The sequence below is a fragment of the Argentina anserina genome, chromosome 2 (genome assembly GCF_933775445.1).
Source record: "Argentina anserina chromosome 2, drPotAnse1.1, whole genome shotgun sequence".
In the NCBI taxonomy this organism is placed as follows: domain Eukaryota; kingdom Viridiplantae; phylum Streptophyta; class Magnoliopsida; order Rosales; family Rosaceae; genus Argentina; species Argentina anserina.
Genome location: NC_065873.1, coordinates 8,251,039 through 8,395,217, shown reverse-complemented (window position 1 = coordinate 8,395,217; position 144,179 = coordinate 8,251,039). Strand labels below are relative to the sequence as shown.

Genomic DNA, 144,179 nt, shown 5'->3' with positions numbered 1-144,179 from the left:
CCCTTGGATCAAAAGCAACTCAATGACTGAGATAATTATGTCGAGCCCACTTGACCTCCGAGTAATGATTCGGTCATATTTCCTTGTAGGAATAAGATATTTAATTCGATTTCCAATCCTACCAAAAAATACACTCGTAGAGCTTTCCATCCATATAAGACACGTCTTCTAATTTAATCTGAGCTGTCCAGGGGAGCCCTTCAAAGTTGGACTACGAATCCTGACAACTTTCTGATTCTTGCATGGATTGGGCTTCTAAGTGCATATATTATTCTCCTCTTATTCTCCTTGATAATTCTGATTCATATGCACGGAAATATCTTCATATACACTTTGAAAATACATCTCCAACTTGATTTTGAAATTCAACTCCCAATATGAAACCATCAATGCCACACGGCCTCTACTTATCATATTAGGAAACTGATTTTCAGTCTCTCATCTTTCCTTGCGCAACTAGGCTTGATTTCCTTCTCAAACATGGATTTGTCTTTCCTAATAATAATAAGTACGTTAGAAATAAAGAAATAGGAAAGGATGAATCCTACTCGAACAAAGAATCATATCTCAACAAAGATTCTTAACACTTAGCACGATTTCATCACCAATTCACTCATAATCGATATAAACTATACCTAGACACTTATTCATATAAAAGAAACTAAAACATACTAAATACGAGGTAACAAAGAGTAAGAATAGGGTATAAACACATTAACAACGTCACACTTTGTGCTCCTATCAAACCGGAAACGGAATCGAAAAAGAAAAAACGGTTCGGATTTAGCACAATTTACTTCCGGAACTGGAATCGAATCGAATCACAAATATCGAGTCGGTTTTCGGGTTTTTACAGTTCTAAAAATTTACTGTATTATATATTTATCTCCAAACCTTAAACAATAACCATATAAAATACCAACTTTAAAATGCAAATACAAAACATCAACAACCTCTTTAGTACAATTACCCAATGATCAACAATTAACATACTCAATTATTTCAAAAATAATTGAGAGAGAGAGAGACACTGCAAACTTAGAATAATTTGGATTATAGGGAGTAACAAAATAATAGAGGAAGTCAGGGCGTAAGGCAAAGCGAATGTGTTTTTTTTTTAATTTATATAGTGATTAGTAAGAGTCTAAGAAGTAAAAAAAAGTGATGAGGGATGCGGCAACAAAAGATGTTTCTTTTAGGGCTTTTTCTTATATATTTGTGAATACTCGGTTCTAACGGTTCCAAAATTATTTTCAAAAAATAGAAAACGGAAAAAAAAAAGTGAATCATTGAGATGCGGCGACAAAAGATGTTTGTTTTAGGGGTTTTTCTTATATAGTTGTGAATCATTGAGTTATTGCATTGACTGATGTTACTCAAGTAACTCAATTGTTTTGTTGTACTTTGAGGTACGATAAGTGATATGAAATAAATCACATCCGGCGTGTCCGTGGGTGCAGAGAAATGTTGAGCTTCCAGATAAACTTGCACTTCTTCAACTCCATTTATGTACGCATTTCGGGGAGAACCCGCTAGTTCTGGGATTCGGGTCAAAGTTTAAGGTTAACATGCATTATTACATTCCCTTCAACTTAGACACATGCTCATTTTCTGAAATGCATCTCCAATGAGCACAAATAGCTTCCATAATTTACAATTTCAGAAAACCTACAAATTTATTGATTCTTGTATAATGGTTTGAATTTGTGATATTTTAGACATTGGAAGCAAATTTTCCGACCACTCAAATTTGACCACCCATGCTCACCTCTCTAAATGCTGATATGTGTCCTCTTTTTTAACCATGATTTAATCATACTTATCAATATCTCCACTACTATAACTAGAGGTCTTCATTTGGTGTTAACAGCTTCACCAATAAATGGTTTTATCCGAAATACACATGGAATTGACAAAATCTAAACTGAATTAAGAAGATATTAGAACGTTAGCAACGTAAAGTACAAAACATAAATGAGGAAAATATAAATTGGTGATGGAAACCTGCAATAAGTTAGCACTCAACACGATCTCTCCAAGAATAGAACAACTACCGGGCCGCACAATCGAACACTTGCCAAACTGAAGATAACGTGGTAGATAATTGAACCAAATATGGCTTCATCATTGTATATATATACCCTTCTCTCACTAGTGCTTGGGTAGGGAAACTTGGAGGTAATTTCCCCAAGCTGGCGACATTCCGCTATAACCTTGTGGCTTTTCTCAAATCGTCGTTCGTCCGTCCTGAATATTTCGTGCATTTTATTCCGGAATTACTGTAGAGCAACCACAAGCTGTGCTTGTGCATCTAGAGGAACACTCTTGGTAGGTATCTCAAATTAGGGCTCGTTAACGGGCCGGGCTCGGCCCATGAGTGGCAGACCCGGGTCGGGCCTGCCGGGTATTTTCACAAATATGAAGATCCAAGTCCGTCCACCTAAAGCCGGCCGGGCCTTGTGCGGGCTTTTATGGGCCAGGCCTTGCGGGCTTGTATTAGAATAAAAAACATAATACTCTAATTTAAAAGTTTAAAACAATAAAAGAATTATTAGAAAATATTTTTAAACAAAATCACAAATAAATTCTAATTTTGAAAAATATTGTCGATCGACACCAGTAGATATGATCGATATATATATATATATATAGGGATCCTGTAAACATTTCATCCGTTTTTAACATGGTTTAACCGTCCGTACCTACGCTCAATAAAAAAATGTTTTGACATAATAAAACCCCATTGACCGGGGCTTTGCCAAATATGTTTCTTCGTTGCGACCACACACGGTCGGTGACAAAAATTAGGTGATTTCAATTATGTAAACAACTTTCTGCATTCGTATTTTGGTAATGGGTCCCCTCTTAGGGTATATTGTTGTTTTGGTTTATCGGAAATTTTGACGGTTAAACGAGATCTGAATTGGATGAAATTTTAAAATTGTCACTAAATATATATACCGATCACATCGGATGGTGTCGATCGATTCGGAGAAGTCTCATTCATAAAGTCGCTTCATAATGCGATAGTTTTATTATAAACCTAATATAAAGGTTATGATACATTAGTGGATACTTCGGCGATCGACAACTCCAGTTCAAAATATGATTAATCGACACCAGCAGATGTAATCGATATATATATTTAGGGAACCCGCAAAAATTTCGTCCATTTTGGACATGGTTTTACCGTTCGTACCAACGGTCAACTAAAAAAGAGGTGTTTTGACATATTGAAACCCCATTGACCAGGACTTTGCCAAATAAATTTCTTCAGTGAAATCGCACACGATAGATAATAAAAATTAGGTGATTTCAAATATGCAAACGGCTTTCGGCGTTCGCATCTTTGTACTGGGTCCTCCTTTAGGGCACATTAGTGGTTTTTTCGGTTTACCGGAAATTCCGACGGTTAAAAGAGGTCCGAATTGGATGCAGTTGTTACAGGGTCACTAAATCTATATACCGATTAGATCGGTTGATGTCGATCAATCCGGAGAAGTTTTCTTCATATAGTCGCTTCATAATGCGATAGTTTTATTCTAAACCTAATATAAAGGTTATGATACATTAGTGGACACTTCGGCGATCGTTAACTCCAGTTCGAAATATGATCGACACCAGCAGATGTGATCAGTATATATATGTAGGGAACCCATAAAAATTTCATCCGTTTTGGACATTGTTTGACCGTCCGTACCTACGGTTAACCAAAAAAGATGCGTTTTGACATATTAAAATCCCCATTGACCGAGACTTTGCCAAATGAGTTTCCTTGGTGCGACCACACACAATCGGTGACAAAAATTAGGTGATTTTAGATATGCAAACCGCTTTCGGTGTTCGCATTTTGGTAATGGGTCTTCCTTTATGGCATATTAGTGTTGTTTTCGGTTTACCGGAAATTCCGACGGTCAAACGAGATCTGAATTTGATGAAATTTTTACAGGGTCACTAAATATATATACCAATTATATTGCCCAGTGTCGATCGATCCCGAGAAGTTTGATTCATATAGTTGCTTCATAATGCGATAGTTTTATTCTAAACCTTATAAAATATGTATGTATAATATTTTATTATTTTGCGGGCTTTTACGGGCCGTGTCTTGTAGGATTTTTGGGTTTCACACCTCTAATATAGTCCCGGCCCTCTATCCATGGAAGCAGGCTTTGGCGGGCTTTCTCGCAGGCTGGGCCGGGTAAAAGCCAATCGGGCTTGCAAGCCTTCGCGGGCTTTTTGAATCCGCGGGCTTTTTGATGAGGCCTATCTCAAATTGGGGATGGAAGTTTGGACATGCGGAGAGGGTATGAGATTTTTGAGAAAACAAATTTTAATATCATTTCCGACCATACTATTGTTGGAATATTTATTTCTGAACATTTAGTTCCGACCCGATGTTTTGTCGGAAATTCCTTTTTCCATTTATTATTTTCAACGTTGTTGGAACTCTATTAATTCTATGGATTTTCTATTTCCAATTATAGTTAATTTTAATAATTATATTGATCTCACTTTATTTCAAACAAAGTTAAGAATAAAATAAATGTACAGTGACAATTTGGACAAACAAAATTTCATTCATAACATATTATCCATAACATCCTTACTAATAGAAATAATACAAGACTTCATCCTTAACATCCAAAACAGTAGATGAATGACAAAATGAACTTGTGAATTGTATGAATTTTGTAAACATAATAAACTAACTTTTGTAGCATGACAACATAGTGACGTGCCACTTCCATAAGTGTGTCGTGTATGTAACTAAGGAAGGACACATTTCTTGTCTTCATTTTGTATTCTTCAATGCTAACTTTCTAACTATGCATGTCCGCTATATCTAAGAAAACACAAGAGCTCAAAGATCGAATTCAAGCACTTGAAGACTTACAAGCTTCTAGCTCGAGTGGACTCTTAGATTTCAAAACTTCTCCAAGCAATTCAATCTTAAACCCTTTACCTAGATAAGAAGAAGAGGAGGATATTTTCTTCCACTTAATCTTTGACTAGGAGACAGACACAATTGCAGACCATACTCTAATTCCTGCTAGTGCTCCATTGGCACTCAAGAATGCTTTCATTCCCACCACCCCTGAGTTGTCTTCATGCATTGCTTTCACTCCACCTATTGAAGCCAACTTCTCCATTCCAGTTCAATTGCTTGGACAGCTACCTAAGTACTCTGATTCCTCAATGGAAGACCCTAATGTTCACCTTAGGGAGCTCTTGGACATTTGCAAGCTCCAATCGATTCATCATCTTTCTCAAGAAGGCTTGAGGATGCTTTTGTGTCCATTTACTCTTAAGGACGATGCTAAGAGTTGGTTGTACTCTCGCCCTGCGGGAATCATCACCACATGGGATGAAATGAGTAGGAGGTTCTTGAAGCAATTCTTCCCTGCTCAACTCACGAAAAGACTAAGGAGGGAGATTCAAAACTTTACTAAAAAAGATAGTGATTCGCTCTATGAGGCATGTGAGGAATTTCAGGAACTACAAAAAACGTGACCTCACCATAGTATTTCGTTGGATGACTTGGTGAAATTCTTCTATGAAGGCCTCGAGACCACAAACAAGAGCATGGTGGACTCGTCATGTGACTGCACATTCATGAACAAGACCGGTCAAGAAGCTTACACCTTAATTGGTGACTTGGCCGACAATAATTGCCAATTTAATTCCAAGGAGAAGAGAGGAAGCAAGAGCCGTGGGGTGTATGATGTTGATGCAAGGAATCAAATGGCTACTTTAGAGAGAATGCTTGACTTTCTAGTCATGACATTCAATGGTTCGAGCATCAACACTCAAGCATGTGGCATTTATTCTTTCAAGGACCACACCACCGAGAATTGTCCAAATTGTGCAATGACTGAAGAGGAGTTGAATTTTTGTGGGACAACAAAGGCCTAGGTACGACCCTTACTCGAACACATACAATCATGGATTTAGAGATCATCCCAACATTCGTTGGAACAATAATGCTCAACCATCCAATGCTCAAGGTCAAGGACCTCATCCTTACAGTTTGTTTGTGAGGCCTCAAGTACCTCAAGGTTATGTTCCCGTTAACTCCAATGGTCATGGTTCGAATAATGGATCTGCACCTAACTATGATGAACTTTTGAAGTCCCTTTCTCAAGGGAAACATAATTTAAACTCTGCTACTCAAGCTTTAGTTACGGGTAAATAAGCTAACTCGAAGGACATAACCGAGCTTAAGAAGCAGATGAGACAAGTGATCGACTTCATGGGTAAGATCCATGAAGGAGGTAAGTTGCCGAGCCAAATCCAACGTGAAGGTCATTATGACAAGAAGTGGGAGGATCTTGGATGCTCCATTGCAGCCAACAAGAAGGCCATGTCTTCTAATGACAAAGACGCCGAGAATTTCAATACAAATAACCTAGAGAAGGACCGTGCCTCCTCTAAGGCCAATGATGCCATGCATGACACATGTAAAAATCCTAACTCTAGTGGTTTGGTTTCAACTAATGTTCTTCTTTGTGTTCCCTTCCCCAATAGATTTGTGATAGGAGCACAAAGTGTGACGTTCTTAATGTATATATGCCATATTCTTATGCTTTGTTACTTCTGATTTAGTTGTTTTAGGTTCATATTTGTCATTTGTATGTTTTAGTAGAGCTATGCCGAATTTGGATATATTGATGATGAAATTGGGCTAAGTGTTAGAAATCTTTATTGAGCTAGGATTCCTTACTCGACTAGGACTCTACTTTCCTATTTTAATTCTTTCTTATTCCTTAATCGTCGAATTCTTTTCAGGAAAGACAATTCCTTTTTCGACAAGGAGTAGTGATGCCCTAATGCATTACTAGTGAGACAAAAAAGTCATGTCCAAGTTGGATAAGGAGAGGAGAGGCCGGTCTAACTATTTCCTAGTTGAAGAAGGAGAGATGTCGTGCAACCCCTATGTGTTTCTCAATTGGATTTGATTTCCTACATCAAGTTGGATTTGGAGTACACGAATCAAAGTCATATAAAAGAAGATTTCAGCTTCCCAATCTGATTCTATCTCCTAATTGGGACGATAAGGCTATGTTTTTGACTCCTATATATAGAGGCACGGCCTCATTGTTTTGATCATCATTAATCCTTGCACCAAAGAAAGCCAAAGCTCTGCCCTCAAACACATCCTTGTTACTACAAAGCCATTCAAGTCGTAAACACCACCTTGTTCATCTATATTCGGTCCTAAGCCCTAAGTTTAGGATTTCCATTCAACTAGAAGCCGTTCCCTTTGTCCTGAAGCCCCTAAGGAAGATTGATGAAGTGTAACTCGTTTATTCTCTTTTCAATGTTTGCGATTTGCTTGGTTTTTATTGTAGTGATTTTATGTTTTTGGTTAGTTCTTAGATTGTTATGTAATGAATGATTTAACCGATTTTATGAAGTAGTTGCGATTTCTTATTCAATAATTCTATAAGTATGCCGTGAGTTTATGATGCCATAATTCAATGATTCTCTTTCTTTTGTTTTAATTATATGTGATTCAAGTTCCTAAGTTAGTTTCGCATATAGGATTTTTCTAATGTTCTTGTTAACTTGTTATAGTAAGTGACATACTTAACTTGTTAGTAATTATTAGATGAATAACCAAGGTCTGTTTCGATTCAAAGATGCCCTAAGTATTTCGAAAAGAGATAGATCAATGAAGTGGTAGGATTGAGAATGCATGTAAATTTGTAATTTCGATGCCCTAAGCTAGGATTACATGAACATGTCTCGGGTTAAAGATGCCCTAAGCTATTTGATTCGATCTTGAGTTGTGTTGTTTGAACTCTAATTGACCCCTAAGGCTCGGCATGTATAAGATGAGAATAAGGTTTCGTTGGTTGCTTTATGATTTCTATTTTGGTGATAGTTTGTGTGTTGGTTAGTTGATCACACGTACATATTAGTTTAGGTTTTATTTTCTGTTTTGATACCGATCCTATATATCAAAATCTTTATATCTCTTTGTGAATTCGTTGTTAAATACTTGTCATTCTATGCCCTGGCTGGATCCCCAGTTTGTGAACGTTACCCTCTTGCTTTATACTACTAACGATGCTTACATGGTTAATACTGATGTCGAGTAATCGAACCGATCAAATGACGACGTTGTTGGGGATCCATAGAGATGGATCCTTAACTTTTAATTTCGAATTCATTGTTCATATTGTACATGTATATTCTTATCTTGTTTCGTTGTACATATAGTAAATATATCTTAGGTTGTTGTTTTGGTGCTTGAGTGAATGATTATTGTAGGTTGTAAATCAAACGGAATAGGTAAAGTCCCTTTTGTTAATATTAGCCTTAACCCTTCATGCTAGCTCTCGGGTTTGCATGAGGTTGATGGCGGCTTTTATTAACACTTGGAGATTTGTCAACACCCAAGGTTAAGTCCAATTGAGTAAGAGGCATGCTCTTTTATAACCCTGGTGCATGGGACCAAAATTGGATCTCAGAGAACTACTTTATACATCTCGGTGATGGAGTCGATAGGAAGTTCGCTCTCCATAGTTCAACAAATGAGTCTTATCATGTTTACTATCTCTAATTGATCTACACGGCCTTCTAAAACAAAGACTTGATCTTGTGTCTAGGCATCCATACTTAGGCCGTACGTCCACCTCAGTTTACAACTTAGAATCAATCGATTGTTCAATCATTGAAACAGAAAAAAGAACTTGTGAATTGTATGAACTTTGTAAATGTAAAGAACTAACTCTTTGTAAACATGACAACATAGTTACCGTGCCTCTTCCATAAATGTGCCGTGTATATGACCAAGGAAGAACACGGTTTCATGACTTCATTGTGTATTCTTCGATGATAACCCTTTAACTTTCGTGTTACATAAACTATGCATGTCCGCGATATCTAACAAAACACAAGAGCTCAATGATCGAATTTAAGTACTCAGAAACTTACAAGCCTCTAGCTCGAGTAGACTTTTATATTTCGAATCGTCTCCAAGTAATTCAATCTTAAACTCTTAACCTAGATCAGAAGAAGAGGAGGATCTTTTCTTCCCCTTTATCTTCAATTCAGAGGCAGACACAATTGCAGACCGCAGCCTGGTACCTTCCGGTACTCCATTGGCACTCAAGAATGCTTTCATTCCCACCACCCCTGAATTGCCTTCATGCATTGCTTTCACTCCACCTATTGAAGCCAACTTCTCCATTCCGGTTCAATTGCTTGGACAGCTACCTAAGTACTCTGGTTCCTCAATGGAAGACCCTAATGTTCACCTTAGGGAGCTCTTGGACATTTTCAATCTCCAATCGATTCATCATTTGTCTCAAGAAGGCTTGAGTTTGCTTTTATTTCTATTTACCCTTAAGGACGATGCTAAGTGGTTGTTGTACTCTCTGGCTGCGGGAATCATCACCACATGTGACAAAATGACTAGGAGGTTCTTGAAGCAATTCTTCCCTGTGACTCACGAAAAGACTTAGGAGGGAGATTCATAACTTCACTCAAAATCATGGTGATTCACTCTATGAGGCATGGGAGGAATTTCAGGAACTATAAACGAAGTGCCCTCACCATGGTATTCTGTTGGATGATTTGGTGCAATTCTTCTATGAAGGACTCGACACCACTAATAAGAGCATGGTGGATTCGGCATGTGGCTGCACATTCATGAACAAGACCGGCCAATAAGCTTACACCTTGATTGATGACTTGACCGACAACAATCGCCAATTTAGTTCCAAGGAGAAGAGAGGAAGCAAGACCATGGGGGGTATGATGTTGATACAAGAAATCAGATGGCTACTTTAGAGAGGAACCTTGATGTTCTAGTCAAGGCATTCAATGGTTCAAGCATCAACACTCAAGCGTGTAACATTTGCTCTTTAATAGATCACACAACCGAAAATTGTCCAAATGGTGCACTGACTCAAGAGGAGTTGAACTTCATGGGGCAACAAAGACCTAAGTACGATCCTTACTCAAACACATACAATCCTGGACTTAGAGATTATCCCAACTTTCGTTGGAACAACAATGCTCAACCGTCCAATGCTCAAGGTCAAGGACCTCGTCCTTCAGGTTTGTTTTTGAGGCCTCAGGTACCTCAAGGTTCTGTGCCCTTTAACTCTAATGTTCATAGGTCGAATAATGCATATGCACCTAACTATGATGAACTTTTGAAGTCCCTTGCTCAGGGGCAACATAATTTAAACTCTGCTACTCAAGCTTTAGTTACAAGTCAACAAGCTCATTCTAAGGACATAACCGAGCTTAAGAACCAGATGGGACAAGTGATCGACTTTATGGGTAAAATCCATGAAGGAGGTAAGTTGCCGAGTCAAACTGAGCCAAACCCTAATGTGAAGGCCATGATGACAAGAAGTGGGAGGATCTTGGATGCTCCATTGCAGTAAAACAAGAAGGCCGTGCCTTTTAAAAGAAAAAAAGCCGAGAGTTTCAATGTTAATAACTTAGAAAAGGACCATGCGTCCTCTAAGGCTAATGATGTCGTGCCTTTTCCCCGAAGTGATCATGTCGTGCATGACAAAGGTAAGGATTCTAACTCTAGTGGTTTGGTTTCAACTATTGCTCTTCCTCGTGTTCCCTTTCCCAATAGATTTGCAAAGCAAAAGAAGGATTACTCTGATCAAGCCATGCTTGACATCTTCAAAAAGGTGGAAGTGAACATGCCTCTTATTGAATGCATACAACAAATCCTAGGTATGCTAAGTTTTTGAAATAATTGTGCACCAATAAGAGGATGACTCGAGAGAAGGAGCTTGTCACAATGAGTGAGACGGTTTTTGCCGTGCTTCAAAGGAAGCTACCACCCAAGCTTAAGGATCCAAGGAGTTTTTCTATCCCTTGTACAATCGGAAACATGACATTTAAAAGGATAATGCTAGACTTAGGTGCATCAATCAATATAATGCCTTACTATATTTATGAGGATCTAGGTCTAGGTGATTTGAAACGAAATAATGTTGTGATTCGATTAGCAGAATGTTTCAACAAAGTCCCTTTGGGCTATGTTGAAGATGTTCTTGTGCAAGTTTCGAGCTTAATTTTCCCTACAAACTTCTATGTCATTGACATGGAGCCAACCAAAGCAGATGACAATGAGGTCCCTATCTTGTTGGGTCGTCCATTCATGAGGACTGCACGAACGAAAATCGATGTGTTTAGTGGATAACTCACATTTGAGTTCAATGGTGAAGTGATTAGCTTCAACATCTTTAAAGCCATGAGGTATCACCTTTCATAATTGAGTGATTGTTTTTCAGTTGACATTCACGATTCCCTTGGATATAATTATCTAGATACCTTGGGACATGAGAAGTTGGCACTCACTATTGCCCAAGGGGCCGGATTTACAAGTGATGGTTCCAACGTTTCTGAGTTGGAAGCTAATGATGCCGTGCCATCATATGTTTTAGAGAACGTGACCTCTCTTGAGGTTGCACGTGAGGTAAGCTATGTCTCTCGTAGTCTAATTCTCTTAACCACTAACAAGAATCTTTCTTCTGTAGTGCAAGCCCCAAAGATGGATCTTAAGGTTCTTCCGGACCACTTGAAGTATGCGTTTTTGGGAGATGAGGATACATTCCCAGTGATCATTTCATCTACACTCAAAGAGGAACAAGAGGAGAGATTGATTGAGGTGCTGAAGAGACACAAGACGGCCATAGGATGGACCCTAGCTGACATCAAGGGAATCGGTCCTACCATGTGTGTGCACCTAACTTTGCTTGAAGATGGTGCCAAACTGACCAAGGAAGGTCAAAGACGTTTTCACGCATCAATGATGCAAGTTATCAAGGATGAGATCACTAAGTTGCATGATTGTGGTGTCATCTATCCTATCTCGGATAGTAGGTGGATCTCCCACATTCAAGTTGTGCCAAAGAAGTCCGAAATCACGGTGGTGAAGAACAAAGATAACGAGTTAGTGCCTCAAAGGACAATGACTGGTCACCGTGTGTGTATCGACTATAGGAAGCTCAATGCTACGACAAGGAAGGATCATATGCCATTGTCATTTATTGATCAAATGCTTGAGAGGTTAGCTGGTCATTCTTTCTATTGTTTCCTTGATGAATATAGTGGATACAATCAAATTAGTGTCGCAGAGGAATATCAAGAGAATACTACATTCACATGCCCTTTTGGTACGTTTGCTTATCGTCGCATGCATTTTGGTTTATGCAACGCTCCAGGTACGTTGCAACGTTGTATGTATTATATTTTCTCAAAGTATATTGGTTCTAAAATTGAGGTTTTCATGGACGATTTCTCTGTTTATGATGAAAATCTCGATGCATGTTTAGAGAATGTGGAACTTGTGCTTAAACGTTTTTGAAGAAACTAACTTGGTTTTGAATTGGAAAAAATGTCATTTTATGGTTCCTCAAGACATTGTCTTGAGGTTGATAAGTATAAAATAGATCTTGTGCGTCACTTACCCCTCCCCACAAATGTGAATGATGTTCGATCGTTTCTTGGACATGCAAGTTTCTATCGTAGGTTTATCAAGGATTTTTCCAAGATTGTGAAACCATTGAGTTCATTGCTTCAAAAGGACGTTCCCTTTCACTTCGATGATGATTGCAAGCACACATTTGAGACTTTGAAGAAGCTCTTAACGTCGACACCGATCATGGCACCGCCGGATTGGTCCTTGCCGTTTGAATTGATGTGTGATGCCTCTGACTATGCAGTTGGAGCCATGCTAGGGTAGAGGAAAGACAAGCAGCCCTATGCCATTTACTATGCTCAACAGAACTACACCACAACTAAGAAATAACTTCTCGCCGTGATCTTTGCTTTAGATAAGTTTCATTCTTACTTACTTCAATCCAAAGTTATTGTTTACTGTGACCATGTAGCTTTGAAGTACTTAATGACGAAGAATGATGCCAAACCGAGATTGATTCGATGGATATTCTTACTCCAAGAGTTTGATCTCGAGATCAAGGACAAGAAGGGAAGTGACAACGTTGTGACAGACCATTCGAGCCGTTTAGTGAGAGATGTCGAACCCTTGGCCATTCAAAAGAGTTTTCCGGATGAGCAACTCTTTCGAGTTGAGGTAAGTGAGCCATGGTATGCATATATTATCAATTATCTTGTTTCTAAGCAATTTCCATATACTTTATCGCATTCTCGAAAGATTAGACTCAAGGTTTTAGCTAAGTATTACATTTGGGATGAACCTTACTTGTAGAAATATTGTGTTGATCCAATCATTAGGAGGTGGGTCCCTGAATCTGAACATTATTATATACTTTTTGTCATTCTAAGTCTTGTAGATGACATTTTGGTTAGCGTAGGACTGCTCTTAAAGAGTTAGAATGTGGTTTCTTTTGGCTTATGATTTTAAAAGATGCATATAACTTTTGCATGACTTGTGATAGATGCCAACGCATGGGAAACTTAGGATCTAGAGATCAGATGCCTATGACACCGATTATACATGTTGAAATATTTGATTATTGGGGCATAGATTTCATGGGACCTTTTCCTAACTCCAATGGTTTCTTGTACATACTCGTTTGTGTTGATTATGTTTCGAAATGGGTGGAAGCAAATGCCACCCGGACTAATGATTCTCGAGTTGTTGCAGATTTCCTTTGTTCTAACATTTTCTCTTGATTTGGTATGCCGAGAGTTATCATTAGTGATGAAGGATCTCATTTTTGCAACCGGACCATTGAGGCGTTGCTGAGAAAGGATGGTATCAAGCATAAGGTTCCTACGCCTTATCACCCCCAAACAAGTGGGCAAGTTGAGCTATCTAATCGTGAGATCAAGAGAATTTTGAAGAAATCAGTTGGACCATCACGCAAGGATTGGTCTCATCGATTAGATAATGCTCTTTAGGCCTATAGGACTGCATATAAGACCCCTCTTGGTATGTCCCCTTTTTGGTTAGTCTATGGTAAGGCATGTCATCTACCCGTGGAGCTTAAGCATCGTGCATGGTGGGATGTGAAGAATTTTAACACGGATATTGATGAGGCCGGAGTGCTTAGAAAGTTGCAATTGGATAAGCATGAAGAGATTCGAAATGAGGCCTATGATTTACAAGAAGAAGACTAAATGTTCTATGATCGTATGATTAGGAAGAAACACTTTATCATTGAGCAGAAAATTCTTTTGTTTAATTCTTGACTTGAGTTGTTTTCTGGAAAATTACGGTCTAGATGGATAGGTTCTTTCATTATTACTAACATTTTCCTTCTGGTGCTATCATGATAAAGAGTATGGTGAAAGGCACTGAATTTCAGGTCAATGGACATCGCTTGAAGCCGTATTTTGAAAATATGGAGAATCATGTTGAGGAGACTTCTCTCATTGAACTGATGGGAAGCACGTGATCTTTTTGGAGATAATGTAGGTTATAGACTCTAAACTTAAGCCAATGACGGAGCCGTCAACGAGTGTTTTCATTTTCTTATCCCTTTACTCTTTAATTTTCGTTGCTTATCATATTGTACATTGAGGGCAATGTAAGTTTTAAGTGTGGGGTAGGGTATACATCATTCGTTGTATTCTATTGTTTGATGCCCATGTTTTTTGATTTTGTTGCTTTGATTTATATTTTGTTGCTTTATTTTCGATTTTTATTGTTTTGGTTTTCTGTTTTTCGATTTGTAGTGTTTGCTTTGTCTCTGTTTTGAGTCTTAGGTATGCCTTTAACTATTTATGATGAGTTGATCTTTGAATAATTGGTTGATAGATGATCACAAGATTGAGATGTGTTTCATTGTTATTTAATGGTTAATCGATGTGTAGAAATTGTACGAACCTGTAGTAGATGAGGATTTTGAAACCTAGGTACATAATGAGCATGTTCGTTACTTGTTTTGATTCATGTAACCTTTGTGAGTATCGAGCCATATATGTGTCTTTCTTTTTTAGTGCTATTCTATCGTTTATTGGCTATATAATCTCATTACATTTATTTTGATCAATTCATATGGCATAGAATTGCAATGAACTAGAGACTGTTAGAACTTACTTTGTGAAACTTTTGAAACTTTTTATCATAATATATTCTGATTTTGAAAATGATTGTTGGATCTTTTTAGGATTTCTACCACGTTAAGCTAAAAAGCCGTATTCCGTATTTTGAGCCCTGCTTGGGACACCTTAGTGTTAACCCCTTTGAGCCTACGCTAAGCCTTTTCTTTCATCACTAACATGTTAATATCTTTGCTTAGTATAGTTATGTCTCTACCCTTGTCTTTAAGGCTTGGCAGAGCCATTCCTTGGTGTTAATATGGAGTGATAATTCGATTAAAGTGTGGGGTTATGCTATGTATGTATGACATGACCCGCCCCAAAATATACCCTAATATCGAGGCAGATCGTGCGGGGACCACTATCAAATGAGATATACCCAAAAAGTTCGGCATACTTTCCCCTAAAAGTAGCAAACCTTACCTACACCAAACGACACTCCCAATATCACAAATCCAACCTCAACACCTCCCGGGCACCTCAGAAATGATCTCATACTCCCATTATTCGAATTTCTGATTTTTCTCTCTCTTTTTCTCTTTATTTCCCTTATTTATACTATTTTCCAAATATGCCTAATTACCTTTTCTGATTCGTAACTTCTTCATACGAACTCTGATTTAGGCGTACCGCGTGTCTACGAATTCGTATCGACGAGCCCTACAACTTTAGTGACGAACGTTTTCCCGAAAAACTTATGCATCGACAAGTCAACTTTTAGAGTCGCTACACTTGGTACGACTCTCAACATGGGAAAGAGGCAAAAAGATTCGGTCGTAACATTCTCCCCTCCTTATAAAAATTTCGCCCTCGAAATTTACATACCTAACAAAAAGGGAATAGGGTAATATTATCTCACAACCCTTCGTCTCCCTGGTAGCCTCTCTTCCCTCGTGGTTCACTAACAACACATACACAACGGGTTAATTACATAGAGTTAAGATTTGATCGTCATTGGAGAATTACATCTTCTCAACCCAACCGATATCAACATCATGATAACTTGTCTAAAAATTGGGAAAACCCACATAAGCGTTAAAGAAATTAACTCAAGTGAGGAAAGACTCGTCGGGAATAGCCCACACAACTTTGAGCTTTACGGTTCCACGAGTTTCTCATATACCTAGTGAACTCGCATTATTTTGCGCAACAAATTCATACACTCTCAATCCAATCCCTTTACAACAAGTTTTCGAAGCAACAAATTAGGAGGAAAGTTACCACCGGCATCTCGTCTCACGAGGGATCACCAAAAGACAAAATAACTCAAGAGTCTGTTTCTTATAATTCTTTAGCCCCTAAGGAAAACTGACACCATTATGGACGAATCATGACCTCCCAAGTCATACCTGGATGAGAAAGTAGTCCCACCACTATACAGTCTAATGAAAATGTCTTAAATGCAGGTCTTGTTTACGTATTAGGAATTTGGAGTATGCACTACTCACGTAGCTTCACACTTTAGGCTCCTTCTTAGGATACCTTACAGCTTATAAAGGGAATCTCTTCCCTTCAGAGCCCCAACCACAAGTCACATATAACCCATTTGGAATGAACACTAAGCGTCAGCTCGTGTTTGAAAGCCATCAAACACACTCGTGACTCAAGGAACTAAGGCTTATTTGAAGTCCCTCACTTTCTACCACCTCTTAATTACATGGTATCACCTGACAATTGGTGGCAAATCCTTCTTTACCGATGCTTCAAGCTATTTACCTTAATAACTCCAATACGACAACACCCTGCAACTACTAACCTCTAGATCAGCTAAATGCTTACCATACTTACTTCTCCACAACAATGTTGAAGGTCATCACAAATTGCTAAACATCGATAACTTAATAAGAATCTTCACTGTCGTGTTACCACCTTTACATGGTACAAATCTCAAAATTCGAGAAGGGAAACGTATCGGTTACTCAAGAGTGGCACATACACTTATGTCTTGGGCTTGGTAACTTGCTCACTTTATTCGTTGCCGAACCTTACTACCCTTGGTAGGTATTGTACAATCGTTTCTTTCGTACTGGTCAAGGGGACGTTTAATGCTTGTAGGCTTGTGCTTTTGCCACATATTGCTGCATACATTATAAAAGCAAGGACACACGTACTATGTCCGCGACTGGACTTCCTGGTCTCCACCCATTCCTACAACGAGTTAATGTAACATCCCAAATCGTGGCGTATGAATGGAAAGAAATGTCAACATAATACCAAATGGTGAAAGATGCAAGCCTCCCATTTGATTTACCTATCATAGAGAAAAAGGTAGGTCATTTGGACCTCTAAATAAGGTCCTACTCCAGTCTCCTGCTATTCACAGAGCAATGTCGTGCAACACATCTATACTACACCTTTAACCAAAACGTGATAGCTCATACCTCATATCACTAATATCTAGAAATTTGTGCCACCTTGATTTTTCTATGGCCACCCATATTCCATAATCCAACCAAACTCTAAAGTCTAAACACAACAATCACACATGCACCAAAATATTTTCCTCAAATTTCTTTCCTTCGAGAAACACGCCTTTCTCAAACATCTTATTTCTGATAACTATCCAAATTATGAACTCCTTACTTGTCCAATTATGTGACAAAGATAGGTAGAAATCAAAATTACTTATAACTCTCATGATTGCTAAATATGGCTTCATTTGAGTTTCCATAACCAAAATGCTCAACATAAGCATGAATCGAATAGGAAGCTTGTAGGTAGTGGAAATGTGCACTGCCAGAAAATCCCGAGGAATTAATGCCATTCCCAAGTCTTCACATACGCTAAAATCCTTAATTTATGTATGAAAGCGTAGCTTGGTGCGATTCCGACATCTCCGAGTATCTCCCAAACATCTTGGAACCAACTACGTCCCATAATAACTTTTTCACAGGTCGCTGCAAGGTCAAAACGTCTATAATCATCCCACCTCAGCTCCTTTATGGATACCGAATCAGATTGCTCTTAGAATTATATTTTTTTCCAAGTGCTAGCGAGGGTTGCTACGCATCATGTAACAGAAAGACCGAAGTCTCAGTCCGTTTTGTCACATTCTCAAAATAATTCTCCTTCGTAACATCACGTCCAACTTGTCCTCATTGTCTCAATGGTTACAGCAATGATGCGAAGCTCTTCCTTCAAATGAAAATACGCACCTACATTCTCAAGGGAGATAAAGTTCAGTGTAACTTGACACATAACTTCAAATTCCTCACGTGATGAGGGCAACCAACAAGGGTGGAACAGTATCCCCAAGTTCTTATTCACGATTCCAATCCGAATTCCTTCTTAACATCAACTACCACACACACTTCAAGTATACTTCCAAACTCTTCCCTGTAATCGGACACAACAAGTGTACAACTTCGCGATAGTGTTGGAAATTTCAATTTCACTTGGAGATCATTCATCGGTCAACAAGTCTAGTGATCAATCCGGCAGTCAACCATTAACACCAAACCTTTCAAATAATAACAAATGACTCCTCATAAACTCTAAAATCAACACTATGCTCATGTTCAATTCAAATTATAAATCTATCAACCCTCAACAACCTTCACACATCTTACTACTATACAACAAAAGATTCGGCTTGCCAATCCTTGACCCAAATATTTCATGGACAAAAAAAAACATGACCAGGGAATTCGAGTTCTCGACTCGTAACTCGACCCCTACTAATCGATGATATCACCTCAGCTTATAATAGAAAAAGTGCAACCACATACCTTTTCTTAACACGAAGCAGGATGATCAGATAAGAGGTCGAGGTATAGGAGGCAAATTCGAATAGATAACCATCTCAATATGCCAATATTGTCAATATACGACACATATCAGGCGACATATGTCGGGTTAAGTGTTGTTTGGAGGTTTGGAGTGACATATATATCTGTATATGTCGTCTGAATAGAGTCATACATTCAAAGGTTCTTTATGTGGAAATGAGTGTAATATTTAGGCGACTTATATCTGTACATATCTGTATATGTAAGGTTTTGCTTTAATTCTAGAGGGATTCTAAAGTTGACCAAAAAATAAAGCAACAATAAGTATATGTCGTCTGAGTTTGGAGCTTAATTTTGAGGCAAACACCCATAGTTGACTAAATCAATGTTGTTAGTTTGACGACATTTATATGTCGTTGGATATTTTAGCTTCATTCCCTCAATTTTTGGAGGGATACATTGATACTTCTCCTTCCCAAACTTGTTGCCCTAGAACTAAGTATATACAAACTTCTTGGCTAGATGGGACTACATGTATATGTCGCTTAATATGTATGAAAATTTGTCATGTTTTTTTTAGGGATAACTTAATTATATATGTGTTCGCATATACTTATATGACATATATATTTTTGGAGAGCTAATTGGATTACTCTCCCTCCCAAAGTTGCTCTATCTAGACGCAAGTTGGCCCCCTTGATAGGACGACATATAAATGTCACCTATGTATGTCTGAAATTTGGTCACAAGGGCATTCTCATCTTTTCTCCAGTGTTATAAATAGAGAAGAGAGGAAACCCTATTTCTCATTTTTTTCCCCTTCTCATTCTGTCGCACCTCTCTTCTTCTTCATCTTCCCCGAGCTTCCTCTTCCTCTGCCGATGCCGAGAACCTCACCTTCAGCCACCAACTCGGCTCGCCACTACCACCACCACCACCGAATTCCCTTTCCAAAATCTATAGGCATCGGAGACGCAAATCACCTCCGAACCTCTCTACCTTCACCAGCCACAGCTCCTCCAATTCTGGCAGTTCCTTGACATACCGCCGTCGGTGCCCTGCCTCAAAGATTAAGAGGATTGGAAACCAGAAGCTTGGGTATCCACCGAGGCTAAGAATTCGCACCAGCATCACTGACGGCGCTCTAAGCTTCATGATCTTTGATTTCCAACTTCCGGCGACGTTCTGGCCTTCCCATCACCAAAATCAGGGTCGGTACCTCTCGTATAGAAGAACCCCTAATCGTATCTCTGGATTTGACCAGCTCCACTGTAGTTGCCGCCGCACCTCCGCCGCTAGCTCCATCACCCACGATGGCTAGGTTTTACAGAACTTTGAAATACAGGTTAGACAAATTAACTACTTAAAGTTTCATTATGTTTTGTAATCTACGATTTTACGATTGTAAGGTAATAAGAATTCCTTGTTCTTACGCTATATCCGTCGGACATTCTATTTTTATTTGATTGTGTAAGAATTCACAATAGATAGCTATAGTTATTATCCTCAAGCGGGAAATAAATAGCAATTTAGTTTAAATACAGTCGTACATCTCAGCTCTCAAATTTTCATTTTGGTGATATTGTTATATTTTTTTACATAATTAAATTTAAGAAAGAGGATTTCCACGGTACCGTCATCTTGTTGTCACTAAATCTTTGATGTAACTATCTAAGATTCTTCAAACCAGCAACTTATTACATCTTGTTTGATCTACTTGAAGTTACTAGCATGCTAATTTTATTATATGCTCTGCACTGGAGCAGAAAAAGCCGACCCTTACATTCCTAAGGATTGGAGCAAGTGCTTAAGTGGTTGCACGAGATTAAAGAACATTATCATAACGTGAAAGATGAGGCAGGTCCTTTATCCATCTTTATAAATATTACCAATCTTATGGCGTCTAATTTGTGTTGGTTATGATGACTTGTTTGTAACATGAAAGACAGGCTCGAAGGTTATCAAAACTGGAATATTGCTGCTATCTTCTTGTTGGAAGCAGTATGGCATGGTAATGCATTTGGAAGATCAAAACATTTCCTAGCATTACAAAGAATTGTTGGACCAATACTTAGCAGGCATACAGGTTAGACATATTAACTACTTAAAGTTTCATTATGTTTTCTAATCTACGATTTTACGATTGACTTTTGGATAGTGAAGATTGTAAGGTAATAAGAATTCCTTTTTCTTAGGCTTTATCTCAGAGTTTATCATCTGGTCTTGATTTCTTCCACTTCACTTTTCTGGGGTTATCAATAATTTATTTGCATGAATTCTATTTAGTTTCACTTGCTGGAATCACTAGCTTTCTGATACAGTATATATGTATGTTTGTATCTAGTTTTATGCAGGTCAGATTGAGAATAAGGATGAGAGTGCTGAGACCATAAAGTTTTTTTCTAAATTGTTTACGCCTTCTACTAGGGCGAATTGATAGCAAGAAATTTGAGAGTGTAGTCTCAGAATACGGGATGAGGATATCTCAGGTTCTTTTACCACAGGTAATAATTGAGGTTTTGAAGAAAATTTCTATTATATTCTTAGAAGAACTTCATTTAGCTAGGTGGTTTGCATGTTATCATAGTATGCATCTGTTGAAAGGCTTGTAAATGTGTAACCCAGAATCTTAGGAAATATATGTTGTTGAGAGTAGCTTACCTGAAACTGTGATTGCATGTGAGATTGTTATTGTGCTTATCAAGTATGATTCACTTGGTGCACATCAAATTAATTATGGGTATAGTAAATTGAGCTCTATTCCCTTTACTGATATAATTGGGCAGGGAATTATGAAGCTAGTATTTTTAACTTTTCATGGATAGTTAATATGGATACTATGAATGAAGATCAATTATCTTTTCATAAGGTTTAATTTAATTGCGTATTTCACTTAGTATTGATATTACTTCTTAAAAGCTATTGTTTTTTTTATTTTCTACTTATATTTTTTTCATCTTGCAGCTTCGTTCTGCAGATGATGATGTTATTGATGGAATTATAGATCAGTTTGTTATATCTCCTTCATTTCTTGTAACTGATTGACGATTTGGCATTAATGATCCACCATGAAATAAAGGTGAGTCTGACGATGTATTGATGGTGGAAGGTTATCAAACGGTGGATTAATGCAACAAAATTCATGGACAATTCTATGGAGACTGTTTGTACATGAGGTAAATTCTACTCTTGAAACTTTGTTTGTGCTTTTAAATTGTGTCAAAAATTTTATGTTGTTACTATAAATTATATAATTCCATGTCTCCCTCTTTTAAGCACATGCTTGATGCTTTGATTTTAAAAGCTTTATTAGGTACCATTTGACCCATCTAGGTTGACATAGATAAATCTCTATCAATATTTGATCTAAATGAATAATAATCTTGGGCCATCACAGCCATATTTTTTAGTACAAACTTTATATACCCTCCTCCAATTTATGTAAGATATCATACTTGTTTTTATTAAAACAAGGAATTTCTTGTTGTTAAGAATAATTAACTAAGGTGGAAATCATGTGATTTTTGAGGTTAGTATTTTATAAGGGATTAGATGCACCTGTAACTTCACTGATTTGTGTTTTACTTTTTATAAGCATCACATAATTTTTTATTTATTTATTGAAGGTTTTTGTTTTAATGCAACAAATGTTGATATGCTTGAGAATGTGGGGTATTTGGGGAGCAGAACCAGCGCAATGATGCATATTTTGCATAATATCGGAACTGTAGTAGCTCGGTAACGACATGCATGCCTATTTTGTTGTGTTGTTTACGAGGTTGCCTACATTGTAGGGTTAGTTATTTTTCATTTTATTGTTTATTTTGAACCATTTGCAGAAATGTAACAATGTTGATCATTTTTTGCTTTATGAATGAGCAATTTTTTTCTTCTTCCCGAATATTTTGTGGTTTTTCTCCTCCACAATCTCTTTTCATATTTGGTTATGATACTCGAAGAACATAAATATGTGCTCTAAATGCCATGGCAACAGTACAAACTAAAACTATATGATGTTAGAAGTAGACAACAACGACAAATATATGGAGACAAATCAGATGGTATATGTTGCTATATTAGCACTCACACGACATACATTAAAAAAAACAAGACAAAGGCGATGTTATTTGATGCCATAATAAGACACACACGACATATACATAAACAAAAACGAGTTACAAGGGACATTATATGTCGTCATTGTAATAACCCGATTTTTCGGGACAATTTATTAGATTATTTCTAAAGTTATAAAGTTGTGAAAATTACAAATTGTGTTTGTTCCGTTTTGTGACGTCGGAAATCGAAAACGGAAACGTTATCGGAACGTTTATTTAGAAAAAACGTTACGTTCCGCGCCGTGAGAATCGATTTTTATTCTGTCGCTCGTTTATGAAAACTTCCTTCACAAAAGTTGTAGAACTCGTCGATACGAGTTTGTAGACGCGTCAAGTGTTCGAATCGGACGTCGGACGTGAAATTTATTAACGTCGGAAGTTTGTTTTCGATTTTGGAAAAGAGTATAAATACAACATTTTAGGGATTAGGGTTTCTAGAAATGGAAACCCTTCATCCGCCTCCCCCTTTCTCTCTCTCTCCCCTCGAGATTCTCTCTCTCCTCGATCTCACCTCTCCCTCAAATCGCCTCCGGCGATCTCCTCAGCTGGAGCGACGAGGTCCTCACCGCCACGCCCTACGGACTCGCCAGGTCCTCGGCAAGCGACCCCAAGCTCGCCGCACCGCACCTCACCACCGTTAGCTTCCTCGAGACAACCCGAAGCTCAGAGGCTACCTCAGGCGCTCCACGCGTCTTTTCCGGCGAACCTAGGGCACGGGGACAAGCCCTCTGTCGCCGCTTCTCCTCCTTGGCACCACCTGCGACCAATCGAGGCAAAAATCGTGTCACCATCATACTCTCGGCTCAACCTCCACCACCGCCTGGTTCTAGCTCCGCCAGCAACGTCACGGTGGTTTCGAGGAATGATTAAGGTAAAGGATTGATTAATGGAGGATGTGTGATTGAAATTTTTTGGTTTTGAGTGATTTTTGTGCAGATCGGAGGAGGGTGGATTACCGCCGCGTTAGGCGGCGCGTGTGTGAGCGTGAGGTGGTGTAGGGGCCGCCTTGGGCCGTGCAGGGGTGGAGGAGGAAGAAAGAGAGAGGATTTGGGCGACGGCGGCGCGCGCGTGAACAGTGTTTTTGAAACAGTAAATTTGTAAAAATTTATTTTTACGACGGTGAATGTAAAAAAGTGATTTACGTAATGTAAATGTAAATTTATTTTACGTACAGTAAATATATATGCAAATTATTTTCAGTAAATGTAAAAAGTAATTTTAGAAGGGTAATTCAGTAATTATTATTTACTGCGACAGTATTTACATTTTGAATAGTATTCATACGTACAGAAATACTTAAACAGTATATATACGTGAACAATAAATTCGTAAAACCAGAAATTGCTGAACAGTAACATATTATTACTGTTTCGGCATTTAAAGGTTTACGTAACGATTCTAAATTTTTTCTTATCTTTTTAAGGTGATCGTTAATTCAAACCTTATGGAATTACAATCGGAATTATGGAATTACGCACGAGATTATAAGGTAAGTAAAAATCTCACATATTTACGAATCTACCCTTGCGGAGATTCAAGTTTATGCAGAATTTTAAAGAATGAAATATGACATGTATATGATATAGTGGAATATATATATATTTGTATAAATGGTAAATAGGTACATATATATAGTTTGCTATATTATATACTGTTATGATTTCGTTGTGAATATGTCATTTTGATGATGAGATTTAAATATCGAGCATGTGATTTGTTTTGTACAATATGACAGGATGATTATTGTACGAGGTTTTAACATGGAGATTGTTAAAACGTTTTTGTCTTCGGACGTGATTTTGTCTACGGACGTGTGATGTCTTCGGACGAGTTTTGTCTTCGGATGTGATTGATGTCTTCGGACGAGTTTTTGTCTTCGGACCAGTCTACGGACGTGATTTTGTCTACGGACGTGTGATGTCTTCGGACGTGTTTTGTCTTCGGACGAGTTTTTGTCTTCGGAAGTGATTTATGTCATCGGACGTGATTGATGTCTTCGGACGAGTTTTGTCTTCGGACGTGATTTATGTCTTCGGACGAGTTTTGTCTTCGGACGTGATTGATGTCTTCGGACGAGTTTTTGTCTTTGGACCAGTCTTCGGACGTGTTTGGCATGTTGGAATCTAGCCTTTGGCCGGGCAAAAGTTACGATACAGTTAGAGCTCTAGTGTGCCGGAGTACTGCATGTGAGGTAACATATGGGTTATCGGCTCATGTGTACTCATATTTTTAGATGTTGGGTAGCATGAGGTTGCCCAATGTCGGCGGTGTACTACATGAGGGGTAACAGAGGTGTACCAGCGCTCATGAGTACCCGTGTTATAAATGCATTTGGGTAAACCGAGGGGTTGCCCAATTTCTCATGAGCACTTTCATTTTCATATTTTTGGACAACCAGATGGGCCGTCCATTGACTCATGAGTGTATTTATAATTGATGTTTTGTGATTTTCGTATATATTGATATGCGGGTGGTATTTGTTATTTTACTCATACGAGCTGCGAAGCTTACCGGGTTTCTGTTTACAATCCCGGTGCACCAATTCGATGGTGTAGGGGATAACTTCGCAGGTGTGGATTAGCGGGAATCGATGGACCGCTCAGAAGACTTGGAGTTATTTATTTACATCATGTGGTGAGGATTTTGTTGTGGATTTCTTTGTGAGGATTATACATTTCCATTTGTTATCATGTCAAATTATAAATTTGGTTTGTAATAATCGGTTGACTGAGTTGTATTTTGAACTCAGAGATGATCCGCTGTGGCATTTAAAATGGTTTCGATTGATTGAGATTGTTTTAGTGTTTTTCATGACTTCGAAATTTGAGTTTTATGCTCGAAATTTGGGGTCGTGACAGTCATGGTTGCTCTACAACGACATATATTACATTTATCTACAACTCAACAATGCTTATATGTCGTCTAAAACGCACAACCACGACATTTATTTGTTATCTAAAACTTATCTAAGCGACGTTTATATGTTGCTAGAAGATCTAATTAAACAGCCAAAAGAGGGTTTCAAGCATATGTCGCCTCATGTTGAAAATTCACATATGTCGCCTTGTAGCATGTCGCTGTTATGGATATCAGGCGACATATAATATTTGTCGCTGGAAATCATATCAGACGACATAAGACTTTTGTTCTCATGTTGCCTAATATACTTTATAGCGACGCCTGATAGCTATAACGACGACATGCTACTAAGTGAGATATTTGAATTTTCTCCAGCGACACAACACATATGTCGCCTGAAGAAATAATTGGCCTAGTGTCTTAACACTAAATGCAAGGACCTAATGCTCTTACCAACTGACAAGACCCACCCTAAAATATACCCTAATATCGAGGAAGATCGTGTAGGGACCACTATCAGAGGAGATATACCCAAACATTTCGGTATAGTATCCCTTGAAAGTAGCCAACCCTACCTGCACAAAACGACATTCCTAATATCACATATCCAACCTCAACACCCAGAGCCACCATGCTCCCCAAAATTTCCAAACTCCACAATCACATCCCATAAATACAATTCAAAATGCAACACATGGTACCTTACAATGTATGCAGTAATCGTTATTTAATATCATCGGACCCCTAGAGCTTGTACCTCGTCTTAAACCACAACCGCCCAACCCACTATAAGACTACAAGGGTCATTAGTCAACCCGTAAAATAAAATTTCCTCAATAGTTATTCGGACAATGAAAGTATCTTAATAATTTCTGAGAATCTCATTCTCAAGAAAATAATCAACAACATATCTCACACATATCGACTAGTCCCCGCTAGTCTAAAATAAATATCAATAATAGAAAATGAACTAGCCCCGCTGGCCTCATTAAAGTGATCATGCCATATCATATGTAAAACACTATGCTCCCTCCCGGGCAACTCAGAAATGTTCCCATACTCCCATTATTGGGCTTTCGTGATATTTCTGAATATCACATCGTCGCCCAGGCGGAAAGGGATATCATAATACTTTACTGGCTCTCGTCAACCTGCCCTTTCCGGGAAAAATAAATGTGTACTCACATACTCCTGCAACCGTCACGTCACGCTAACGGAGAGGGTAACGGGCTTTCGTGGAATTGCCGACATGGCACATCACCTCACAGGCGGAAAGGACTTGGGTGCACTACTCGGGATAGCCACCGACACCATAAGGTGGAATATACATATACAGTGCTAGGATCATCACCATCATCATCATCATCACCATAATCATCATCATATCATCACCATATCATCATCTTTCGAAAACCCCATATTCAACAATAAATATATATATTGTCTATACCTCGTTTATTTTGATGGAACAGCCGAGTTGATAAGGCTTGCCCATACCTCGTTGATTCTAATCGAATAGCCGAGTTGATAGGGCTTGCTTATACCTCGTTGATTCCAATCGAATGAACGAGTTGGTATGGCTTACTAGAGAGCAAATAAATAACAAATATACCGTTCCAGTCAATTCATATCACAATCCTACCACGAATATGCAACTATAACCCCAAAACCAATACAACTGTTCAAAAATCATATCTACCATCAATCGATACAAAGACATAGCAACCAACATTAAATGAACCCACAATATATCGATCATCATCAACATAGGAAAAATTAACCGATATTTAATCTAAATAATGGTGGCTGCACCCAATCCTTGGTCAGGCTGCCTACGTACCCTTTTGACAAGAGATCAAGCCACTCGTAGTTCAACTCATGTAGATGACCGAAAATAATACCACATACGATTTCTAAACGTCTATAACAGAATAGAATATATATATATATATCCCGACATGTCTCACATGTCACAAAATAAGGAAATAAAACTAAAATAAAATAAACAACATAATTAGAATTTTATACTTTTCCGAAAAAATCATTTTCGGTAATTTGTTAATAAATCGTAAATTCCCATAAATCTCATTTCTGAAAGAACTACCAAAATAATTTCACATCTCTTTGAGATCCCATTTCCAAATAAATATTCATAAAATAAAATATAATTCCAAGAGAATAAATAACTCAATAGTCGTGCATACATATATTTAAAAATAAATGTCCACTCACAGTATATTTACATCTGCCGGTGCTCCGAGCTCTCCTCAGGGTGAGAATCCTCTATGCACGATTGGTGGCCGGAGGAGGGAGTTCCGGCCAGGACAAGGTCGGTGAAACTGTGCACTTTCGGGGGACTTTCCGAGCTTCACCGCTCCACAATGGTGGCGAGATAGCAGGTGGCGCTGATAACAATCGACAGGGGACACAACAACCTTTCAAATAGGACCGGTGTGCCGGTCTATGGTGGCCGGACGGCGGAGATCCGGTGGCTCGGGAGGAACAAAATCTGGGTTTTTCTCCTTTTCGAGTGAACAATATCCGTGAACAGTACCCGACCTAAATTTCTGATTTTTATCCCTCTTATTGTCTTTAATTCCCCTATTTATACTATTTTCCGAAAATTCCCAAATATCTTTTTTGATTAGTAACTTCTTCATACCAACTTTAGTAAAGGAATTTTCCCGAAAAACTTATGCATCGACAAGTCAAGTTTTAGAGTCGCTACACTTGGTATGACTCTCAACATGGGAAAGAGGCAAAAATATTTGGGTCGTAACAATGTATGTATGCCATGTAAAAAGAAAAAATAGAAAGAAGGTATGAGAAAAAGAAGAAGGAAAAAAGATATATACACGGTTTGAAAAAAAATGAAAAGAATGAAGAAGTCACGGCATAACTATGTTTCCTGTGAATTTGGAGTTGTGATGTATTTGGTGAAGGCTCAATGATGTTATACTTTAGCCTTCGTTCGTTTTCACAATGTTTAAAGTGAAGAATTGGTCCAATATGATGATACCTTGTCCTTGTTTTATGGAGTTTGGCGATATAAGGTGGATGTTCTTGCTCTGCTAAGTCTTAAAGGTGACTTTTTTGATTCATTTTCCCTGAAATATTATATTCTTGCCGAGCCTAACCCAACCTTGTTATAAATATATGCATGATTCTTAAGATGAGTAGCTCTTGATTTGTGGAGTTTGTTTCATGAGTAAGCATACGGTTTTGGTTCATTTGTGCATATGATTGGTATATTTCTTGAGGTTTTCAATTTCACTATGTGTTTATAACTCTTGTTTGTGAAAAGGTTTTAAGCATTTGCCATGTTCTTGAGATAAAAGATTCGAAGTGCATATCCTTTGTGAGTTGAATTTGAACTTGTTTTGAACATGTTGAGCTTAATATCACATTTGTTTATGCCATGTCTTACTTGTTAAACGAAATCTCATGTTTATTAACCATTGAATTCTTCCTATCTATTTCGATTGAGTGTTATTCTTGATACTATGAGTTTGAAGATCTCTGAGACAAAATGTTGAAGGCATTATAGTTGAGTCGTTAGTTTAGATGTTTTGATTTTCCTTTTTATTATTTTGCTAGGGACTAGTAAAGTCTAAGTGTGGGGTTGTTGATAGAAGCACAAAGTGTGACGTTCTTAATATGATTATGACATATTCTTGTCTTTGTTATTTTCTTATTTAGTTGTTTTAGGTTCATACTTATCATTTAGTCTGTTTAGGTAGAGTTATTTCGAATATGAGAGTTTTGATGATGAAACTGTGCTAAGTGTTAGAAATCCTTATTGAGCTATGATTCCTTTCTCGACTAGGATTCTACTTTCATATTTTCATTCTTTCCTATTTCTTATTTGTCAATTTCAGGAGTAGTGGAGCCGTGATGCATTCCAAGTTGGACTAGGAGATCATATCCGAGTTGGATAAGGAGATAAGGGAGGCCAGCCTAGCATTTCGTAGTTCAAGATGGAGAGTTGCCGTGCAGCCCTTGGTTGTCTCCCATTTGGATTTGGTTTCCTACATCAAGTTGGATTTGGAGTTTAAGAATCTAAGTCCATATCAAAGAACATATCAACATCCCAATCCGATTCTATCTCCTTATTGGGACATGCATGAAGGCTGTTTTGTTCTCCTATATATAGAGGCTCAGCATCATTGTTAAATCATCATCAACCTTGCGCACAAGTACTAGCCAAAGCTCTACCCAAACACATTCATCCTAATAAGAACCCTAGAATATGAAATTCATCCTTCATCATATTTTCGATCCAAAGTAAGAAGCCTAGGATATCCATTCACTTGAAGATTTCGGTGCTCCTCTTTGTAGTAACCCTGTAGGAATATTTCAAAGTGTAACTCTATGATATTCATGTTTTATTTCGGCATTCTTTGTTCTTGTTCTTAGATGATTTCTGTTTTTGTTTTGTTAAAGTTAATTTCAATCTTGTCTATGGGATAGTTGTGACTTTTGAATTGTGTATTGATAAAGTTTTTGATTTCTATTCAATGATTTTAGGTTTTATGTCATGAGTTTATGTTCATGTTCTTGATTAATTTTCGGTGTGTTCTTATATTACATGTGTGATTAAGACAAGTAGTTGATGTTGCATATGTTAATCATTAAAAGGTAGTAACGATTATGAGACAAGTAGTTGATTGGTTGGTTTTTGTTTTTTGTTATCTCACTGATTATTTGCTTAAGTTTGGTGTTGGATAGTGCTTTGAACATGTTAATCTCTTTATGTGATACGTAATTGCATGATGAATTAGTGTATTACATTTCGTTGCAAGACAAGTAGTTGAGCTCGAATGAGTTAAGTGTCTATGCATTAGGAACCATGTAGGAATTTGATGCATGATCAAACCTAAGTTGGATTATGATACCTACAGCACGAACATGATTGAGAATAGATATTGTTGCTTTGTTCTTAAATGATTTTTTTGGTGATTGCTTATGTGTTGGTTCGTTGATCACATGTATATATTAGTTTAGGTTTTATATTTTCTATTTTGATCTGATCTTATATCAAAATCATTTTATATCTATGTGAATTCGTTGTTAAATGTTTGTGATTCTTTGCCCTGGTGGATCCCCGGTTTGTGAACGATACCCTCTTACTTTATACTACTTACGATGCTTACAGGGTTAATATTGATGTCGAGTAATCGAACCGATCATGAAGCCAATTAATGTGTAATTATTCTCATTGGATATGAGCATTCAACTATATAGTTTGCTATGTTAACACCTTGACATACGATCACTTTTCTGCCAAATATACGGAATATTACTTTGATTTGATTAAACAGTCATCCCGCGTTAGAGGGATATAAAAACAAAGAATGTTCAAGTGGAATTATATGAATTGTCGCAATTTGTCCCCACTATGTCTCATTTTGATCCTCACTATTGCACAAAGTGGTGAGATCACAGATATTAGCTGTAAATATGCTTGCAAGGTTTGATATCCTAAGAAGAGGACATGACGCCACCCAAGAGGAATTGTGCATTGCGTCGTCAACATTGATAGTGGCATGGTGACGCTATAAAGTGGAATAAATGGTGTCACATGTTGTGGCTCTCCAAGGAAGAGGGAGAGACCACCTTAAGTTTGATATATACTCAATTGAAGGAAGAAAGCGAGTTTGGCACAATCGGATCCATTGATCCATAATCTCAAATGTTATCACTGGGGGACGCCTCAGATGTTAGAACAAATCCTTGAAAATATAGAGATCTCTACAAATACAAAGTATATCAGGACATAGGATATTTTGTTTTGATATTGAACCATACTTCGTTGAGAAATAGCAATGTAGTAATTTTGGCCAAATGGAAAGGAGTGATCCAGCATGAACTAATATTCACTAACAAAGAGATAGGTATTTCGGCAAGTGAAGCCGACACCGCAAGTGTAAACCCTATCATATGTCCTTGTGAGGATGTGTAATGAAAAATAAGAGTTTAGACTAACCCTATGGCGGAAGGTCTCCCACAAACGCAATGGAATCTACTACGAGGAGATATTTCTTTGTAATGGACCAAAAAAGATATTCTCTTAATGGATGTCATTGCACTCCACTACCTTATCAGTTTGGTAGTTTCCGAAAAATGGACAAATGAAGCTTGTGAATGTTGGAATAAGATATCTCTATAGGGATTGAAATTAAGAAAAAAACTTGTGAGATTTTAATTAAAACTCGCAAGCGCACGAATCATCGTTAGTACGAGGTCGTTCCAACTAGGGATTGAGAATCAATTCAATCCTAACTTAATTGATCTAAACTAAGAACATAGATTTTAGATAATCAAATAACAAATTATAAAAGAAACAAACAAGATAGAACCTAGGGTATCAGAATCAACCACTAACAATCATATTTATGTATCAATGCAACTAATAAATTCTTTCATATCTCTAGATGACAATTCTCGTATCTAAGTCCCAGTACGGCACTTAGATCATAGTTTTCCTTAAGTGTATGATACTCTCTAGGTACAACAAAGGTCGTATATCCTAGCATGCAGTCTATCCAGGTATGGCATAAAATTAACATGAAGGAGTCATTACGTTATAGAAAACAAGAGAATCATGAAAACCATTACTTTAGGTACGACAATAATGTAATTCACAACTCTTAATCACAAGAAGCTAATTTGAATTATATTGCAGGTACGCCTCAAATTCATCTTCTAATTACGAGATGCAAAGCCCTAAGGTGGTCAATCAAATAACTTAAACATAAAACATTAATTAAAATAGTGACTAAGAATTCATCATAAAGAAATTATGAATCCATCAATTAAACATCAAACTACATAAATAATCTTGATATGACATTATCCTAATCCTAGAAAAATGTTTAACAAACTATAACCAAGGAAAACAAAACAAAAACATAAAAGAATTGAATGGGGATGATGGATGGATGGTCTCTGCTCATTTGGCGTCTATATTTGCTCTGGAGACCTCATTGCATATGAAATTCGTGATCCTTTATATAGGGAAGATTATTGCTCATCTTTAACTTCAATTTCCTTGTAAGACTTGGTTTCAGATTGCTATGTTGATATGGAATGGGAAAACCTTGAAATATCTTTTGTAAAAGTAGGAATCCATATAATATTTGCATCTCCATCTGAATCATTGACCTTGACGAATTAAAATTGATGCATTTGTGCCATGAAACTTGAGTTCTCAATGAATGCTAGTGAACCCGGATAAGTTTCAGCTCTGTCCTCTCGTCACTCAAACGATCATAACTTTCTCTTAAAATATCGAAATTAAAATCCATAAAATCCTACATAAAATAGACATATGTATCTTTCCAATGGTATAAGGCTCACGCAGTACGTCGGCAACATTGGGTGTTCTGCACAGGCATATTTTGACAATGAAGAACATAATCGTAAGTTAATCTTTATTAGTTAATTTTAGCCTCTTTCTCTCTTTGAGACAACCTATAAACACATTAAAATAACATAAATCAATCATGAGTTAGAGAACTAAACAAATAAACTAAGAATATGATGCATAGAAATATAGGATAATATGAGCACATCAATATAGATGAAGTCCTAGAACCGATTCATCCACCCAAGAAGTGGTTGTAAACCACGAAGCACTACAAAAGGAATTGAAACGTTCACAAAGTAAAACACTTGAATTGGAATAGGGATCAAATGCATTATGCCATTGCGAATTCAATATGGATGTACATAGACTCTTAATGAACTAAAGAGATGTCGATATGTATTGTAAATCCAAAGTTGAGAATGAAAGAGATCTTTGGAAATACACAGTCTTGATATGGATCTCGAGGACTGTAATGTTGATGATTAACCATCAATCGACTTAGGTACTCTAAAGGCTAAAACTGAGGCCTCTATAACTCCCTTATCAGTTGAAGTTTTTAAAGATATATATGTTTCGTCTAAATGAAAATAACGAATAAGTGTTGGGAAATGAAATTATCTATACAAGTGCAAAGACGCATTACTGCACTTAACATAAAATGCAAAATTCGACATCTCATTCGTTGTATAGCTCTGCGCTCACACAATAGCAATACATAAAGGTTTAGGCTTCTTTAGTCCCTGTACTGAAAATAGAAAACGACATGATGAAAATAAACATTGTCCACGTCGTCGCAAGATATGCATAAAGATATACGCATCAACCAAATGTAACACATAAATATACAAAAGTTATCAAAAGTCCTATAATTAATGTAAAGAACATGGGGAGATGTAGACATCAGGGGGAGTCTAGCACATATATGTTATCCCCAATTGTAATAGGTGCGTTGTGCTCTTTTTCTCTTTCGACCAATTTTTTATTTTTTCCCATTGAGTTTTTGTTACTTGGCAAGGTTTTTGATAAGGTAACACCTTATGCACTATTTTACCGTTAACTTGGCAAAATGGGGAGTGTTGAAGGAAAAACACATTATGTGTCTTCGTCAATGTAACAAATGAGAGGTCATTAAGTGATTAACATTCAATAGTTATTATGTAACGTTTAGTCATTATTGTCATCATAATATACGATGTAATTACCATTGTAATACTCTCCCTATATAAAGGGATTATGCAATAAGAAGAGTAGACCAATTCTATTTTTGCCACTATAATTTTTCTCTTTTTTTGCTCCAACTTGAGATTTAATAACTTCAAACTAAAAACAACGATCTCAGTTAATACAAATTACTTTCATAAAATTAATTAACAATATGATTTTTAACACTGTAGAAAAGTTATTAGATTTAAGATTTTTCAACCTGACACTCTACAATTTTACTACAACAAAGATTAAATTAAATCTAATTCAACCTCCCCGACTATAGTATGCTTCAATGGAAAATAGAGATATGTTGTAGATGTGAGAGTTTAAAACAAATTAAGATAAGAGTTTATAGAAGGGTAAATATGATTTAATAATTAGTGAGGTATAAATAGCAAATATGGAGGTTGTTACAGAAGAATGTAATACGTATCCAAATAAAGAAAAACATCATCTTTATTCATTAACATTATATTGAGTATTCCGTAGAATAAGGAATTATATATCATTCTTTATCTAGACTAACTTATACTAATTAGGACAAAATACATAAGAAGATTACGGAGATAATTCTCCTACAACACTCCCCCTTGTATCGCGATCTTAATGTGTCATGGTGCAATATTGTTGCCTTTGTAAAAACCTTGCCAAGCAAAACAAAAACCTCATGAGTAAAATAAAAAGCTTGGTCAAAGGGAAAAAGAGCACAACGCACCAACTATAATTGAAGATAACATGTGGCAGAGACTCTCCCTGAAGTATGCAAAACAACTGCCTTTGATCGGTAACTCAATCTTGGAGTTTACATAGATAGTGTATACGAACGCTCTTAACATTCTTCAAAAGTAGCAATGGGTCAATGATTTGAATATCAAATCTCATCAAACATTCTTAAATCAAATATGTACACTTATCCGTACATGGATCAAAAGAAAGAGAATTGCATAACAACCCAAAACGAGTTTGCCATAAAAAACACATTCACGCGTGGTATGACCTTGGCATATTTAAACATTCATAACTTCTTTGATACAATAGGTATAGATGAACTGTAAAAAGTTCTGGAAAGTAGACACCCGTGACTTTTCAATGATATATGGTTCACAACCTACTTCGTTCTGAGCTGATCACAAAGATCTATTGAATTTGACTCAGCTGCAGTATCCTGACAGATCCATCATATTTTACTAAAATAGTTATAACTCACTCAATATAATAGATATGATTAAATGGTTAGTGTCTCTGAAAAGTAGACACATAGATATTTCCGATGGTAACAAATTATTATTTTCCAACAAGTGAGATGCCATATAGGTCTCATGGAAGTTGACCTACGAATCTTGGCAGATTCTGAAATCGCTTCATTAAAGTGTCTTGTGTTGGGATATAGGATTTGACGTCATAACGTGTTGTGATCACTTCACTCAGCCATCATCTTGGCCTTACAAGTTTAAACCGAATGAGAAGTCGAGTCAAGTATATTACAACAAGTACATGCAAACACATATCGTACTTAAATATGGAGAGTTTCATCTCTTAAAACTCATCGTCGCTCATATGGCGGAAACATGTCTTCTCATAACTTTGACTGATTCATGGAATACTTGTAGGCATTAGTTTAATGTCTTTGCTGCCTTTAGCCAACCGATGAATAACATCATCAATAACGGTCATCACTTTCGAGACCTAGTATTCTCACGATCATTTCATTCTAAGTATAGTTGCATGCAATATTATATATCCCCATACAGCTATGGGTAAATTACTTATGCGTAACGAGGGCCCTAGATATAAGTTATAACTGCTTAATTGTCGCTCCTACTCATCCATTATGCAAAATGAACATGGGGTTACAGGATGTTCAACCTCTATCCCGCCATGCAATAAAAAATCTTGAATTGAATTCTCCTGCATTATCCAGTGTAATAGACTTGATTGGATGGTTAAGGTGATAAGCCCTGAGTTTTAAGCAAAGAGCATCAGAATTGCAGCATTTCGCTCTTAGTTCATCAAGAGTTTATCACACTTCATTTTAATATCCCTACATTTATCAAGTTAACGTGCACCGTGGTCTGAAGGCACTTGAATTAGGTTAAAACTAATCCCAACAGAGATGATATGTAACCATAAGCTACAAATTCAGTTGTTTTGGAAACCACCCAACTGACAAGGTATTATGAGAACAAGCCGTCTCATATTTGATTCCAATGTGTTTTGTCAGAGAGTTTGCACCATAATGTGAGTCTAAACTCTTTTCTTTCTCACTACGCCTCACAAAGGTATAACTAATAGGATTTACATGTGCGGTGTTGACATTACCTGACCAATGACCTATCTCTTTGTTAAAACTGGATCCTAAGGCTTTCGAGGAGGTTGTGGTGGCGACGTGGGTCGATCATCACCAACAATTTCTTCCAGATAACACTTTCCATGTAAGCCAATCTACAATGTTGAAATTTTGCTTCAACAGAGTATGAATGGTTCGACATCAAACTCATTCAACATCGTCATTCTTCGAGATCTCTTTTTGGATTGGTATTGACATTGAGGCGTGAAAACCATCATCCAAGAAAACAAACGAGTGAGTATCTTTGATCATTGATCACGTTGTGCCCTAACTTGCATTCAGCAAGTATTATCGAACCAAGTGGTCTCTCCACACTTTCGTGAGAGCCACGGCCTAGTGACACCATCTACCACATTTGTGGAGTCACCACGTCACCAACAAAGCATGACTACATCTGTCGAACATCAATCCTTACAGGCATAGTTGCAATATGTATATCTAATCTCGTCACTTCCATTTATAGGACTATTAGGAACATAATGAGGCACAGTGGTACAGACCACGACAAAACCAAGTCGTTGAACTTGAACAAACTTGTTCATCTCTCCCCCTAACGACGGGGAGACTGACTCATCAAAAGTGACTAAACGAGATCACATGTTAAGGTATTTATAAGCGGACATAGGTGAAAGTTCATGTCTTATTCAAATACAAAATTCAACCACAAATAACCCATCATTATGCGTTTGTGAAGGTGTAATTTGACACATAAAATATATGGACGATAAACCGTTAACATAATCAGTTAACAAACATGCATATTATTAGACTTGAAACACTAACATGCGAATTGTTATAATCGTAACGTCAATGATGGTGGTAAAGATGGACACTGTAAAATATGACACGCTACAAGCCGTAGTGTTACGACCCAGATCTTTTTACCTTCTTCCCTTGTTGAGAGTCGTACTAAGTGTAGCGACTCTAAAAGTTGACTTTTCGATTTATACGTTTTACGGGAAAACTTCCTTCACGAAAGTTGTTGAGCTCGTTGATACGATTTTGTATACATGCGGCACGCTTAAATTGGAGTTCGTATGAAAACGTTACAAATCAAAAAAGAAGTGGAGTATTTTTGGTAAATAGTATAAATAAGGATGAAAAGAGGAAAAATCAGAAATTTAAACCCGAGCGGCACTGTTCATTGTCTTTTTTTTTTTTCAAGAATTTAGCCGGATCTTCCTTCAGCCAGCCGTCTGACCTCCGATTAGGACGCATAAGAAGTCGTTGGAAAGCTGTCTTCTTCCTCTACAAATCTATGGTGGTTTGGTAACTCCACTCGAGCTGTTGGGAGCCCAGAAACGCAGAAACAGAGCTAGTGTTCCATTTGAAGGAGTGAGCATAACTCCTTACTCCAGCAACCAATTGAGGTAATTCTTGTTGGGTTTTGAATCTTGGGTTATGTGTAGTAAAACCTTAAAATGATTTGATTCAATTCAACTTATGCAAGGAGGATCGAAGATTTCAATTTCTAGGGCTGGTGAATAGTGCCGATTTTGTATTCTTGTAGTTTAGATGGTTTAGGCTTTGATTTAGACTTTGTGGTGAACTAGAAAGTTGTTAGGAATGTCATTTATATTGTGGTGGTGAAATTGTCATTGGTGGTGGTCGGAATACGACCGGCCGGCCGCCACTTCCGGCGGCGCTAAGGGCAGCTGCCACCGTGCCGGAGTTGATTTCGACAGCTTTTTGAGTCGTTTAATGGTCAACGATGGTGTAAGAATTTTCTTAGAATTTTTGGAGGAGTTTTGAGGTTGTTTGGGCAATTATATTTCCGTATTTATCTGTAAAAAGGTGTGGTAACGATTCATAAATTGGTGAACCTTCGATGTTAGGACTCGAGAATATTTTGATGAGTATATGGAGGTTGTTGGTGAAGTTGAGGAATTTTTGGTTGAGGTTGAATCGGATTTGAGCGAGTGAAAGTGATTAAATTCTCTTTATTAATTATATCGGGATGTGGTAATTAATTTTAATGTCTCTTAACAGGAGGTTAGGAGACTCGAGTCGAGGAGGCTTCGGACCGACCGTCAGCGTAGCTCTGTTATTGTGAGTGAACATTTATTTTTAAATATATGCATGCATGATTTTTGAGTAATTATTCTCTTAGAATTATATTTTGTTTTACCAATAATTTATTGGAAATGAGATTTCTGGGAATTTACGATTTATTGAGAAATTACCGAAAATTGGATTTTCAAAAAAGTATATATATTCTGTTTTGTTATAGAAGATCTAAAATTGTATGTGGTATTATTTTTGGTCATTTAAATGAGTTGAACTACGAGTAAGCCCTATCAAATCGGTCATTCGATTGGAATCGACGAGGTATAAGCTAGCCATATCAACTCGACTATTCGATTAGAATCAACGAGGTATAAAGAAGCCTTATCAACTCAATTGTTCCATCATAATCAACGAGGTATAGATAATATATATATATATATATATATATATATATATATTCGTAAATATGGGCCTTGCGGATGATGATGATATGATGATGATATGATGATGATGATGCTAGCACTGTATATGTATATTCCACTTTATGGTGTTGATGGCTACCCCGAGTCGTGCACCCAAGCCCTTTCCGCCTGGGAGGTGATGTGGTATGGCGGCAATGCTACGAAAGCTCATTACCATCTCCGTTAGCGCGACGTGACAATTTCGGGAGTATCGGAGATACATTTATTTGCCCGGGAGGGGCACGTTGATGAGTGCTAGCAGATTGTTATGACATTCCTTTCCGCCCAGGAGGCGATGTGATATTCAGAAATATCACGAAAGCCCAATAATGGGAGTATGGGAACATTTCTGAGTTTCCCGGGAGAGGGCATAGTGTATGACATATGATATGGCATGATCAATTTACTGAGGCCAGCGGGGTTAGTTCATTTTCTATTATTGATATTTATTTTAGAGTAGCGGGGACTAGTTGATATGTGTGAGATGTGTTGTTGATTATTTTCGTGAGAATGAGATTCTCAAAAATTGTTAAGATACTTTCATCGTTCGAGTAACTATTGAGGAAATTATATTTTACGGGTTGACTAATGACCCTTGTAGTCTTATAGTGGGTTGGGCGGTTGTGGTTTAAGACGAGCTACGAGCTCTAGGGGTCCGATGATATTAAATAACGATTATGCGTGATGATTACTGCGTACTCTGTAAGGTACCCTGTGATTGTGTAGTTTGGAAATTTTGGAAAGCATGGTGGCTCCAGGTGTTGAGGTTGAATTTGAGATATTGGGAGTGTCGTGTTGTGCAGGTAGGGTTGACTACTTTCAAGGAAGACTATGCCGAAATTTTTGGTATATCTCCTTTGATAGTGGTTCTCGCACGATATGCCTCAATATTATGGTAAAATTTGGGGCGGGACGTGTCACCTAGCTTATGGTTCCATAAAAACTTTTGGTTTATCGTGTGAAGCATGGGATTGATCAATATATATGGGTCCCAATATAGATCTCGGTTGAACCATGAACACATTATTAACCAATATCGAACCTTTGTTTTACACTTCCTTGAATGGTTCACTGACTTACCGAACCCCGAATGCTATGAAATTTTAGGAGTAGTAAATATAAGTGTTAGGAATCCAATGCTACCGGTCTTACTGCCGAACCTATCGGAAAGCTACCGAACCTACTAGAAAACGCGCCAGAGGTCAGTGAGCAATTGTGTCGAGCGGTTCACCATGTTCCAGGTCTCCAAATGGGCTCAAATTTCATGAGTATGTAGCCTTAGATGTTAGGCATCAATGACCATTAGTAGCACCTTAATAGCCCACCGAAAAGTAGGTGAACCAGTCTTCACAATGACAAATTCGCAATCTGTAAATCCTTAAATTTTAGGTTTTTTTTTTTACTTTTTGTCAGTTATGGGTGCTCCATAACATATAAGTGTTATGGTTTGAGTTTAACCATGATATATGTATCACCATAAGATATTTTAGCATCAAAGTGAATCATGATAAGTCAATTTAGGCTTCCATCTTATGTCTCATTCTCTTTAGCGTATGAAGGTGTATGTCACTCCTAAACTTTGCTAAAGAATAGGCTTGGAGATTGAGCATAGTCCATGAAGGATCATAGAGGGGCCTTGTGTACTTGTCAACGCATGATTACATCTCCATTTCTTTGGAGGAATTTTATTAATCTGTTTACTTCTTTGCTAAAAAGAATAGCCTATACGAGTCATCGATTCATTGTTCCGAATCATAGTATCGTGAAAGAATACAATTCACACTATTTCGACTCATAAGATGCGCTACATTTTAGAAGCGAGACATAAGAACTCTTTCGCAATGAGTTTGTAGGTGATAAATAATTTTGGCACAAGGATTGCCTTCAAGTAGCTTATCGTCTCACCAATTTTTACGTATGGTATCATTGTGAATTCATCAACATAGACAACTACTATGACAAAAACCAATTCTTAGGTTCAATTGCTCTCTTGATACATAAAAGCATGTGACTTGAATAATAATGTCATAAGGCATCTAAACTTGAGCATTTAAACCGCTCGTGATTCTATGTGATGACCTAGTCATCGTAATCACAATAGATTAAAAACTAAATCCATTAATAACTTTCATTTAGCTACACTCAACATCTCTTTAACATATTCATAAACAAGAATATAGAAACAAGTAGTCTTAGGTCATGACATATAAATATCACAATATAAAGCTTGGTAAGTGCACTGATATAGTCCCAAATGGCCGCGTAACGTTACTTAAGGGTTTTAGACCCTCAACATCATTCACGAGTAATTTTGACATGCAAATATCATGCATATACACCATAGATCCAAATACAAGGATCGGTGTTGCCTAAACATACCCAAAAAGGGTTTCCGGCGTGAAAAATATAGAGCCAAAAATGCTATGAGTACGTGAGGAGACCGTGTGGGGGAGGCTACGGAGGTTGTGCGGGGTCCTGTTGGGGGTTGCGATAGGGCCAGTAGGGGCTATCAGGGGGCCTGCAAGGTTTCTAGGGGTCGAGATAAGAGCTCGGCTAATTTTTGATGTCATTAGGGGTAAAACCAGGCGGTGGACGAAACATCTTGGCGATACTGCCAAGGCCGTAACTCGTGAACTCGTTATAGTTTGCCACTCTCCTAATCTCGTACGAGCGTTAGTTCAATTCGAGTTTTGTGAAAACCTCACTATCTTTTAAAACGGTGGGATATAAAGTGCATTACATGATGTATAACACTACAAATCATCACCAAACACAAGGTGGAAACATGTCATAACAAGACATCAATCAAAGCTTCACCATGCCAACGAGGCACAAATATGTTACAACAAGCATTGTTGGTTCAAAATAAAGCTGAGAGCAAATGCTCATGGCTCGTAGTCCTTCGGCGTTTTGTAATGCTAGTTTGCAAAGTATTGATCAAAATCAATAGATAATGACCTAATCCGCCAAAGATTATGGAGAACCAAAATAGATATATAATAACAACATCAAAGATCATATAAGTGTGCATTGCGCCACACAAATATCGCGTAAGCCAGATTTATGCCACAATTAAAACAGCGGGCTTATGTAGGTAGTGTCATGTAGTATGTAATGCGCTACATTGCATTAACATATTGTTTTTGGTAATAAAACCATAAATGCATCGAGACATTCTCGTATGTTCGTTTACTTGAACTACATGAGAATTTTATAGCCAACAATTGGATTGAGATCTTGACCATGATCCAATTTTAAAATGCATTGACTAAGTAACATTAGTCACTGTAGCTGGGCAAAAATATCATATTGCACAAAAGTGTAAAATGTCACCCAATGCCATCTCACTCATATTTACTAGTACACTGGAGTATAATTATTTCGAGTTCGAGGCATTCAAGATAGAATATGTCTCTTAATTACAATCCCTTGTTATAAGGGAACATCCTTTGTGTCACATCCCGGAATGGAACATGAACAGTATATTGGAGTGATTTTAGGCTTAACAAACAAGAATAAATGTAAAATGGCAAGCGAACAAACGACAAGGTGTCATTTGAACTCTCACCAAGCTAGAATCTATGACAAAGATTTTTACAATACAACTTTATTTTCACAAATAAATTAAGCAACTTAAATATTTTCGCGAAACAAGAGTTTACAAAATAAGTACGGAGGGTGGAAATAAGAGTCACCTGCCCAAAAATATTTAAATACAACGACCCAAAAGAGAACAACTCACAAGGTGACAATTCTCATAAATAAACCTCAGGAAATACTAAACTTAACAATAGAGAAGTAATAAAAGAACTAGAACAAGGAACGCAAACTTCACTTCTCTACATGACTCCTAGCTCCAGGAACACGAGTTAAAACCTGCAAAACACTGTTGTAGGGACCAGCCGCCCATATAGGTTTGAAAACAGGTAGGGATACAAAATGGTTTTCATAAAACGTTGAGGGTAGGTTTTAGATCTGAGAAACCTTAAACACATTTATGCAAGTTTGAAAAACTCAAAATCAATGCTAAATCATTAGGGGTTCCTTTTTGGTTGGATAGTGGTAGTTACAACTACAAGAATGCACGGCCGATCCTAACGACTAGGAAGCGAACAAGTCACCTCTTAAGTTGAGCCCAACTACCTTTGTTGTTCCTTTGTTGAAACAACAAAAGAGTAAGAGTGTTCATTTCAATGGAATGCCCTCAATAGAATAATAAAGAATGGATCCAATAATAAATAAGGCATTGCCCCTCCGGAGGTTCACGGTCATCGACACCGTAGGATACCTAGATCTCTATGGTCTTGTTCACTCTCAGGTCTATCACATACGAGGATCTCACCAACTAATCTTACAAAACTTGTCTAGCCTCGCGTTTTCGCAACTTTAATGTATAATAAAACATTCAACAAGGCATAAACTATGAATTTATAATTTGTGGAGGGTTAGCTCCCCTACCTGGATTGTCGAGCAGAATCCCCATATCCAAACGTATGCTCCAAAAGCTGAGCAATCATTCGAAAAATATTGATGTTCAAGTAACACTGTGGAAATACATTTCTAAGTTCCACAACGTAGAAAAGAATAAAACGTAATTTTTTCCTAACTTGAATAGGAAAGGTTTAACATCGACTTTGGGTTGACTAAGTCATTCATGATTTGACCAGGAGATTGATCAAATGTTGACTTTGAACTAATCTTGACCCTTGTTTTCAGATTATCGATTCATAACACAAAATAATTTAATAAACTCGAACAACGTAATTGTTCGGGTTTACGCATATCAGAACAAATAAGTAAATATCATTTGATAACTCAAAGAATTTACCAAATTATAAATACTATTTAATCAATGCTACATATTGTATTATCTATCAATAATCGTTAAATTAACGAGTTTAGGAATTAAGATACGTTAAGTCGTAAATTGAATAATTTTAGTCAACCCAAAATCTACTAAGGACACCCAGAAGGGCTTCCTGCTATGGAAACTTTCCAGAAAAAGAAAGATTTCTAATTTAGAAATGACGAACTTTCCTAAAAAGGAAATACGAGAAACTACCTTAATAGTTTCTGTCGAAATTCGATAATGTTGTTGGAGGTCCTCAGATCCTTGCCGGAAATCCTCCACTGCCTCCTTGTGCTTTAAGGCTGCAAGCATGCCTCCTAAATGTCAAAAACCCAAAACTCTAAGCAAAATGCCCATAGGCAATAAGGCAGTAGCTCGAAAAATAACAATGCAGCCCAAAGTGGAAGATCAACTCACCTAGAAGGCAAACTTGATCAAGTAGAAACTCCCAGGCGTTTTTCTTATGCCTCCGAAATTCCAAACGGTGTACAACATCACCAACCAAGCTTATGCTCCATCACTTCAGCAAAATTGAAGTCGATTACAAAGATTCCAAAGCATCAAGACATCTCAGCAACACCAATACATTACATGAGCTTGGAACAAAAGAAGATTACCTTCTGGACTTCACAATTCGATAAATGCGCTGAACCATCCCCGTAGCTTGCAACTGTAGCTGCAAGGCTCCATTTTTATTTTCTTAGCAACTCTAATTGCCCATGAAGGTCGTAGAAAACGCATAAATGAACAAAGACAGATACAAATCCAGAACAAGAAAGGAGATATCAATTTGGGATTCAAATTGGAGATTCACCGATCCAACAAACTCCAAAACAGTAAAGTCTTTACCTTTAATCTCAAACAAAGAGTCAGAAATCCAAAACAGCAACTTCTCATAGCATTCAACAACGAAATAAGGGCTCTGCTTCTCTCCTAATTCATAGTAGTAGCTGAAATGCATATCCAGAATTCTCCTTGGTTCTTCCTTAGCCATCATGACGCCGAAATAAAGGAAAAATATCACAGAGACGGTGGTTTACCTCAAAGCAATTATGCAAAATAAAAGAAAGTGTGATTCAGCCCCAATTCAAGAAATTAAGAGAACTGAAAGATTGGAGATGTCAAAGGAGTTGCAGCTTACCTCCAAAGATCATAATCGAAGCCAAAGGTCAAAGCTTTGCCGGAAAACACGGAAGAGTTCCGTCGGGCTCCTCCTCCGATCTAGTTGCACCTTGGTTGCATGTGAGTTCCACGAATTGGAGTTGATAAAGGGAAGGGAGAGGGAAACTTTGGTAGTGGCGTGCCGTCGAGAGGAGGCCGGACGACTGCCCTGCGTTCTGGGCAGAAAAGAAGGAGAGCTGGGCTCTCTGTGTCAAGGAAAAGGAAGAACGGAAGAGAAGAAGAATAGAAGAAAAGGGAAAAGAAATAAAAGAAGGGGTTCCATTCGGGGGTTTGTCTGCTGTACATATATGTACAACATACCGCAGGTTTTACGGGCATTGATTAGGGGAGCACGTGATCTGCACGATGAGTTGTGTATGTGAGTGAATTGTGTTTTTCTGTATGCATTGCATACAGCCGCGTAGAACAGAATTTTCCTCCATTAGGTGCCTCTTGGCATGTGTTGAGAAAATGGGGTTTTAAAACTAAATGGTCAAGATTAAATCTCACCATGATCCAAAGTCCCAAATTAAATGAGAGCTTTAAAATCTTGGATGGCTAGGATTTAAAGAAAAACAAATATGATGGCTAGAATTAAATGAGAGGTTTTTAGTTTTACGAAAACAATTTCCTAAAACACAAACCATTTAGAAAATAAGGAAAAATACACCGAGTGTCGGAAAATAAATCCGCGAACACTCGTGAACTCGTACCGACATACAAGTCAACGTTGTGACTAACGTGCGATGAGTCGGAACATGGAATTTAAAAACAAAAAATTAGGACGTGTTTTCTGAACTCGAATTACAAATTCAGAGTATTACACTTTGATTCCATTTAAGAAGAAACCGATATGAGTTTGTTTTTATTTCGTAGTTGCACCCGGAATTTATGATGAGTTGCCTCGTAGTTCAAGAGTTCCATGATCGGTTTGATTACTCGACATCAATATTAACCCTCTAAACATCGTTAGTAGTATAAAGTAAAAGGGTATCGTTCACAAACCGGGGATCTAACCAGGGCATAGAATCACAAACATTTAACAACAAATTCACAAAGAGATATAAGTTTGAGATATTGGTTCGGTATCAAAACATAAAATAAAACCTAAACTAATATATACATGTGATCAACCAACCAACACACAAGTACTCACCAAACAGAAATCATGATGTCACGACCCTGAAATTTCAAGTATGAAACTCGAAAATTGAAGTCATGAAAACTCTAAAACAATCTCAAGTATATTGAAATCATTTTATCATAACAGTGTATCGAAACTGAGTCCACATCATGACTCAGTCGACTTGAATAATACATAATCAATGGAAATGTATAATTCACTCAATCCACAAACAGCAGAAACAAATCTCCGACAATCTTCAGCGAAAGCCCTCTAATTATGCTAATCCACACCTGCAGAACTATCTCCTACACCATCGAATAGGTGTACCGGAATTGTAAACACAAACCCAGTAAGTTTTGCAGCTCGTATGAGTAACAATAATGTAACTCGCATATAAATACAAAAGAAAAATACTGAAAACATTTAATTATAAATGTACTCATGAGTCAATAGACGGCCCATCTGGTTGTCCAATAATATCTGAAAATATAAGTGCTCATGAGAAATCGGGTCACCCATCTGTTTACCCAAATACATTTATAATACAGGTACTCATGAGCGCAAAGTACTCATTTGTTACCCCTCATGCAGTACGCCGCCAGACATTGGGCAACCACTTGTTAACCAATATCAAAAAATATGGGTACTCATAAGCCAGTAACCCATCTGTTAGGGCTGGACTCGGTGCCAACGGTTCGGTTTATGAGCACTAACCGAAAACCGACACCGAATTTTCGGTTTCATGTTTTCCAAAACCGAAACTGAAAAATATACATAGAAACCGCGGTTTCGGTTAACCTATAATTCGATTCGGTTTCGGTTTTGTTTCGGTTACAAAACCTAATATCCTTATTGACATTTCGTACTTGACTAGTGAAAATAAAAAGATTAAAAGTGAAGGAATAAGTTACAAGTTCAATACTTTAATTAAGTTATATTCACCAAATATCAAGAACTCAAATATTAAGTAAACAAAAATATTGTGTTTTGCTGAAACACAACAAGTTAACCAAAATAAATATTAAACCCCATGAGTTTCATCACCAGATGTTCAGACTTGTCTTAACATGAGGGCTAGTTGACAAAACCCAAAAAGATTACATTAGATCTCTGCACGCATAATTGTACACATACAAAAATTAAAATCATATATTACCTTGTACAAAATCACATATCTATACATGTATATATTTATTACCAAATCTATGCTTTGCATAAGCACCCAATCGATTACATATGTTCATCAAATACAAGTTATAACCTTAAATGTCAATTTTCAGTTCGGTTCGGTTTCCACCGGTTTTTTGAAAGCATGAAATCGATAACCGGCACCAATTACTCGGTTCGGTTTGGTTTCCGATACCGATGTGGTGATTCCGTTCGGTTCCGGTTTCTCGGTTTCGGTGCAGTTCGGTTATGACCGATTTCGGTTTTTTCGGTGTCAAAAAGTCCAGCCCTACAATCTGTTACCTCTCATGCCAGTACACTAACAGACAAACTAGAGCTCTAACTGCATCGTAACTTTCGCCCGGCCAAGGCTAGGTACCGACATGCCAACACGTCTGAAGACTGGTCCGAAGACAGAAAAACACGTCCGAAGACAGAAAACGTTTTAACAAAACTCAATGTTAAAACCACGTACAATAACAATCCACTCATGTTATTGTACTACAACAAGCGACTCTTACTCAAATAAAATAAATATAATTGCCACAATATAATTCATTTGGAAATAAGAACGTAACAGTATATAATATAATAACTCATATATATGTATCGTATTTACCATTTTATACACATACACAACCCATTATATTATATACATGTCATAGTTCAATCTTTTTAAGAAAACGTAAATATGAGTCACCACCAAGGGTAGGCTCGTCATAGTGAGATTTACTCACATTCACCATAGTCTATAATCACAAAAACCTTTTTAAAATCATTTATTAAAATAGCGTTTCACTTACCCATGAACCGTAAACGAGCAAGTTCATGAAATTTAAACCAAAACATATTTTTTAAATAATTTTTATAAACTAGTGATGCAACGATTATGATGACAACTTAAACTAAATTCATAATTATAATACTATTTCGATAATGATGATCATTGTGAGGTTTACTCACCTTATTTCCTGCGTGCAACTTTCACGACACTGAAAGTAGTTTCCTCATTCGTTTGGTCGACCACCTAATAGCATGATAAAATGATACGTAAAATATCAAGTGATGATTTCAGCACAGCTAAATGATGTTCATAAAACCTGTTTACAGAACACTGTTCATGTTTTACTGTTTTACTAAACGCTGTTTAAATTTACTGTTGTGCTAAACACTATTCACATTTACTGTTTGCTAAAAACGTTCGCATTTTACTGTTTCACTGAACACTGTTCACATGTACTGTTCACAGATCACTGTTTCATGAACACTGTTCACAGTCTTATTCATGCGGCGCCACTGTTCACCGACCGCCACCAATGACCACCGAATTTCACCACCACAATTTAAATGACATTCCTAACAACTTCCTAGTTTACCACAAAATCTAGTTCTGAGCCTAAACACTTCAATTTAACAAGAACCGAAAAGCCCCAATTTAAAAACCTAGGATTTCTTGTCTTCGATTCTCCTAGCACACAACGATTTGGGTTAAATATTTTGGAGGGTTTGTAGTATGGAAGGAGACCTTCAAAATGGGACAAAAATCTTACCAATTGGTTGTCGGAGGAGGGAGATCCGACGAGTTGAAGTTCGGTGAAATATTCTTTTTCGGGAGAACTTTTGGCTTCACCGCTCGTAAACAGCGGCGAGATGCCGGGTGACGCTGCCAATCGATAGGGGACGCAGCAACCTTTCAAACGTGATTGGTGCGCCGTTCTATGGTGGCCGGACGGCGGAGATTTCTGATAGTCGGCTGCTCGGGAGAGAGAATTTCTGGATATTTTTTCGGGGTGAACACTACCCGTGAACAGTGCCGATCCGAATTTCTGATTTTTCTCCCCATTTTTCTCTTTAATTCCTCTATTTATACTATTTTCCAAAAATTTCCAAATACCTTTTGATTCGTAACTTCTTCATATGAACTCCGATTTAGATGTGTCACGTATCCACAAATTCGTATCGACGAGCTCTATGACTTTCATGTAAGAAGTTTTCTAAAAAACCCAATAAGTCAAAAGTTAACTCTTAGACTCGTCAAATTTAACGTTTCTGAACAATTAATATTTCAAACCCTTTCGTTTTCATCATCGTGTAATAAAATTGGACAATGACCAACTTAATAGTATCCGGAAACTCATTGGAAATTAGATATGAATTTTCGGGGTATTACACATAAAGCAACCAACGAAACTTATTCTAATCTTATGCATGCCGAGCCTTAAGGGTCAATTAGAGTTCAAACAACACAACTCAAGATCAAATTAAATAGCTTAGGACATCTCTAACCCGAGACATGTTCATGTAATCCTAGCTTAGGGCATTGAAATTACAAAGTTACATGCATTCTCAATCCTACCACTTAATTGATATATTTCTTTTCACAATACTTAGGGCATCTTTGAATCGAAACAGATCTTGGTCATTCATCTAATGATTACTAACAAGTTAAGCATGTCACTTACTTTAACAAGTTAACAAGAACATTAGAAAATCATATATGCGAAACTAACTTAGGGTCTTGAATCACATATAGTTTAAAACACAAGAAAGAGAATCATTGAATTATGGCATCATAAACTCACGACATACATAGAGAATCATTGAATAAGAAATCGCAACTACTTCATAAAATTTGATAAATCATTCATTACATAACAATCTAAGAACCAACCAAAAACGTAAAATCATTACAACAAGAACCACGCAAATCGCAAACATTGAAAAGAGAAGAAACGAGCTACACTTTGTCAATCTTCCTTAGGAGCTTCAAGACAAAGGGAACGGCTTCTAATTGAATGTAAATCCTAAACTTAGGGCTTAGGATTGAATAGAGATGAACAAGGTGGTGTTTACGGCTTGAATGGCTTTGTAGTAACAAGGATGTGTTTGAGGGCAGAGGTTTGGCTTTCTTTGGTGTAAGGATTGATGATCATTAAACAATGAGGTTGTGCCTCTATATATAGGAGTTAAAAACATAGCCTTGCCGTCCCAAATAGAAGATAGAATTGGATTGGGAAGCTCAAATCTTCTTTGATATGGACTTTGATTCGTGTACTCCAAATACAACTTGATGTAGGAAACCAAATCCAATTGAGAAACACATAGGGCTGCATGGCATCTCTCCTTCTTCAACTAGGAAATAGCTAGGCCGACCTCTTCTCTCCTTATCCAACTCGGACATGACTTCCTTGTCTCACTAGGAATGCATCACGGCATCACTACTCCTTGTCCAAATATGATTTATCTTTCCTGAAAAGAATTTGACGATTAAGAAATATGAAAGAATGAAAATATGAAAGTAGAGTCCTAGTCAAGTAAGGAATCCTAGCTCAACAAGGATTTCTAACACTTAGCACAATTTCATCATCAATTCATCCAAATTCGGCATAGCTTTACTTAGACATACAAATGACAAATATGAATCTAAAACAACTAAATATGAAGTAACAAAGCATAAGAATATGACATTTATACATTAAGAACGTCACACTTTGTGCTCCTATCATTCCAATGAGTGAATGACTCAATCGAGGGCTTTGATTTTGGAATTTGGAATAGTGCTTATGATGCGGTTGCATCTAGATTATTTGATTCTAGATTGCCTACATACCCTTGTGAAAATCAAACCACATATAGTTCCGGGTTTTTGAGATTCCAATGGGTAGATGACCCATTTACTTGGAATTTGTGTTTGAGGCATATGTGAGGGGTTTAAAGCCCTCGAGCTTGCTTTCGAGCATTTTGGGAATGATTTGATTTTTTTTGTGCTTTGTGAATTTGACTAGCCGCGTTCGGGATTCGGATTGGCTGAATTTGACTGGTGGAGTCAGGGATTCGATTTGAGATATGTGGTTGCATCTAGTGAGTCACTAAATTGCCTACGTACCCCTTTTGAGGGATCAAACCGACCGTAGTTTATACATTTGGCTTTCAGTTTTGTACCGACATTTGAGGTTGACGGATGTGTGTAGAACTTGAATCCATCAAGCGTATTTTTTTAGACACCCAATTTGGTAGAGTACTTGCTGGGCTTTGCAATGGGCCTCAAAATTTAGTGGGTAGTGGACCAGTTTGGAATATTGTCGGGCTTTACAACGGGCCTCGATATTTAGTGAACATTTGAAGGTTTGATTAGGACACTCGTGTCGAGCTTTGCAGTTAGGCCTTGAGACTTGATTATGGGATTTACACTGCTTCACATTGACTTTGAAGTTATTGATAGTTTGAGCTTGAGTTTCAGGTGAGACATGGGCCTTTGTAATATGGGCTTGCTTCCAATTATTTTATGTGTAGGAGGCCCAAAGAGATACGTCGTTTCACTTCAATGGATCATTCTTCACATTTTCTATTTGGTTCTTTCTGTCGCCGTATCAGCAGAGCAACAAAGTTGAGAGAAACTTGAAGGCGAGAACTGAATTAGAGTCGGACTGAAGATGGGCACGTAGGAGCTTCCATAAAGCACAGAAAATCGAGGTGGTGTCTATGCTTGACCAGAGAAGACCACCCCTTCATTTTGTAATTTGTATTCTCAGACCAACAGTACATCGGTGGTTGAGGTCGAAGCGGTGCCATTTCACATCGATGATTTGGAACCCCATCATAGAAAACAAGAAACATACGATTTGGAATCATGGTCAGGGATCGCTATTTCTCATTGTCCCAAATGTAAAGGAGCAACCAGATGCCCACGACCTGTTCGATGAACGCTACAGAGAACTTGACAATCTCTTCGCTAAACTTTGGAACAGGTAGTCACTGAGCTTTGTCATAATGAGTTTGCTTCTCTCCTTGTGGATTAAATTACTTCAAGCTTCGCTGATTTGTCTCATTAAACTTGATTGAGGTTCCTGAAACAAAAAAACATAGCACCGCTAAGAAAGCTTTTTTTTTTTATAGCTATGGCGGCACCTCTTCACATCTTTTAGTTAATCAAGGATCTCACAGTAGCTTAATTAAACATTCTCATCACATGGTTTCAATTTTTTCTTTCTTTTATATTGCTTAGTGCCATATTTTATATTTGATACATTGCTCCCCATTGCAACCTCAGGGTCTCACGTACGGGGAACGTAGCACATGCTATATTTGGTTGTGGTGATTGAGGGTTGGATACTAGGTGGTGCTTTTAGAAAGGAAACATGGATTTTGGACAGGTTGTTTGACTATGATGGTTAACGGAAAGTCGAGATAGTGATAGTGATGGATTTTGTGGTGTACTTTTGCATATGGATTATGTGTTTGGTTTTGTAGGATCAGGCTGTGGTAACAGAGTAATCAAATGGTGATCGTTATCGTAACCATAATGCCATAGTGACCCAGAACCACGTAGAACAGAGCCATAGTAATGAGTAGCCACCGTATCGTATTCATAGAACCATAATGCCCATAGTATCATAGAACCAGTAACCGTAGTATCCAGAGCCAAGTAACCATAGTATGCAAAGCGAAGTAACAAGAGAACCAGAACCCTGAAGTAACCATAGGAACCAGTAACCAAAGTATCATAAGGAATCCGTATCCATAATGATCAGAGAACTATCGTATCCAAAGTAATCAAAGAACCATAGTGTAAAGCCACCAAGATAAAGCCAAGTCACAAAAGAACTAGTAACCATAGTAACTGTAGTCAAGTAACCATCGATCATCGTAACAAGAACATAGTAACCAAGAAGACAAAGAACCATCCGCGAGGGATTATGAAAGCAACCGGGTCTTAAGTAACAGAACTGTAACAAGAACAAGAGAAAGCAAAGAGGACATCGTTCGAACCTTTTGCAGAGAACGAACTTTGTCTTCTGGTATCTTTGCAGGGTCTCTATGTATCTCTTTATCTCGTCGCCCTTCTCTCTTTCTTTTTCTTCACGGTGGTGTTGCTCCTTTATATATTGTGTACTTGTTGAGAAGGTTGTATTTGAATGGGTCTCTTGTGGCGTAGCCTTTGATCTCATTATGACACCTTCTTGTTCGAGTTGTAATCAAAGTCCACTAGCTTTGTACGTATCTCATATGAATAAGACAAGTGTTTAATGACTTTTAGAGGCAATATGCTTCTTTTTACTTTTATTTCTTTACCAAAAATAATTTTCTCTATTTTTTTTTCGGTTTCAACAATCACAGAGACTTGGGAATAAACTGATATGTAGTCATTTAGACTATTAACCGAAGCTTTATACTTCATTATTTTTATTCTATAACCACAATGTGATAGAAGCACTTTGTGCAACGTTCTTAACATGTTTTTACCTCCATTTGTACTTTACTTAGCCTTTATTATTGTAGTGTTGAATCATTGAGTTGAGTTAGGAGTATTTGGTGGCGTTGATTGCCTTTTGGTGTTAAAACGGGTGTAAAATGCAGAAATTGTCGAGATTACTATAGAGTAGTGTTCCTTGTCGAACTAGGAAACCTAGTTGGGTTAGGATTTTTATTCGACATTTATGTCATTTGTGATTTATATTTATTATTATGTTTCCTTATTTCAGAATTAAATAAGAGATAATGGCTTGGAAATTAAGGAAAGAAAGAGGAGAAGAAGGAAACAAAAAGAGAAAAAGGAAAGAAGTAATTTAGTTTCTGAATGAGATGAAAACGAAGAAGTATGCAGCCTCAAATGATGGAAGGTTCATCCGGTCATTAAAAGGAAAGAAAAAGAAAAGAAGGAAACAAAAGAAGAAAAATGAAAGAGAGAACTAAGAGATAATTCGGAAGAATGCATGTGGCCTAGAAGAATGGAGAATGCATGTAACCAACAAAGATGATCATCGTTAAATCGAGAAGGAAAGAAAAAAAAGAAAAAGAAAATCAGCCCATTACTATGCAGCCCCTCTCACTTATTCCTCTATAAATAGCATGTCATTCCTACACATTGGTATCACCTCTCATTCACAAAGCTAAGCCAAACCTCCTCCAAAATACATTCAAAAAATTCAAGCCACAAGAACCATCCATCACCACCACAAACCGTGTTTATTCCTTTCCTCCTCCATAATCGAATTCATTATCCTTGTCGGATTCTTCGAGGTTTCTAAAGTGTGATTCATCCATGGCTTGTATTTTACTCTTTTGTTTTATGATATGGATTATTGAATGTATTTTTCGGTTTTATATATGAAGAACATAATTTCAAACTTGTTTGGTTTTATGTTTTGATTGTATAAACTCATATTTATGTATGGATGCCGTGTATAATGATTAGGGACAGTAGAGTTTTCGATTTATATTTAGGTTTTATTTTGATTAATTCCTTGAACTTGTGCATCAAAATCAATGCTTGAGGAAGCCACGGCTATGGCTCTTCTTGGGTTGCAATTTCATTCACCAAAGTAGTCTTTGATCGAGTTATGTGCTTTGTGTCTCAATTATTGCTACTTATATAGGGTTGTGATAGTTCTAGGAATTTGCACGCTTAAACATGATGAGTGACGTCATGCATGTTTATATGTTTCCAATTCGACTTAATGTGTTTATGTGCTTCTTTGTGTTTAACTAATACGCTTCGTGAAGTTCGACTCTTTTTCGCATATGTTTAGGATTGAACGCTTCGTTGATTCAAAATAATTATGAAGCCTTAACAATTAGATGAACCGCTTCAGGCTCTAATTAGAATTAGAATTAAGATGAACTTGAATTGATTCGAAATATACTTGCTGCCTCTTAGTTATTTTGTGCGTGTCTTACATGTTCATGAGTAGATTTCGTGTTTGGTAATGTGATGAGTGGTAGATCAATTGTATATAAGTAATTTAGGATTTATTTTCAGTAGTAGTTTTATAATCAATCTCAAATCACCCAATAACATGATAAGTTTTGAGTCCCCTTTGATTCCCCGGACTGAACGATCCCTGCTTATTTTATACTAACGATGATATTTTACAGGGTTTATTATAGACGTTCTTAATAACGATATATCACAATGTATAATTGTTTTGAAATCAGTAATTAACACGACCAGCCCCAAAATTTACCCTAATATCGAAGCAGATCGTGCAGGGACCACTATCAAATGAGATATACCAAAATTTCAAAATAGTCTCCCCTGAAAGAAGTCAACCATACATGCACAAAACAACACTCCCAATATCTCAAATTCAACATCAACACCTGGAGCCACCATGCTCTCCAAAATTTCCAAACTCCACAATCACATCTCATAAATACAATTCAAAAATACAACACAAGGTACCTTACAGAGTACGCAGTAATCATTACGCATTAATCGTTATTTAATATCATCGGACCCCTGGAGCTCGTAGCTCATCTTAAACTACAACCATCCAACCCACTATAAGACTACAAGGGTCATTAGTCAACCCATAAAATATAATTCCCTCAATAGTTACTCGAACGATGAAAGTATCTTAACAATTTTTGAGAATCTCAATCTCACGAAAATAATCAACAACACATCTCACATGTATCGACTAGTCCCCGCTAGTCTAAAATAAATATCAATAATAGAAAATGAACTAGCCCCGCTGGCCTCATTAAAGTGATCATGCCATATCATATGTAAAATACTATGTTCCCATACTCTCATTATTGGGCTTTCGTGATATTTCTGAATATCACATCGTCGCCCAAGCGGAAAGGGATATCATAATACTGCTCCAGTCAATTCATATCACAACCCTACCACGAATATGCAACTATAACCCAAAAACCGATACAAGTATTATAAAATTATCTACCATCAATCGATACAAACACATAGCAATCAAAATTAAACGAACCCACAATATATCGATCATCATCAACATAGGAAAATTAACCGATATTTAATCTATATAATGGTGGCTGCACCCAAACCTTGGTCAGACTGCCTATGTACCCTTTTAACAAGGGATCAAGCCACTCGTAGTTCAACTCATTTAAATGACCAAAAATAATACCACATACAATTTCCAACCGTCATAACAAAATAGAATATATATATATATATATATATATATCCCGACATGTCTCACATGTCACAAAATAAGGGAATAAAACTAAAATAAAATAAACAAAATAATTAGAATTATATACTTTTCCGAAATCCTATTTTCGGTAATTTCTTAATAAATCGTAAATTCCCATAAATATCATTTCTGAAAGAACTACCAAAATAAATTCACAATCTCCTGGAAATCTCATTTCTAAATAAACATTCATAAAATAAAATATTAACTCCAAGAGAATAAATAACTTAAAAATAAATGTCCACTCACCGTATATTTACGCATACCGGTGCTCTGAGCTCTCCTCAGGGCCAATATCCTCTTGGCACGATTGGTGGCCGAAGGAGGGAGTTCCGGCGAGGAGAAGATCAGCGAAATTGTGCACTTTCAGGGGACCTTCCGGGCTTCACCGCTCCAAAACGGCGGCGAGATAGCTAGTGACGCTGCAACCAATGGACAAGGGACGCAACAATCTTTTAAACGGGACCAGTGCGCCAGTCTGGAGTAGCCGGACGGTAGAGATCCGACGGCCCAAAGTCGGCGAAAAATCAATGTTTGCGGGATAATTTTCTGGGCTCGGTGAACAGTGCCTGACCCAAATTTTTGATTTTCTCCCATTTTTTCTCTTTAATTTCCATATTTATACCATTTTCCAAAAATGCCCAAATACCTATTTTGATTCGTAACTTCTTCACACGAACTCCGATTTAGACGTGCCGCATGTCCACGAATTTGTATCGACGAATCCTACAATTTTCGTGAAGGAAGTTTTCCCGAAAAACGTATGCATCGACAAGTCAACTTTTAGAGTCGCTATATTTGGTACGACTCTCAACATGGGAAAGAGGCAAAAAGATTCAGGTCGTAACAGTAATAGTGAGAGATATTCTTATGTGCTTCCATATAATGAGTGTCTTGTTTCAAAAACTTCTCATATCTCGCTCTTGTATATTTTGACCATAATGTTTCTGTCTTTTAATGAAACGATGTTGCACAAAAAAATTAATCTGGACTAGGTGCATAAACATATCCAACATGATTATGCCAAATTGCAGGCGCATGTTGCAGTCAACAAGAGAGAATATTCATTAGTATTAAAATCCGATACAACTTCCAAGTACTGAATTGGAGGTCAAGTCCCAAAATATGGTAACTCAATCAATAAACCGTGGCGTACAAAATTCTGTCACAATGGTATAAGTGATAATTTTTGTTACAAACCAATGGTATAAACGACAATTTCTGTCGCAAACCGATGTTTATCCCATTTTTTTCAAACTTGTAGCTACACATAACGACTATAGATGGTAACAGTGGAACTCCCAACTGCTCCTAAAACTCGGTACCAAGAGAATCATATCCCTGTATACAAAATTCAAAAGAATTTAAATTGCATGAAAGCAACAACGTTAATTAAAACATACTTGGTTGTTTTCCAAATATACAACGTATAAATGTTGCTCTTACTTAATTCTACGATCATGCTGGATTCCACGAATGCGTTGCGAAGTGACTCTCATCATTCAATTTTGTATCATCATTAATTTATGAAAACAATAACATATGGTTAGATATGTACACCATATATATTTAATTTACTGATAAACTAATAAAATTTTGTAAGGCAGTAATGAAAAATTGACAATACGGTAAATATTGTAATATGTGCTGATAACGTGTTACACAAGAATGTAATACGCATCAAAATATAGAGAAAAATATCATATTTATTCATTGATAATAAGGTCTTACATTGAGTATCTCGTAGAATTAGAGATTATATATTTTTCATTGTCTAGAGTTCTAGACTAATTTATACTAATTATGACAAGATACACCAGAAGATTACAGAGATAATTTTCCTACAATAGACATTATTTAGAATCACGCAAGGGTCTCAGGCTTAAATTAAAAAAAATTGTACCAACAAAAAATTCACCACAAAATTTCTTTGAATTAAAAACAAAACTGCAGGGGTACGTGTCCAAAGTGCCGGCTATACATTGATCGTGCGTGCGGGTTTGCTATATAAAGAAAGCAGCGGAAGAGCTTTTAGCTCTGTTAGGGCTAAAAACCAAAGACTTGGGGTTTTACAGATTTCCTTCACCTCGATTCACTTCGTCAAAGTTGTTACCAACAGTCTCCATGGCACTGCCTCGAGGACCAGGACCGTATTCTGGAACCAGCACCCTCGCCTTGGTCTCTTTCGTTTTCGATTTAACTGCTCTTTTTTTGTCATTTTAGATTTGGTTACGAACTAGCACTAATTGGAAATTATGGGTTCAGGTGGCTCGTGCTTCCGCATTCTCTCTTGGACTCGTGTATGGCACCATCAAGCTCAAGGTCCTCCAGGTAACCCCACTTTTTGCCCTCTTCTTCTTCTTTTCGATTGGGCTTCTGAATCATATCTACTTAATGCTAAAAATGCTGCATTAAGATTCGTTTGGTATTGAGTAATCAGTGGCTGGATTTGAATAATGGTTAGTGTTCGGCTTTGTTCTTTCAAACTTGGAGGATCGAGCAGGGTCATGTTTGTGTCAAATGGCTGTTATTTAGTTTGAAATCAGTCTCTTTTAATTTCGTTAGTGAAATGAAAGAATGAAGTTTCTGTGTTCTTATGGTGAGAGTTAGAAATGTGAGTTTAGCATCAAATGAAGGCTATAGCTTGACAATGAGAGGCAGCTTAAATTGGTGGTGCGACTCCTGAGTCCTCAGTAGCTTACTGTTGTTTCTTCGAATGATAGAGGGGATAATTGGAAAGTAATTCTCAAATGGGGGTGAGTATATATCATCTGTTTGAAGTAAAAAGCTTTTGGTAAAAGAAAAGGAGCAAAATATAAGAACATAATTGAAAAGAATGATCATTTTCGTCACTGGCGGTTTGTTTATGTTAGAGAAGATAAGGTGATATATGATTTTGGACCTTTTGTTAATTTAAACATATTTTCTCTCTATCAAACTGTTAATCAAACACTTTGGTAGACCTCCAAAACAGTAAGTCATTTTTCTTCCGCGATTCCTTCTCCAATATAAACAATAGTGTTTGATGGTGAGTAAGATATGGCAATAAAGCTGCTTGATTGCCACCCTACATGAAAACCATATTCATTTCCTTGCCTTCATATCTGTACTACATACAAGACAGTAGTGAATCGTACCAACAGTTTGAAAGTAAAATTGATGATTTCGATTTTTGAATATGTTTGTCTTTTTTATTCATTTACAATACATAAACATTTGGATCCACCAGGTTTTCACTTTTCAAGGATTGAAGAGTTTCTTATGTAAACTAAGAATTTAGGCACCATTTTGCAAAATAATGTGTTCTTGGGTTCTGATTCATCAGGGATGATGGACTTGAAATTGTTATTGGCTTCCTTATCCCTTGTCCGTATTGAAAAAAGTAATCTGTTAGATTTAATCATCTCCATGTAGTACTGTGCTACATAGTGACAACATGGGAATAAGTAAGATCCTAGAGACGGCAGGTATCAATTTTAACAATTATTGAAGTAAGGAGGAAAGTAGTTCAATGTTGCAATTCCAATTGAAACTGTATATGTCAATCACAACCACAATGAAACCAGCTAGGCATTTAAAGGCAGACAAGATACCCACAGCAGAGCCCGGTCTGATAAACTAAGTATGTATGTTTATGATTGAAGAGATTTGGTAACTCTATCTTAGATGTGAAAGTGATAGAGTTTCTGATGAGGACATCATGCCAAACCTTTCAAGGTTTATGAATGAGAGAGATGGAAAAATAGAGCAGCTGATCATTGCATTTCTTTATGGTTTGATTTATTGCTCTCAGGATATTAATTGGCAGTTTAGAAGAAGTATGATCCTAGGAGTCTTTAGGCTTAGTGTGATTTCAAGAGTCTACTTGTGTCTTTTTGTCTGTTCAGTTTAGGGGTTTAAGTTCTTATTTATTAATTCTTTATGTTTCAGTTTCTGAATTTCAAGAGTCCTAAACGGTCTGTAAAGCTAGTTAGTGTCAGTTATAGAACCTAGTATTAATAACTGTTAAAGCCAATAGGCTGAGATATGTTATGTTGAATAAGAATATCAGAGTATTTTCTGAATTTTCCTGTGATAGGATTAAGGTGAGAAACCTGGGAGAGATTCCCAAATTATAGTGTTTTGGGTGTGAAGCCTGGGCTGCCTGGAAGTGAATCCTAAAATCAGTGTGTGCTTAACCTATAATTCTTAGAGTTTGTGAACCTGGTTCCTAAGCAGCTACTGTGCTGCATCAAATCTGGCACTTTATTGTTAGAAAATTTAGCTGTGCAACCTGATATTGGTGGAGATATAGAAGGCTGCTAAGCTAAGTTGACTCTTTCTAGTGTTTTGTTTTTGGCTCGTTGATGCATGTTGGAGTTAGGATTCAGTAATCAAATCCAGGTTTAGAAAGGAAATAAGTTAGCACAGCTTTTCTATATGTTTTAGGAGAGTATATCTTCCAATATTCTATTAGGATCTGTGTTAGGTTTAGTAATCCTAGTCCATATTGTATTAAGCAGCCCCTATTGATATAAATAGGGCTGCAGGGAGGTTTTTAGAGACAGAGACAGAAATCCTAAAGGGAGAGCTAAGGGTGATAGAGAGATAGGAGCTAGACAGGGAGGGGTTAAGGTCTACAATAAGTACTTGTACCTAAATTCTTCAGTACTAATAAATCTCTCAAGAGAGATCACAGTGGAGGTAGGCTTCAGTTGAACCACTATAACTTTGGTGTGTTTCTGTTTACTCTTCTTTGCTTATATCGCAAATAACTATTAAGATCTAAAGGCGCTTATAACAACACGTGGTATCAAGAGCTGGTTTATTTTGCGATGTCGATTGGCAAAGGAATGGCTGAGGCAGGAGAGGTGAGAGCGTCCATAAAGCTATTCAATGGCAAGGACAACTTCACGCTTTGGCAGAGGAAGATGAGGAACGTTCTGATCCAGCATAAGGTTGATGTAGCTCTTGAAGCATCAAAGCCTACATCAATGTCTGATGCAGATTGGGCAGAAAAGTGTAAGATAGCAAAGAGTTGCATTGAGTTGCATCTTGCTGATAATGTTGTGCTGCAGATCGGAGAGGAGCTGACTGCAAAGCAGGCATGGGACAAGCTGCAAAGCGTTTATATGGGTACAACCATCAGCAACAAGCTACTTTTGAAGGAACAACTCCTTGGACTCAAGATGGAGGAAGGGGATGATCTTACTGATCATATATCCAAGTTTCAGAACTGCATAATTAACTTGGAGAAGGTTGGGGCAAAGATGGGAGATGAGGACTCGGCTATGATGTTACTACAGTCTTTGCCATCATCATTCAAACACTTCAAGACCACCATGATATTCAACAAAGAGACCATCACACTTGCAGGAGTGTGTGAGAACCTGGAACAATATGTCAGGATGCAAAGGGAAGACGATAATTCCCAAGCACGAGGACTGAGTGTCAGAGGGAAGGAGAGAGGAAGGTCTAAGAGTAAAGGTGGTGGATTTGAAGACAAGGGCAGGTCTAAATCCAAGGGAAAAGGCAAAGAAAAGAAGAAGGATGGTTGCTTCGTATGTGGTTCACCCGACCACTGGAAAAGAAATTGCAAACAATGGAAGGAGAAGAAGGCGCAGATGCTTGGAGGAAGCTCTCAGTCAGCCAATGTCGTTATTGGGAATGATAGCGATGATGGAGAACTCCTTGCAATCTCAGCCAGCTCCGGCGCGCCTAGACATTGGACCTTGGACACAGCCTGCACATTTCACATGTGTGCACACAGAGATTGGTTTGACACATATGAAGAGAGGGACACCGGATCAGTTTTGATGGGGAATGATTCACCAAGTAGAATCATGGGAATCGGCACAGTAAAGATCTCAATGTATGATGGCATTGTCAGAACATTGGGAAAGGTCAGACACATTCCACATTTGAGCAGAAATCTGATTTCTCTAAGTCTATTGGATAGGGAAGGATTGTGGTATAAAGGTAACAATGGAGTGCTCAAAGTCGGAAAGGGTCAGTTGGTCTACATGAAAGGTGTGTTGCAGCCTGATAATATGTATAAACTCACAGGTTCTACAATAGTAGGTGGAGCATCAGTTTGTACGGAAGAAGACAAGACTGAGCTTTGGCATAGACGGCTAGGGCACATGAGTCAAAGGGGGCTGCAAGAATTACTTAAGCAAGATAAGCTAGAAGGCATAACGAGTTGCAGCCTTGACTTCTGCAAGTATTGCACACTCGGTAAGCAGACCAAGGTATCATTCAAAGTGAGCAGCAGTGAGAACAAATCCAAAGGAGTATTAGACTATATTCACACAGATGTTTGGGGGCATGCATCAACAAAATCGTTGGGTAAGGCCAAATACTTTGTCTCTTTCATAGATGATTTTTCAATGAAAGTTTGGGTTTACTTTATGAAGTCAAAAGATGAGGTCTTTCCAAAGTTCAAGGAGTGGAAGGCTGAAATCGAGAACCAAACGGGCAGGAAAATCAAAGTGTTGAGAAGTGACAATGGAGGTGAATATATAAGTAATCAGTTCTTACAATTCTGCAAGGATGAAGGCATTACAAGACACTTTACTGTTAAGAAAACTCCCCAGCAAAACGGTGTTGCAGAGAGGATGAACAGAACTCTCTTGGAGAGAGAAAGAAGCATGAGGCTTCATGCAGGGTTGCCTGAAGAGTTTTGGGCAGAATCGCTTAATCATGCTTGTTACTTGATTAATCGATCACCTTCAAAGGCTATTAACTTCAAGTGTGCAGAGGAGGTATGGTCTGGAAAACCAGTTGATTATTCCAACTTAAGAGTGTTTGGATGCAGCGCCTTTGCCCATATTCCCAAGGATGAAAGAACCAAGCTGGAACCAAAGTCACTTGAATGTGTGTTTATTGGTTTTCAGAGAGGAGTAAAAGGTTATAAGTTGTGGGATATAATCAATGAGAAAAAAGTGCTCAGCAGGGACGTTGTTTTTGATGAGAAGACTATGCCGTTAAATATAGAAGCTAATAGTAAGGAGGAAAAGATGACTGTTGCTGAAAAAGATGAAGAAGCAATCGAGATATCATTAGCTAAACGATCAGTTGAAGATTCTCAAGCTCAAGTGGAGCAAGTAGGGAATGATCAAGTAGCCATTGAGGAACCAGAGCAGCAACAACAGTCACCAGTTAGGGCTCAGGTGGAGCAGTCCCCACGTAGGGGTCAAAATCCTCCCATCCCACAAGAACCTGAGCCAGTGAGACGAGTCATAGCACTTGACAAACCAAAGAGGAATTTAAATAAGGTACAACGGTACGGATTTGAAACCGAAGAAGATGTGAGTCATGCTCTGACCATTAGTCAAGGTGATCCAACTACTTATCAAGAAGCTATAGAAAGCGAAGAAAGGGAAGGTTGGATTGGTGCTATGGCAGAAGAGATGGAATCTCTGCATAAGAATTCCGTGTGGGAATTGGTTCCTAAACCCAAAGAAAGAAAACTTGTTGGCTGTAAGTGGGTGTTTAGGAAGAAAGAAGGAATACATGATGATGATGCCATAAAGTACAAAGCACGTCTGGTGGCAAAAGGGTATTCGCAGAAAGAGGGAGTGGACTATGACGAGATTTTCTCTCCGGTGGTCAAACATACTTCAATACGGTTGTTGTTGTCTATAGCAGCTCAGTATGATATGGAGATTGAGCAGATGGATGTTAAAACTGCGTTTCTTCATGGGGACCTCGAAGAAGACATTTACATGTCGCAGCCGGAGGGTTTTGTCGAAACAGGGAAAGAGAATCTGGTTTGTCGACTAAAGAAGTCTCTATATGGACTCAAGCAATCGCCAAGGCAGTGGTACAAGCGTTTCGACACATACATGCTGAAGATAGGCTACACAAGGTGTCAATATGACTGCTGCGTTTACTACCATGTATTCAAAGATGGGGAGGTAATTCTACTACTTCTGTATGTAGATGACATGCTGATTGCATGCAAAGATATGTTGAAAATTCAGAAACTTAAGGAAAAGTTTGGGGCTGAATTCGACATGAAGGATCTAGGAGCTGCACAGAAGATCCTTGGAATTGAAATAAGAAGGGATAGAAACACAAGTGAAATATGGCTGTCACAAGAGAAGTACATTATGAATGTACTTGAACGGTTCAACATGGATGAAGCTAAGGTTGTTTCTACCCCATTAGCTGCACACTTTCGGCTGAGTGCAGAGCATAAGCCATCAAATCAAAAGGAGATTGATGCGATGAAGAATGTTCCATATGCTAATGCAGTAGGGTGTCTCATGTATGCAATGATATGCACAAGACCAGATTTAGCTCAAGCATTGAGTGTTGTCTCTAAGTACATGTCAAATCCAGGAAAACGTCATTGTGAAGCAGTGAAGTGGATTCTGAGGTACTTAAAGAGAACTAGGCAGTTTGGAATCAAGTTTGAAGGAAAACAAGAAGAAGCTTGTGTGGCTGGTTTTGTTGACTCTGATTTTGCAGGAGACTTAGATAGAAGAAGGTCTACAACAGGTTATGTTTTCACTTGTGGTGGAGGGCCTGTGAGCTGGAAAGCAAATCTTCAAGAGGTTACAGCTCTATCTACTACTGAGGCAGAGTATATGGCGTTGACAAAAGCTTCTAAGGAAGCTATTTGGTTGAATGGACTGGCAGGACAGTTTGGTATTCACCAGGAAGGTGTGGTAGTGAAGTGTGACAGCCAAAGTGCCATACATTTGGCGAAGAATCAAGTGTTTCATGCAAGGACAAAGCACATTGATGTTCGCTATCACCGGATCAGAGATTGGATAGAAGCTGGATATATTATTGTGGAGAAAGTTCACACAAATGACAATGCAGCAGATTGTCTAACAAAGCCAGTTTCTGTAGAGAAGTTCAAGCACTGCTTGAACTTGCTTAGTGTCACAACATGCTGAGTTGTGGTGGAGCACCTCCTCACTTGAGGTGCGATGAGGCAAGAGGAGTATTGCCAAGGTGAATGATCTTGGAGGTTTGTTCAGGGTTACTTCAAGAGATACAAGACATCCTGAAGGTTGCAACAATCATTTGGTATCAACTCACCAAGGTGGAGATTGTTGTGTTTTTGGCTCGTTGATGCATGTTGGAGTTAGGATTCAGTAATCAAATCCAGGTTTAGAAAGGAAATAAGTTAGCACAGCTTTTCTATATGTTTTAGGAGAGTATATCTTCCAATATTCTATTAGGATCTGTGTTAGGTTTAGTAATCCTAGTCCATATTGTATTAAGCAGCCCCTATTGATATAAATAGGGCTGCAGGGAGGTTTTTAGAGACAGAGACAGAAATCCTAAAGGGAGAGCTAAGGGTGATAGAGAGATAGGAGCTAGACAGGGAGAGGTTAAGGTCTACAATAAGTACTTGTACCTAAATTCTTCAGTACTAATAAATCTCTCAAGAGAGATCACAGTGGAGGTAGGCTTCAGCTGAACCACTATAACTTTGGTGTGTTTCTGTTTACTCTTCTTTGCTTATATCGCAAATAACTATTAAGATCTAAAGGCGCTTATAACAACATCTTGTTTCTGCACTTCTTTGAGACACTGATGTTACACTTCTAATTTGCTGTTACAAATGCTACATTAGAACTTGGGCGTGTGCTCATTTGAAAACAGGGTCTAAATCCGTAAGTACTTAATATAATTGGCTGTTCAGGCTGGTGTCGTTTAAGGCCTCTTAAGCATTAAAAAAGAAAAACAATAATCCTCAACTTATGCTCAGTATAAGCTAAAACCTTGGCTTTAGAGTAGCAGATATTAATATATAGTTGCTCTTCCCTTGGGTGCTTCTCATCTTCAAAATGTTATTCACTGTTTTGTTTCAAATTGTTCCTCATCATCAACACAAATTGTGATTGTGGTCGAATAGGTTGAAATCTGGAAGTGAACAATAAAATAGTAGTAATGTCATTAATAGTTTACATAGGTAATTTACGATAAATGTTGGGTTCCCTCAATTCTAATCACTGGGGGTGGGAACAATTAGCAGCGTAAACAATTCGTCAAAACAGATAAAAAAACGCAAGGTTAAGAATTACCGTAATACTGTATACTGTATTTCTCATCATGCTGTTGGGTTCCAACGTTTTCCCTTGTATTGTCAGTTTCAAATTATTGAGTATAATATAGTAAATATACTGTTTTAAAATTAAAGTTTAGTCTACTGTTTTCAAATTATTGAGCATAGTCTATACTAATTCTATTGGATGGGCAATATAACCTGACCCTTTTATTATTAGAAAATTTAGCTGTTTCAACCTGATATTGGTGGACAAATAGAAGGCTGCTAAACTAAGTTTGTGATTTTACGCTTCCCACTGATGTTACACTGTTAATTTTCTGTTACAAATGCTACATTAGATCTGTTTAATTTTGGGTAATGAGAGATCAGTGGCTAGATTTTAATGGATAGTGTTTGTTCAAACTTGGAAGAGCAGGGTCATGTTTTTAATCTTTTGAGCTGTTGACTTGGCTGATATGGGATTTTTGCTTTTATTTACACTGTAATCACAAGGCTAACTCCGGTGGCTGATATGGGCTTCTTAATTTTGCATTTAATTTTGCTTTCTATTATTAGGAGATATATGCATTGGTATGATAGATGTTACTTCACAATGTGTTAGAGATGCAATGTTCATTTGAACTTGGGCTTGAGCTCATTTGAAAACAGGGTCTAAATCTGTAAGTACTTAATATCATCGGCTGTTCAGGCTGGTATCGTTTGAGGCCACTTAAGCTTTAAAAAAAACAGTAATCCTTGACTTATGCTCAGTAGAAGCTAAAACCTTGGCTTTAGAGTAGCAGAAATTAATATATAGTTTTATCACTTTATGTTACATCAATAAATGTTCAAGGTTTGTCGTCTCGTCAAATTTCCCTGTATATTGTTGCCTCTGGATGACTTGTTATGTTTTTCTCTTGACCTGATGTGGTTAAGATTCATATGCTTCTGTTTACAATCAAATCCATCAAGCTAGACTACGTTGACTAACTACATCATGGCAGGATATTTGATCATGAAATTTGGCTGTCTTTGTTTTTTCTTATCTGTTTTTTTTTTGTGCACTTGTCTTTGTTTGTCTTTGCCTCCTTCATTAGCCAAAACTTAACTTTGTTCCTTCCTCAAAACTGACTGTCCTTCTTTCCTTTGGTTTCTGAAGCAGAAGATGTTTTTGGTCCCCCCACCCCACCCCTTCTTTGTCATCTGCTTATGTTTTTCTGTTAGCTCTTGCTTTGGGAGCGTCTCATTTTAAAGTGTTATTCACTTTTTTGTTTCAAATAATTCGTCATCATCAACACAAATTGTGATTGTGCTCGAATAGGTTGACATCTGGAAGTGAATGATATTATAGAAGTAATGTTAATAGTTTACATAAGTAATTTATGATTAATGTTGGGATCCCACTTTTCTTATCACTGGGGGCAGGAACAATTAGCGGAATAAACAATTTATCAAGACAGATAAAAACGCAAGGTTAAGAATTACCATAATTCTGTATACTATATTTCCCATCATGCTGTCGGGTTCCAACGTTTTCCCTTATATTGTCATTTTTGAAATTATTTAGTATAGTCTGTAGTGTTCAAATTATTGAGTATAGTCTATATTAATTCTATTGGATGGGCGATGTGACCTGGCACTTTATTGTTAGAAGGCTGCTAGGTTAAGTTGATTCTTTCATGTTTCTGCACTTCTTTGAGACACTGATGTTAAACTTCCCGCATGGTTCTTGACTTTTGTGGAGCGACAGTCTTGTTCGTATATGTTCTATTGATTGAACCTGGTTCTTGATTCTGTTTAAAAGTTAATTTTTTCAATAGATTAGACACGTACACAATGCACTTACATGTCAGTATATGACGTCTACTGATGCTTATGTTATTTATTTGTTTCGTCCTCCTCAGGCCAAGGCTAAATCTCACCAGAAGGCTGCAGCGAAGGCTCATCACTGAAGCAGGTTTGTTCTATCAAAAGTTGTGAATGAGGATTTGGGGATATAGGAATAATGCATAGGGGTGGACTGTGCAAATGTTTCATTTCTCAGATGTTTTTTGGATTATGCGAACCTTGCTTTGAAGCTGCCAGGTAGTGATTTTGCATTGAGAATCTTAATTGCAGTACTTCAGGATGGTCAATTTGTTGACCTCGCCTATTCTAATGCACTTCAATTTCCATTGTTTAGTGAAATTTCGAGGGTAATAGGCGCTTGATTAATAGGTAATTATGATGGATAATAAGCTTCAATTTCCGTATCATGTGGTTTGAGCTTGAGTGACTGATCGTCCCGCATTGCTGGTATTTCACACATTGAGCCCCTTGGTCGCTAAAAATATGTACTTTTTTCAACATGCTGAATTAGATGTTGCAAGCGACTCTGGATACAGTACGTCTCATTGTTCCTAACAATGTGACTCCAATGTAATCCCCTCTGGCCAAAAACATAAGCTCTTCTAATGTCTTATTTGAATGTCATTGCAATGTGACCCCTCACCTTTGCCCAAAAACATAAGCTCAAGAGTGATAAAATTTTGCAGAAGCTCTTGCTGTCGGTGGTGATCTCATTCAAGCTTCAAACTCTGGCTTTAACGGAAAAAAAAATTAAGTAGAAGGGGATTCGTGAATAAATTTGCATCCATTTCTTCCAAAAAAAAAACCAAATCGATTGCAAACAGATATCAACCTTAGCTCATCAATACAAGGAAATGAAAACGTATCAAGTCCCACTGCCGCGAATCATTTAGGAAATTAATTTGGGACATCGATTTCCTCAAAGTGTTCACGGACAAGAAATTTTCCTCATCTGGCGTCATTGACAACTTGAATGTTGGATGTTGTACGTAGAGCGGATGACCATGTTGTTTCTATTTTTTCTTAATCCTTACATCTTGATATCGAATGCAACATGGAGAAGTCATTGCTCGGCAGTCGGTACAGCTGCTTAAAGCTTTTCATGAATATGCGTTTTCGATCATGTCAAGAATATGGCACTGAAAATCAAAGCATAAAAATATAACAGTGAAACAGGAGAATGAAATAGCTAGAATGTCAGTAGAGATTTATTGATAAATAAAATGACTTATATATATGCATTACATCAAATATCCCGTTGAATTTGGAATAAAATATTATTTATCTAGCTTACTAATTAAAACAAGATACATCAGAAGATTACGGAGGGTAAATCTTCTACAACACTATCGCTTATATCGCGATTTTTAATGTGACATAGTGCAATACTGTTGTCTCAGTAAAAATCTTGCTAAGCAAAACAAAAACCTCTTGGGTCCAATAAAAGTCTTGATCGATGGAGAAAAGAGCACAACGCACTAATTACAAAAGATCAATGCATGTGACATAGACTTCCTCTGATGTTTAAGAAATTGCTCCCCTTGATCATTTTTACTCCCTCTGATGTCAATGCGTCTCACATGCTTCACAAATGTAGATTTAGGTAGAGACTAGCTTTGTGAACAAATTGTCACATTATCCTCAAAACGAATCTGATTCACTTGGATATTCAAAGTCTCTTGTTGTTGTTGATTATAAAAAAAAATTGACGAAATATGTTTTGTATTATCACGTATAATGTAACCAAACTTCATCCGCTCAATGCAAGCTGCATTATCTTTGAGATACAAGTAAGTTCAACTGTAGTAGAAATTAACTAGGCTGCATGGAATCGGAAGCGGGGACGTGGAAGCGAAGCGTTTGGAAGCGCGGAAGCGTTTTTTTTCAAAATTTCTTGGAAGCGGGGACGTTTCGGGAGCGCGGAATAAAATAATATATAATTAAAGATATTAACCTATATATATAATATTATAAAAACAAAAAATCAGTCTTCCTCCGAGAGAGTTTTGTGATGTAAATGGTCAAAATATCAGTCTTCCTCCTAGAGAGTTTTGTACGAGTGACTTGGCAGGGTTTTCCTGGAATTGAATAAACCCGGATCCCAGTACTCGTAAAATTTTTTAGTCAGAAATTACTAGATGTTTATATTCAGTACATGTTGAGCAGTTTTAAGGCCATCAGTATCAGTTTAAGGCATGACCATCTTTTTTGCCCGTGGTATCTGTTTCACAATTATTAGACCCTAAAGGCTTGAATTGCTAAGAAACTGGCTATAAGAACACCAGCTAGCTCCAAAATACGAAAAAACTCGAACTCAGAATCGCTTGGTATACTCCTGTCAATTGATAGGATGACATCTAGGAAAAGGATACATAACTATTAGTTTCTGATCTCAAAATTGATACAAGTATACAACATGTTCAAAGACTTCAATAATACAAGTCCTATCCATTATGTCACGAATTCCCCCTTCGGCCTGAAAGAATAACTACTACTGTTAATTTTCAGGAACTTGGTAACAATCTCACAAACCCGGGTTTCTCATGATGGTGCAAAACTTTTAGAATGTAGTCTGCCAGGCTAGGGCTTGAACTGAAATTGGTAGTAGTAAAGGGTTACTGATGTGAGTGTTGTCACCTACCGAAAGCCATTTCACATACAAGAGCAAGATGATCGCTCCCCCATCTCTGCCAAGAAAAAGTGATCGAACTTGAGAAATGCACAACAATGCAGTAAAAAAAAATTAAGGGTAAATGTTGACTTAGAATTCTTTTTCTCAGTCCCTTACCACCTATCGAACTTGTAACTATCACTCTTTATCTCTAATCTGCTATCTTCTTCCTCTTCTCACTTAATACTTTCAAATTCTTTTTCTTTCCTCTTCTTGCTCATTGTCTTGCTTTTGATCGTTCTCCTCATCAGTTTGTACGACCGACTGGATACACAATTTGCCGCTCTCTCATTTTAAAACCCAGTAGATCTCCAACCACCAAAGCCACAACCACCGGCCCACCGCAATAAGGTTTCAAATGAAACCCAGGCATAGATGAATGTTACTGTTTTAGATCAATTCAAAAATTAAAGTCGAATTTTGATCTGGGTCTCTCTCTCTCTCTCTCTCTCTCTCTCTCTCTCTCTCTCTCTCTCTCTCTCTCTCTCTCTCTCTCTCTCTCTCTCTCTCTCTCTCTCTCTCTCTCTCTCTCTCGATTCCGTGATTCACTTCACTTGCACGCTTCTTAATCGTAATCGCACGATTCCAACACGCACCCAAACACACTTTTCGCGGAATCGCGATTCCGGCCGCTTCCGACCGCTTCCCAAGCGCTCCCGATTCGCTTCCGCTTCTGAAGCGTGAATCGTAGGCTGATCGGCGATTCAGTGCTACGTAGGAAATTAATCCACTAGCATCTCAAATATGAGTAATGATTGGTCGAAACCAAATACATTCTTTCACAGCTTTATATAACGCAATTATCTCAGAATGATTTGAGGAAGTAGCAACAAGGGTTTGCTTAGTTGATCTCCAAGAAATAGATGTATTCCATATGGTAAAAACATAATCAGTTTGGGAACGTCCGTTATGCGGATTTGAAAGATATCCCGCATTAGGCCTAAATGTCTGGAGTTTTGGACTTTACATACTGTTATACAGTAATTGATTGCCACTCAAAACTCCAAGTTCGGCATAATCTTCTTCATTCTGCTCACGACAATGTCTTCTTCATCGTCTTCGAATGAAACCTTGGTGTCTTGATATTTAGCAGCATTCTCCTCTTCAACTACTTCGTCCACAATGTCATCATCACGTTCATAGTCCTCTTCCTCTTCTTCAGCCATCCAATCGTCTTCATCATCTTCAGCCACATCTTCAGCCATCAAATGGTGGTCTCGAGCATTTATTCCCAACTCTTTGAGTGAAACCAATGTGGGTTCTATGCTAAAAGCGCTAGAAGCATTTTGGATGTCAAGAGGACTGCACCAGATATTACTATGGTAGAAACCAACCATACCCTCATCAATAACAACCAATGTTTCATCCTCATTGCCTTGGACTTGTGACCGAGAATCCGAGTGTGAATTGTGGTGCGGACCTACTACAGTCCCATTAAGTCCCAAGACACCACATATATACTTTTTTCAACCCAGTAAATCACACTATCTAACTCACACCTCACCAGCACGCATAATCTTCCTCGTAACTTCCCCATAGCCACAACCAAGTGATTCTCACCATGTAGAACAAAGTTAGGAACTCATGTGATTCTCCTCAATCCTCCCCCTCCTTCTCCCCCAAAACCCTCCTCACAAGACATCAGGCCTAAATGTCACATAGTTCTAGCCTTTAAGGCGTCATTGCTTGTTAGAACCAATAAGTATAGGTTATAAGAGCAATATATATTTTTTTATATATATATATAGATTTTCTCAAATAAGGAAGTTCGAATCAATGATTTTGGTGCGGATTTCCATTTTTGAACTACTTTTCAATCGAATTTCCTTATCTCCACCGTCTAATATCTAGATAATATTGTGTAGATCATCTCTACAAAATTTCAACCAATTGGGTGATCGTTAAAGTCCTCAAAATCGAAAAACAAATGGACAGACTGAATTCTGTCAAACATGAACCGTTCATGTTTTGAACAGAAAAATATAATTTTGAGGGCCTTAGCGATCACCAAAATTGGCTGAAATTTTGCATAGATGATCTACACAATATAATCTAAATACTAGATAATGGAGATGAGGAAATGTGATCGAAAAGTTGTGTAAAAATAGAAATCCGCACCAAAACAGTGATGCGAACCTCCGCAGCTAAGAATGTATATATATATATATATATACACACATATATACAGGGCCCTTCTACTGAGGGATCCCTTTTTTGTTTAAAGGGATAGCTCATTCACTAACTTTTCGATTACATTTTCACATTCACCGTTCAACTTTTAGCGTCTAATGTGTAGATCACCTCTGTAAATTTTCAGCCAAAATGGAGGTATTTAAGGTAAATAAAAATGGAAATTAAACTTATAAACATGAACGGTCCAGGTTTGACAGATTTGGTACATTCATTGCTTTCACCAAGTTTAATACCTTAACTATCACCATTTTAGCTGAAATTTTACAAATGTGATCTACACATTAGACTCAAAAAAATTGAATGGTGGAGAGTGAAAATGTAATCGAAAAGTTGGTGAATGAGCTATCCCTTTTTTAAACAAAAAAAAAAGAATCCCTCTTTGGAAGGGTCCTATATATATATATATATATATATATATATGCTTTAAGACACCAAATTTTTTTGCAATGTAAATAAAAATGTAAAACGTTTAAAAGTTCAAGAAACCAATAAAGATTATCTCTGCAAAAAATAGTATAAACAAAGATAATTTGGTTAATCGATTAAATCAAATAAATTAACGGCTGATCATGAGAGTGCTTACTTTCATCAAAATTCTTCACTTGTTTGATGCAATCAACTGACCAAATGATTTTTTGTTTATTCTCTATTTTTTGTGTGAATATGATCTTTATTAGTTTATTCAACTTTGAAGAGTTTACAATTTCTTATTTATATTGCGAAAAGTATGCAAATTTGTAAGAATTCAGATACACGCATACATACTAGATCTGACCCAAGTTTTTTCCTTTATCTATTTTAACAGCTTATTTCCCTTTCCTCATTCAGAATCATTTTAACTGTCAAACACTGAAAAAAAAATTATTCCCACATACGAAATTACTTAAAACTCGCCACAATTTTTTTAAAACTCTAATTAATACATTTTGTACCTTTTGCTAAAGATGAACAAAAATAAAACTACCAAAACAACAATGTATAAAATCTAAAATTTCTGATATGGGACTAGAGATGATCAGGACGACCAACATATATATTATTTTCAATGACCACATGCACAACATACTCTATCACCTTGTTTTCATAGATTTGATTAGTTTAAACTTTAAACAACAAACTTTAATCTAAATATTATGCTTTTGATTTTCTCTACATATAGGACTCCGAGTGGTCTACGATAGGCAACTTCCATGATGATTCCAACTTTTTCATGGTACATTGATTTATTGAAAATATTGGGATGCTAATTGAAGCATTGATTATTTGTTGATTTTCATTGGTGACGACTTCACTTGAGTTTGGTTTTACTTTGAGTTTGGTGTTATGGATCCATTGGATCCATTGAGCTGAGACCGTTAGATATACTGATATAGGCTGAGCAACTTACCTATGTTCGCTTTTGGCAAAAGGAAGAAGAAATTTAGAGGGCATAAGAGGAAGTTTGGTGAAAAAAATTGGAAAAAGAAATTTAAGAGGTGTATATCAAGTATATAGGGGTGTGTGAAAAAATATTCTCCAAAAATAATCATCATTGAAAATTTCCCAAAAAAGAGTATTTAAGAGGGTTGAAAATCCTGTGTTTTTATTATCGATCCTACTCTTAAGACTAAAAACGTAGACAAAATTGTAATCATGGATCAATATACATGTTTTGTACAAACAATCATACATCAGAGACCAAATTATAATTTTCCATGGTGTGCACCTACCTAAGTCAAGTTTCATAGATATGCATAGTTGTGATTCAAATTTTATGTTGTATACTTACAATTTCATGAAAAGTAGTTTAAGATTTTCGGAGGAAGTATCATGTGGAAGCATTGAAATGAATAAAGGACCTTTAGAGCTTTGAAAAATGTTTTAAAAGTTTGATTGACTAGTATGAACACAAAATTTTGTGGAGATGATATAATCAGAAGACGGTGAATGCAGATGGTGAATTAGGGTTATTTATGTTTTGTTTCTTCTTGTTCATAATAGCAAAATCTGCTAGCATATTAAAGAGTACATAGATTCTTGAGGACATGGTTGACCCATGTTTACTAAGAAAACTAAAGATTGAATTGCTGTGATATTATTTCCAATGCCCCGTGACTAAAGAGATGCTGAAAATATGTCATTTTAATTTAGAAAAGTATTCGGTTGAAAATTATAGTATGCACAATGGACATTCTGAAGAACCAATTTGTTATGATAAATTTGTTAAAAGATTATGATGTTGACCTGCACCCCTTGGGCACAATTGTGCTAAATTGCATAGCTATGATGCGACACTTTAAATCTATTTCACATTAGATATATCTATCGTGAAAGAAATACAATAGCAGACCTATTGGCTAAAAACAACAACCTTAATGCTAAAGGAATTTGTCTTTTATATGAGCCACCAGTCTTGGTTACATAAGCTTTGCTTGATGACATTGTGGGAATTCAAAGGAGTAGAAGTGTTAGAACAAACAATATTGGTTAAGTTCTTTTAGTTTTTTTTGTTCTAGGCTTCTAGTCTCATCTGTACCAAAAAAAATTATATATGTCATTATATTAGAGTATCTTGTTAAAAAAACAATTAGAATCTAATAAAGATCTAATGTTTTCCTCTTTTGGAAATCTCCATAGATAGTTTGTTATTCACTAGGTCAACTATTCTCGATGAATTTCAATTAGTTCGTTGATCACCGTTTTAGACACTTGAGTACATACATAAAAGCGAGATGTGGGGTCAGCTTGAGAGGGCATCACATGTCATGAATGAGTTTTAGAGGATCTCTAACTAACTTTTGGAGATATATGAGTAGTAAGTAAAAAACGAGTTTCGAGTTAGCTTGAGAATGTGTCAGATGACATGAATGAGTTTGAGAGGATTACAAGTAAATGAGGGTGACAAATGCCATAAATGAGTTTTAAAAGATTACAAGTAAGTAAAAATGTCATTAATGTCCTTCATCGGTTGATTTTATTTGCCTTTAATAGCCTAAAAAGTTTGTTGTTAGTTTTTTTTTCTATTAATAATTGCTATTTTATAAATTGGAAAACAAATTTTTGGCTTTGAGGCACCTTTATCACCCGCTCGTGATTCAGAAAAAACTAGGGGTGGGCATAAAAAACAGAAATCCCGATCCTGTCCCGATCCCGTCCCGAAATTCATAGGGACGGGACGGGACGGAGGTCTAAAAACGTTCGTCCCGTCCCGATCCCGTCCCGTTTCATAATAGTGGGACGGGACGTGAGACGAATAATTTATATCCCGCTTCGTCCCGTCCCGTCCCACCTTTAATAAAAACTTAAAAATTCTTATATATTTGTATTAAAATGAAACTAATTTATGTTCTTCATAACTCCAAAATTATTTCAACTCAAATAATAATGCTAAATTATAATATTTTGAACATAATATGCATTTTTTTTGTTAAAATTTCATTATTAAATATTACTTTGTTAATGAAAAAGTAAAAATATAAGTTTTGATTTAACTTCATAGGAAGTTGGGATTTGTCCCGTCCCGATCCCGTCCCGTCCCAACCGGGATTAATCCCGAGTGGGATGCATTCTTAAAAACCTTTTTCCCGTCCCGATCCCGTCCCGATTCAAAACAGTGGGACGGGACGTGGGATGAGCCCCGTCCCGTCTCATCCCGTCTCGTGCCCACCCCTAGAAAAAACCCCTAAAAAACCTAGACCAAGCTACTTTTCAAGTACCACACTTCCGCACCGAAGACAGTGTCCGTTTGATTTATGCATATATATACCACTCGTTCTTATTCTCCTCCATACATTTCTTTCATTACTTAATACACTCGTCATTACACGACAATATTTTCATCAAACTTCCATATCTTCCCCTTCCTAATAAATAAATAACTGAAATGAAAATTAAAAAATATGTATACCATAAATTACTACGTACATAAATTGTTATAAATTTAATATTATAATTAACTGCTAATCAATTTTGCCACATATATAAAGGTAAATATTAATATCTTTCTTCTTTTTCATATCAATAAGTGAAATATAACGCTACACATTGGATAATTTAATGAGAGATTTTAAATACACACCTCAAATCTCTTAATACACATCCATACTTAATATACCACCTATTTTATTCTCATTCTAATATTTTTACTAAATACACCACATAAAAACCAAAAAATACCCTTGAATAAAACAATCACAAAATATGTCATTATTGGATATACAAGACTACTTTTTACAGTGATTAGTACATTAATATATATATATATATATTAACATCGTATAGATGTTCATATCGATTCTTGTTTGTTCTTATGAATCATTATAGAGAAAGAGATGAATTGATTGTTTAAAGAAGATGAACATTTATTTGTTAAGAATGTATGAAGATGAAATTTAATGAAGGATGAAAAATCATAATTCTTTTTCATAAATTACCTTGTTTGGGACTCTAAAAATATAAATGATATTTTTCGGTGAAAATTAAGAAATGAATTAATTGTTTGAATCTCTCACTTAATTTTCCATCAAAATATATACTAATTTAAATTTCCCTGTAAATTTTCTTATTTTAATTGATCTAAAAATAAATTCTTAGTTTTGATAATTTAATTTATTTTAATTTTCTAAATTATTACATGTACATATTTTGGTCATTTAACATACATGCAAAATGTTATTTAAATTATTGAATGATAGGAGTGTGTATCAAGAGTTTATAGGTGTGTATTTAAAACTTCTCTAACTTAATTTTCTTACCTTTGTTGTTATTTAAGTTGATGTCTCTTATATTTTAACATATTCAATACCTTCAACATACTGTTTACCAATATCTTCATGATTCATATAATCATAGATATGTTGTAAGTGACGATGATGATAATATAAGCATGTATGTACGCGAAATACATATATATATATTTTTAATCTGTTTCATTCTTTCAATATGTGTCAAATTGTCAACCAATTTAATTGTTTGCTAATTCTTCTCACATACTAACGTTGATTTTATCATAAAGATGCGCATGAAGATGAGGATAAAATCTAACCTCATTTTAGAATATTTAATAATTTATTTTATTTATATATATGATTTATTTATAAATGAAAAGGGATATAGATGGAACTTTAAGACATAATTGCTAATTTGCTACCTTAATTTTAACGTTAGTGTCAATTTTTTACCCTAGCTTTAAATTCTACCAATCTACTACCCTAACTTTCTAAAACTTGTCAATTTGCTACCTTGAGTATTTATGTTAGTCATTTTTCTAATCTTAAGTTGAATTACTACTTTAAGGTTTCAAAATTAAGTAATTCAACATTTTGAAGATAAAAAAAGGTAGCAAATTGACAATATTAGTGCTCAAGGTAGCAAATTGGCAAGTTTTAGAAAGCTAGAGAGAGCTTAAGAGTAGCAAATTGGCAAGTTTTAGAAAGTTAGGGTAGCAGATTAACACTAAAGTAAAAATTAAGATAGCAAACTTTAATGAGCAAAAAAAAATACAATGGTGGGTATTTAGTGATCAAGGGAGCATATATAAGAGAGATATTTTCCCTTCTAGTTACCTGTGTGTAGTTTGATTCGGACTCCAAACTCTCAAACTCTCCCATGGCAGCCGCCAAACCCTCCCCCATGTCTTCCTCCATCTCCAGACCCAGCCGTCTCCACCTCACCCCTCCTCAATCCTCCCCCTCCTTCTCCCCCAAAACCCTCCCGAAGCCCTCCTACTCTCCCCGAACCTCCATCTCTCACTCCTCCCTGTCACATGCACGCCCCTCCTCCTTGACCCTCCGCTCCCACAACCCTATTTCCGCCTTCTTCTCCTCATCCCAGCACCGCCCAGATGGCCGGAACATTGACTCCGACGACGACGAGAAGCCCCGCGAGGAGTGCGGCGTAGTCGGCATCTACGGCGACCCGGAAGCCTCGCGTCTCTGCTACTTGGCGCTCCACGCGCTGCAGCACCGCGGCCAGGAAGGGGCTGGGATTGTGTGCGTGCAGGACAACGTGCTTCAGTCCATAACTGGTGTTGGGTTGGTGTCTGAGGTCTTTAATCAGTCGAAGCTCGACCAGTTACCTGGTGACTTGGCTATTGGACACGTCAGGTACTCCACTGCCGGTTCCTCTATGCTTAAAAATGTCCAGCCATTTGTTGCAGGGTATAGGTTTGGCTCTGTTGGGGTTGCCCACAATGGTAATTTAGTAAACTATGGCGCCCTTAGGGCTAAGCTTGAGGAGAACGGGTCTATATTTAATACTAGTTCTGATACAGAGGTGGTTCTTCACCTCATTGCGATTTCAAAGGCTAGGCCTTTTCTTTTGAGGATTGTTGATGCGTGTGAGCAGCTTCAGGGTGCTTATTCCATGGTGTTTGTGACCCAAGATAAGCTTGTTGCGGTCCGGGACCCGCACGGGTTTCGGCCTTTGGTTATGGGGAGGAGGAGCAATGGTGCTGTTGTGTTTGCTTCTGAGACATGCGCGCTTGATTTGATTGAGGCCACGTATGAGAGGGAGGTGTTTCCGGGAGAGGTTGTGGTGGTGGACAAAGATGGGGTTCAGTCTCTTTGTCTCATGTCTCATCCGCAACCGAAGCAGTGTATATTTGAGCACATATACTTTGCTCTGCCGAATTCTATCGTTTATGGGCGTTCGGTGTATGAGTCTCGTCGTATGTTTGGTGAGATTCTGGCCACTGAGGCCCCAGTTGAGTGTGATGTTGTGATAGCAGTGCCTGATTCGGGTGTGGTGGCTGCGCTTGGTTATGCTGCCAAAGCTGGTGTGCCTTTTCAGCAGGGTTTGATTAGGTCTCACTATGTGGGAAGGACCTTCATTGAGCCATCGCAGAAGATTAGGGACTTCGGGGTGAAGCTCAAGCTCTCTCCTGTTCGGGCTGTATTGGAGGGTAAGAGGGTTGTGGTTGTGGATGACTCAATTGTGAGGGGAACTACGTCTTCGAAGATTGTCAGGTTGTTGAAGGAGGCAGGTGCTAAGGAAGTTCACATGAGGATTGCAAGCCCACCGATTGTAGGGTCCTGTTATTATGGTGTGGACACCCCAAGTTCTGAGGAGTTGATTTCAAATAGGATGAAAGTTGAGGAAATTAGGGAATTCATTGGATCAGATTCACTTGCTTTTCTGCCATTTGATAGCTTGCAGAGGATGTTGGAAAAAGATGCTCCCAACTTTTGTTATGCTTGTTTTACCGGAAATTACCCTGTGGAGCCTAGAGAGGATAAAGTGAAACGGGTGGGTGATTTTGTGGATGATGGCATGTCCGGTAACTTTGACTCCATTGATGGTGCTTGGATTCCAGCAAATCGGGTACACAAAGTTGAGAAAGACAAAGAATTTGAGGGTAGTGTTCTTTGAGAGTGCTCATCCACCATTGCTTCAGTTGATGATATAGATGCTTTTGGGTTCAACCCAGCAACACAGAGATGCATTCCGGTGACTGATGTCTTCAATTGATCCAAATGATAGTTAAATGCTTCCTTGAATGGTTGGCCCCAAAATCAAAGACTAATGAGTCTTGTTGGGTTCCTTTTCAATTTTGCTTCTAATTTGAATTTTCTTGGTATCACACAGTTGCTACGTTGTTATACAGGAGTTATTTTCTGATGATGATTGTAGTATCTAGGTAGTATCTTTCTTTTACTCTTCTTAATTAGTTCATATAATGATGATGAATCTTATAGGGTCAATCCCTCTTTAATGAATGTGTGAAAACTATGTGATGTTCACATGAGTAAATCAAGCACACCTATTGCTTTGGTGACCCATTAATTAATGGAGTTGATTTTGTTGAAATTTGGAGCAACCTTTGTTGAAGGTAAGAAACAAATCTACAACCTTATGGTGGTAGGTAGTTGATTTGTTTGACAAAGAAAGAAGAATGCATTGATGAACATGCCAACATTGAGTATGAATCAAGAAAGAAGATTGATTTTGTTTCCATGCATGTTACATGCAAATGCATAAATTGCACAAATTGCACAAAGATGTTTGCCTATATAAAGACATGAGAGGTGGTGCAATAAACATAGAAGAACAATAAGGGAGAGATTATCTTGTGTGTGATCAAGAGTGAGAGATAGAAAGAAAACTCCAAGTAGAGAGTTTTGTGTGTGTAGCAAAATAAAGTGTGTGAGAGTGTATCCCTTCAAGTGTGAGTCTTGTAGTAGTGTTTCTCTCGGTGTAACATTTCTTCGTATAGTGGAGGTTCTTTATTGTTGCTACTCGTGGACGTAGGCACTTTGCCGAACCACGTTAAATCCAGGTGTTCTCTTTTATTTTATTTTCGGTTGTGATTGTGAGTTATTTTGATTTCCATTCTTCAGTTCATTCTTCCGCATTCCCTAACATAATCCCTGCATTGTAGTTTCAGAGGGAAAATGCGCATTCAGCTTACATGTTACTTCATAGTGCCTTTAAGTTGCTCTTTGGTTTCTCTCCAATCATTTGTGTTCAGAAGTCGTATAATTTTGTATACTGACTGCATATGGATAATGTAGAGAATTGAACAATTTTCCATTCGTTATGCCTTAACTGCAGTTTGATCAAAGTTTAGAACTCCCAGGTTTGCTTGAAATGGGACTCTATATATATTTCCATGATTTGGTTTAGTTATTTATGCAGCTTATGGTTGCAGCTTACATTCCCAGGTTCGAGTGCTTCGTTCCTGTTTGGATCTTATTTTTCTTTGTTGATTTTCACACTTACCTTCTTTAATGTTCACTCTCATGTTCAGTTTAATTATTCTTTCATAAGGTCACATATGACAGCTATAAAGAGTTCGCGAGATGTAGTTGTGTCACCAAAGATGTAGGAGGAAAAGGCATACATTCTTTGCGTGCTTCTGAGTAGACTTTGCTCCATTCACGCTAAAATGGAGAGCCTCATGTTAGGGTGCATGTTAGTCCGTTACTCCATGTAGCAGTGGATATAAATTTAAGTGATGCTAAGCAGATTCAAGATGCAAAGACAGAGACATCCAAATCCGAAAGAATAACTAACTATAAGGACGTCAAAATAAGCCAACACCACAACTTGGTTTCCACCAAAAACCACAAAAAGAAAAGTGCCTTAGCTCTAGTGGTTGCCTTGCAAGAGAGAATCCCCATACGTGTAACATCAATTATCAATGCCATCCTCCAAACACAATAGGAACATATATATCTAAAGAATCCAGTCCAACTTTGTTATTTTTCTTTAGAAGAAAATCCATTATATAATAACCAAATTACAACCCGATTATTTTTTATCAATTGAACATAATTTGTACATCACTTGTTTATAGCAACAAAACGTTTGATATTTAACAATCGTAATAAGCCTCCAAATTTAAGCTTTAACTTCTAATACTGCGGTAAGAAGCGAATATTCAAATTTCTCAACAACAAATGTTTAATGTTATTGATTCTTACTTTTGGTCAATCAAACAAAACTAAAATTTTTTGCTTTCGGTTTTAATGATACTCCAACAGATGGAGTTCGTCAGCCCTGAAGGTCTTCGTCTAGATGGCTGCCGTCCCATGGAAGTAATTGTCTCTCTTTTGAATTTAATACGTGTGTGTATACTCTTTGAGTTGATCAATCTTATTTTTCGACAGATGAGGCAAATTCGAGCAGAGATGGGTGTTGTAGCCAAAGCTGACGGGTTCTAACTACTAATCCTTGCTTCCTGTTTTTATAAGTTTCTTTTGATGTTGTGATTAATTCGTCTTTTCTATCAAATCTCAGTTCTGCTATGTTTGAGATGGGTAGCACCAAAGTTGTTGCTGCTGTGTATGGCCCTAGAGAGGTTGGGTACTTTTTTTGTGTTTCTACTGCTGTAGTTATGTTATGAGCTAAAGTTATAGCTAATATGCGCGCTCATAATTTATAATTCAAAATTCTTTTCACATTTTTGTTGAATATAAAAGCTTCTTATCATTTACTTTGTCTTTCAGGTTCAAAATAGGAGCCAACAACTGAATGCTAATGCACTGGTAACCTGTTTTGTCTAGAACACTATCTATTTAAAAACTATAAATGTGATGCTTGAGTATGTCCACTTAAGATCCATTTTTTATATCTCTTAGTATAGTGCTGTCTGTAACTGTTTATAAATATAGGTGCAATGTGAATACACCATGGCAAATTTTAGTACTGGAGATCGGATGAGAAAACCAAAGGGTGATAAGTCGTATGCTCTATTCCCTTCCAGTCTTCGCTCTAGATGCTCTTCTATTTTAAGTTTAGATTAACAGTGTTGTATCCATTACTGAATTAATAATTATAACTTACCTATGAGTCCTTGATGCTCTCAGGAGATCCACAGAAATATCTCTAGTTATTCGCCAAACCATGGAAGAATGCATTTTGACAAACTTAATGCCGCGGTCTCAGGTCTTTCTCAGCTTTGGTTGTATTATATTGGGAACCCTGCTTGACTTCGTAGTTTGTTCCTGTCTGAAGCCTTGTACTTTGTTTATGTTCTTTGCAGATAGACATTTTTGTGCAACTTCTCCGAGCATGATGATCATTTTTTCCCCAAAGGACAAGTTATCCATTGTCATGTGGATGGACACTGCTTGAGTGCTTATTGAGAACTTATGATGGATACTATTGGAGAATACAAAGCAATTGGAGTACCGTCGAGGAACATAGTTGGGGAATGCAGTGATCATCCCAGATCGATATGCATTTCAGAACATAAGTGTTTAGGACTTGAGGTAACTCGAAGCAGCTCATAGCGTACGCAGGGAACAGAATATAGATGTTTATAGAAACATAAAATTGATGTTACAGTGATACCACTAAATTTAATCTATTGAAAAATAATTGAATGCCACTTGTTTATAACACAATGTCTGATGTGAATGATCTTTATCAAGAATATTATCCTAACAATCGAAAAAGCATCAAAATTGGAGGTTGACACATTGTCATCTCTAAATTTAAGTCGAGCTGAGGGGTACTCAAACAATATCAGCAGACTTGAGTGCTATTGTTTGGAAACAATGTACTGTGTCAGCCGCTTCCACGAACAGTACCCAAAAGTTGAATGAGGCATAGACAATACCTGTCTGCTTAGTCCACAAAAACGTTGATAAACCAACCCTGCAAATATTAGCCGTTTTCTGCTCGGTCATAAGCATTGGATTTATGCTTCGGTGCAAACGTGAAACCATCTGGAACCTTCCCGAGCAACATCTCAGAGAGCCTAACCTGCATAACCAAAAACAAAAACAAAAACATGTTTCAAACTACATCACCTCGCATGTTGGTTTAACGGGTTTGACAACAGGAAGAGAGTAAAGCTATACCCAGTCAGCTGCAGAATCAGAAGCCATTAGTGTCTCAAGGTCGTCACGTCCAAAATAAGTAGGTGGGCGCCAGCTCAGTCGTTGTGGGATGACATCTAGAAGACCAACAGGCACGTATCTACAAGTGTAGCTGAGCCATTCTAACAGGAAACGTCTAGTTGTCTCAACACCTGGGCACATAAGAGGATAAAAGCTCATATAATCAGAAATTTGATAAGAGCAGATGTCCAAAAACATCAAGTTGGGTGACGGTTTTGCTCAAGAACTATGTATAGGAGTAAACAGTAGTTGTAAAAGCAGCTCAACTTGCTTTGACAACACGGCTTCCATGGCAATACCATATGTATAAAAAAGAACATAAAATAAACTGAGAAGTCCTAGCTTGCATGCAAGATATACTAAATGATCAAACCTTTCGTGTCAGAGCCCCAATGTTCAAGGCCACAGCGTACATAATCTTTCAAAATGTTAAATCGCTCCCCAGATGTAATGTCCCAGTGCCTCTGCTCCTTTATTTCTGTAAAAATCCAAGGCTGAAAACACAAGAAGGTTTAGTACACTAGGGTTATAGTTTCCAAACTCAAGTCAGAAAACTCATAGCCATGGACCGTCTACATTCACACAAAATACAACATAAACACACCTAACAAAAAGATGATACAAGGATAATAACTGTAGTGTATGTACACCTTGATTAGTGCTCCTCGAGCAATCATGCATGACGACAATTGAGGACACTCAACCTTGTGCTTGTTCCAATCTACATACGAAAATACATCTCCATTTCCAAGGACTTGCAATGAATCAGGGGCTTTTTTAGCACACTGGTAGACATATTCCCAATCTGCAAGCTTGCTGTAACGTTGCTGTCGTGATCTACCATGTATTGTTACTGCACTAGCTCCCCAGTTGCCCATGTCAGCAATAAGTGAGTCAATGCGATTTTTCCCTTCAAAATAGGCTGTGCGGACCTGAGCAAAATAGCAGCAGTTAACATGTCTTGAACAAACCTTAAGACTAGAAATTTATTCAGAATCAAGAAGATCATAAATTTTACCTTGACAGTCATAGGAATGTCAACTGTACCAGAAGCTGCTTGCACAATGCCTTTCATTCGCATTGGTTTTGTTAGAAGAGCTGAGCCAGCACCCTTGTTCACAACAATATCTATTGGACACCCCATATTGATATCAATGAAGTCCACAGTACATTCTTGTTCTATAAGTTCAACAGTGTGTGCAACCGTGTCTGGATATGCTCCGCATATCTGAACTCCAAACAAATCCTCGGATGAATGTCTCCTCAGCAAGGCCCATTCTGACGCTTGCCCCTAATCCCATTTTTGAATTAGTTTATGTAGAATATGTAACATATGCCATACAAGTTCATTCATGAGAAACTATATTTATATACATATACAAACATGAAACTATGCAAATAGACTAGACTAGCCCTTGGCTTTAAAAAATTAAAACATCTTCATCTGTCTGGAGAATAAAAGAACAGGGCTAATTCAAAACTGTCTACCATATGAGTCTGCCATGCCATATGTAGCATAACTGCACAATTGATATGTGACAATTTCTTCTCCTAGAAGATCAAAAGAAATAGAATGCTTTCTCTAGCACTTTAGAATTGAATATAAAAAGAAGACATACAATTATTTTTAAAGAGATTTCCTTGTGATGTAACAGCTTCATTAGCCACACTATCAAGCATAATATGCTACAAACCCAAAATAGAGAGTTAATTAGCTTTTTGGTGGGTATTAACTGTTTAAGGCAAGTTCCCTTGTGATGTAACAGCTTCATTAGCCACATTATCCAGCATAATATGCTACAAACCGTAGATAGATTTAATCAGCTTTTTTAAATGGCATAAAGTACTTCTGAGTCATCCTAACTCGTGTTATCACTTGAAAAAATGTGTTTCCAACACACACCCCATCAATAACTGTACTTATCGATTGTAACAGTATTCTAAACATCATGTATCATCAGATGTTAATGACATCGATCAAACAGAGAACTTAATGAGCAAGGAGTTGCATTTTAAAGGTGAAGTTCATGTATATTGGAAGACAAAGACTGCTCGGCAGGAAAACATAAGACAAACCTGCAAAAGATTTGTGCACATCGCCATTTCACCACAAGTAATATCTGCCCCCAAACCTTTGCAAACCCTTCGAAATGGAAGATTTCCAACTGTCGTCAGAGGTGCAAGGTACAACTTTTCTCTGAAGTCAATAATTTTTTTTTCACGTGGGTGTGTCTTTAAAATTTTATCATTTTCTAAGCATTCAACATTAGCTGCAGCTTCTGGTTCAGGTTGCAGGCAGGTTTTCCCAACAACTTTTCCTGCAGCACTCGCACCTGTTGCAGAATAATCAGCACTTAAATTAAATATCTCCGACAATTAGGATGTTAATAAAATGCCAAAAATAAAAAAAAATAAAAAAACCTCCATCATCTGCTTCACCAGTGACAAACTCCTCTTCGAATACAGATCTTGCTTTCTTTGATGGCCTAGATTCTTCAGATGGAAATGTATCATTAGCACCTCCCTCTTCTTTTACTTCAGCAGACAAATCCATTTCATCAGATGGAAATGTTTCATCAACACATCCGTCTTCTTTTATTTCAGCAGTTTCCTCCAACTTATCATCTGTGTTACATGGAAATTCACTGCAGCCATTTCCATCAGTAACATCACAATCCTTTGAAACTGAACCATTCTCCTTTGATGTGGCAACTGTTTTTGATTTGGCATGTCCCTGCAGAAAAAGGTCATCAACTGTTTTTGATTAGATCCCAGAATAATGCACTTTAATCCAACTAAATTTCAATCTCCGCATTACCAGTTTTTTAGACGGGAAAGGTAAACCATGAACATATCAAGACATTTCATATTGTTGGGCACAACTGTCAAATATTCTAATTTCCCTACCACAAGACATTGCCCACATTCTGCCAATCTTTTGGATTCGTAAAACAGAAAATACCACTCCAAATGAGCAACAGATACAGTGTACAAGTTTCAAGTGTCATACAGAATTTAAGCATTGTGTTTCTCTATCAGAGCCCTTAAGTTTTACAGCGAACAAGTATTATAATAATAAAAGACTGACACAAGACAAGGATTCCTCAAGAGATATTATTTGTGGGTGAATGAAAAACAACTATAATCCACGCCTCTAAAGGAGCAAACAACACTTAGGAAAGACTCAGTAGCTGTCAAATATATAAAAGTACAGTAGTAAAAGAGCTCTCGAATTTGGAGACGCTCTAAGTCTCAATCTAGCCTCTCTGAGAACCTTTGACTAGGTCACTGGGCAACCTACAGATTCCATATTTTCAAAATATGTTCAAACACATAATGCCAGCCATGAAAGACATGACGTGTCCTCCCCTCCTCCAAACCTGTTACAAATGTTCGATCTCACCAAGATATCAAAGGATTGAGCAGAAGAGAGGGTTTTCCATTAGGTGCCAAAGGTAGATCTAAAAGAAATGCTTGGAATGATTCAAAATTTCATATTCCCCTAGAAGACATAATCACCATATAATTAAAGAATACATAAAACATAACAGTACCCTCCAGAGCATTGTATATCCTTAGAACAATATCTAAACATAATTCTCATAACAATCTAGCAATGAAGTGTTTAAGGTATTATGATAATTGGTAGGGGATATGATACAGAAAATAGATGTTTTCCGACCCAGAAATCTTCCTCCTGAAACCTCACTCTCCCTATTTCCCACCTCAACGTAGCATAAAAAGAAAGAAACAAGACATCAAGCTATGTCCTTCTATGGACATCAGCTTACTCCTAATGATAGCATGAAACCTCTAACTACTTTGCAAGCCACGCTTTATTTCCTCACCAAAATCCTCTACTCCTAGGCCACCATTTCCTTTCCACCATTTCCTTTATTAGTGTCACCACTCAGGTTTTACCCAGTGATCCTTTTCCCCCGACAATAGTCCTTTGCAAAAACTTCGTCATTAGTCCCACAACTTATCTAGTCACAGTGATGGACTGATAGTTAGTAGGAATGCTACCTTGCGAAAACTGCAGTATTTAATTATCTTTCTCTTCGCATTAATTTACTCAATCCCTAGCTTTTGCAAGCACAGTGATAGCCTCCAAATTTCATTCCATATTAAATACTCACTCAATGTTGAATTAATACCATGAGACCAAGAGCCTTGAGTTTGGCATCTGCCTTGGTGAACTTCACTTTATTTTTCCACAAAAGCTTTTGAACATTTTTGCTTAATCCATTAATCTCAGAGTTTCTTCTATGAGCATTCACATCCCCATCCGCAACACCATCTTTATGCGTGCCCATAAACCTACATGACAAACCATAAGGACACGGCTCATCGACAGCCATAAAAGGACATTCACCCTCTATATCCTCAGGTTTCTGCATTTCAAAAACAAACAAACAAAAAAACATAGCATTAGTCGCAACGCCCGTACACAACAAGTCCAATTAAAATCAAATACTACGACAAAGCATTCGGAACTACCTGAGCTTTATAGGCTTCAATGTCGTGGCTGTAGCGGCACTTATCCTTATACGGACACCGAGTAACATCTCCTCTCTTTGCTACCTCTGGACATATACCGAGGGGGGATTTCTGTACCTGCAACAACAAACTTCACACACTTTAATCCTTTCCATTCGCACATTAAGCCTCCAATGAACATTTGCCAGCTCTAAACTCATCAAGACACTCAAAATTTCACCTTACTAATTTGTTTAACCAATAATTTCAATCGCATATAAAATCAATAACCAAAAGTTTAGCACAGCTAAAAACTGAAAACCTAATAAAGATGAGACAGTGATACGAACCTCGCGGCGTTCCCGCTTGAGCTGCCGCTTGGACTTCTTCTCCTTCACTACGGTAGACGACTTCGCGCTGCCCTCGGGCACGGCGTCGTTTTGATCCTTGGAGCAAGGCCTGAGGGGAGGAGGGCGAAGGTACTGTTTCTTCACCGGAGCGATGGACTTGGCTACGAGCTCCTCCGGCGTCCTCTGAGCCGCCAACGCTGCAGCCACGCCGTTGGAGGCATCGGGGACCGGACCAGCTTCGGAATCGCCTCCCATGGTGGTGTTAAGGCTCTGCTGTGGTTTATTGTTGCTGAAGGAGAGTGACAAGGGTTTTAAGAGTGGAGGTGAGAGTGGAAAACGACGTTCTAACATTGGGTCGTTTAAAAACAATTACTGTGTTAACTTGTTTTTACCCGGAAAAGTTTTTAACCAGCCTAAAGCATACAGTAATTTGAAGACCATTTTCATTAGCTAGACAAGTTAACTTGTGACTCTGTGAATACCAAACAAGCCAACTTGTAACCAAGTAATTAGTAAACGATGACATAGTTTGTTATTATTTGTAAGCTAACATGCCACTCATGGTCATCAAGCAATTCTTTTATGGGTGTGGCTATTGCCACCGTATCATATCCTTTGTTCATCGAGGTAGACATATATCCCTTCCATTTACAAAATTGTCATATCTACCTTGTTGAGAATTTTTGATGGTTGTCCTTAGTAAATCTAGAGTTATCAATTTATAGTTAACACGACTTAAATCCTACATCATAATTTAGACTCTCTTATATTATCGAGATATTAATTTGTTAAATATATTTACGTTGAAGACAAAAGTATTAGATACGAGTACTCAATAGTACTCAAATGAAATATGTCGATCAATGGGGAAGCACACGTAACTGTAATCGATGTTTGACCATTGTTGTAGTCAAACCAAAATAAAGAGTCTAGTCTCCTATTTTATTTTTGTAGTGACGCTTAAATATTTCGTATTTACAGTCAATCATTGATCAATTATACGAAACATGGAAACTTGGAGAAGACAAAAGCTGAGCGAAAACAAGGACGTGGATTAAGCATTGGCTACGCATCATTTCTAGGTAGGGTGAGCTAACCCCCTTTGTGTATTCCGTACCCTTAAATATTCATTGTCGATGATTCAGTGTGTGTTTATTATTTGAGTGTGTTGGCATAGGCTTATGCCCGCCATAATCAGCACAACTACCAGCGCATTAAAGCTAACGTATAGCACAATCCTACAATACTAACAGCAAGTCAGCCGCGCTAACTACACAACGGGCCTCCCCACGGCCCAAACTGACTACGGACGTGCCCTCACGCGCATCTCAAAGAAGGCTCCAGAGAGCACCTTAATCGGACGTCGTCCCACATCGAATGGCAAGTAAACGATCCACTTCAACTCAACAATAAAAGGTCAGACTCTTGACCTTACAAGGTAAGTACACTGAACTTCCTACCATCACTCTGCACGAATTATCATTGCCCTGACTTAAGCGTCGGAGAGTCGAAGACCACGCCGCCGTGGTCTCTACTCTAACGACGTGTGTTACCCGTGGCAGGAAAGTGACCGGGAGTACGGCGTACTATATATACGTGGAGCACGGCGTACTGAATCAAGTATAATCACAGCATTAACATTGGCGCCGTCTGTGGGAAACCGCAACAAAAAGTCAAACAAAAAAAAAACATCCCATGCAACACCTAGCCAAACAACTACACTTCGACATGGGCACTACGAATCCGTCCCCCTCTACTCCGGCAGGCGGTCACATCGAAGACGTCACAGACCTTAGCCTCAACCACCCTCTACCCTCCGCCAACGACCCTTTCATCCTCACACCTACACCCGGAACAGTCGTTAGTACCAATGCGACTACAGATCCGGCAACGGCCGCAAGAATGGAAAGCATGGCTCGCGATCTAGCCGATTGCCAGCAGCGCGAGGTACTGGAACGCGAGAAAGCAGCAGCTCTTCAGAGCGAACTTGACAGGATACGGACACAGCTCGAACGGGCTGAGCGCAATCATTTACATGGGGAGTCAAATCGCGAGGGCAGCGCGCAAACAAGAGGACGAGAACAAGTTCGCTTAAGCATCAGCTTGACCCCCTCCGAACTCGCCAAGAAACGGCCACCATCACCACGGCGTATCCATAACCGTGAGGAAGGAAGCACAAGCGTCACATCCCGTTCCAGACCCCCCACAGCTGCTCACAACAGCGAGTCTGCCACGCTAGCCCTGATCTTGCAGCGACTAACGGCGATAGAACAACGGGATGCCAATCCACGGTGCCAACCAGTGTTCGCAGCCAGGACAGGCCCATTCACTACGAGAATAATGAACACCGTGCGTCCTTCTCAATCCAAGAGCCCAAAAATCACGCCGTACACAGGTGAAGGCGATCCATTCCGGCACATTGATAACTTCAAAAAAGTCACTGCCAGTAGAGAATTCGACGACGCCACCTTATGCCACCTATTCAGCGAAACCTTAGATGGGGATGCCATGAATTGGTTCTTTGAACAACTAGCGAACTCCATGGATTCTTTCGCGCAGTTAACCATAACATTTCTTAATCGGTTTATACTCATGGCCGGGGCCGCCCACACAACTGATGGCCTATTTCAAGTAAAACAAGAGAGCAGGGAAACATTGGGCACCTTTGTCATGCGATGGCAGACTGCAGCATCCAGATGTCGGAACCTGAACAAAACGCTCGCCTTGGCTGCTTTTAAGGAAGGACTATGGTCAGAGAACTTCTTGTTCCACATTAATGTGGACCCTCGAATGCGCGGCGCCACATACGATGACATCATGACTGAAGCAGTACGATACGCTCAGGCAGAATACGTCACATACGGAGAGAAGCGGACCCCAGTACCATCAGACAAAACTACTATGACGCAGACATCTACACACATAGTCCCCCTCCAGCGCGAGCTCTTCCCAAACACAGAAGACCATAGCAAAGGCAGGAAGAGAGAGTGGCATCAAGCCAATCACCGTGATGCGCGTAACAACGATCGGCACAGGGGTCGGGACAAGAACAGAAGACTTGGCCAGGAACGTCGCGACAACAGAGACCCCCGCCAAGTTAACGCGATGGGACGCCGTAGTGACCACACACTGCCTAGGGAAGAGACCCTGGAGGACTTTTTCCACGCACATCAGGACACGTTGAGGAAACCAGCAAGACCGCTACGCCCCCAAACCGAAGCAGAAACTGGTAAATGGTGCAGATTCCACGAAAATGGAAGTCATAACACGAATGATTGCCGCACCCTCCGCATATTAAGAGCCAATGGCGACACGGGAGTTCGCCCGGCGCAACAGAGGGTACAACAGAATGTGGTTGCCGCAGTCGAGACCCTACGCCGCATCAACGTTATAGAGGGAGGAGCCCCGAAGACCAACTTGTCCAACCGAGCAAAAAAGCGCTTTGACCGCAATAATCACCCAAGGCAGGTGTATGCCATCACAGGAGGAAACGTTAAACGACAGAAAGAAGGATGGAAACCGATCACCTTCACTGAGGACGAGGAAATTGGCATCTCCTTACCCAATGACGACGCTTTCCTCATAGACGCAATCTTGGGCGGACAATGGGATGTAGGGAAGATGATGATCGACACGGGATCTGCAGTCAACGTCCTATTCAAGGGCTGCTACGAAAAAATGGAGCGTAGCGGCAAGAAATTGGTACAAGACCACGAACCGCTAGTCAGCTTCTCTGGTGACATAACCCAACCCCTAGGTTCGGATTATATGACAGTACGCATTGGGACCGCACCATGCACAGTTTGCGTCGAAGCTGAGTTCATCATAGTCGATGCCTACAGCTCATACAACGGGATCATCGGCCGACCTACACTTAACTGGATGCGAACTTTTATCGCCGGACACATGATGCTCATGAAATTCCCAACTCCGCACGGAACAGGACAGGTCCGGGGTTCACAATCCGTGGCAAAAGATTGCCAGACACGCGCAATTCGACAAACGCGCAACCGACACGAAATCCTGGCAGTACACGCCACAGTAAACTTAACCGACAAAGTTGTCGACGCACGAGATGGCGAAACGTCGAAGGGAAAGAGCAAGCAGAAGGCTACGCCATACGAGACAAAAATTCCGGCAAACCCCGAATCCTCATTGAAAAGCATTACGCCATTCGCAAGTCATCCGGAGCGCAAGATCAAAATCGGGGCAACTCTCAATCCCACTGTTGAGAGAGATTTAACAAGTTTCTTGGGCGACAACATGGAAGTCTTCGCATGGTCTTATGAAGACATGCCTGGCATCTCGCCCGACATCATCATGCATGAATTGCACATCAAACCTTCCGCACACCCAATTAAGCAAAAGCGCCGAAGCTTCGACGATGAAAAAAGCACGGCGATACGCCAGGAAGTTGACAAATTGAGAGGCATGAAGTTCGTCCGGGAGGTACAGTACCCTGAGTGGATCTCAAACTGTGTTATGGTACGTAAAGCCAACGGTAAATGGCGTTTGTGTGTGGATTACAAGAACATAAACAAAGCATGCCCAAAGGACAGTTTCCCCCTACCCAGAATTGACCAGCTCATTGATGCCACGGCAGGTCACGAGTTGCTCAGTATGATGGACGCCTACTCCGGGTACAATCAGATACGCATGAACCCGGCAGATAAAGAAGCTACGACCTTCGTCACTGATAGGGGCCTGTATTGTTATAACGTAATGCCCTTCGGATTAAAAAATGCGGGTGCTACGTATGTGCGTTGCGTCACACAAATGTTTGACCAACACATCGGTCGGGAAATCGAGGTGTACGTCGATGACATGCTGGCCAAAAGCATAAAAGCAGAAGACCATGTAACCAACCTCCGAACCATCTTCAATGTGCTCAAAAAGTACAAGATGAGATTAAACTCGGAGAAATGTTTTTTCGGCGTAACAACAAGCAAGTTCCTGGGCTACATCGTCAGTTAACGCGGCATAGAGGCAAATCCCGAAAAGATACAAGCCATCCTAGATATGGCGCAGCCAATACTCAAGAAGGATGTAGAAGCCCTCCAAGGCAGACTCGTGGCATTATCTAGATTCATATCAAGACTGACTGACAAGTGTGAGCCGTTCTTCAGATTGTTAAGGCGCTCTAAGAGTAAACTGATCGAATGGACACCAGACTGCCAAGAGGCCTTTCAGGGATTAAAAGATTACCTCGCCGCAGTACCATTACTGTCAACCCCACAGCCGGGTGAACCCCTGTACCTTTACCTCGCAGTATCCACAACCGCGGTCAGCAGTGCCTTAGTTCGCCGTGATGGAACTAAAGAACTGCCAGTTTTTTACGCAGGACGAGCCATGAACGGCCCAGAGACAAGATACCCAACATTGGAGCAATTAGCCCTCGCGCTCATCGTAGCAGCCAGACGACTGCGCCACTATTTCCAAGCTCACAGCATCCACGTACTCACAAATCAGCCTCTCAAACAAGTACTACAGAATCCAGAACACTCCGGGCGACTCAGCAAATGGGCTATCGAGCTGACAGAATTCGACATCGAATACAGGCCACGACCCGCCGTAAAAGGACAGGCCGTAGCCGATTTCATAGCAGAAATGATCCCCCGAGATACGGCGGAAGTGGAACCAGATAATGTCATCAACCCCGTCAGTATTTCGCCATGGAACTTGCACGTAGATGGCTCTAGCTGCGCAAAATCTAGCGGAGCGGGGGATCATCTTGAGCGGACCGGGGGGACTCGAACTCGAGTATGCTTTAAAATTCAACTTTGCCGCCTCCAACAATGTAGCGGAGTACGAAGCACTGATTGCAGGACTACAATTGGCCCTAAGCACGGGTGCCACTAGCATTAATGTGTTCAGTGATTCTCAGCTCGTAGTCAATCAAATCACCGGGTCCTTCACTGCTAAGGATGAGCAACTAGCAGCCTACCTGGCGTATGCCACAACATTATTAAAGCGGTTCGAATTCTACCACATCAATCAAATACCGAGGGCCAATAACGCAAGAGCGGACTCCTTAGCAAGACTCGCCACGACGCAACCCCACCAATGCCACAAGGATACCAGGGTCGAAATTCTCCACCATCCCTCCATTCACCAGACCTTGCAACAGATATGCCAGATAGAGCGCGACCAAGCCTCGTGGATGGATGAGATAGTAGCATTCAAGTGCAACGGCAAGCTACCAGAGGACGAGACCATGGCAAAACAACTAAGGAGACGGGCGGTAAGATATTACCTGCGGAACAACACACTCTATCGCCAAGGTCTGCTGAATGCTTTCAGCAGACCTCAAGTGCGTCACAACAAAAGAAGGCAAGCAGATCTTGAACGAAATCCACAGCGGTGATTGTGGCAACCATTACGGCAGCCGCGCATTGGCCGCAAAAACACTCCGCACAGGATATTATTGGCCCACATTAGCCTCCGATGCACAGGAGCTCCCAGGTCTTGCCACAAATGCCAAATTCATGGACCCATACCACGCCTACCCTCCGAACCACTATCCTACATAGTCAGCCCGTGGATCAACTGCCTTTGGGGAATGGATCTGATTGGCCCATTACCCGTCGGGAAATGTCAATTCAAGTGGGTCATTGTATGTATCGATTATCATTCCAAATGGATTGAAGCTGCGCCCTTGACGGCCATAACAACCGAGAAGGTTCAAAACTTCCTGCAACGCAACATCTTCTACCGTCACGGTACGCCGGAGTCTATCATCACAGATAACGGCACGCAATTCAACAACGAGTACCTCATCACTTGGTGCAAGGCAAGAGGAACTAAGCTCAAATTCGCATCCGTAGCACATCCAAAAACCAATGGGCAAGTAGAAGCCGCCAACAAATTGATTAAAAGCCTTCTTCGGAAAAAGCTGGGTGAAGCTAAAGGACTTTGGCCAGAAAAACTCGACGAGGTAGTATGGGCAATCCGTACCACACCAACAGAAGCCACGGGCGAAACTCCTTTTTGCTTAATGTATGGCACGGAAGCAGTTCTACCCATCGAAGTAATTCAGCCAACACAGCGGGTTTCACTATTTGACCCCGACACTAATTCGGACAGTATACACCTTGATAAAGATCTCTTGGAAGAGAAACGCATCACAGCGCATCGCCATAACATCCAGAACAAACAGCGCGTGGCACGCTTCTATAACTCGAGAGTCAAGAGCAGGACACTACAATTAGGCGACTGGGTCCTAAAGAAGATCCAAACAAAGGTCACTGGACTACGCCCGAGATGGGATGGACCGTATAAAGTCGTCCAAATCATAGCACCAAACACGTACTGCCTAGAAGACAAGTACGGAGAAAAATTAGCCCATCCTTGGAACATGGAACAACTTAAGTACTATTACAAGTAGGAGTTCATCCGTAGCACAAGGACCAACTGTTTGAGTGCTTTTGGCGCACTGCTTTAGCTATCTTTGTACAAAATGGCTGCGGCCAGGCTATCAATGAAATGAGGAATTTTTCAAACCATTGATCCTTACTACGCTAGCGTACTATGGCAATTAAATTCCTTCGACATACAATTTCATTGTGCGCACAACGAAGATAGAATTAAGCATACAGCCAAAAGCACAAAACAACAACCACAATATTGCTACGGCAATAATACAAAAACAACACGAATCAAAAGAACTATTCATCAAACGATAACAAGTTCGGCACAAAGGCCGTTACAAAATTTTTTACATAAAGGCTACGGCGCTAGACGCATTACAATCATCTTATCACCCTATCCTACTCCTCCACGCAACTTGGTACGCCAGCGTTGCTCAGACCGCATCGCCGGTACCCGCAGCTTCTAGCCCCGCCGCTTCCCCCGATTCGCCTTGCGACGGTTGTGCATCCTGACGCTCTGAGAAGGAGTAGTAGGAGAGGGAGTCTCCGGATTAGAATCAGACCTGTCATTATCACAAGAAAAACTAGACGAAGAAGAGTTAGAAATTTCCTTACCACCTTCGGCCTCCGCAGTAGAAGTAGGCTGCGAAAAGGGCGGAGTCACTTCATGTGGCATGGGCGGCGGTTCCAAACCCTTCTCCGTCAGCCGGACCTCGTAGTCCGCGGGATCCAGCATCTCCAGCTCCTGGAACTGCGCTATCATGTCACCCACGGCCATGACATAGTACCCTTCCAAGTACTTAGTCATCTCCGTGGATGATTTGAAGGCAGCCACGGCGCTAGACGCAGCCTCCTCTGCTACGCGGGTCCTCTCAGCTTCCGCCTCCTCGCTCATCCGTCTAACGAGCTCCTCTGCATCCGCAAGGGCAGACTGCGCCGCATCCCTCTCCGCCGCCGCTTCTCGGGCAAGGGACTCCGCTACCTCTCGACGGGCAACCTCCTACCGAAGGTCCTCCTGGAGGTTCGCCGCATTTTCCAACTTGGCCCTAGCATTGGCCAAGTCATTTTCCAGCAGCAACACCCTTGTCGCATGGGTGCTGTCCCGTTCAACCACTTCGGCGAGATGGCGCTGTGCCTCCAGAGCATCCCGCTCCGCATCAAGCAAATTAAAAACCATCTTTGTTGCCCTCGTGGAAGCAAGACCGAGGGGACTCCGCAGGTCCAGACCAGATCCTTCAGGTCGCCTCAAACCCCCGAGCCCGGCGCGCTGGCTTAGCAACACCAGCTTCTCCAGTTCCGAAGCTCCTAGCTGGCTCAGAGGACTGCGGTCCAAGGCGGACAGATCCTCGAAAACCCGAGACTCCGTGAAGGTGAGTGGCGCCAGCTGCGTAGTCCTCTGTCTTTTAGGAGGCGGAGCCTCCACTGTCGCATCCTCCACATCCTCGGGAGCAACAGATGACTTTGCTCTTTTCGAAGACGCGCCCGCCTTCTGCAGCTTCTTCTTCCTGCCAGTCTCAAGCGACACCGCCGGATCAGCCAGATGCGGATCGGCATCGATACGGCCCACTCCTTCCGCATCACTGCGGCGCGGTAATCCCTGCTCATTTGGCAGGTTCGCGTGCAGGGGAATGGACAGGTCCACAACCGCGGACGAATCCTCGACTCGCTGCGCTGCGACATTTACTTTCTTTGTAGAGGCTGCCGCCTTCTTAGACATGACGCGTCGCAACATCGTGATCGCTAGTCCTTCAGTATCCGGCGTAACGTCAGGATCTTCCTGCTGCAGAAACCGGGCGTAGCAGATGCGCTCTGATTTCTCGAAATTCCTGTTCACCGAGAGCGTCGTAGCTGCACATATAACAATAGATTAATACGCCACAAACAAAACAAAGAGGGAAGAACAGAGCGCTTCTACTTACGATGACGACGGAGTAATCCTTGCTCGAACAGGAGGTACGGGTTCGTCAATACCTTTAAATCGTGAACCAAGTCTTCACCTTGACACCTCCAAAGATAAGTTACACGATTCACCCGGTCAACCTCTCGCTCGGACAAAACCAATCTCCTTCCAGCTACACAAACAAAAACAGAGCGAAGGTAGCATCAACAAACAATCATTTCGTAGTAACAAAATTTAGTAAAGCATTGAAACCTACAGTTAATAGCCCGGAACCGCGAGGGAATACGTTTCCTTGGGATATACTCTACCCCGTTAATGCGCCCATACTCCCACCCGTCCTCCACCACGAAGCTGTTTTTTCTCCAGTTCGCCTCCGAGGTGGGCCAGTTCTATAAAACTTGGTACTCACTGCGCTCATCCCTCCTCACAAACCGCGCGGTCCCCCCATTACCATTACGCTGGTTGTAGTCCACTTTGAAGAAATGGAGAACCTACGCCGCAGTAGGAGCCGAACACCCCGACAGGTAGAATAATGAACAGAGACCGAGAAGAACCCGCCACATGTTATAACTCACTTGGCCAAAGGCCAAGCCAAACTCCGCCACAAGACATTGCAGACGAGGGTCTAACGGCAACTCCACCCCAAGTCGTAATACGGAGGGACTCACCAACGCATGCCCGTTTGGCAACATTGAACCAAATTCATCACGCCGAATCGCACGGGCGAGGATAGTCCCAGGTAACTTAAATTCCTCCACATAACCACTCACTGCGGCGGAGTCGGCTCCATGTGCCTCCTCCACTTCCGACCTCTGCACACCACCATCTAACCAGCGCCTTACAGGCGCTGGGCTCAGCGTTGGACCTGAAGTGCTAGTCCCCGAAGCACTTATAATACGCTCAGATACTCCTTCACTTTCTCCAGTCTCTTCACGTTGCGACTCCATGGTGCTTGACGACTCACTCGTGTCCCAGTTCGCTAACACTCTAGCAAAGACAGTAGAACGATCTTCGCGATGCAAATCGTTTCCACCACTACGCCGCACCAAGTCCAAGTAGTTGGTCTCTAATTCACTTGTCCACGACCAAGCGGATGACGACGCGGACCAACTTCCTTCTGCAGACGCGGAATCGCTATCAGTTAGTATAATTATCCTAGACATTACGCCGCAGCAAGCAACACCGAAGTCAAAGGCGAACAACCTAAAACTAGAAGTCAAAAAGTAAGTCAGATCTATCCTACGAACCTCGCAAGAACGAGTTTGAAGAACATGAAGAACACGAAGAACATGAAGAACACGAAGAACATGAAGAACACCAAGCCCAGTTAACGGCGAAAACCCATCCGCACCGCCTATACAAACACCCCACCTTGCCGGAAAACAATCATCTAAAGATCAAATGGACCCAAAACCCACATATCTGCCGGAAAGACCCAAAACCCAAAACCACCGATTTACCCTACAAACACAAATCTACCAACAAACAACAAGCCACAAACCGAATAAAGAAGGATCCGACCAGAAAACATACCTCAAAAAGCCGATTCACGCAAAAATCCCGATGAGTTTACGCTTGGAAGAAAAGGGAGCAGACAAGAGCAAAAGAGAGGGAATGAGAGAATTTGGATTTCAAAAACTTGGGTCTGTCGATAATGACAGCCATTCTGTCCCTTTCACCCTTTTGTAGTAAACTCCACCTCACATCCAGCCCGTTGATCCCTCAGAAGCGATCCTTAACCGTCAGATTCAGAAAACCGTTACTCGCATCCTAGTCGTCGACCCAAGAGGCATCGCTCCAGATCTCGCCACGTGGCCTGAGTTACCGAGGCAACGTTTCGGTTACACACGCCTTAATTACACGCAATAACTGTCTTCTCGGATAACGTCACCCCACGAATTTGAAACGTTCACGAAACATCCGCCCAATGCATGTATGACACGTGCTCCCCACAGCACGAATGGCGCTGTTCCCAACCTACACGCACCACGCTCAAAGACAGCGATAAGACGTCCTACGCGTAAGAACTCACTACGCTGTGACGGACGCACTACGCTCAAAGACAGCGATAAGACGCCCTACGCGTAAGAACTCACTACGCTGTGACGGACGCACTACGCTCAAAGACAGCGATAAGACGTCCTACGCGTAAGAACTTACTACGCTATGACGGACGCACTACGCTCAAAGACAGCGATAAGACGCCCTACGCGTAAGAACTTACTACGCTATGACGGACGCACTACGACAGCGATAAGACGTCCTACGCGTAAGAACTTACTACGCTATGACGGACGCACTACGCTCAAAGACAGCGATAAGACGTCCTACGCGTAAGAACTCACTACGCTGTGACGGACGCACTACGCTCAAAGACAGCGATAAGACGTTCTACGCGTAAGAACTGACTACGCTATGACGAACGCACTACGCTCAAAGACAGCGATAAGACGTCCTACGCGTAAGAGCTTACTACGCTATGACGGATGCACTACGCTCAAAGACAGCGATAAGACGTTCTACGCGTAAGAACTCACTACGCTATGACGGACGCACTACGCTCAAAGATAGCGATACAAGACGTCCTACGCGTAAGAACTTACTACGCCATGATAGACGCACTACGCTCAAAGATAGCGATACAAGACGTCCTACGCGTAAGAACTTACTACGCCATGATAGACGCACTACGCTCAAAAGTAGCGACATAAGACGTCCTACGCGTAAAAACTTACTACGCTATGTCGGACGCACCACAGAGAGAAGCAATCAAACGTACTACACAACAAAAACTCGGCATTCCTTAACCGGGGAGTGGGGGGACTACGAGAGGGTCCGCAAGACCCATTGCTGATTATGGCAAGACGCTCAATTATTAACTCCCCAGTCAAGAAATTACCTCCCTAGACTGGGAACTTGGGGGGACTTGTTGGCATAGGCTTATGCCCGCCATAATCAGCACAACTACCAGCGCATTAAAGCTAACGTATAGCACAATCCTACAATACTAACAGCAAGTCAGCCGCGCTAACTACACAACGGGCCTCCCCACGGCCCAAACTGACTACGGACGTGCCCTCACGCGCATCTCAAAGAAGGCTCCAGAGAGCACCTTAATCGGACGTCGTCCCACATCGAATGGCAAGTAAACGATCCACTTCAACTCAACAATAAAAGGTCAGACTCTTGACCTTACAAGGTAAGTACACTGAACTTCCTACCATCACTCTGCACGAATTATCATTGCCCTGACTTAAGCGTCGGAGAGTCGAAGACCACGCCGCCGTGGTCTCTACTCTAACGACGTGTGTTACCCGTGGCAGGAAAGTGACCGGGAGTACGGCGTACTATATATACGTGGAGCACGGTGTACTGAATCAATTCTAATCACAGCATTAACAGAGTGCATTATTGATTTTAGAATGTTAAAACCTGATGATAGACAGATAATTCGTGAGTGAGTAGACATGAGAGTGTATGGGGCCCGAGAATCCGGCAACCCTTTGGTGTCGAAAACCGCAAACCTCTAGAGGGATAATGCCCTATTTTATTATCTCTTACCCTTGTTTACGGCGCTTTCATGTCACTGGAGAGTTTGAGACTTGGATCCATTTATATAGTGTTTGTTTAGGGGCTTCCAGTTAAATGGACACTCTCACTCATTTGTTGTTATGACAAAGGCAGTTGACATCGACTTGATAGTTCTGCTACAAGTCACTGGGATTGGTCACCACTAACTGGATATATATATTTGATGATCATCCATGCACGTTTGCATTGGTTTCTCATAAATGATAACATAGTCTGGTTATTATTAAATAATTTAAAGAGCATGCATATATCTAACGTTTTAAGTTTTCGTAAAACTTAACCAACCTTAACTTTTAAACCACATAGGTGGGTTGGCTCCTATTGGGTGAGCGAGGATTAAGCTCACCCCTACTTTAGATTCCTTACAGGTTTCTGGACCTATTTCAGGGCTTAGGAGACGAGGAGTTAGGAGTACATTCCACTTATTTCAAGACGTTTAGATTAGTTCTTTGTCTGTTGTTTGTTATTGATCGTGTACCTTTCAAGGTTGTGATTTTATTACTATCACTATTCTTATATATCTTAGGTTGCTTGTGCTGTTTTTAGTTATGGGCTAGTGACACACACTTCTACTCTCGTTGTTTTAAAATCTCTTGTAAAACTCGCGTAATTTTAAAAGTATATTTTTTTTGTAATGTAAAATGTGAAGGCATTCTTGAGTTGTAAGTTTTCAACTGATTTTATTTCACGAAAAATTTGTACAGACTTTCAACTTAACGAGTGTTCAAGCGAGCTCTCTTCATTTGTTCGCTTGTTATTTCATAAAATTACTATCTCAATACGACCATTTTCCTCTATGGGATGTGACATCTTGGGTCCAGGTGGAATTGAGTTTACTTTGGTTTTGAATCTGAATTGATTATGTGTTGGTGCTGATGTTGGCTTGGAAATCCTTATGTTTTTTGCTTTTGTTCTTTAGCCTACAAGAAAGCCTACTCTACTTTAACAGTTATGCTCAGAGCCCATCTCCATGTCCTGGCTATGTTGGTCTTTTGTCAACTTTTATTTCTTTCGTTTGCACAAAGGTTTGCAAGCTTATCCAATGATAGCATCAATCATTCCCCGCATGTTGTCAGTTTGGCTGCTCAGCAGTTAAGGCTACTCTGACAATGTGGTTTTTGGTTTGGACTTTGTGGTGTGTTGTTTGGCTATTTGGGTCCATTGTCTTTAGGCCGATTGAGTGTTCGCTATTCTTCATCCAGCTTGGCTGCTCCATTTCCAATCATGGCTCGACTTGAAAGATTTTTTTTTTGTTCAAGTTTCTGCCGTCATTGAGCCTATTTGTTGATATTTTCTCTTCAGGAAAAGATGGTTATGTATGTAATTAATTGCTCGCCAATTTGCTTTAAGTCTCATCCTTAGGTAGAGGCTACACATGGTAGTACTACAGATAGACATTCTGAGGTTGACTTGCAGGTTTTGTAGCTTTCATAGGCTACGGATACGTAGCTTTCATAGCTACGGAAGAAAGCTGTACGTGGCGGTATTTTGGTCCCTGATGAGACTGAAAGGGCGACAAGGGAACACTTAAGAAGATGGAGACCATATTTAATACGAAAATGAAAACCCATTTCTCCCAACTAAGTCCCACAATCTATAACGACATTGGCCAAAGCAAATTAGGAAGAAGGTTGTGCTCTCCCCAGTTAGTGATCTTAGAGTTCAAGTGTGTTTTTATCTATGGTTTTTGTTAACGTTGTGATTGTACTTTGTGATACGCCGTACTCTTTGCGGGCGAGATATGCCGTATTCCTTGTCTCTTTCCTATCACAAGTGGCACACGTCGTCAAAGTAGAGACCACGGTGGCGTGGTCTTCAACTCTCCGACGCTCAAGTTAGGCTGATGGTAATTTATGCAGAGTAACAGTAGAAGGTGTAGTGTAATTACCTTATGAGGTCAAGGGTTTGACCTTTTATTGTTGAGTTGAGGTAGATCATTTACTTATCTTCCGGTGTGGGATGAGGTCCGATTAAGGTGTTCTCTGGAGTCTTCTTTGAGATGCGCGTGAGGGCGCGTCCGTAGTCAGTTTGGGCCGCGGGGAGGCCCATTGCATAGCTAGTGCTGATAGTTGTGCTGATTATGGCGGGCATATGCCTATGCCAACAAGTCCTCCCAAGTTTCTAGTCTAGGGAGGTAATTTCTTGACTGGGGAGTTAATATTTAAGCCTTTCGCCATAATCAGTGGTGGGTCCACAGACCCTCTCGGAGTCCCCCAGTCCCTGGTTAAGGAATGCCGAGTTGATGATGGTGTAATGGGCTGTATAGAGCCTCTTTGGGTGTTGGTTGGTCTCAGTGCTTCCGTCGTAGCAGAGTAAATCTTTATGCGTAGGACATTTGATCGCTATCTTTCAGTGGTGCGTCTGTCATAGCGTAGTAAATTCTTACGCGTAGGACGGCTTTCCATCGTTGTCTTTGAGCGTAATGCGTCCGTCATAGCGTAGTAAATTCTTACGCGTAGGACATCTTTCCATCGCTGTCTTTGAACGTAGTGCGTCCGTCATAGCGTAGTAAATTCTTACGCGTAGGACGTCTTTCCATCGCTGTCTTTGAGCGTAGTGCGTCCGTCATAGAAGAGTAAATTTTTACACATAGGACGTCTTTTAGCGCTATCTTTGAGCGTAGTGCGTCCGTCATAGCGTAGTAAATTCTTACGCGTAGGATGTCTTTTAGCGCTATCTTTGAGCGTAGTGCGTCCGTCATAGCGTAGTAAATTCTTACCCGTAGAACGTCTTTTATCGCTTTCTTTGAGCGTAGTGCGTCCGTCATAGCGTAGTCAATTCTTACGCGTAGGACGTCTTTCCATCGCTGTCTTTGAGCGTAGTGCGTCCGTCATAGCGTAGTAAATTCTTACGCGTAGGACGTCTTTCCATCGCTGTCTTTGAGCGTAGTGCGTCCGTCATAGCGTAGTAAATTCTTACGCGTAGGACATCTTTTAGCGCTATCTTTGAGCGTAGTGTCGTAGGCTGAGAGCAGCGCAATTTGCGCTGTGGGCAGCACGTGTCATGTATGCATTGGGCGGACGTGTCGTGGATGATTCAATGTCGTGGGAGGTGACATTATCCGAGGAGACAGTTATTTCATGCAGTTAATGCGTGTGTAACCGAAAAGTTGCCTCGGTAACTCATGCCACGTGGCGAGATCTGAAGCGATGTCTCTAGGGTCGACGGCTGAGATGTGAGTAACGGTTTTCTGTATCTGACGGTTAAGGAGTGCTTTTGAGAAATTGACTGGCGAGATGAAGTATGAGGTTGGCTATAAAAGAGTGAAAGGGATAGGAGGGCTGTCATTATCGACAGTTCCAAGTTTTTTGAATCGGCAAAATCCTCTCGTTCCCTGCTTTGCTCTCTTTGCCTGTTCTTCAAGCTTGGACGGAAGCTTATCGAGATCTTCGTGTAAATTGGCTTTTGAGGTATGTTTCTGATCGGAATCTCCTATATATGTCTTGTGGTTTTGGTTGTTTGCTGGTGGCTTTGTGGTTATAGGGTAAAACAGTGGTTTTGGGTTTGGGTTTTTCCGTCAAATTGGTAGGTTTTGGGTCTGTTTGATCTTTGGATGGGTGTTTTCCGACTAGGTGGGGTGTTTGTGTGGGCGGTGTTGATGAGTTTTGGCCGGTAACTGGCAATGTTCTAAAAATCCCCGCCTAGGCGGCGCCTGGAGACCCTTGGTCGCGTCAATTTTAGGCCGATTAATCCCCGATTAATCCCCGATTAATCCTCTGGGCGCTGGTTTTTAGCTGTCCGCCCCATTAACGCCTAGCGTTTTTTAGAACCTTGGTAACTGGGTTTGGTATTCTTCGTGTTCTTCATGTTCTTCATGTTCTTCATACTCGTTCTTGCGAGGTTCGTAGGATAGATCTAATTAACTTTCTGACTACTAGTTTTAGGTTGTTCGTCTTTGACTTCGGTGTTGCTTGCTGCGGCGTAATTCCTAGGATAAATATACTAACTGACAGTGATTCTGCGCCTGTAGAGGGAAGTTGGTTTGCGTCGTCATCCTCTGAGTCGTGGACGAGTGAATTGGAGGCCAACTATTTGAACTTAGTGCGGCGAAGCGGTGGAAACGACTCGCATTGTGAAGATCGTGCTTATGTCTTTGCGAGGGTGCTAGTGAATTGGGAAACAAGTGAATCGTCAGGCACCATGGAGTCAAGACATGAGGAGGTTGGGGAAAGTAAACTGAGTCTCGCTCCGAGCCAAGGCCAAGGCGTACGTGAGCGTATTGCGAGTGCCTCGGGGACTAGTACTTCGGGCCCAACACTGAGTCCTGATAGGAGCACAAAGTGTGACGTTCTTAATGTTTATATACCCTATTCTTATGCTTTGTTACTTCTTATTTAGTTGTTTTAGGTTCATATTTGATATTTGTATGTTCTAAGTAGAGCTATGTCGAAATTGAATGAATTGATGATGAAATTGGGCTAAGTATTACAAATCCTTATTTAGCTAGGATTCCTTACTCGACTAGGACTCTACTTTCCTATTTTCATTCTTTCCTATTCCTTAATCGACGAATTCTTTTCAGGAAAGACAAATCATACTTGGACAAGGAATAGTGATACCGTGATGCATTCCTAGTGAGACATGGAAATCATGTTCGAGTTGAAGAATAAGAAGAAGAGGCCGGCCTAGCTATTTCTATTGAAGAAGGAGAGATGCCGTGCAGCCCATATGTGTTCTCCCTATTGGATTTAGTTTCCTACATCAAGTTGGATATGGAGTACATGAATCAAAATCCATATCATATTTCAGCTTCCCAATTGGATTCTATCTCCTAATTGGGACGGCAAGAGGGCTTCATTGACTCCTATATATAGAGGCTCAGCCTCCCCATTCATTCATCATCAACCTTGCACACAAGCACAAGCCTAGCTCTGCCGAATCAATCCCTCACCCTTCCAAGAAATCCTAAAACCGATTCCACCATTCTCCACCTTCATCTATAGCCTTGAAGCACGATTGAGAAGAGGTTCAATTCCCCTAGAAGTCTTGGCTACACCTTGTAGGATCGCTTGATTGATAAAGTGTAACCATGATTCTCTCTATATCTATTTCGGTTTTTGGTTTTTCTTGTTCTTGGATGAGCTTGCGATTTGTGTAGAGTAATCTTGTTTCAATTTTGTCTATGAAATAGCTACTTGATTCAATTTATATAATGTTGCAATTTTAGGTTTTTAATTCTATGATTTTAGTTTCTACCATGCCTAGTTCTTGAGTGATTTCGATATCTTTATGTTATGTATACGCTTGTAGCATGATATTTAGGTTGTTGGATTTATGACTTATGCCATGAACATGTTTATCTTTTCTATGTGATTTTCGAAATTGCATGATTGAGGGTTAAGTAGGTGACACGCTTAATGAATTCAATATGCGTGGCTTTGAAGTTGCATAGTAGGATAAGTATGTTAGATTTCGATTAAGACCGCTTGGAATGAATCGAATGTGTTAAGTGTCTATGTGTTTAGGTTACATCTTGGGACCCTAATTGCATGATCCAACCTTAGTCATTCATGATAGTGTCTCGGCATGACTCTTAAAGGAGGACTAGAATTTGATTTTCATTAGCTTTATATGAATTGTTTTGGTTATGTATTATGTGTTGGTTGGTTGATCACATGTATATATTAGCTTAGGTTTCATTTACTGTTTTTACAACTCAATCCGAAACCTATATTAACTTTTTATATCTTTATGAATTCGTGTTAAGTGTTGTGATCTTAAGCCCTGGCTGGATCCCCGGTTTGTGAACGATACCCTCTTGCTTTATCCTACTTACGATGCTTACAGGGTTAAATATTGATGTCGAGTAATCGAGCAATCATCAAGTCCAGCGCCCGTAAGGCGTTGGCGAGACGGCGGAGTGCAAAGGTCAGAGGTGGAGAAACCGCAAGGAGCTGACACCGTCGCATTGCTTAGTTATGTGGAAGAATTTAAGTTGCCTTCTACGATCGTGGCGCAGTCGATCGGGCTGGATGAGTATGGTTCAATTTTACGTGATGGGTACGCGTTGGTCAGTCCCTCCGTATTGCGGCTCGGGGTGGAGTTGCCGTTAGATTCGTGCCTGCAGTGTCTGGTGGCGGAGTTTGGCTTGGCCTTTGGTCAAGTCAGCTATAACATGTGGCGAGTTATTCTCGGCCTCTGTTCGCTCTTTCACCTGTCGGGGTGATGGTTTCCCACTACGGCAGAGGTACTCCACTTCTTTAAGATAGACTATAACCAGCGGAATGGTAATGGAGGAACTGCGCGATTTGTTAGGCGAGATGAGCGTAATGAGTTCCAAATCTTGGAGAATTGGCCATCCTCAGAAGCTAACTGGAGGAAGAATAGCTTCATAGTAGAGGGGAAATGGGAATACGGGCGTATTAACGGGGTAGAGTATCTCCCGGAGACGCGTATTCCCTCGCGATTTCAAGCCATTAACTGTAGGTCTTAATGTCTTACTAAAAAAAAATTTCTGCGACGAAATAACTATTTGCTGACTATTTTGTTGTTGTTGTTGTTGTTGTTGCGCAGCGGGGAGGAGGTTGGTGCTACCGAAGCAGGAGGTTGATCGCGTGAATCGTGTGACATACCTTTGGAGGTGTCAAGGTGAGAATTTAGTCCACGACTTGAAGGTGTTGACGAACCTGTACCTTTTGTTCGAGCAAGGACTACTACGCCGCCATCGTGAGTAAAGCGATACGCTTTTAGTTTCTGTCTATTTTCTTTGTTTTATAGTGTATTGATATGTTATTGTATGTACAACTACGACGCTCTCAGTGAATACGAACTTCGAGAAGTCGGAGCGTAGCAGTTACGCGAGGTTCCTGCAGCAAGAAGACCCCGACGTCACTCCGGACACCGAAGGGTTAGCTGTAATCATGCTGCGTCGCGTGATGTCAAAGAAGGTGGCGTCGTCCACTAAGTCTGTGAATGCAACTGCGAAGCGGGTCGAGGATTCCCCGCAGGTCGTGGATCTGCTTGTTCCCTCCCCTACGAGCCTGCCGAATGTGCGGGGTCTGCCTCGCCGGAGTGATGCGGAAGGAGTAGGTCACATCGATGCCGATCCGCGGTTGGCTAATCCGGCGGAGTCCCAAGAGGCCGGGAGGAGGAAGAAGGTGCAAAAGACGGGCGCCTCTTCACGGAAGGCGAATTCCTCTGCCACTCTTGAAGACGCGGATGCTGTTATGGTAGAAGCTCCGCCGCCTAAAAAGGCAGAAGACTACGCAGAAGGGGCCCATCACTTTTACAGACTCTCAGGTCTATGAGGATCTATCGGCGCTGGACCGTAGTCCATTGAGCCAACTGGGAGCCCCGGAATTGGAGAAGCTGGTCTTGCTCAGCCAGCGTGCCGGGCTCGGAGGACTACGGCGGCGTGAAGGGTCCAACCTTGAACTGCGTAGCCCGCTCGGCCTTGCTGCAACGAGGGCAGCGAAGATGGCTTTCAACTTGCTTGACGCGGAGCACGATGCCCTCGAAGCTGAGCGTCTTCTCGCCGAAGTAATGGAGTGGGATAGAAACCGCGAGGCAAGGGTCTTGTGTCTGGAAAATGACTTGGCCAATGCCAGGGCCAAGTTAGAGAATGCGGCGAACCTGCAGGAAGATCTTCGGCAGGAGGTTGCCCGTCGGGAGGTGGCCGAGTCATTGGCGAAGCAAATGGCTATGGAGAGGGATGCGGCGTAGTCGGCCCTAATCAAGGCCGAAGAGCTTGCGCGGTGAGCAAAACAGAAGGCGGAGGTTGAGAAGGCGCGCGCAGTGGAGGAGGCTGTAGCCAACGCAGTGGCTGCCTTCAAATCATCCGCAAAAATGACTGAGTACCTGGAAGAGTACTACGTCACGGCTGTGGGTGATATGATAGCGCAGTTCCAGGAGTTGGAAATGCTGGATCTCGCGGATTACGAGGTTCGGCTAGCGGAGAGGGGCTTGGAAGCGCCGCCGATGCTGCATGAGGTGACCCCGCCCTTCTCACAGCCTTCTGCTGTTGCGGAGACCGAAGTGCAGAGGGAAAATGGTAAGAAAATTTCTGACTCTTCTTCTTCTGGTTAATCTTGTGATAATGACATGTCTGATTCTAATCCGGAGACCCTTTCTCCTATTCCTCCTTCTCAGAGCATCAGGATGCACAACCGCCGCAAGTCGAGTCGGGGCAAGCGGCGGAACTAGAGGCTGCGGGTACCAGTGATGCGGCCTGAGGAATGTTAGCATATCAAGCTGCGAGAGAGGAGTATGATGAGGTGTATAAAGACTTAGCGTAGCTGAAGAGCATCCCTCGTCCCCGTAGTGCTTTATTATCTGTTTTTCATTTCCTTGTATTTTTTGCATTTTCCCTTTTGTAATGGCCGTTGTGTCGAACTTGCTATCTTTAATGAATAGAAGCCGTTTTTGGTCCAAGTGATTTCGTTTACGTTATTGTCGTAGCAACATTATGTGATTGTTGTTGTATACTTTTAGCTACATGCTTAGTACTATCTTTGTTGCGTGCGCAATGAAATAGTCTGTCGAAGGAATTTAATTGCCGTAGTACGCTAGTGTACTGGCGTAGTAAAGATCAATGGTTTGAAAAATTCCACATTTCATTGATAGTCTGGCCGTAGCCCTTTTGTACAAAGATAGCTTTGGCAGTGTGCTATAAGTACTTAAAACAGTCCAAGTCCCTATGTGTTGCGCTACGCGCAGACCCCAACTTGAAGTAGTACTTAAGCTGTTCCATGTTCCAAGGGTGGGCTAGTCTCTCTCCGTACTTGTCCTCTAGGTAGTACGTGTTTGGTACCACGACTTCGATGACTTTGTATGGTCCGTCCCATATCGGGCGTAACCCGGTGACCTTTGTTTGGACCTTCTTTAGGACCCAGTCGCCTAGCTGAAGTGTCCTGCTCTTTACTCTGGAGTTATAGAAGCGTGCCACGCGATGTTTGTTTAGGATGGTATGACGGTGCGCTGCAATGCGTTTCTCTTCCAAGAGATCTTTATCAAGTTGCATATTTTCCGAATTGGTCTCGGGGTCAAACAGCGAAACCCGTTGTGTTGGCTGGATTACTTTGATGGGAAGACATGCTTCCGTGCCGTACATTGGATAGAAATGAGTCTCGCCCGTAGCTTCTGTTGGTGTGGTACGGATTGCCCATAGTACTTCGTCGAGTTTCTCGGGCCAAAGTCCGTTGGCTTCATCCAGTGTTTTCCTAAGGAGGCCCTTAATCAACTTGTTGGCGGCTTCCACTTACCCGTTAGTTTTGCAGTGCCCCACGGATGCGAATTTGAGCGTAGTCTCTCTTGCTCTACACCATGTGATGAGGTGGTCGTTATTGAATTGTGTGCTATTATCTGTGATGATAGACTCTGGCGTGTCGTGGTGGTAGAAGATGTTGCGTTGCAGAAAGTTTTGGACCTTCTCGGTTGTGATGGCAGTCAAGGGCGCAGCCTCAATCCATTTGGAGTGATAATCGATGCACACAATGACCCACTTAAATTGGCATTTTCTGATGGGAAGTGGGCCTATCAGATCCATTCCCCAGAGGCAGTTAATCCACGGGCTGACTATGTAGGATAACGGTTCTGAGGGTTGGCGTGGTATGGGCCCGTGAATTTGACATTTATGGCAAGATCTGGCGAGCTCTTGTGCGTCGGTGGCTAGTGTTGGCCATTAATATCCCGTTCGCAGTGTTTTACCAGCAAGTGTGCGGCTTCCGTTATGGTTGCCGCAATCGCCGCTGGGAATTTCATGCAAGATCTGCCTGCCTTCTACGGCTGTAACGCATCTTAGACCGGCGTTCAGCAGACTTTGGCGGTAAAGTGTGTCGTTCCGCAAATGGTATCTCACCGCGCGTCTCTTTAGTTGCCTTGCCCATCCTTGTCTTCGGGTAGCTTGCCGTTACGCTTGAATGATATGATCTCATCCATCCATGAGGCTTGGTCGCGCTCTATCTGGCATATCTGCTGTAAAGTATGGGAGATGGAGGGATCGTGGAGAATTTCAACCGTGGTATCTTGATGCATTGGTGTGGTTGTATCGTGGCGAGTCTTGCTAAGGAGTCTGCCCTTGCGTTACTAGCCCTCGGTATTTGAGTAATGTGGTAGAATTCAAATCATTTTAACAGCGTCGTGGCATATGCCAGGTAGGCTACTAATTGCTCATCTTTGGCAGTGAAGGATCCGGTAATTTGATTGACTACGAGCTGAGAATCGCTAAATATGTTGATGCTAGTGGCACCAGTGCTGAGAGCCAACTGTAGTCCCGCAATCAATGCTTCATACTCTGCTACATTGTTAGAGGCAGTAAAGTTGAATTTGAGAGCATACTCGAGCTCGAGTCCCCCCGATCCGCTCAAGATGATCCCTGCTCCGCTAGATTTGGCACAGCTGGAACCGTCTACATGTAAGTTCCACGGCGAAATTGTGGTGGGGTTTTTGACCTCATCTGGTACCATTTCCGCCGTATCTCAGGGGATCATTTCTGCAATAAAATCAGCTACAGCTTGTCCTTTTATGGCGGGTCGTGGCTTGTATTCGATGTCGAATTCTGTCAGTTCAATAGCCCACTTGCTGAGACGCCCGGAGTGTTTTGGATTCTGTAGTACTTGTTTGAGAGGCTGGTTTGTAAGTACGTGGATGTTGTGAGCTTGGAAGTAGTGGCGCAGTCGTCTAGCTGCTACGATGAGTGCTAGGGCTAACTGTTCCAATGTTGGGTATCTTGTTTTTGGGCCGTTCATGGCCATGCCTGCGTAGAAAACTGGCAATTCTTTAGTTCCGTCGCGTTAAACTAAGGCACTGCTGACCGCAGTTGTAGATAATGTGAGGTAAAGGTACAGAGGTTCTCCTGGCTGCGGGGTCGATAATAATGGTACTGTAGCGAGGTAGTCTTTTAATCCCTGAAAGACTGCTTGGCAGTCAGGTGTCCATTCGATCAGTTTGCTCTTGGACCGCCTTAACAGTTTAAATAATGGCTTACCTTTGTCGGTCAGTCTCGAGATGAATCGAGATAACGCCACGAGTCTGCCTTGAAGGGCTTCTACATCCTTCTTAAGTACCGGCTGCGCCATATCCAGGATAACTTGTATCTTTTCCGGGTTTGCTTCTATGCCACGTTGGCTAACGATGTAGCCCAGGAACTTACTTATTGTTACGCCGAAAAAACATTTTTCTGGATTCAACCGCATTTTGTATTTTTTTAGCACAATGAAGATGGTTCGGAGATTGGCTACGTGGTCTTCGGTCTTTATACTATTGGCCAACATGTCATCGACGTATACCTCAATTTCCCGACCGATGTGCTGGTCAAACATTTGTGTGACGTAACGCATATACGTAGCACCTGCATTCATTAACCCGAAGGGTATGACGTTATAACAGTACATGCCTCTGTCAGTAACGAAGGTCGTAGCTTCCTAATCCGCAAGGTTCATGCGTATCTGATTGTACTCGGAGTAGGCGTCCATCATGCTTAGTAACTCATGATCTGTCATTGCATCGATTAACTGGTTGATTCTAGGTATGGGAAACTGTCTTTAGGGCATGCCTTATTTAGGTTCTTGTAATCCACACACATTCGTCATTTGCCATTGGCTTTACGGACCATGACACAGTTTGAAATCCAATCAGGGTACTCGACTTCCCTAATGAACTTCATGCCTTTTAATTTGTTAACCTCATGGCGTATTACCACGCTTTTTTCATCGTCGAAGCTCCGGCGCTTTTGTTTAACTGGGTGTGCAGAAGGTTTGATGTGCAGCTCGTGCATGATGATGTCAGGCGAAATGCCTGGCATATCCTCGTAGGACCATGCAAAGACTTCCATGTTGTCACCCAAGAAGCTTGTTAAGTCTCTCTCAACTGTGGCGCTAAGAGTTGTGCCAACCTTGATCTTGCGCTCCGGGTGGTGCGGGAACGGTGTGATGCTTTTCAAGGAAGATTTGGGATTCGTCGGAGTTTTGGCTTCGTAAGACGTAGTCTTTTGCTTGTTCTTACTTTTTTGCGTTTCGCCGTCCCGTGCGTCGACAACCTTGTCGGTCAAATTTGTTGCAGCATGTACATCCAAGATTTCGTGTCGGTTGCGCGTGCGTCTAATCGCGCGTGTTTGGCAATCCTTTGCTACGGACTGTGATCCCCGGACCTGTCCTGACCCGTGCTGAGTTGGGAATTTGATGAGCATCATGTATCCAGCAATGAAAGTTCGCATCCGGTTGAGTGTAGACCGGCCAATGATCCTGTTGTAGGAACTGTAGGCGTCAACTACGATGAACTCAGCTTCGACGCAGACGATGCATGGTGCGGTCCCAATGCGTACCGTCATATAGTCCGAGCTTAGAGGTTGGGTTACATCACCAGACAAGCTGATCAATGGTTCATGGTCATGCACTAACTTCTTGCCACTACGCTCCATCTTCTCATAGGATCCTTTGAATAAGACGTTGACCGCGGATCCCGTATTGATCATCATCTTCCATAAGTCCCACTGTCCGCCCAAGACTGCGTCAATGAGGAAGGCGTCGTCATTGGGTAAGAAAATGCCAATTTCCTCCTCCTCGGTGAAGGTGATCTGCTTCCATCCTTCCTTCTGTCTCTTGGTGTTTCCCCGTGTGATAGCGTACACCTGCCTTGAGTTGTTACTGCGGCTAAAGCGCTTTTTTGCCCGGTTGGACATGTTTGTCGTTGGGGCTCCTCCCTCTATTACGTTGATGCGGCGCAGGTTTTCTACTATGGCCACCACGTTCTGTTGTGCCCTTGGCTGCGTCGCTCGAACCCCTGTGTCCCTGTTGGCTCTTAGTGTGCGGAGGGTTCAGCAATCGTTCGTGTTGTGGCTTCCTCAACATCCCCTAATGTTTGTGAAAAAAGTCCTCTAGGGTTTCTTCTTTTGGTGGTGTATGGTCACTACAGCGTCCCATCGTGTTAACTTGGCGAGGATCTCTGTTGTCGCGACGCTCGCCGCCGAGTCTCCTGTTCTTATCCCGGCCTCTGTGACGATCGTGGTTGCATGTGTCATGGTGATTGGCCTGATGCCACTCTCTTTTCCTTCCTTTGCTATGGTTTTCTGTGCTAGAGAAGAGCTCGCGCTGGAGGGGGATGGTGTTTGTGTGTACGGATGTCTGCGGCACAGTGCTTTTGTCTAACGGTACTGGGGTTCGCTTTTCCCTGTATATGACGTATTCTGCCTGAGCATACCGTACTGCCTCAGTCATGATGTCATCATATGTGGCGCCGCGCATTCGAGGGTCCACGTTGATATGGAACAGGAAGTTCTCTGACCGCAGTCCCTCTTTGAATGTAGTGAAGGCGAGCGTTTTGTTCAGGTTTCGACATTTGGATGCTGCCGTCTGCCATCGCATGACAAAGGCGCCCAACGTCACACTTCTTTCTTACTTTACTTGAAATAGACCGTCAGTTGTGTGTGCGGCCCCGGCCATGAGAATGAACCGATTGAGAAATGTCGTTGTTAACTGTGCGAAAGAATCCATGGAGTTCACCGGTTGTTCGAAGAACCAATTCATAGCATCCCCATCTAGCGTCTCGCTAAACAGGTGGCAGAGTGTGGCGTCGTCGAATTCTCTACTGGCAGTAACTTTTTGAAGAAATCACCTTCGCATGTGTACGGCGTAATCTTTGGGCTCTTGGATTGAGAAGGGTGCACGGTGTTCATTATTCGCGTGGTGAAGGGGCCTGGCCTGGCTGCGAACATTGGTTGGTGCCGCTAATTGGTGTCCCGCTGCTCTATTGCGGTTAGTCGCTGTAATATCAGAGCTAGTGTGGGATCCGTGCTGTGAGCAGTTGTGTGAGGTCTAGAGCGGGAGATGACGCTCGTGCTCCCTTCCTCACAGTTGAGAATACGCCGTGGTGATGGTGGCCGCTTCTTGGCGAGTTTGGAAGGGGTCAAGCTGATGCTCAAGTGAACTTGTTCCCGTCCTTTCGTTTGCGCACTGCCTTCGCGTTGTGATTCGCCGTGTTGATGACTGCGTTCAGCCCGCTGGAGCTGCGCTCGCATCCTATCGAGCTCGGCTTGCAGAGCTGCTGCCTTCTCGCGCTCAAGTGCTTCGCGCTGCTGGGACTCGGCTAGGTCTTTGGCCATGTTTTCCATTTTGGCAACGGTCGCCGGATCTGGAGTCGCGTTAGTGCTGACGACCGTTTCGGGTGTAGGGGTGAGGATGATAGGGTCGTTGGCGGAAGGTAGGGGATGATTGAGGCTAAGGTCTGTGATGTCTTCGATATGACCGTCTGCCGGAGTGGAGGGGGAAGGATTGACAGTACTCATGTCGAAGTGTAGTTGCTTTACTAAGTGCTGCATGTGATTTTTGGTAACTTTTTGTCGCGGTTTCCCACAGACGGCGCCAATGTTAACGTTGTGATTGTACTTTGTGATACGCCGTACTCTTTGCGGACGAGATATGCCGTATTCCTTGTCTCTTTCTTGTCACAAGTGGCACACGTCGTCAAAGTAGAGACCACGGTGGCGTGGTCTTCAACTCTCAGATGCTCAAGTTAGGCTAATGGTAATTTATGCAGAGTAACAGTAGAAGGTGTAGTGTACTTACCTTATGAGGTCAAGGGTTTAACCTTTTATTGTTGAGTTGAGGTAGATCATTTACTTATCTTCCGGTGTGGGACGAGGTCCGATTAAGGTGTTCTTTGGAGTCTTCTTTGAGATGCGCGTGAGGGCGCGTCCGTAGTCAGTTTGGGCCGCGGGGAGGCCTATTGCATAGTTAGTGCGGCTGATTTACTATTAGTATTGTGAGACTGAGCTATTTATTAGCCTGAATGTGCTGATAGTTGTGCTGATTATGTGCTATAATTGTTTCTAACACACTCAATTCTCAAATTAAAAAGGATATTTTGGGTGGTATGCATATATAATTGTAGGGGGGGGGGGGGTTCATGGGTGTGTTAATAACAATACCATTTTTTTTGGTTTCTCTTGTTACTTGGAGTTATAAATTAGATTATAGATTACACAGCATGGGTCGGATTTGGAAGCGCGAGTAATAGTATTTGAGATGGTTGATTGGAAGCAAAAGCACGGAACAACAGAAAATTGTAGGAAATGGTTGTCGAAAATTGAAATAACACATGTCCTTGGAGTTTTAGTTTGCGCCTCTCCGGGAAGAAGCTATACTGGCTTGTTATTAGGATCAATATACAGTAAAACCTCATTAAATTAATACCCGATCAATTAATAATCTCGTTAAAATAATGATTTTTATCGGTCCCGACTCAAGACTAATGTGTTAAATTAATATTTTACTAAATTTATAAGATAATAGAAATTCGAGACTTCACATAGATCCCATCAAATATACAAATTAATAATTTATTATCACATAAATAATTTTACATTTACGAGTACTTTGTAAAGTACGATTCATCTGTTACTTGTTTTTTTGGAAATGATACCACTTTAAATCTCATTATGCTATAATTTTAATATAATAAAGAACTTTCTTGTGTGTTTTTCTCTTAGTGCAATATGAAATTATATATCTAATGTCTTCGCTGCAATGATTGTTGGATGACATAGTACATCAAACAAAATAGTAAAATTTGATAGAGTATATATATGTAATACATTGAACAAACTAATACATTTAATAATATTTATAGAATACATGATCAATGTAGTACATTGAATAAAGTACAACATTTATTTTCTAAAAAAAAATATTTATTATAATAGTTCTTAATTTATCCATAAATTAATATTTACTAATTTATTAATTATTAATAATGACTAAATTAATAATTTTTACCGGTCCTGAGAATTTATAGAGGTGTAAGTGTAATGTATGTACATCATTCATAATCATAAGACGACTCTTAACCTTTGACAGAAACATAATCAGAGTACTCAATTCTTTTCCAACACTTCAAAAACCAGACTTCTTTTATTAATTGCTCCTTCTAGCTAAGTCCTCAAGCCGCACGTTTTCTCCTATTTATCACATAGAAATAGAGAGTTGGCTCAACAACAAGGGTGTTACTAGCTAATAGCCTAATATCCAATCAACGTAGACATCATCCCAATTCCCAGATCACAGTGACCGTTCTTAACCTTTGGCCAAAACATAATCGGAAGACTCATTTCCTTCCCAAATTTTCAAAAAAACCAGGCTGCTTTTATTAATGACAGCTTTAGGCTTTCAAGTTTGCTACTGTTTAATCACAGAAATAGGAATAGGCTCGACCGTGGGCAGACACCGTAAAGAGCTACAGGTGGTAATCTACGAAATTCCCATTCCTAGGGAGTGGGAGCATAGAAACTAGGACAGACCACAGCTAACCATGGTAATGGTCATTTATCAAAAAGATTTCCCTCTGCTATCGTTCAATAATCATCAGTACAGGAACATGCTTCTGAAGATAACATGAGGGGAGGACGGAGATGGGGAGACAATAGAGATAAAAGGCACGTCGAACAGAAAATCTTCCAAATTCCAAAATAGTTGAACAACCTACTTGATTGTTATATAGCGATTTGTGCCATGTCTAGCCCAGTATTCCTTCAAATCCAGTGGTACTGATAGATCATGGCCTTCAGCTGCTAGCCGACTAAGTAATCTAGTAAAAACACTTCCACTCATTTTCCGCCCGCCCATCCGGGCGTGGCGCTTATTTGGCATTTGAGGTAGTGGATACATCGACATATTGGTTGTACAGCAAGATGACTGCCACCCGCCATTTCCCCATTTGTAGCACTGCCGTGGCATTCCAGTACACGAGCAAACTGGCACAGGCATTGTAGTCTCGTCAAACGAAACAAGATTCAAGCCTAAATCCTGAGTATCCCACTCAGATCTATACTTTATCCCATCGGTCGAAGCCTGCCTATTCAAATCTTCGCCTACTTTCTTTCTTGACGGCCTTGCTGCCTTAGATGCCTTATTCTCTTTTGATCGCTTTGTCTGCCGTGACTTGATAGCTTCAGCAGATAAAACTGAAATTGGGAAGGCTTCAGTTATAGGCACATCTTTGGTGCTGTAAGGAGCATCAGCCATGTTAACTGAATGATTTGAGGGGTAGTGTGTGCGCTTAGATCCACGCTGAACACCGCCACCCAATGGGAAGTTCATGGAATTATCCCGGATATGAAAGGCTGCAAAGGCATTGTCTCGTTCCATTAGAGCAGTATCACGCTGAGCAAATGCCTCATCTCGCTGTCGGAGAGCCTCATCTCTTGCAGCCAAGGCTTCATTCTTTTCTGAAATTGCTGCATTTCGTTCTCGAATTGCAGCATCCCTCTCAGCAATAATTGACATGATTTTCTTGTTCATGACTAAGGCATTTGGTTCCTTTACATGCTGTTGAGCAGTCATGTTCCACTGCACATTTTAAAAGTCAAATTATATAAATGGATCTCAATGACATAATAGAAAATTAATATAAATTATTAGTAAATGCTGCTTTCTTCATACCGGAGAGGGCCCCCCTCTGTAATAGTCCTGCTTGTGTCTCCCATTTTCATGTCGACCATCATCCATTTTTGCACTATTCAGAGAACGTCCTGAAATTAGTTTAATACCACTACAAGCTTATCAACTTCAGGCATCCAACGATCATAGCAGACCTTCCAAATCCATATGAAAACCAAATGCAAAAACTTGATTAGGGTTAAGGTATATATAAATGAAGCAAAGAAAGTCTCTCCAGAATCACTGTTACTATCCATTCTCTGAGAGAAAGAAAAAACTATGAACTCTCTTCAAATATCAAGTTGTAATGCAATTACATGCCTTGAGAAAAAATGAGCAACTTTCAAAAGAGGTAAAAGATATAAATCAGCAACCTAAAAAGGGTTAAAGCCATGAATCACCGAGAAGTTTATTGCTCTACTCACTAGTAGAGAAAACATGTCTTATGGGTGTGAACAGTGCAGGCATTACTTACAAGTAGAGAAAATAATTACAGCCCAAAACACATCAACAGGTGTTTTATGTTCACTTCATCAGTTTAATCAAGAAGCACATAGGTGCCCAATCGAATGTATAAACATGTAGTCAGACTAGGTTGTCCGATGAAACTAACCAAGCATTACTTTCTGAATAGACGGGGGACCCAAAACAGCCCCAAAGAAAACAAGCCTCAGTTTAACTAAAACAGCCATATATTTTCATTGAAAAGGACTAATAAAGTCATATTTACTGGATGATATTGCAAACAAGCCGAGCCATCTAATAAAAAGTATCAAGTATCTCAAATGGCATGAAAAGATGGAATGGAACCTCAGATGCTAAGTGAACTAATAAATGATAACAAAATTGCCACTCGATTCTCTGACCATCGAGATACACAATGGTGCAATCAGATACACAAATCAAATAAAAAAGTCCAAAGTGAAGAGTTGTTGATTTGGCATTACTTATGCAAATTCAAAACTACAATTGCTAATAACGTCACCACATAATAATTGAGTGCATGCGAACATGAACCCTAGTAGGGTAGTCTCTCTCTCTCTCCCCCCAAAATTAAAGACCACTCCAAAGTTATGGGCAAGGAAAGCAGTATAACGATATAACAACACTCATAGAGCACGAGTGTCTTAAAAAAGGTGAATTCTACATAAGTTTTATTTAGTGTAAGATTCACATGATGAGAAACCAAATACACTTGATTTACCTTACGTAACAAAGAAGAAATAAGAATTGTTCAAGAATCACTGTATCCTCCTCTTTTCGAATTTGTGGACTGCAAAGTAGCAGATACCTCCCATCTTTAGAAAACCTTAATTTACAGGTCCGCAATAAGTAATCCAAAGATGGCAAACTTTTTTGTGCATTTAGCACTTCTTTGATCTCCTACCTGATCTGTCCCAAAGAATGTTCGAAACAATATACAGGATTTGAGTGAAACTCTAACAATATAATATCATTAAGATGTATCAATAAGTCAATATTTTAAAAACACGTCAAAACATGTATATCATTAAGATTTAAGAGAAACTCTAACAATGTAACAAGATTTGAGTTTCAATAAACGTTCACTCAATGGTGAAGGAAAAATAAAACTACCCTCCCAGCAGCTGGCAGAAAAGAAATCAAACAAATTCAAATAGATTCATAGGCAACAACATTAAGTATAATCCATAACTTTTAAATCTAACAACCATTTCACTAGTTTCAGTTTAATTCAACTATAACCCAACTAAAGAAACTACTCCCGATTAGACGATTGTCTACCCAAAAGCAAACAAAAATTCACCCATTAGCATAGCTTATCTTTACTCAATAGCAAAACAGTCTGTTACAGCTCCCAACTTCTCTCTACACATAATGACCTCAACATATTAGCGACTTCGACCAGAAATGAATGTCTGTCAAGTGTCAACACTACCTCTCCACTACAATTCATATCTTTCCATTGCCCTAAACAGAAGCACCACACCCTAGAGTCCTTCTCAGATTGATGTAACACAATATCTAATATCCAAATCTCACTTCACCACATCCCTCCAAGCCTAAATTTGATCCAAACTATCCTAATAATGCATGCAGAATCAAAATGAAAAACCCAAACAAGCATATAACCCACACCGAAGCAAACACAGTGAAAAGCACATAACCACAGTGAGACCCGATTCAGTAATGTGCATTATTCAGTGAACTTGATTACGAGTCTGAGTGAAATTAGGTTTTACATAAGCAAAGCTTCAGAATCGGGAACACTGAAGCTGCAAAAGAAATGAGAAGACAGAAATCGAAAGAGAGAGAGAGTGGGAGTAGGAGTGAGAGAAGCCAAAGCAAACTCACAGATACTGAAAGAAGAATCCGCATCTGCTCCGATCGATTCGCCTGATTTCGAGATTTTTCCCTTTATTTTATTTATTTATTTCTTCTCTTCAGAAAACAAGAGAAGAGAGAGAAGGAGAGGAGAGAGAGAGAGAGAGAGAGAGAGAAGTGTTGGTTAACTCGGGTTTGTTTTAACTTTTAACTGCTCCAGTGCTCCGTCACCGCAACGACGTCGTTTTTATGTGTTTTCCTTGAATGGGAGCCAAAACGCTGCGTTTTGATCCTGTCAAACGTCTGAATGTTAATAAATGTTTAAAGGGTTGTTAAAATTAACAAAATGATCCATTCACCTTTAATTGTGTATTAATTAATTATATAAATTATACACTATGAGATTTGTGCGAAAACTTTTTGGAGAAGAAGAAGCTTCGAATTGATTCTTGTCTCTAAGAATATTCAACAGCAAAAGAAGAGATGAATAAGATCTGGTGATCTGTGGAGAACGACAAGCTGAAATAGAAAAGAAGAAAAATTGTGCGGCTTGTAAATATTATCGCCCATAAAATTTCATTAAAAACACTAATGTTCCGTGTTTTTGTTAAAAACCATTTTAAAAAACTACCATCTTTTAGTTTTTTAATTTCAACTGTCTCCAAAATTAATTAATTTGAGTCAAACGCAATTTTAGAAAAATTTACTAAACATTATCAATTACTCTCAGAAGTACAAAAGCTGTGCCAAACTGGCTAAAGCGCAGAAGCAGCTTTTGGGTTTATTGTTGTGTGCCAAAACCTCACGTCACGTCTAGTATCTTCTTCAATCCTTTTCGTTTTCGTAGTTTGTTGGGTTCAATTCTTTGATACAGTAAATGGTGTAAACATGTATACTGTTCTGGACTAATGGTGGTCGTTTTCCGCTGCTGCGTTTAAAACACACTGTTGGGATAATTGAGCTCTCAGTTGGGACTTGGGTTTCCGGCAAATAAGGGGGTTGATGATGATGGAGGTGGGTTTGGTTGAGTTGCTGAGAACTGGTTGGATCGCAGGGACATTGCCTATACTGATAGCTTGCCTGCCCTTCTCTTGGCTCAACTCGTTTCATGATTTGGTCCTGGCCTTTGCCAAGAGAGGGAAGATCATGCAATCTTCTTCAAAGGTACGTGTTTCCGTCCCCTGGTTGTATCTGAGTATTGCAGTTCATGGATTGCGTACCTCATTTTAGATCGAGTTTGTGTTTAGAATGAGTAGGATGTAAGCGTGTTCCAGATTGGATTGTCGGAGTTTACAGTGTTAGAATAAATCCACCGTTTCTACACCTGGTTGAACATGGTTTCAGTTAAATTCAGTAAAATGAATCTTATTTTTTGTTTACGGAACATTAAGCAATGTTTCTTTTTTGTTGAGGCATTTTTTGTATTGTTTTCGTTTTAGTTTTAGTTTTAGTTCGTCTGGTTGTTAATGCAATTTCTGTTAAATACTTTCTGCCTCTATTCATTATAAGGTTGATGGCTTGCATATGCGGTTTTGCCCATTGATGTTTGTTTTTATATGTCATTCTTTGTGTCAAGAAGGTTCTGATCTGATTCTTTGATTAATAACTTCTGAGCTATGGAAAAGCCACTAGAAATTTTTATTAGTCAAAGTTGGATGCTAAGTTGGGTAGAAGTAGAAAGATGAAACAGAGTTTCACTAATTGATAACTTGACACATGCATTCTGTCTATTGAGTTTTTTAATCGTGTTAAACTATCGAGTCTTTTGAGATTAGCAAGTGAAATCTTTTGCATGTGGTTTAAAAAAAAAAAAACTCATTTCATACCAAGTTTTTGGTTTACATACTAACAAGAACTTGTCTTTGTCTTGAGTTGTAGAGATTCACAGTTCCTCAAAAGTTCTTCTGCCATTTCTATGTGCTAGCTGTCGTGTGGACAACCCTACTTCTTGTTACAACCTGGACATATGCATATAGAATGGTGCCATTGAATGCAGACCCGTTTCTTTATCCTGCATTCGCCAACCACTTTACTGGAGGTTCACATATCATTTCCTGGCGCAAGTCTCCATCAATTCCTGTAGGGTATAGATATAGTGTCTGGCGTTCAGTTTTGTTGCTTTTGTTGATGGAAGTTCAAGTTGTGCGGCGCCTTATTGAGACATCATATGTATTCAAGTATAGCTCCACTGCTAGGATGCACATCATTGGGTATCTGACTGGCCTGTTGTAAGTATTTTCAGAACTCATTCTATTCTGTTTTCTTGCTATGATTAATTCTGGAATGAGCTAAAGATGTGTGTTTTATTCATGTGTATCGACCTGTAGCTTGCACCTGATTAACTGCTATCAACAAGTCGTTGATCTATGACCTCCATGGTCATATTGTTGTTGACACGATTATATAACATAAAATTTCCTCTTCTAAATTATACCAAGTCAATTTTGATATCTCAACTGAGGCCGTATTCATGTATGTTACCTACTTTTATAACTCTGGAACTTTGTAGTTAGTTACTAATATATATATATATATATATATAGGAAGTCCCAACTCCTTACTGAAAACCCAACGTTTTGCATAACCAATGTATTCTGTGATGAAAATATAGAAATATGACCCACATATTATTTTCAGTTTTTCACTGGTCATAGTGCAAATTATGTTAAAAAATTTCTGATGTATGTTCTTTCCTGATTTAGTTTCTACACAGCTGTGCCATTGTCACTTTGCTGCAATATTTTTCCAGAGGTGTATAACTTTTCTGTTAATGGAGTGGCTGAGTTTATTGTCAAAGGCAACAAGAATACTCTGCAAGATCTGGATTTTGATGTGTTCGAATTTAATAGTTCTCTTCTGAAGCTTGGCTGGTTTCAGTGGATTGGTGCTGCTGTATTCTTTTGGGGTTGGAATCATCAGCAGCGCTGTCATGATATTCTTGTATGTCTCAGTGCCACCCAAAGATTATGCACTTCAAATATGTGATGGAGTCTTACTTGCATTTACTTTTTTTTTTTTTACAAAGATATAATTTGTGGTGTCTTTGAATTCACTATCATGCCAAATGACATTCTAAGTACTTACAGGGCTCATTACGAGAAGACAGTGAACAAAGTGATGAATATGTGATTCCTCATGGTGATTGGTTTAAATTTGTTTCATCTCCACATTATCTTGCTGAGATAGTAAGTTTTTCATTATTCTCAACCAGTTTCTGCTCAAGGGCTTTTACCTAATCAGGACTAACTTCTTTATTTTTCTTTTTGATGATGATAAAGGTTCTATATGCTGGTCTTGTGGTCGCTAACTTCTTCTTTTTTCTTTTTGATGATGATAAAGGTTATATATGCTGGTCTTGTGGTCGCTAGCGGCTGGGCAGACCTCACAATCTGGTTACTTTTTGGATTTGTGGTAAGTTTTTTCTTTTCAAGGAGTATATGCAAGACAATGAACAGGCACATACAGATACTCGGGCAATACACGTCTTCTCTAGTAATTTTTTTTCCTTGTGCGTTATGCCGATCCTATTAAAATCTCTGAATGTACCTTTCAGGTGTCAAACTTGGTGCTTGCAGCAGCAGAAACACATAGGTGGTACCTTCAGAAATTCAAAAGTTACCCAAGAAATCGGCATGCCATCATTCCATTCTTATACTAAGTGAAAGTATAATAGCTTGTGCATAGGTGATTTGAGTGCAAGGCTTAATAGATAACTTGGACCATCCGTTTTTTCGGTGTGCAGAAATGTGTTTGCCTTCCCTGAAATTTTTTTTCCTTCAAATATGTATATCAGCGAGAAAACAGTGCGAGTCAAACATGGGTTGTATTATAGCCTGTAAATTAGGTAAATGCAGGCCACCAGAGTTTTTAAACACAACAGACTTGTTATCTTTCTGTTATGGGTTACCCAGTCAATGAAGCTAGGACAAAGAACGGGTGAAACTGTTGACGACTAGTCTTTATCCACTTCGGTTCCTAATTTCCTATTGATCTTTATTTCCCTGAATTCATTGATTTCTATAGTACCCTTGGATATCTGTAAGAATAAAATTTCATGACAGAGATACTTGCCTATCTCAAAGCCGCAGCTGCTGTATTCCTATGTCTCAAAGGAACAGATTTATCAGCTGCCGTAGTTGTTAGTACAGTAATCGTATGATTCAAGAATCAAGATGTTGACTCTTGAGGGTTTATGAGAACACAAGGCGCGCACTTGCTTGAACGAAGCAAACACCTAGCTAGCATTAGCAACATCATTATCATTGCAGATGATATGTAGTGAAGGTCCCTCTAACCCGCAACAGCTGATGTGATACTATTATCATACTCGATGAAATTAACAACTACATATTTGCAGTTTATTCTCACCATTATTAAAGTAGGCGGGTCGGGACAGTTGATTAATTACAGTAACGTTTGTATCAAACTATCTATACTATCATTAAGAGATCGAAGTCGTTTTGTTAGCCAAACTGAAGCTTTTCACAGATTTAACCCTGAAGAATTATAAGACTTGGGAAGCAAGTGTGTAAATCAAATCAAGAGGGCATAAATGACGAATACAAAATACAATTTATTTTAGTAAGAAGTTCAAAAGAAATTATCCTCACCTTTCCCACTTGTCTCTCCCACCAATTCTTTCCCAAAGTAACTGTTTTTCATTTATTTTTTTCAATTTAAAAACTGTTACAGTTGCCCAGCAATGCCAGCACGTATGTAAACGTCAGTTGGACCCTAAACCCTGGAAGAAAGCTTCATTACTTGGCTGCCCTAAACTAAGCATGCACAATTTGACTACGAGTATTGAAATAAACAAATTCATGTTTGCATTTTATTTCTGCCATAATTAGAGTTGGCTGGGCTGCACAGTTGTTTTAAACTACTACTAATAAAACAGACTGCATCCATATATTAACTGCCTAAAGTACTCAGTTCTAATTAATCTGAGGTCGGGCTAAGATGGAGGTCGGGCTAGCTGGGTTGCTGAGAACAGCTTGGATTGCGTCAATTCTACCTATACTCTTGGCCTCGGTACCCTGTCTTTCTTCAAGGCTGAGCTCGTTTTATAACGGTCTTATGGTGTTTGCCGGGCGAGGGAAGATCATGCAATGTTCATCTCAGGTAGAGGTTTACTTGCTTGACACTTGATCATCATTTCCTATTCAGTCTACTTCACTAGTTGTTTGCATGCCTTATACGGTTATACTATGTCTTTGTGCTTAATCATGGAATCTGCTGATTTTTGTTATGTTTCTTAGCTCATCAAAATATACTCTTTCAAACTTACAAAGTTGGTTATTTTCCAATTGTAGAAATTTTCAGTTCCTCAGAAGTTTTTCAGTCATTTCTATGCGGGGCCGGTTGCATGGACAACTCTACTTCTAGTTACGACTTGGATGTATGCATATAATATGGCGCAGTTGACTGGCCACTCTACTCAAAGTTCACATATCATTAGCGTTTGGCGTTCTGTGTTTCTGCTTCTATTGATGGAAGTTCAAGTCTTGAGGCGCCTTTTCGAGACACTATACGTATTCAACTATTGCTCCACTGCTAGGTTGCACATTGTCAGATATCTGATTGGCTATTTGTAAGTTATTTTCAAAAGTAGTCATCATCCTTATATAGTCTTGCACAATATGTTTAGCTTTCGATGAGTTCTCAAAATACCGGCATTCTGCATACACGTGTTGATCTGTCTCATCACTCTCATGCATCATAACTTGTTTCTTTGAGCTCGCAATGTCGAACCACATTGCAGATATTTGCTGCTGTTACTTAAAAAATTGTCAAGAGTTTTGCTGATTATTTCTGCCCTTCTTCTGAGGTTAGTTTCTGCTACACACTTGCCCCTATACTCTGCTACAACCACGCTCAGGAGGTCTACAAATTTTCTGTAACTGGAATCGCAAAATTCCTTTTCCAAGGCAATACTAGTGTGCAAGCATATGATTTGTCGGAATTTGTAATTCCTTTCTTGAAGCTTGGGTGGCTCCAATGGACTGGTGCAGCTATATTCTCTTGGGGATGGATCCACCAGCGCAATTGTCATAAAATTCTTGTATGTCTTCTGGCTTCTGCAAATGTTTTAAGCCATGCATATGAGAAACAAGAAGAAAAAAAAATTAAGTTCTTTGGTTTCATGCATTTCATTTGCTAATGATGACTGACTTCAAAAATATTAATTATAGGGCTCATTACGAAAAAACAAGGAACAAAAGAACGTGTATGTGATTCCATATGGTGATTGGTTTGAACTTGCATTGTTTCATCTCCACACTATCTTTCTGAGATAGTAAGTCCATAAATGCTCTCCAATATATGCATGCTAGCTAATAATTAAGTATATAAACCATATATATTGTAATCCATGATTTACTTTCTGGTGATGATGAAGCAGGTTATGTATGTTGGTTTTGTGGTCGCTAGTGGAGGATCAGACCTCACAGTCTGGTTACTACTGGGATTCGTGGTATATATGATTTTTTTACTTACATCAGAATATATACATGCATGATCCTTTTAATTAAGGTCAGTTAATTCTCTTACCACCTATGTTTCAGGTGTCGAACTTGACATTTGCAGCAGCAGAAACACATAGGTGGTACCTTCAGAAATTCAAAAATTACCGCAATAATCGGTGTTCGATTCTTCCATTATGTGCTGATAACTTGAACAAATAATCAGTAAAGGTGTTTCTGCAACAATTACGTACTAGTGTACTATTTCAATTGTATGCTAATAATGTAAATTTTAAAGTTTAGAGTTTCAATTGTATGCTAATAATTTAAGCAAATTATTCTGCTACTAGTACTACTAAAGCGCTCTCTCATTTGTATATGATAATAATTTCATTCAACATATCACTAATAGTGTTGTTTATGAAAAACTACAAAATCTCTCTCTCTCTCTCTCTCAAGTGCTTGATCATGTACGAAATATGCCCGGGGGAGCTAAATAGAGAAGAACACAAGAAGATGAGTAAGTATAAAGAAGATGTCAAGATGCGGGAGCTTTTATATAACTGATGAAGTCACAAGAGAAAAGCTACTGAAGAATCAGAAAGAACTGGAACCAATTACAATTGTTTCTTCTTCTCCTTGTTTAGGCAGGGTTGCAGTCTCCTCTTCTAGTGCTGGATTGACATCTTGTCTGAAAGATAAAGCATAATCACAAACCAGACATGAAAAAAATATGAGAATAGAAGAACAAGGTAACAAAGGAACTTACGGGTCGACGGTGAAGTCAATATCATCACTCTTTGTCTTCTTGTTTTGATACAACATCCTCAAAATCACTTTGTCATGAAATAATCAGAAAGCTGTAAAATTCAAAATAAACAGACAGAAATCCCCCAAATTTAATACAAATCATATAGGAAAAACAAACCAACCAGAAGCAGTAACAAAGACGAAACTCTACACCCATGGCATGTTTACTTACTTGGAATGGAGTTGTATTCCGCTGGAATCAATTCCATTCTGGCGTTTACTTGCTAAGAGGAATGGAATTCGTGGTGAGACCCACCTCCAAAATTCATTCCAATTCCGGAAAAGTCATGTAATTGTAATACCAAGGGGGGAGGTGGGAATGAGAGGGAATGGGAGGGAATGAACATTTCTTCCAAAAATATCCTTATCCCTCTACTTATATTAGTTGTGTTTGGTTTGACATGTAGACAATACATAGTACCTTAATAAACCTCTACTTAATTAGTCATAGGTACAAAATGACCTACTTAAATACATATTTTGATCAAGTGTTGTAAAGGAAACACTAAAGAGAGTTTTTTCCTATTTGTAAAAGGGTATTTTGGTAATTAACTTAAATTTAATTCTGATTCCTTATTACAAGTAAACAACAACAATCGTAACTAGTTTCTTTCCTATTCCTCCATATTATTCCATTCCGTCTCCCATTCCTTCTGATTCTTATTCCATATTAATTCCATTCCGGGTAAGTAAACGTGCCACCAGTATGATCTCATATTCCATTGCATGTCTTAAAGTCGCCAAGTCTTGGCCCTCCTGAAGCCGAAGAACCATGATGTTCAGTTCTTGATTGTTGTAATTAATCATTATTGCAAAAACCAGTGCCGACAAGACAAAACTCCAGCTAGCTATGTAATACCCGATTTTTCGGGTTTGATTCGTATAAATTCTTGTAGATTATTAAACTTGAAATTTGAGTAAAAATCACATTTTTCGTTTTCTCGTCAACGTAAAACGAAACGAAACGGATTTCGGAAATTTAAATTTAAAAACGTTACGTTTTTCTGTGACTCAAGAGTCGACTTTCATTCCATCGCTTGTCTCTAAAAACTTTCTTCACGGAAGTGGTAGAGCTGGTCGATACGAGTTTGTGGACGCACGGCGCACCTTAAGCGGACGTCGCATGTGAAAGTTATTATCGACGGAAGTTGGTTTCCGATTTTGGAAAGCTATAAAAGGACTTTTTTTGGAAACTTTCCCAAAAAATCAGAAATTCTCCCCGGTTTCTCTCTCCTCTCCCCCGATTCTCTCTCCCATCACTACTCCCCTCTCCGGCGATCTCCCTCCTCCGGCCACCATGCACGACACTGCCGGTGTCGTTGGGATAGCACAGCCGAGCCACGTCAATCTGTGGCACCGGTGAACCAGCCTGCGCCGTGATGCGGTGCCACCAAGGAAGGACAGTCGCTGCATCGACGAAATCGGTGTCGCCGGCGACGCTCGAGCTCGGGGCCACGATGGCGAGTCTTCCTCCTTCCTTCTAGGCACGATTCCACCGGCGGTGAGGCTCGAATCGATCTGCAGCTACTCCGATCTCCAAATTCCAATCCAGGATCTTACTGCGACGGTTTCCGGCCGGCTTGAGATGAGCTGAAGGTATTGTTGTGTCTCTCTCCTTGTGATCTACGTTTTTCATGTTAGATGTTTGTTGATTTGAAGAGTTTTGGTGGAAGGTGGTGGTGGAGCGCATGCCGTTGTCTGTGGCGGCGCGTGAGAGGAGGTAAGTGCGGTAGGGGTTAGGCTATCAAGCTAGGACGACGTAGGAAGTGAAATTGCAGGTTTTGGAGGTGGTGTGTGAGGTCACGCGCGCCGGTTTCGGAACAGTAACTTTACGAACAGTAAATTGTAAGCACTTTTCATGAACATGAAAAATTGTAAATAGTGTTTCATGAACAGTAATGAAATGCACTTGTGAATTTTTACGATAATGAGTCAGCGCCTGTGAATTTTACGTATCATTTTTTAAGCACTTTATCATACTATTAGGTGACCGACGAAACGAGTAAGGGAATTACTTTCAGTGTCGTGGAAGTTGCACGCAGGAAATAAGGTGAGTAAATCTCACTATGACGAGTCTTCCCTTGGCGGTGACGCATATTTACGATTTCTTAAAAAAACGATTGAACTATGACATGTATATAAGATAGTGGGTTGTGTATGTATATAAAATGGTAAATACGATACATATATAGGGGTTGCTATATTATATACTGTTACGTTTTTATTTCCAAATGAGTTTGTACTATGGCAACTATATGTATATTATTGAGCAAGAGTCCCTTGGTTGTAGTACAACAAATATGTGTTGATTTTTATATTGTACGCGGTTTTAACATTGAGTCTTGTTAAAACGTTTTCTGGTCTTCGGACGTTGTTGGCAGTAATCAGAACCAAGCCTTGGCCGGGTGCCAGTTACGATTTAGTTAGAGCTCTAGTCAGTCTGCCGGTGTACTGCATGAGGGGTAACAGATGGGTTGCCTAGGTCTCATGAGTACCCATATTTTTATGTGATATTGGGTAACAGATGGGTTGCCCAATATTTGTCAGCGTACTGCATGAGGGGTAACAGATGAGTACCTGGGTCTCATAAGTACCCTTGTTTTAAATGTTACTTGAGTAAATAGATGGGTTGCCCAATGTCTCACGAGTACACATATTTTCTAATATTATTGGACAACCAGATGAGCCGTCCAGTGTCACATGAGTACATTTATCTCTAAATGTTATCAGTTATTTTCTTTTGTATACTATGTGCGTTATACTGTTAGTTTACTCATACGAGCGGCAAAACTTAACAGGTTTGTGTTTACAATCTCAGTGCACCTATTTGATAGTGTAGGGAATAGTTCTAAATGTGTGGATTAGCAAAATTTGAGGTCTTACTCTAAAGATTGTCGAAGTTTATTTCTTCTATTATGGTGAGGATTGAGAGAATTTTACTTTCTATTTGTTATAATAATTGATTTATAAACTAGTTATGTATTAATCAAGTCGACTGAGTCGTACTATGAACTCGGGTTCGATACACTATTATTATAAGATAATTTCAATATATTTGAGATTGTTTTAGAGGTTTCAGGGCTTCAATTTCGAGTTTTTACCATTCGAAATTTCGGGGTTGTGACAAGCTAGGTCACCCAAATGGACCAAATGATCACTTCCCGTTGGTTCATCCACGGCAAATTTATCATGATCAGTGTACAACTTAAACTCCGACCGTAGACAACAGCTGAATACAACATCTCCGTGATCACTGTGCTCCCGTGTAATAGATAATGCCAGTACTGAATAACTCGAGCGTGTTAAGGCATAAAGAGTATTTTCCTCCTTGTTTAAGCCGTGTTATACACATTCAATCCGCGGGGGAGGGTTCTTCGGTCCCTTCGGTTCGATTACTACTGTTGGTCCTTGAGGCAATTCATTCAATTTAATTTCATATACATATATTTACCAAAGTATGGAGGGAAATGATACCTCGTCACAAGAAAAAGAGATCCCTTCATCTAAAGATAGAAAATACAAGAAAATTAGTCTTATATCCAAGTTTAAATCCACCGAAACTATGAAATCATCGATTGACAAACTGATAACTACAAGGCCCAAAGATCATAGAAACGGAAAACAACCCCAGAAAAATACGCTGCGAGATTCAATTAGCATGGCCATAATCGACAAAATTTTCTTGTATTCAATTATCGTGATACCCCCCTACTCAGTTTATTGTATTGTTGTGGATTAGAACGCAGCAGGCATTTTCGAGAACAGAAAATTAATGGAATTAACAGTGAATTACGATCGATTATTCGAGTAAGGGGCAAGTCTTTGCATGATTAACTAATGCAGTAATTAAGCAACTAAAGGATGTGTGTGGTACGTTCTTACATTCTGAGTTCATTATAACAACCATTGAACACTATCGATGAAAGAGTGAGCTATGTGAGAGAATCGATATGTGCTACTTTCCAACAATTCAATGAAATCTCGTTTTCTTATCAGAAGTTCAATAGAGTTTTGATATGGTTAAGAAAGTTGTTATCCTCATCAAATATTTCATAATCTCGTTTGCCTTGTCATTTGTATAGCCTGTATGTCACGAGCTTACTCTTTTGATATGCAACTCGTGCGGCCTTAGCAACTCCTTTATGCTAAGTCAGCCTTAAACTCGCAAACGCCCTACTAGAACAATTAAAAGGCAAAGAAGAATATCTTGAAAGAGAACTTATATTGAACAAGAAAACTTACAAGTATGCTTGATAGCTTGCTTCTTGTTTGATTGCTTGATGGAGCAAATGAGAGGGGTGTCTTGCTATTTATAGGTCTCCTCATCCTACTTTACAAGTTCTAGATATTTCTAGGACTATATACATTGTAGAGAATTCTAGAGAACTCTCCATAAATCTACACAAGTCTACAAAACTCTAAGATGATCCTTGAGTGTTCTAGAGAATTCTTGAGAAGTCTAGTTCTACTAGCCTCTCCAAGGTTCTAGAGATTTCCGGAAATGCCTCAAGACTTCTTGAGACTTCTATCGCCTTCTAGGATCTTCTACGATCTTCCAAAGTGTTCCGCCATATTCCGGATCCGTCTAGAATGCTCAAGGTAAAATTTGGCTAAGTTTGGCGGGATGTGACATGTAGCTCCTCCTTAGCGACCCCGAACGAAGGTCTAACTTTGAGAAGTAGCATGCATGACCCAATTGATCAAAGAGATCGGCAATGAGAGGAATATGGTACTTGTTCTTTACCGTGATCTTGTTGAGCGCTCTATAGTCGATGCACATGCGTAGAGATCCATCCTTCTTCTTTTGGAATAATACCGGGGCACCGAACGGGGCTTTTGAAGGTCTAATGAATCCCGCGTCCAAAAGCTCGTTTAATTGCCTCCTTAGCTCCGCTAACTCCGGCGGCGCCATGCGGTATGCACCCATGGCGGGTGGCTTGATCCCTGGTTCCAACTCGATTTCATGGTCGATCTCTCTCCTTGGGGGTAATCTCTTGGGCATCTCCGTGGGTGATACATCCTTGAACTCTTCAAGAACTGCTGCTACCTCCTTGGGCATATCATCTTGTGGCCTTGGCTCCTCATCATCAAACTCACTAAGGATGGCCATGTAGCTTTCCTCTTCCCTCTTGATGCCTTTCTTGAATTGCAATGCCGACAAGACCTTGATGTCTTGCTTTGCTCCTCAGGTTGTTGGCACCACACACGACCTCTCGCCATCCATAATGCATAAGTTATTGGCGAATGGCACCGGGAATGCCTTGACTTGATCATGGAACTCCAACCCCAAGACTACCTTGTAGTCATCCATCGGCACTATCGAGAAGTCTAGGCTCCCACACCAAGCTCCCACGCTTGTCTTGACTCCTCGAGCTACTCCTTGTATGGAGCGGGCAGGTGAGTTAACCGCCTTGATGGAGCCCCCTCCATTGCTTGCCTTTAGTCCTAGCCTGCGTGCCTCCTCAATGGAAATGAAGTTGTGGGTTGCCCCCGTGTCGAGCATTGCCGTTGTTGGCTTCCCACCTATGGTGATGTCCATGAAGAGTAAACATTTGGCTTGGACCTTGGGTGTAGAGCGGATTGCATTAAGCACCTGCAAAGACCCCAAGTGTGCACCTCCATTGCCACCCTCGGCTTCACTCTCACCTTGATGAATTCCTAAGAGCGCGCTTAGTGCTCTCCTTTGTGGGCAATGCCTAGCCCAATGCGGACCATCGCATAGAAAGCACTTGTTGTCGTTTGACTTGTCCGAGCTCTTGAACCTTGCCGAGTAGCTCTCACGGCGGGGCTCCTCCTTGCATTGGATTTTGTCTCCCCCACCTTTGGCATAGTTGCTCTTCTTCTCCTTTGGCTTGGTGGACTCTCTTGGACTTGAGAAATCAATGAAGCCTTCGGCCACGGCTATGGCGCTAGCAAGGTCTTGCACTCCACGTCGCCTAAGCTCCGTCTTGGCCCATGATTGGAGACCATCCATGAAATTGAAGAGTGCATCCTTATCGGATAGGTCGGGAATCTCAAGCACCAAGTAAGTGAATTCTCTAATGTAATCACTAATAGGCCCGGTGTGCTTGAGCCTTCGCAAGCGAGCTCTTGCCTCATCCTCGACATTCTCAGGATAAAATTGCTTCTTGAGTTCTTTAACAAAATCATCAAAGGTAGAGATGGTGCACATACCACTTTCGACATCTCGTCTTCTCCTCCACCACAACATGGCGGTGTCGGTGAGATAAAGAGTCGCGGTCTTTATCTTGGCATCCTCCTCCATGATGCCTACGGCCCCAAAGTATTGATCTAGCCCCCATAAGAAGTTGTCTACTTCTCGAGCGTTGCGCATGCCTCCGAAGCTCTTTGGCTTTGGCACCTCGATCCGCTTGGCTTCTACGCTGCTCCTGGTGCTAGCCCCGGCGGCTAGAGCGCGCTTGCCTAGGGCAAGATCTGCCTGCATTGCCTCCATGCGTGCAGAATCTGCCTGCATCTCCTCCATGCGTGCAAGCATGCTATTGTGTTCCCTCTCTTGCACTTCACGCATCCGGGCGAGTTCCCCCATGAACTCCTCGCGAACCTTGTCTATCTCGCCCCGCAAGGACTCCTCTAGCTTGAGCATCATGCCCTTGATCGCAGTGTGAATTGCGGCGTCCTCCGCCTCCAAGTCTTCCACCTGGGCTCCCATGCCACTCACGCTCTCTTCCACTTGAGCTAGTCGTGAGTCGATTGCAGCTAACATGTCCTTCACTCGTTCCTTCTTTGGAACCGTCGGGTTGACAAGTTCTTCATGACCATTCTCTTGCGTGTCGTCGGAACCACTACCAACAGGATTGTCATTCTTTGCCATTGAGTCGAGTTAGCCTCTTGATCGAACTTCGGCTCTGATACCAACTGTCACGAGCTTACTCTTTTGCTATGCAACTCGTGCGGCTTTAGCAACTCCCTTATGCTAAGTCAGCCTTAAACTCGCAAACGCCCTGCTAGAACAATTGAAAGGCAAAGAAGAATATCTTGAAAGAGAACTTACATTGAACAAGAAAACTTACAAGTATGCTTGATAGCTTGCTTCTTGCTTGATTGCTTGATGGTGCAAATGAGAGGGGTGTCTTGCTATTTATAGGCCTCCTCATCCTACTTTATAATTTCTAGATATTTCTAGGACTATGTACATTGTAGAGAATTCTAGAGAACTCTCCATAAGTCTACACAAGTCTACAAGACTCTAAGATGATCCTTGAGTGTTCTAGAGAATTCTTGAGGAGTCTAGTTCTACTAGCCTCTCCAAGGTTCTAGAGATTTCCGGAAATGTCTCAAGGCTTCTTGAGACTTCTATCGCCTTCTAGGATCTTCTATGATCTTCCAAAGTGTTCCGCCATATTCCGGATCCGTCTAGAATGCTCAAGGTAAAATTTGGCTAAGTTTGGCGGGATGTGACATGTAGCTCCTCAACTCCAAGACCTCTCGATTTTTGGGGCTGATTTCATGAGACCTCACAAGACATCTTTTTGCACGATAGAATGATATGTTCCCATAAAGGATGCAGGGATAACAGTGATTATGGGAAAAATTACCAAAAATTGATAGATAACCAAGGTGAAAGGCCACAAGAGCAATTTTGAGACAAGCAGGATCAAAACCATATACACTAAGGCCAACAACCACATTAGGAAGAGTTGTTCATTGACATAGTTGGCACATCATTTGAGCATTGAAGAATGATTTAGATCAGTCTAAAGTTTACAGGTGCAACAACATTCGCTACAGCACTCATTTATTCTTAGCAAGCACACGGGATGAGTAGACTTACAGAACACCTAAGCATATAGATCAACGCCCCAAAACTTCGCCGGTTGATTGGTCCGGAGTTTCTTGTCCACCTTTTTAATCAGGTCCATGTCCTCTTTGGAAATCTCAAAGTCAAAGACTTGAAAATTCTCTTTCAGTCTCTCAAGTTTTGATGTCTTTGGGATTACAACCGTGTGGCGTTGAATGCCCCATCGAAGAGCAACCTGAGCTACTGTCTTATTGTATTTCTCAGCAAGATTCTGACAGAAAAATTGAAAGTTAAGGCCTATATTATTGGTACTCAAAATGATAATCTCTCTATCCTCTGTTAAATCACATAAAAACTAGCAATTATAGATAAATGGATAACGGACCTTAAGAACTGGATCATCCAGAGCTGAAACTGAACCAAACCATTCAGTGTTGGCAGCAGCACCTCCAAGTGGAGTGTGGGCTGTGACAGAGATGCCATGCTTCAGGCAGAATTTGACAAGAGAATCACGCTGGAAGTATGGATGAGTTTCAATCTGATTCACAGCAGGCTTCACTTTGGAATAGGCCAAGCAATCTCTAGTGAGAAAGATGTCATAGTTGCTGCAATTAAATCTTTCATCAGAGCACGTTTCACATTCAGTAGCAATCGCCAAATGAATAATACCCAAAAGCTAGAACAAAGAGGTTATGACAGTAGACTCTGAGGGGCTTCAGCCATACCAGTTAATGTGTTAAGATGCACCGACAATTGTTACACATACTTTGTGACTCATACGATAACAGTTTCAACACACTAATGTGTATGTTACTAACGCAGCAAGCTCACAAAATAAATGTTGTTGGAAAACAACCTACAGGTTTATCTACACATACTCATAAAATTGATAACCAAAGCATGGGCATCATAACTAACGAACATGAACAGGGATAGAGACACAGTTAACCCTTTACTTACTTCAACTGCAACACACACTTGCTGACTTGCATACACACATTTTCAACAGATATTAATTTGTTATCCTGATTAAGTCTTCCATTTATAATCAAAATCAGTCAAGTTGTCTTGAATATCATTTTGCAAAAGGTAAAAGAGGTATATGAAGTCACATATTTGCAGTAATTCTTCATGTACTCAGTTAAGGAATTCACCTGATCCCAATACTACGAGCTAAACCATTATAAACCAGATCTTCCATAGCATGCCATGTAGTTTCTAGAGAAATGGTTGTGTCTATCTCTAGCACCCCTTCCTCATCCAAAGCACTACCAGTTGCACCAACTCCTGCATTTTTGTAAAGGAAAACACATGAAAACTAAGAAGAAAAAGTTCAGAAAACCAAATCCATATAATGATTGATAATTTTGTTAATCATCTAAAGCTACCAATATTTGAGCCCTACCAATTTCCAAATGGTCAAGACTGTCTTAACGAGCACAAACGATTAACAAAACCAGGTTCTGTCTGATGCAGTGGAATTGGCTTGCACGATTTACTCTTCCCAATATATAACAAGCAATCCACACATAATTTCGACTCCTACAGATCAATCAAACAATAAAATCGCTGTACTGCACTCATCAACCTCTCTCCTAAATAGCTCCTCTTGCCTCCCTAAGTCAACTCACTATGGCTGTCAGCACATGTCCTTAAATGTCTGAAGTTTCTCTGTTTCACAATGGATGAAACATTGAAATATAGCATTGATACAAGACCATAGAATTTCGTAATGGCATATTTTCCGATCATCTCAGGTGTCTAATGTAAAATTTATGCTTCAGAGTGTATTTTGAACAGCTTTTGTGAAGGCACCATCCAAGCTTGGTAGAAATCCATTGACAGCAATTAAACGTTCTGCTTTAGAAACCTTCTAACAATTGAAGCATAGAAACTGTATTGATCCATGTTCCTGTTGTAACTTAGATTGCAACTAAACTTTTCTGCTTTAGAAATCTTCTCATAATTGAAGCATAAAATCTGTAGTGATCCATGTTCCTACCGTAACTCCAAAATTAGGCAATGCAGCTTACATTTAAGGATATAAACTACGGCAGAATAAAATTAAAAAAAAAACACAGAAAAGTATGAGAAAAATTAGAAAAAAAAAACTCACCGGTGTGCTTTGTTGCAACAGGAAAGTGAACAAGATACAGATCCAGATAATCCAATTGAAGCTTCTTTAGACTGTCTTTACAGGCCTCCAGAACATGTCCATGATCTGAATTCCAAAGCTGCAGTATGGAAAATGAAACAGGAATTAAAATGTCATATTTGTAAGAGCAAGCAGTATAAACAGTTACCCTGAAGCAGATTAACACTACTCTTGATCGAAAATGAAACTAACCTTGGTGGTGATGAAGAGATCCTCTCGCTTAACAAGCCCAGTGGAAATTGCTTCTGCTAGTGCCTCCCCAACTTCTGATTCATTCTTGTAATCAGCTGAAAGCAGCATTATCTTGTCAATGTTCATTAAATACACCCAAGAGGGTAACTTGCAGTACTACCAAGAATTAGATTACTGCCGTGTTCGAAACTGCAATTCTGCAAGTACATATTTAAATCTTCAACTACAAAGTCCACTTGACTAATTGGATAAATAAAACATCAAATGTCCTCATTGAATAGATTGTCCAAATGCAAAACAAGATCAGAAATACTTCCCAAAGTTTTCTTTGACTAACCCCATAACAAATTTATTCACTAAATCAACCCATAAGTAGCTGCTACTTGCCACTAAAGATTAGCATTTTGATCCCATATCTTGTCACACATAAACTCCATTGGGAACTAAGAACCTGCTAGAATAAACTGAACTACATCACAGTCTAACACCCCAACTCAGTAAACCCTCTTGAAACTCTCTAAAATAGGACAAACCCAGATGAAAACAAAAACAAAAAACAAAAAAACTCATGGCAACAGATTACCCAGAAAGAAAAACACAAGATTAGCCATAAGATGATAAGAACAACCAAACTAGGTGACTTCTGAGAAGAAATGAAATACCAGCGCAGTCAAAATGGCGATAACCAAGTTTGATGGAATTAATGATGAGGTCTCTGATTTCTTTTCCTTCCATGCGCCAAACACCGAGACCAAGAACTGGCATTTTGAACCCGCTGTTGAGAGCTATCGACATTTTTCTTCTTCCTTCCTCCCTTCCTTTTTGGGAAAGCCTCGCTCACGGTCTCACTTGGAGTCTTTGGAACCAAGACGGCTAGGCACTAGCGGCTCTCATTAAATAAGAAATGTCGGCTCGTCTAGGATGGTTTATAACGTATTGTGCGGAAACTAGTGAATTTAATAGCCAGAAATGCATGCACACTTTGAAGTCGTTTTCTTATTGAAAAAAAAAACATAAAAGGAAATGTTAAATTGTATTGCTAGACTGACAGCCAAATGTGCATCTCACCCACTTGATTAAATTTACTAAGTAAAATATTTTATTTACAAATTAATAATTAGTGGTGTGATGCACGAATATAATTTATAAATAATAATACGTGTATCATACATAAATGAGACTAGTAATAATAAAGATATATATAATTAAAATTATATTAGTCCGTGTTGAGTAGAATTTCAGGTGTGGAATGCTTGTTGAAGGGCATGGTTGTTATCGAGAAAGAGGGCACATGCATGTGATGTGCTCGCACTCATGTACAATTACAAAGATCAAGGAACACTATAGATCATGATATATGTTACCTTGAGCGTTATCTATTATCCCTCGTATTCATGGTTTCTGTGGAGGTTTGTAAAACATCATCCTTGTGGAGCTTGACGAAGATTTCTGATGGAAGGCTATATTTGCTTGAGCCTTAGAGGCTTGCTTGAAAGATGATGTATTGTCAGAGATGCCCTGGTAGGAAGTTGTGTTTGTTGTTGTCAAATGTAAGGTTAATTGCATGTGTATTTTCTTATTATGCTTGAAATACGCAGGGTGCCTTGATGTGTTTTTTTTTTTTAATCAAACACAATATTGGGAGAATGCATGACGAGTCACCTAAACATATTTGGTAACTCTTAGTCTTATACAAGAGGGTTGGTTCTACACTTCTACCAAATCGCCCTTATTTGAGACATCATCTCCCTTCCAGTTCTTGTCTCTAGTCTCAACCCAGCGAGATCATCTCCCAACCAACTTCCCAGCACCTTTGTAATGAGACTGGTCTGGGGATTCAGTAATACACCCAAACTCCATTCCGAATTTTCTTCTTTGAAGCTAGCCTTCCCGCCGCCATAGCCCCTTAATTATCAAACCCAGTCATTGGATTGCACATGTGCAAGACGTAGACGACGAATCGGGCCGGCGATGAGTAATTTTGTGTTAAATAGCGACAATCGTGGCTCGTGGATCAACTGTACCGATATTGTCCCAACTTAGTCACCTCAGAAGTGTTGGGTTTTAGTCACAAAAGGTCTCGGTATAATTGGTTATTATCCACCCAGTTATAAGTTTTATTTTTTTGTCACTTCTTAGATGTGGAATCTCTCTTTTCCAACACGCCCACTCACGTGTAACCTAATTTTTAGGTCTGCACGTGACAGATTAACATCCCACATACTGGGATGAAATAAACCAAGATCCAGTAACCAACGACACTTGGTGATTATCTAATCGGAAACTCTCCGATGACATGATAATGACACCCATCTTGGGTCCATGACAAAGTGGCACCCAACTCGGGCTCACGACAGATTGGAGGCGCGACTGGAGAGGGACCCGTTGTAATACCATGTCAAACAGCGACAAACGTGGCCCGTGGATCAACTGTACCGATATTGTCCCAACTTAGCCACCTCACAAGTGTTGGGTTTTAATCACAAAAGGCCTCGATACAATTGGTTATTATCCGCCCACTTATAAGCTTTATTTTATTTGTCACTTCTTAGATGTGAGATCTCTCATCTCCAACACTTTGGCTATTTTCTGCAATTTCCGACGACGTTTGGGTCTGCATGAGATAAGAACATTCATTCACTCATTATCATCTACATGCCTGTGTAGTTCGTTTGTGAACTTGATCGATGTATAACGATTTACGTTTTGCCGAGCTCATCGACGGATTCGACGCCAACAATGACTCCGACAAATTCTGGGTGAATGAATATCAAATTACAATTTCTATTTGATGTAGAATTAGGATTCAACTCTGCCTTGAATACTTAATGATAATCTATAAATAAATGCAGTTACTTAGGTGACGATCGTTTAAGAGTTACTTAGGTGACGAATGTTTTTGGTTTCATCCCCTAAGTCAATTATTCTGGTAGTGCCCAGTTGAAGTTCTTGACAGCGAAGGGTCCGAATTTGCTACTGATTTCTGAATAGAAGATTCCGGAGCTGCAAAACTTCATGTTGTTGTGTCCATTTCTTCTACTTGTCTCTCTTTCTTGAACACACCTAGCCGATGAAGAAACTCATTGAGATCAATCTGCGGCTTCTCCTCCTGTTGACGTAATCTCTACGTCTTTCTCCTTATTCTATTAAAATTTCTTTCTGTCCTCAGGTAATACGAGTTGGATGTCCGTGACTTTAAAAACTTTAGTACCCTTACTTCAATCACTTCAGTGGTATTGGGACATAAGCAATATGTTGTTGCTTACAGAATGAGAGCACAGCTTTCGTGAAGGCACCATCCATGCTTGGTAGAAATCCATTGATAGCAATTAAACGTTATGCTTTAGAAATCTTCTAATAATTGTAGCATAAAATTTGTATTGATCCCTGTTCCTATTGTAACTTAGATTGCAACTAAACTTTTCGATCTGCTTTATAAATTTTCAAATAATTGAAACATATAAACTGTAGTGATCCATGTTCTACCATAACTCCGAAATTTAGAGGCATACGCAGCTTACATTTGAAGATATAAACTACCGCAGAATAGAATTAAGAAAGAAAACACAGAAGAGTACGAGAAAAATTAGACTAAACTCACCGGTGTGCTTCGTTGCAACAGGAAAGTGGAAAAAAATGTCATATTCTAGAGCATGCAGTATACACAGTTACACACAGGTACACTCAAGCACATTAACACTACTCTTGATGAATCAAACTAGCCTTGGTGGTGATCAAGAGATCCTCTCGCTTAACAAGCCCAGCGGAAATTGCTTCGATCTGCTAGTGCCTCCCCAACTTCTGATTCATTCTTGTAATCAGCTGAAAACAGCACTATCTTGTCAATATTCATAAATACACCCAAAAAGGTAACTTGTAGTACTACCGATACCGACATTGATGGTGGGTATCAACTCCTGGATGTTTATCTGCAGCAGCCTCGACAGCAACAGAGCAAGATATCTCGGCTGAACCACCACCATAGACGATAGAATTGTTACGAATAAGGTTCCTAGCAACACAGAGAGCACCGTGGATACTGCGCTTGGTCTCATTTATCATCATTTTGTTACCTCCTCGGATAAATATGGTTACAGTGCTTGAATTCGCACAGTGTTCAATGTACAGCATTCTATCTTTTGTAGTACCAAATGATTTTTCACGAACCAAGCCAGCCTTTCCCAATTTATGGTGTCAACTCTTGGAACCTGGGCACGATTCTTCCCCCTGTAGCTATTGCAATCAGTTCCAACTCAGTAGGCAAGTTCCAAGGCATGACTTTTCACCACCAACCCATCTGACAGCAGGCAAGTTCCTGTGCATCAATAGGTGATTTGCTTCATCGTCAAACCCCCATTGGCAGATGACCAAGGTAGCACCAGCATCCTTGCATTTTTTAACCATCTGATCAAAATATTCCTGTTCTTGCACACGTAGAGTCTGAAACTTTTCCACTGTGTCCATATCAACCTTATGCTTTGTCTTTGGTTTCGGTCGCTCAAAGGGACAAGTCAAGATAGCAATTTTTGCATCTTCTTGGGCATTTGTGGATGGCTCATATCCTTGTCAATAAGAATACCATAAACCAACTCAGTATCTTCTAACTTGCCTCCTACTTTCCCCTCTACTTTGATCAAATCGAGATTCACATCTTGTTGTAAAAATCAGTGATATATTGCATATATAATTAATAAGCTGAATTATAAATAATTATAAATCAGAAATGAAGAACACGGAAAGAAATTCAACAAAAAATACCGAACGATTTGTGATGGAAGAACTAGTCGAGACGTGTGTGATACCACACTGTCCTTAAGACGTTTACGCCTCCTCTACCGGTGCAAGGATACTTGGCGCTTGTCTCCCAGGATATAACGACTAAACAATTCTAGAAAGTTGCACTACTAATTAGAACCCTCAACGAACTCGAAAGGTACCTCTATCTATCACCAGAGAAGATCTAAGAACTTTGAGAGTGGGAGAGAAATGTGTTTCAAATGGGATTATTTTACAATGAAAGGATGGTGGCTATTTATACTGTGAGGATTTGC

At 39.7% G+C, this 144,179-nt stretch overlaps 10 protein-coding genes, 2 long non-coding RNA genes, 2 other non-coding genes and 1 pseudogene across 20 annotated transcripts; 8 read left to right on the top strand and 7 right to left on the bottom strand.

Annotated features, from left to right (window-relative positions):
* Positions 1-5,421: 5,421 nt before the first annotated feature.
* On the bottom strand, positions 5,422-5,528 carry LOC126785561 (small nucleolar RNA R71). The gene has a single exon (XR_007671091.1). It is a non-coding gene; the product is annotated as a small nucleolar RNA R71 (small nucleolar RNA).
* A 3,937-nt stretch (positions 5,529-9,465) lies between these two features.
* Positions 9,466-9,572, bottom strand: LOC126785540 (small nucleolar RNA R71). The gene has a single exon (XR_007671071.1). It is a non-coding gene; the product is annotated as a small nucleolar RNA R71 (small nucleolar RNA).
* Positions 9,573-19,574: 10,002 nt separating this feature from the next.
* On the top strand, positions 19,575-22,636 carry LOC126784561 (uncharacterized). Its single transcript, XR_007670951.1, has 6 exons — positions 19,575-20,088; positions 20,510-20,604; positions 20,693-20,829; positions 21,088-21,247; positions 21,708-21,919; positions 22,370-22,636. It is a non-coding gene; the product is annotated as an uncharacterized LOC126784561 (long non-coding RNA).
* A 12,244-nt stretch (positions 22,637-34,880) lies between these two features.
* Positions 34,881-45,239, bottom strand: LOC126784547 (uncharacterized). 3 transcript variants are annotated; one of them, XR_007670949.1, is made up of 6 exons: positions 44,809-45,239; positions 44,577-44,668; positions 44,377-44,479; positions 44,173-44,276; positions 43,569-43,615; positions 34,881-34,938 (listed from the first exon to the last, which is right to left on the bottom strand). It is a non-coding gene; the product is annotated as an uncharacterized LOC126784547 (long non-coding RNA). The 3 variants fall into 3 exon arrangements; XR_007670948.1 differs by lacking the exon at positions 34,881-34,938 and adding an exon at positions 42,795-42,986; XR_007670950.1 differs by lacking the exon at positions 34,881-34,938 and adding an exon at positions 42,795-42,986 and having other exon boundaries at positions 44,577-44,635.
* Positions 45,240-58,397: 13,158 nt separating this feature from the next.
* On the top strand, positions 58,398-68,629 carry LOC126783792 (uncharacterized). The gene is made up of 3 exons (XM_050509328.1): positions 58,398-58,548; positions 58,636-58,701; positions 68,263-68,629. The coding sequence occupies exons 1-3, from the start codon at positions 58,495-58,497 to the stop codon at positions 68,308-68,310; spliced, it is 168 nt and encodes a 55-aa protein (XP_050365285.1). The 5' UTR covers positions 58,398-58,494; the 3' UTR covers positions 68,311-68,629.
* A 10,000-nt stretch (positions 68,630-78,629) lies between these two features.
* On the top strand, positions 78,630-80,666 carry LOC126782793 (amidophosphoribosyltransferase, chloroplastic-like). Its single transcript, XM_050508107.1, has one exon. It carries the CDS (start codon positions 78,657-78,659, stop codon positions 80,415-80,417), a length of 1,761 nt encoding a protein of 586 aa, XP_050364064.1. The 5' UTR covers positions 78,630-78,656; the 3' UTR covers positions 80,418-80,666.
* A 1,820-nt stretch (positions 80,667-82,486) lies between these two features.
* LOC126784732 (exosome complex component RRP41 homolog) lies at positions 82,487-83,589 on the top strand. The gene is made up of 7 exons (XM_050510225.1): positions 82,487-82,585; positions 82,658-82,704; positions 82,788-82,848; positions 82,997-83,035; positions 83,162-83,232; positions 83,357-83,435; positions 83,533-83,589. The coding sequence occupies exons 1-7, from the start codon at positions 82,517-82,519 to the stop codon at positions 83,563-83,565; spliced, it is 399 nt and encodes a 132-aa protein (XP_050366182.1). The 5' UTR covers positions 82,487-82,516; the 3' UTR covers positions 83,566-83,589.
* Positions 83,590-83,840: 251 nt separating this feature from the next.
* LOC126782561 (tRNA-dihydrouridine(47) synthase [NAD(P)(+)]-like) lies at positions 83,841-89,490 on the bottom strand. Its single transcript, XM_050507826.1, has 10 exons — positions 89,224-89,490; positions 88,895-89,011; positions 88,552-88,788; positions 86,816-87,128; positions 86,471-86,727; positions 85,413-85,685; positions 85,045-85,326; positions 84,768-84,888; positions 84,356-84,525; positions 83,841-84,257 (listed from the first exon to the last, which is right to left on the bottom strand). Exons 1-10 carry the CDS (start codon positions 89,476-89,478, stop codon positions 84,159-84,161), a joined length of 2,124 nt encoding a protein of 707 aa, XP_050363783.1. The 5' UTR covers positions 89,479-89,490; the 3' UTR covers positions 83,841-84,158.
* Positions 89,491-90,951: 1,461 nt separating this feature from the next.
* LOC126783921 (uncharacterized) lies at positions 90,952-94,197 on the top strand. The gene has a single exon (XM_050509454.1). It carries the CDS (start codon positions 90,952-90,954, stop codon positions 94,195-94,197), a length of 3,246 nt encoding a protein of 1,081 aa, XP_050365411.1.
* A 45-nt stretch (positions 94,198-94,242) lies between these two features.
* LOC126783920 (uncharacterized) lies at positions 94,243-95,587 on the top strand. The gene is made up of 2 exons (XM_050509453.1): positions 94,243-94,885; positions 95,025-95,587. Exons 1-2 carry the CDS (start codon positions 94,243-94,245, stop codon positions 95,585-95,587), a joined length of 1,206 nt encoding a protein of 401 aa, XP_050365410.1.
* Positions 95,588-118,104: 22,517 nt separating this feature from the next.
* LOC126782429 (protein BASIC PENTACYSTEINE4-like) lies at positions 118,105-121,911 on the bottom strand. Of its 5 annotated transcripts, none has more exons than XM_050507672.1 (4): positions 121,782-121,911; positions 120,652-120,839; positions 119,451-119,602; positions 118,105-119,357 (listed from the first exon to the last, which is right to left on the bottom strand). In XM_050507672.1, the coding sequence occupies exons 3-4, from the start codon at positions 119,514-119,516 to the stop codon at positions 118,491-118,493; spliced, it is 933 nt and encodes a 310-aa protein (XP_050363629.1). In that variant the 5' UTR covers positions 119,517-119,602; positions 120,652-120,839; positions 121,782-121,911; the 3' UTR covers positions 118,105-118,490. The 5 variants fall into 5 exon arrangements, with proteins under 5 accessions (XP_050363629.1, XP_050363630.1, XP_050363631.1 ...); XM_050507673.1 differs by having other exon boundaries at positions 120,652-120,834; positions 121,782-121,826; XM_050507674.1 differs by lacking the exon at positions 121,782-121,911 and adding an exon at positions 121,606-121,712 and having other exon boundaries at positions 119,451-119,539.
* Positions 121,912-122,563: 652 nt separating this feature from the next.
* LOC126783137 (polyprenol reductase 2-like) lies at positions 122,564-125,706 on the top strand. Its single transcript, XM_050508541.1, has 6 exons — positions 122,564-122,915; positions 123,630-123,979; positions 124,454-124,691; positions 124,838-124,936; positions 125,091-125,162; positions 125,305-125,706. Exons 1-6 carry the CDS (start codon positions 122,754-122,756, stop codon positions 125,407-125,409), a joined length of 1,026 nt encoding a protein of 341 aa, XP_050364498.1. The 5' UTR covers positions 122,564-122,753; the 3' UTR covers positions 125,410-125,706.
* Positions 125,707-126,710: 1,004 nt separating this feature from the next.
* LOC126783919 (polyprenol reductase 1-like) lies at positions 126,711-128,434 on the top strand. Its single transcript, XM_050509451.1, is given in 7 exon segments — positions 126,711-126,872; positions 127,064-127,341; positions 127,584-127,812; positions 127,943-128,011; positions 128,014-128,046; positions 128,152-128,223; positions 128,315-128,434. Coding segments are annotated over 7 exon segments (963 nt in total).
* An 8,184-nt stretch (positions 128,435-136,618) lies between these two features.
* Positions 136,619-140,019, bottom strand: LOC126782521 (NADP-dependent D-sorbitol-6-phosphate dehydrogenase-like). The gene is made up of 6 exons (XM_050507776.1): positions 139,791-140,019; positions 139,129-139,223; positions 138,898-139,015; positions 137,936-138,068; positions 137,167-137,386; positions 136,619-137,052 (listed from the first exon to the last, which is right to left on the bottom strand). Exons 1-6 carry the CDS (start codon positions 139,921-139,923, stop codon positions 136,822-136,824), a joined length of 930 nt encoding a protein of 309 aa, XP_050363733.1. The 5' UTR covers positions 139,924-140,019; the 3' UTR covers positions 136,619-136,821.
* Positions 140,020-143,010: 2,991 nt separating this feature from the next.
* Positions 143,011-144,179, bottom strand: part of LOC126783918 (T-complex protein 1 subunit epsilon-like) — a 6,884-nt pseudogene continuing 5,715 nt past the window's right edge.

Excerpts from the sequence above, each read along its gene's own strand:
- LOC126783920 (XM_050509453.1), top strand. The coding sequence starts at position 94,243 with ATGGCGCAGCCAATACTCAAGAAGGATGTAGAAGCCCTCCAAGGCAGA. Across the intron at positions 94,886-95,024 it reads TAATGTCATCAACCCCGTCA|CGGAGTACGAAGCACTGATT; the intron begins GTATTTCGCCAT and ends CCAACAATGTAG.
- LOC126782429 (XM_050507672.1), bottom strand. The coding sequence starts at position 119,516 with ATGGATGATGGTCGACATGAAAATGGGAGACACAAGCAGGACTATTAC. Across the intron at positions 119,358-119,450 it reads ACAGAGGGGGGCCCTCTCCG|TGGAACATGACTGCTCAACA; the intron begins GTATGAAGAAAG and ends TAAAATGTGCAG.
- LOC126784732 (XM_050510225.1), top strand. The coding sequence starts at position 82,517 with ATGATACTCCAACAGATGGAGTTCGTCAGCCCTGAAGGTCTTCGTCTA. Across the intron at positions 82,849-82,996 it reads CTGTGTATGGCCCTAGAGAG|GTTCAAAATAGGAGCCAACA; the intron begins GTTGGGTACTTT and ends TTTGTCTTTCAG. Across the intron at positions 83,436-83,532 it reads ACTTAATGCCGCGGTCTCAG|ATAGACATTTTTGTGCAACT; the intron begins GTCTTTCTCAGC and ends TGTTCTTTGCAG.
- LOC126783921 (XM_050509454.1), top strand. The coding sequence starts at position 90,952 with ATGGGCACTACGAATCCGTCCCCCTCTACTCCGGCAGGCGGTCACATC.
- LOC126783137 (XM_050508541.1), top strand. The coding sequence starts at position 122,754 with ATGATGATGGAGGTGGGTTTGGTTGAGTTGCTGAGAACTGGTTGGATC. Across the intron at positions 124,937-125,090 it reads CACATTATCTTGCTGAGATA|GTTATATATGCTGGTCTTGT; the intron begins GTAAGTTTTTCA and ends ATGATGATAAAG. Across the intron at positions 125,163-125,304 it reads GGTTACTTTTTGGATTTGTG|GTGTCAAACTTGGTGCTTGC; the intron begins GTAAGTTTTTTC and ends TGTACCTTTCAG.
- LOC126782561 (XM_050507826.1), bottom strand. The coding sequence starts at position 89,478 with ATGGGAGGCGATTCCGAAGCTGGTCCGGTCCCCGATGCCTCCAACGGC. Across the intron at positions 89,012-89,223 it reads TCAAGCGGGAACGCCGCGAG|GTACAGAAATCCCCCCTCGG; the intron begins GTTCGTATCACT and ends TTGTTGTTGCAG. Across the intron at positions 85,327-85,412 it reads ACATTCCTATGACTGTCAAG|GTCCGCACAGCCTATTTTGA; the intron begins GTAAAATTTATG and ends TATTTTGCTCAG.
- LOC126782521 (XM_050507776.1), bottom strand. The coding sequence starts at position 139,923 with ATGTCGATAGCTCTCAACAGCGGGTTCAAAATGCCAGTTCTTGGTCTC. Across the intron at positions 139,224-139,790 it reads TCGCCATTTTGACTGCGCTG|CTGATTACAAGAATGAATCA; the intron begins GTATTTCATTTC and ends TGCTGCTTTCAG. Across the intron at positions 137,387-137,935 it reads GCTCGTAGTATTGGGATCAG|CAACTATGACATCTTTCTCA; the intron begins GTGAATTCCTTA and ends ATTTAATTGCAG.
- LOC126783792 (XM_050509328.1), top strand. The coding sequence starts at position 58,495 with ATGGCACTGCCTCGAGGACCAGGACCGTATTCTGGAACCAGCACCCTC. Across the intron at positions 58,549-58,635 it reads GAACCAGCACCCTCGCCTTG|GTGGCTCGTGCTTCCGCATT; the intron begins GTCTCTTTCGTT and ends TTATGGGTTCAG. Across the intron at positions 58,702-68,262 it reads TCAAGCTCAAGGTCCTCCAG|GCCAAGGCTAAATCTCACCA; the intron begins GTAACCCCACTT and ends CGTCCTCCTCAG.
- LOC126782793 (XM_050508107.1), top strand. The coding sequence starts at position 78,657 with ATGGCAGCCGCCAAACCCTCCCCCATGTCTTCCTCCATCTCCAGACCC.